At 42.1% G+C, this 144179-nt stretch overlaps 4 protein-coding genes, 2 long non-coding RNA genes and 1 pseudogene across 11 annotated transcripts; 3 read left to right on the top strand and 4 right to left on the bottom strand.

The window, feature by feature from the left end:
• Window positions 1–39889: 39889 nt before the first annotated feature.
• Window positions 39890–42913, bottom strand: CYCS (cytochrome c, somatic). The gene is made up of 3 exons (XM_002760868.7): window positions 42856–42913; window positions 41026–41202; window positions 39890–40918 (listed from the first exon to the last, which is right to left on the bottom strand). The coding sequence occupies exons 2-3, from the start codon at window positions 41192–41194 to the stop codon at window positions 40770–40772; spliced, it is 318 nt and encodes a 105-aa protein (XP_002760914.1). The 5' UTR covers window positions 41195–41202; window positions 42856–42913; the 3' UTR covers window positions 39890–40769.
• Window positions 42914–43100: 187 nt separating this feature from the next.
• LOC118143656 (uncharacterized) lies at window positions 43101–89150 on the top strand. Of its 3 annotated transcripts, none has more exons than XR_004727931.3 (4): window positions 43101–43209; window positions 68616–68787; window positions 80454–80624; window positions 87760–89150. It is a non-coding gene; the product is annotated as an uncharacterized LOC118143656 (long non-coding RNA). The 3 variants fall into 3 exon arrangements; XR_004727932.3 differs by lacking the exon at window positions 43101–43209 and adding an exon at window positions 43241–43791; XR_013523916.1 differs by lacking the exon at window positions 43101–43209 and adding an exon at window positions 65337–65466 and having other exon boundaries at window positions 65779–68787.
• Window positions 51050–106248, bottom strand: SPMIP4 (sperm microtubule inner protein 4). 4 transcript variants are annotated; one of them, XM_035253600.3, is made up of 10 exons: window positions 105680–106248; window positions 105047–105204; window positions 92707–92883; window positions 82557–82628; window positions 79852–79881; window positions 77629–77810; window positions 65324–65412; window positions 56286–56460; window positions 55918–56009; window positions 51050–52106 (listed from the first exon to the last, which is right to left on the bottom strand). In XM_035253600.3, the coding sequence occupies exons 2-10, from the start codon at window positions 105178–105180 to the stop codon at window positions 51285–51287; spliced, it is 1773 nt and encodes a 590-aa protein (XP_035109491.2). In that variant the 5' UTR covers window positions 105181–105204; window positions 105680–106248; the 3' UTR covers window positions 51050–51284. The 4 variants fall into 4 exon arrangements, with proteins under 4 accessions (XP_035109491.2, XP_035109492.2, XP_078198663.1 ...); XM_035253601.3 differs by having other exon boundaries at window positions 105806–106248; XM_078342537.1 differs by lacking the exon at window positions 105680–106248 and adding an exon at window positions 101069–101347 and having other exon boundaries at window positions 105047–105181.
• LOC103789351 (14-3-3 protein theta pseudogene) lies at window positions 90387–92700 on the bottom strand (annotated as a pseudogene).
• On the top strand, window positions 105597–126793 carry LOC118143655 (uncharacterized). The gene is made up of 2 exons (XM_078342538.1): window positions 105597–105928; window positions 123519–126793. The coding sequence occupies exons 1-2, from the start codon at window positions 105623–105625 to the stop codon at window positions 123540–123542; spliced, it is 330 nt and encodes a 109-aa protein (XP_078198664.1). The 5' UTR covers window positions 105597–105622; the 3' UTR covers window positions 123543–126793.
• LOC144578349 (uncharacterized) lies at window positions 106029–111141 on the top strand. The gene is made up of 2 exons (XR_013523917.1): window positions 106029–106168; window positions 106350–111141. It is a non-coding gene; the product is annotated as an uncharacterized LOC144578349 (long non-coding RNA).
• An 8034-nt stretch (window positions 126794–134827) lies between the features above and the next one.
• NPVF (neuropeptide VF precursor) lies at window positions 134828–139241 on the bottom strand. The gene is made up of 3 exons (XM_002751461.6): window positions 139059–139241; window positions 137390–137790; window positions 134828–135648 (listed from the first exon to the last, which is right to left on the bottom strand). The coding sequence occupies exons 1-3, from the start codon at window positions 139194–139196 to the stop codon at window positions 135597–135599; spliced, it is 591 nt and encodes a 196-aa protein (XP_002751507.3). The 5' UTR covers window positions 139197–139241; the 3' UTR covers window positions 134828–135596.
• Window positions 139242–144179: the final 4938 nt, after the last annotated feature.

Here is a 144179-nt window from a genome sequence, read left to right as displayed (position 1 = left end):
GAGCATGCTGTACTTAATCCGGATTTGATTCCATAGCTCTTTACCACTTACAAAATTATTTTTACCACATCCTATTAATTGGGAGGCAGCCTCGATTGGTAGGAAAAACATAGCTTTGGAGTCAAGCAGAGCTGTATTTGAACCCTGGTGCTGCCACTCAGAAACTCTGGGAGGGACTTCAGGCGCCGAGCACTTTGCCCCTCTAACCTCCATTCCTCATTGGGTGTGGGTGATGATGTCCAGCCAATGGGCTTGCTATGAAGGGTGACCGTATTCAAGTTCTTAGCAGAGTAGCTGGCCCAAGGAACACACTTTGAAAACCACTGACCTAGAGCCTTTTAATATCTTCTCATGTTTAGTTTTCTTCCATTCATACTCATGTGGCTTGCTTTTTTTTTTTTTTTTTTTTTTAAATCTTCTCCCAGGATTTAGAAGTTACTTCCGGCTGGGAGCAGTGGCTCACGCTTGTAATCCCAGCACTTTGGGAGGCCAAGGCGGGCGGATCACGAGGTCAGGAGTTCAAGACCAGCGTGACCAACAGGATGAAACCTTGTCTCTACCAAAAATACAAAAATTAGCCAGGCGTGGTGACGCGCACCTGTAATCCCAGCTACTCCAGAGGCTAAAGCAGGAGAATCGCTTGAACCCGGGAGGCTGAGGTTGCAGTGAGCCAAGATTTCGCCACTGTACTCCAGCCTGGGCAACAGAATGAGACTCCCGTCTCAAAAAAAAAAAAAAAAAAAAGAAAGAAAGAAAGAAAAAGAAATTACTTCCTTGACAAAGTCTCCTGTCTTGAATTACTAGTGCCTTTTTGCTGTTATGAGTGGATTTTTTAGTCATTATCTGTTTTAACTTGGTGTAGAAATGGAATTTATTTGTATAGGTTTCTCTTATACCCTGCAACTCTTTTTCATTTCCTTCATTTTGCCATAGTGGTTGTTGACTTTCCTAAGTATGCCAGTGGTTGTGTAATCGGTGCTTTAAACAAAAGCAAGTACAATCAAGATAACCTTATTCCTTTCCCTCACACGCTTAGTAGGACTGGCTCCTCTCCTTCCCTGTCCCGTGATTTCTCTAGACAATTTTAATAATTGTTGTGGGCCCCAATTGGACTTACACTGGCACAAATGGAGCAATTCCTGGGGGCCCCCTGCTGGGCCAGGTGTGACCTCGTTAGTTTCCGGCATCAGGGCACGACAGCCAGGTGGTGAGTGAGCACCAGAGAGTGCAGGCTGGGGCTGTTTACCATCTAGTACAGGAAGATTTGAGTATCTTGACAATGGGTCCAGCCATAATAGTGTGGACTGGCTCAGTATCAGCTCTACTCTTAGGTAAAAAAAAAAAAAAATCCTCTGGTCTTGCCTTGGGCCAAGCCACTAGTTAAAAATTTTTATCTCATGCACTAGTCAAAACGCCAGTCTAAGATGAAAGCCTTTCTGCTACCCCAATTTGAGGAAAGGTGGGAAGATCAGCTTTCTCTCTGTTGCCTAGCCTGTACCGTCTGCTCCTCTTTCCCAGTCACCATGGCTCTGGCAGCTCCACGTCTGACAGGGTGGAGAATGGGGGAAGAAAATGATCAGAAGCAGGAAAGGTGGAACTTCACACAGATGTAATCTGGCATGGCTGCTCCCGAGGATAAAGTGGCAAGCAGGATCAAATGTTGATACTGCCGCCCAGTGGACGCAAAACTTAATGCAGTACTTAAATGAGGCGGCGCTCTCTCCTGTTAGCCTGCAGCTGAGACAGTGGAAACACCAACACCAACAAACTTGTGAACTCTGCTCTGGGTTCAGAAAGGTAGCAGGTGCTGCCGTAGTTAGGAGTTCCCCTAATACCTGCTGGCCAGCTCTCAGATTTTTTTTCCTGTAGGTTTCTAGTTTCTTACTTTTAGATCGCTTTTCTCCTGGCGTGCTGTATCTGGAAAGGAAATTCAGGGTCGTACAGCCCAGCTCCCTCATTTTACAGATGAGGATGACAAGGATGCCAATGGTGGTGATCATGATGATATTTAATCAATGGCATGCACTTTAGAGTGGCCGGAACACTGGGCCGAATGAGGGCAGATGTGGGGAAGGGGACAGAAGACAGAATCCCTGCTTTTCCTCCCAAGCCTGCCCAGCTGATCCCCTAGCCGTGGTCATCCTTTTGGTCTTCTTCCTCCAGACCTTCTTCAGGATGCTGAGAGCTGCTGCATATGCGCACAGACCCTTGCCTACTGGTCATCTGCCAGCTCACATGCTCACTTCACATGGGTCTTAACCCATGTGGGTAGAGCAGTATGCACACTTTTATGTACTGTACCCGTGTACATGTATGCCCTATAGGCAGTACAGGCAAAGAGCATGGGCTCTGTAGTCAGACTCTGTGGGTTCAAATCCATTGATTAGTTGTGTAATCTATCTTACAGAATAGTTAGGAGGATTCAAGGAGAATTCTTGTGTGGTGAAATATACATAACTTGTAATTTACCATTTAAACCATCTTCAAGCGCACAATTCGGTGGCATTAAATACAGCCACAATATCGTGTAACTGTCACTACTGTCCACTTCCAGAACTTTTTCATCATTCCAAACACTACACATTAAGCAACAACTCTCCACTCCCTCCTTCCCCCAGCCCTTGGTACCTAGAGTATCAAAATCCATAGAAACAGAAAGTAGACCTCTATTGTATGAGAGGTCAAATCTCCATGGATTTGACTACTTTAAGTACAACGTGTAAGTGGAATCATACAATATTTATCTTTTTGTGTCTGGCTTTTTCCCTTAACATAATGTTAATGTTTGCAAGGTTTATCCATGTTGTACCAGATGTAAAAATTTTCTTCCTTTTCAAGGCCAAATCATATTTCATCATATGGACATACCACATTTTATTTATTCATCTGTTGACACAATATTTTTAAAGTACTTAGAAGAATGCTTCTCAGGTAATATGAGCTTGCTAAATAATATCTAGTAGGTATTATTATGAGAAAAACACTGGAAGAAAATGCATCAAAATTGTAACCATATATGTATTAGAGTAGAAAAATTTTTTCTTTTTCTTTTCTTATATTATTTGCACTTTTATTAATGTGGTTCAATAATTGAAAATCATTTTACACACACATGTATTCATTTTAGCTACTCTCTTCATCTTTTTATCAAACTATTTTAAAAAGTAGTATACGGCTGGGCGTGGTGGCTCACCCTGTAATCCCAGCACTTTGGGAGGCTGGGGTGGGTGGAGCATGAGTTCAGGAGATCGAGACCATCCTGTCTAACATGGGGAAACCCTGTGTCTACTAAAAATACAAAAAATTAGCCGGGCATGGTGGCGTGTGCTTGTAGTCCCAGCTACTCGGGAGGCTGAGGCAGAAAAATCACTTGAACCTGGGAGGTGGAGGTTGCAGTGAGCCGAGACCATGCCATTGCACTCCAACCTGGGCAACAGAGCGTACCACCATGCCCAGCTAATTTTTATTTTAGTAGAGACAGGGTTTCACCATGTTGGCCAGGCTGGTCTCAAACTCCTGACCTCTAGCAATCCACCCACCGTGGCCTCCCAAAGTGCTGGGATTACAAGCTTGAGCCACTGCACCTGGGCTCAACCACCTTTTTAAATGGTATTTTTTCTTAATTGTAGAAAACTGTAAAAAAAGAAAGAGAGCAGTATAATGAAATTCCCTGAACCCATTCCCTGGTTCTAACAATTATCAGTTTATGGTAATCGTCTCATCTTGTCCAATTTTGTTTCATCTGTTCCCCAACCTACTCCCGTCCCTGCTTCTAGGTTATTTTGAGGAAAATCCCAGACATTATGTCACTTAATCTGTAAATATTTCACTGGAACACCTGAGAAAATGAACACTTTCTTAATATCATCAATTATTCATACAGCCATTATTTACATTTTCCTAACTGCCTTATACATTAAGTTAGTTGGCTTGAATTAGGATCCAAATTAAATCCATGCATTGTCATTGCTAATTTGTTTCATTTCTACATCTTCCAACCCCCTCTATCTTTGTTGTTGTCGTTCTTAAAATTTCTTGAAGAAATATGTCACTTGTCTCATTGAGTTTCCCACAGTCTGAGTTTTGTTCATTGCCCCTGTGTGGTTATTTTGAGTGTTCCTTTGTCCCCTCTATTTCCTGTAAACTGGTAGTTGAAGCTGGAGACTTCACTAGTTTAGGGATCGGTTGTATTGGCAAGGAGTTTCAGGCGGTATTCTGTACTCCTGTCAGAAGACAGAATATTCAGATACCTGTTTTGTTTTTGTGACGTTAGCCATCACTGATAATCACTGCTCAGATTCATTAATTCACTGAGCATTGGGAAATGGTGCAGTTTGCTGTTCATTTATTAGCTTTCCACCTAATAACTTTTCTAATGAAAGCTTTTTATCAACTTTTTGGTTACCAAGGTAACAGTTCTTACAGGAAAGGCAGGACTAATACTTCATCTTTTCTCTTTATTTAACCAGTTTTCAAAAACACTGTGTCAGTTTCCTAGCAGTGAGTTTTGTCTTAGTATTATCTTGAGTTCATGCATTTAAACATATTTGATGTGTGCCAGTCTGTTGTAGTGCTGTGGTAGACAGAATAATGCTTCCCCCAAAGAGATCTATGTCCTAATTCCAGGAATTTGTATGCTGTGTTATGTGGCAAAGAGGAATTAAGACTGCAGATGGAATTAAGGTTATTTCAGCTGACCTTAAAATAGGGAGATTAGCTTGGATTATCTCAGTGGGCCCAATGTAATCACAAAGGTCCTTAAAAGTAGACAAGGCGGTAAAAGAGGAGGGCAGAGTAATGAAATATGAAGACTATCATTGCTGGCTTTGAAGATGGAGGAAAGTGACCATGAGCCAAGGAATGCAGGCAACACCATCTAGGAGCCGGAAATGGTAAGGAAACCGATTTTTTTCATATAACTGCAGGAAGGAATACAGCCCTGCCCACATTCTGATTTGAACTCAGTGGGAGTTGGATTGGATTTTGAACATACAGAAGCACCACTTTGTGTTGTTTTAAGCCACTACATGTGACAGTTCGTTACAGCAGCAACAGAGAACTAAACTATTACTATCCTTACTGACACTCATATTAATCCATCCTTGGCCAGCGCTATCCTTTTCCAGTTGACTCGCAAGTTGAGGGTTTTCTTGCTGCTGCTATGACAAGATGTTCCAGGGCCACCTACTGGTTAACTGGTTAGCATTTAATTTCTAACCCAATTTCTCTGTTGAAACATGTCCTCGAGAATGTCATTGGTGATTTTTAAATGGAAAAATCCAGTCCCTGTCCTTTTCATCTTCTCTGCAGCATTGATACCACTCTCTTACTCTTCCAAATGACATCTGTCCTCCCGATGACACCACCACAGTATCCTGCCATTGTCTTTCTTGGCTTTTACTTCCTAGTCCCCTAAAACTGCCCTTGGGCCTCATTTCTTCTTTCTCCATGATCCTCCCCAGTAATCCCATCAATGCAATAATCTTTCCATGACACTGAGACCTAAACAGGTGTCTTCCTCCCTATCTCTCCTAATACCAATGTCTCATTTCTGACATCTCATTACTAGTTGCCACCTGTACAAACAGCTTGCACCTCAAATTCATGGCAAAACCCTGATTCCCATTGTTCCCCAACTCTTTCCTATTCCTGTTAGTGGTTTTCTCTGACATACAGATTTAAAATCTAGGTGCTATTTAAAAATCTTGGCCAGGTGCCCTGGCTCATGCCTGTAATCCCAGCACTTTGGGAGGCTGAGAAGAGTGGATCATGAGGTCAGGAGATGAAGACCAGCCTGGCCAACATGGTGAACTCCTGTCTCTACTAAAAATACAAAAATTAGCTGGGCTCGGTGGCATATGCCTGTACTCGGGAGGCTGAGGCAGGAGAATTGCTTGAACCTGGGGAGTGGAGGTTGTAGTGAGCTGAGATCACACCACTGCACTCCAGCCTGGACAACACAGTAAGGCTCCACCTCAAAAAAAAAAAAAATCTTTCTCATCCTTTTACTCTCCCAAAATAAGTAAGAAATATAACTGCTACCAAATATACTACTTATTTCTAATATTTCCATTTTTGTTTTGTTTTGCCATGGGAAATGAGAACTTTTGACATTTGTTTTGTTCTTGAGCACTCCATCCCTGGACACAGACCCTCATAAGAAGCCAAATAATTGTCAGAGGTTGCTTTGTGAGTATGGAACCAGAGCATGGGGGTTGACTGATGAGTTAATGGTCTTAGGGAAGTGAATGGTCTCTGGCTAAGATGGTGCAGGTCTTCTTATGGGAATGCAGTATTTGAAGTCTTTGCTAAGGCCCCTCCTTCACCGAGAAAGCTTTCATGCTCCCTACTGATGCTTCTGCAACCTTTCTTTCTATGCTCCCATGCCTTACCAACCTTCTTTCGATTTCTTTAGAAATGTTCAGACCTTCAGTCTGGTGACTGGCAAATTTTCCAGGGACATAAAATCATAAAATTAACTGAGATGGATATCTGCTAAACTAGAGGTAGATGTAACTAGAAGAGAAGCTATAAGTCTTTTTAACACTTGGTATAACTTTTAAGAAATATCACTTGAAAACTACTATTTGTATACACGCTGCTTATTTGTATACATGCTGCGACGCTACTTGTGGGCCTTAGTGGCCTGCGCATCGCTGTGGAGTTTAGTGCCCTCTTGTGTTCACTATAAGGACAAGCAATGCCAGCTCGCCCTGATTTGCCAAGGGGTATTTTTCATCCCATCTTTTATTTTATGTGAGGTGTTAGAATTTGGCTACCTTTTTTTTTTGAGATGAAGTTTCGCTCGTTACCCAGGCTGGAGTGCAATGGCGTGATATAGGCTCATCGCAACCTCCGCCTCCTGGGTTCAAGCAATTCTCCTGCCTCAGCCTCCCGAGTAGCTGGGATTACAGGCTGCGCCACCATGCCCAGCTAATTTTTATATTTTTAGTAGAGACAGGGTTTCACCATGTTGACCAGGATGGTCTCGATCTCTTGACCTCATGATCCACCCTCCTCGGCCTCCCAAAGAGCTGGGATTATAGGCGTGAGCCACCGCGCCCGGCCTTGGCTACCATTTTTAAAAAGCTGCTGTCACCCTCAGAATCATGTGTGCACAGAGCCAACTCCAGGAAAAATTGAGAAGAATATAAAGTTCTTTAGATCCCTGATTTTTTCTTTCACCCTACTCTTCAGAAGAACATTTTAATTTTTTTCTTATTTTCTGTTATAGTTTTAGTTTCTTTCCTCATTTAGTCCTTTCATAGCTCCCAGGTCATATCTGACCTCATAATGGGTTACTAAATCATCTAAATTTAAATTTTTTAATTTTTAGGTTTCCAATAGGTATTTTCATATATTAAGCATCAAAATATGTAATAGATATTTGTGGATGGATGGAACAAAGGTAATTCAGTTAGTTGCATCAGGTAATGCAACTATGGAGGCAGGGTGGAGAGCAAGAAAGAAGAGAACTGCGAGGCAGTTTCACTTTTCTGTGATCCACCACGTATTACTCTGTGTTCCGAAAGAGCCTGGAAAGTGACTCGACATAGGTGAGTGTAAATACCATAGCCCTTGGCAGCCCTGGGTTTTAAACCTCCATTCCTGTACTCATCAGTTGTGCACACTTGGACACTTGAGCTCTAATTTTCTTTTTCTTTCATTTATTTATTTTTGATATGGAGTCTTGCTGTGTCGCCCAGGCTAGAGTGCAGTGGTGCAATCCCCACTCACTGCAACCCCCGCCTCTCAGGTTCAAGGAATTCTCGTGTCTCAGCCTCCCGAGTAGCTGGGATTACAGGTGTGAGCCACCACGCTGGGCTAATTTTTGTATTTTTAGTAAAGACAGGGTTTCACTGTGTTGGCCAGGCTGGTCTCAAACTCTTGGTGTCCAATGATCCACCCACATCGGCCTCCCAAAGTTCTGAGATTACAGGCATGAACCACCACACCCGGCCCCTGAGATCTAATTTTCTAATCTGCAAAACACTAAAAACACTTACTTTATAGGGCTGTAAGAGAGACTAGATGAGATAACGTATGTAAAATATTAATAGAATATACAAAATATATATTTATTTATTTATCTTTAGAGACGGGGTCTCAAACTCCTGGCCTCAAGTGATCCTCCCACCTCATCCTCCTAAGTAGCTGGGATTACAGGTGTAAACCACCTTGCCCAGCTAAACTTTGTGTTAAAAATTCATGTTAGTGGAGCATGTAATCCCAGCACTTGGGGAGGCCGAGGTGGGTAGATCACCTGTAGTCAGGAATTCCACCTTGGCCAACATGGTGAAACCTATCTCCACTAAAAAAAAGATACAAAAATTAGCTGGGTCTGGTGGCACATGCCTGTAGTTCCAGCTACTTGGGAGGCTGAGGCAGGAGGATTGCTTGAACCTGGGAGGCAGAGGTTGCAGTGAGCAGAGATGAGACTGAACCACTGCACTCCAGCCTGGAGAACAGAGCAAGACTCTATCTCAAAAACCTTTTAGAAAAATACATAGATAAATAAATAAATGCATGTCAAATTTTAAAGAAAGACATAAGGTTATACTAAAAGGCAAAATCAGACTACCCTGAAACTGCTTATTTTTGTAAAAGCTCTGTCCTGAATCTGAGAGAGGAAAGAATAGATCGTTCTGGTGAATGATCATTTGAAAACAAAGTGCCATAGCTCTCCAATGCGCTGGGGAAAATGTTTAACTTCAAAAAATAAGTTGGCTTTTTAGTCAAAGGCAGGGAACTGACTGTGAAGAGAGAGATTCACAAACTCTTCCAGAATCTCAAAATGACTGACAGATACTAGTCACAGATAGAATATTTATACCCTAGCTCAGTGTTAAGGCTCAAACAACTATCTAGAATTTACTAAACAGGATTGAATAAATTATACACAGTCATGAAATTCTTCAGACTCACTCTTCAGATAACATAAATAAACATTTAATTTGGACCCTGTGTAAGACCCTTATTGGAAATTCCAGTCATGAGGTCTGTCAGGCCCACCAACTGCTTCCTAGGAAAAGTACCTTCCTGAGAGCCCTAAATTAATTGACACAGGCTTTAGGTGGTTTTTGGAGTAAAAGAAGGCTGTCAGGACAGAGATGGGCACCAAGCAACCTATGAAGTGGTTTGGTTTAAAAAATTGTAACTATCAAGGGGAGTTAATCAAGTCAACTGCATTTTCTCACTTAGGTGGTTGAATGGGAGCAGGGTGAGCTAGTCAATAACAGGCAGAGAGAAACATCAAAGAGAAGCAAAGACTAAAAGAGGAGCCACACTAATAGTAGCAAAGTATATGAAAGATCCAACAACTGCTGAAGGGGCAAACCTATCAATCTGGTCCCTAAAGCTGCCTCAGACTGTGAATGGAGTTGCTTCTACAGGCCTATGCCATTCCAGCTTCCAACATTACAGTAAGTTTTCTTTCCAGTATACCCTCATTTCTAGAAGGAGTCTGAGATCTCTGGTTCACGCAATCAAATAAGATGAACAACAGTGTGAGAAATAGAAATTAAATAAAGTAGTCTCTGCCATCCCAAAGTTTAAATTATACTTGGGGAGACCATGCATATTAATTCATGGAATATTTATTAGTTTCCTACTGCCAAGTAGTATATTAAGTGTTAGGGATAAAAAAAAAATCTTTGTTCTATTTACAAAGATAAATAGAACATCGACCCTGCCCTCCAGGGCCTCAGAGACTGTGATGGGAAATATATGATGTGAAGGGGATGCCCAGAGCACGCAATGCAGGTGGGAGGAGTGGGTAAGAGATTGAAGAGCTTCTAATATCAGTGGTTACTGCTTCCCACTATTAGAAAAAAAGATACAGCCCAACGTGTAGAGGAAGCTCAGTTAATAGAACTCATGGCATCTCCTCACTCCCTTACCCCTTCCTCTATCAATTTAGGAAGAATTAAAATAGGGATGTATGGTTTGAATCTCTCCTTCCTTTCGGGAGCTAACAGTTCAGGGAAGCAGACGTTCTAACTCCTCTGTCCAGTACTGCCTACAAGTGGGTGCTGAAGTCTGTCTAACTGGGGCTCACCTAGTAGGCTTGCTTGGTCTTGCCCTAAACTTTCCAGCTTCATCTTTTTCAGTAGATGAGGTGGCATTTAGTTGTCATTTTATTCAGAACTTGTGTGGGGAAGAGAGATTACTATTAGAACCCTCCTAGAGGCATTGACACTCACATGGAAGTTTTTAAAACCATATGAACTCTTCCAACAACTATTATCTAAGCCATTGCTGAAAATGGACCAAAGCCAGAACACAAATTCATCATCAATAGATGACTTAAGGTCTGGGATTTAAGAAGATCTGTACCAATTGTATTTTGCACTAAAATTTTAAAAGGATTTTCCAGTTGGTAGCAAGGCGGTAAGACGTGGATTGTAGCTGAATCCCAGTAATGGTAGTCCTCTAGAGTTAAGATCCCCAAACCCTGCCATCCTCTAGCTCCTGACTCAGTGAGGCCCAGCCTTGTCCTTGAATTTCCATAAGTTCCATGGGTTGGGTGTGTTGGGAGACAGTTCTCCATGAGTCTATCATGCGTCCACTTATCTTATGAACAGAGGTGCTGCTCTGGAGAATAGAGACTTAGCTCTGGGTGAACAGCCTTGGAAAATAAAGATAGTGTGTTCCTCTAGAGCAAAAGGCAAGTTTTGTCGACTGACTAGGAATATAAAGATAATATCTCCCAAGGGGGCAAAGGTCATTCAGGCTTAGGCTCATTATAAAAGATTCAGGTTCCCTGTGCTCTGGGATCCTAGTGAAACTTTACCCACTGCAGGTGCAGGTAATATCTGGCCCTCTTTGTGTCACCCTGTGGGACTTGGAGTTGAGGAACTGACACAGAAATGCTGATACTCTGGCTTCTACTATCCTAGCAATTAATAAATTATCCTTTGTCTCCGACCAAGAGTCTTGTGTCTTTTGCCAGCATCCACAAGATGTTAGTAGGCTAACTTGTTAGCTTCCAAGTAGAGCAAAACCTCAGAACCTTCATTATTATTATTATTATATTTTGAGACAGGGTCTCATTCTGTTACCCAGGCTGGAGTCCGATGGTGCAATTATAGCTCACTGCAGACTTGAACTCCTGGCTCAAACAATCCTCCTGCCTTAGCTTCCCAAAGTGCTGGGATTACAGATGTGAGCCATCACACCTAGCATTCGGACTTTTCATTATTGATAGTATATCTTATTTTTTAAAAGCCCAGACCTTGAAAACTTTCCTTTATTTGAGATATCTTGATGAAATCTCTTTTCTTTTCTAGGAGCCTTTACTAGAACATATTTAAAACAAATTGTGCTGAAGAAAAAGTCAGTTCCAGCTATAGGAGTGACACAAATGTTAACTGGGGTTGGGAACTAACAGCACATGTAGACCTACCTAGAATAGAGTCTGGGGGGTCACCCAGTGAGAGCATAGCTAGGTATTTGCCCAGGCCAGGATTCCACTTCTTTGTCTACATCTTTAGCTCCTCACCTTTGCACAGCCCAGAGAAGGTCAGCAGTGCCTTAACTCCACCAGCAAGTCACCAATGATTGTACCAATAATCTCTTTATTTTTCTTTTTTGAGAGATAATAAGGCATTTAAAGCTTCCAATCTTTTTTGGGTGTTCTCAGTCACTAACTACTACTTAGACGTATTACTTATATATATTTATGGGGTTCAATGTGTTGTTTTGATATATGCATACACCATAGAAAGATTAATTCAAGCTAATTAACACATGCATCACCTGCTTATCATTTTTGTAGTAAAAACATTTAAACATCTACTCTTACAGCAATTCTGAAATACACGTTATTAACTATGGTTACCCTGCTGTGCAATAAACCACTAAAAGTTTGCATGCTTTGACCACTTCTCCTTTCTCCACTCTCTCCCCACCCACCGGCCAGCCTCTGGAGACCACCATTCTACCTCTCCTTCTATGAGTACAACTTTTTCAGATTCTACATTCAAGTGATATCACGTAATATTTGTCTTTCCGAACCTAGTTTATTTCACTTACCATAATGCCCTTCAGGTTCATCCATGTTGTCACAAATAACAAAATTTCCTTTTTAAAGGCTATCTAGTATTCTACTGTTCTATTATGTATATAGACCACATTTTCTTTATCCATCATCTGTTGATGGAAGGTTTAATATTTTAAAATTTTATTACCAGCCTCTAAAAATGTCCTATGTTGTCACTGCATTTGGTCTGTTCAGTCAAGGTGATGTACAATTCTGAGACATCCACATTCTCTCTTGGGGACCCATGGGTAGTTACAATGACTGAGCAGGGTTTGAAATTTTATGTAACATCAGATACTGAGAATTAAGGGGTAGGAGGTAGAACTGTATTAGGAAGAGCAAGAACTTTGCAGTCAGAGAGGCTTGACTTTGACTCTTAGTTATATAACTTACTAATGAACAATCTAACGTCTCTTAGCTTCTGTTTCCTGATTAAAGTGCAGTCAACAGTTACCATCCCCATCCTCAATATGCACAGGATTGGTTTTTTTTTTCTTTTTCTTTTTCTTTTTTGTCTTTGCACAGGATTTTTAAGTGCTAAATGAGACCAGGCATATAAAACACCTGGTATCCATGCAGTTGAAGCACAAAATATCGTAGTTATAAAATAGCCACTATTATTGGGATTTTTTGTTTGTTTGTTTTGTTTTTTTGAGACAGAGTTTCACCCTTGTTGCCCAGGCTGCAGTGCAATGGGATGATCTCAGCTCACTGCAACCTCTGCCTCCTGGGTTCAAGCAATTCTCCTGCCTCAGCCTCCTGAGTACCTGGGATTACAGGTGCATACCACCATGCCTGGCTAATTTTTTTGTATCTTCAGTAGAAATGGGGTTTCTCCATGTTGGTCAAGCTGGTCTGGAACTTCTGAACTCAGGTGATCTGCCTGCCTTAGCCACCCATAGTGCTGTGATTACAGGCATGAGCCACTGTGCCTGGCCAGCTAGGAGTTTTGTTTTGTTTTGTTGTTTTTAAAAAAATCTACTTGAAGATAATGAAGAAGCAATCAGGACTTGAAAAGAGAAGATACTGGAGAAAGAATTGCAAAGAGAGATAAGGTGACATGCTATAGCTACATTTTTCCTTCGGGCAATTACCAATTCTGGGTGTGGGGCAAAAGCCTAAGAATGTAAGGACAGGGCTTGGGCAGAGGCCCTCTTCAGAAAGGCAGAGAAACCATAGAGCTTTGGCAGCATCTTGAGGATACAGAAACAATAACCTGAGACTGGAAGGATGAATGTCTCAGTGAGAAGGAAGAGGCAGGATATGTTTCCAACAGCCTGCCCTTAAGACCATTTTCAGGCTGAACAAGGCAGGAGGCTACAAAGCCCAGCAGAAAGTCCCTAAAGAGCAGAACAGAGTTTTTGTCAAAGAGACAAGGTTAAAGACTCGCCTTGGGATAAACTTAGTCAACTCCCTAGGCTCTGTTAGAACTCCAAACAGCTACACTTTAAGAGGAGTTGAATAGCAAGACCCAGTCTCTACCCACCCCCCAAAAAAAATTAGCTGAGCATGGTGGCACATGCTTTAGTCCCAGCTACTCAGGAGGCTGAGTAGCACATGGTGGCACATGCTTTAGTCCCAGCTACTCAGGAGGTCTGCTTGAGCCTGGAATGCTGAGGCTGCAGTGAGCCCTGGTCATGCCACTGCAACCAGAACAGAATGACAGCCCATCTTAAAAAAAAAAAAGAATAGAATTAAGCCAGAGGTAAAAGTTTCCATATTTTCAACCAGCCTTGAGTCAGCCCAGCCCAGTCTCTAAACTATTAAGATAATCTTTCCATCTAACAAAAGAAACGGTAAACTTTCTCTGGAGTAAGATAACCTACAGAGACACTATCACTTTTCATATCCCAAGTCAGCATTCAATTAAAAACGACCTAGCATTTCAAGAAAAAGGACAAAATGACTGAAAACTGAGAGAAATAAAAGCCAATGGATTCACAAATGATCCAGATATTTATACTATTGGACAGGGATTTCAAGTTATGATTAATAACAAAATAGATTTTACCAGGGAATTGGGATTTTTTTTCTTTTTTTTTTTTTGAGACGGCATCTCACTCTGTCACCCAGGCTGGAGTGAAACGGTGCGATGTCACCTCACTGCAACCTCTGCTTCCTGGGTTCAAGTGATTCTCCTGCCTCAACTTCCTGAGTAGCTGGGACTACAGGCACCCGCCACCACGCCCAGCTAATTTTTGTTGTATGTTTAGTAGAGACGGGGTTTCACCATGTTAGTCAGGCTGGTCTCGAACTCCTGACCTTGTGATCTACCTGCTTCAGCCTCCCAGAGTGCTGAGATTACAGGCGTGAGCCACCGCGCCTGGCCCGGAATTGGAATTTATAATGATCATGACTGTAGTGGCTTAACATGGGAGGTAGGGATACTAGAGCAGTTTCTTATCCTTGGTGCTATTGATGGTTTGAGCCAGATAATTCTTTGTTGTGGGGGCTGTCATGTGCACTGTGGGATGTTCAGTAGCATCTTTGGCCTCTACAGTTGTGACAACCAAAAATGTCTCCATACATTACCAAATGTTCCCTAGGTGACAAATTTGCCCCCAGTTGAGAACCACTGGGCTACAGTCATAGTACAGATGGAATATATGCAAGTGTGAAACAGGAACTAATTTGAAAGATAATACATAGAACTGAAAGTACCCAGTGATGAGTGAGGAGGAGAGAGTGGGACAATCTAGGATATATGAATAATTTCTGGTTTGGATGGTGTAAAGGTAAATAATATAATTGGGTCAGGTTTTGGGAGTAAGTTAATGATTTTTGGATATGTTAGGTTTGAGGTGTCTGTGTTAACTTGCCACCACTATTGTAAAAACTTACTGTACATTTTATCCCTTTTGGAGTTTATAAGGCCAAAATGGGCCTCAGTGGGCTAAAGATCAGGGTGACAACAAAAGTGGTTCCTTCTGGAGATTTGAAAAGGGAATCCATTCTGTCAGAGATAGTGAACTACAAGTTTCTTTTCAAAGAATCAGTATGTCAGTATGTTCAGTTCTCTTATTCTTTAATTCTCCATTTTAAAGTATAACTTCCTGGTTCTCTGTGCCCCCCTTGACTCTAGTTTCAAAAACAGCTTTCCCACCAGTTCTAATCAGTAGTTCACATCTGTTTCCCTGGTCACCTACTTTGACCTGAGTCACCCTGGTCACCTGCTCTGACCTGTTCTATAACTGTCCTTCCCGCCAAACTACCCACCCCAACACTCCGGCTCCAATCTCTGCTCTCTTTAAAATAGCCAGTCAGAATTAGTTTAGACTGTGCAGTCCAACCTTAGCCAATAGGGGAAATGACATAGCAGTAGGAGCTACCTGAGTCAGGAATAAGAATCCTTTCCCTACTCTTGTCCAGGTGTGCACTTGCCATTGCTCCATCTGTAAGATGCACCCTTCTACAGAAGTACATGCCATGCTAAGAAAATTTATATTTGAGTGCTACTTCTTTTGTGGCACTGAAAATTTATTTGTAACAATTGGTGGCCATTATACAGGGTTAAAAAGAGTCTATATAAATCTTGATTGGGAGGGCTCAAGATGGCGCTGTGAGAACAACCCAGGATTGAAGCTCTCGCTGGACGCGCGAAGAGGGTGAGTCGGGGAAGCATTTCCAGACGGATCTTAGTCGCCCACAGAACGGGGAAATTCCCAGGTATAAAAGAGACCCGGGATGCCAGGCAGAGATCTCGGCTGGTGCAGCTGGCAGCCGGTGCGGCTCCAGCCCGCACCGGAGCGCAGAGGCGCTCCACAGCGCTCCATACAAAAGCGCACTGTTATGGGTGCCCTGTTGAACCGGCAAACTGAGACCCGAGAGGGCTGAACTTGAGACTGAACGGGTCTTGAACTGTGACCCAGCCCAGGAAATCCCAGAAACTCAGCGTTTGGGGGAGCGCAGTGCAACAAACAAAACGGCGATTCCAAACGCTCCTGGTGAAAAGGTTTTTTTTTAAAACACAGCTCCGTGGGGGAGGGGCATCAGCCATTACCGAAGCAATCAGCCCCTACTGAGGTACACGCCCATTGCTGATGCAGCCTGCCGTTGCCGAGGCAACCCAGTACAACAGAGAGACTCCCCCCCCCCCCCCCCCCCCCGCAGGGCGTAGCCCGTGGCAACAGGGCGGAGACCACAGCAGAAGGGAAGAGCCTGCAGCAAAAGGGCGAACCTCACACCAGCAGGGCAGAGCCTCGGCAGGCAAAAAGTGGCTAGACTGCCTCCTAGCTGGGCAGGACAGCGAGGCGGACACTCACAAGGAAAGCCCAAACCCACCCCCAGACAGAGCATCTGAGAAAAAAAGGGGTTTTCTTACGAGTTAGGTTGCAGCAGAACGAAACATAGCAGACTAGCAGCGCTGAATGAACAACAGAGCTCACAGCTCAGCACTTGAGCTCCTACAAAGTACAGACTGTCTCCTCAAGCAACTCCCTGACCCCTCTATATCCATAAGACTGACATTGGGCAGACATCATCCTGGGACAAAGATAGCAGAAAAAGAAACTGGTAGCATCCCTCGTTGTTCCGCAGCCGCTATAGGTACACCCCAGACAAGCAGGGCCTGGAGTGGACCTCAGCAGTCATACAGCGAAGGGGCTAGACTGGTAGAAGGAAAACCAAGTAACAGAAATACTCCATCATCAACAATCTGGGTGTCCACGCAGAGATCCAATCGAAAAGTCAGCAACTACACAGACGACAGGTGGATAAATCCACAAAGATGGGAAGAAACCAGTGAAAAAAGGAGGAAAACACCCGAAACCAGAACACCTCGCCTCCTAGAAAGGACCAAAACTCCTCACCAGCAAGGGAACAAAGCTAGACAGAGAATGACTGTGACGAAATGACGGAATTAGACTTCAGAAGGTGGATAATGAGAAACTTTTGTGAGCTAAAAGAACATGTTTTAAATCAACGCAAAGAAACTAAGAACCTTGAAAAAAGATTTGAGGAAATGATAACAAGAATGGATACCTTAGAGAGAAATATGAATGAATTAAAGGAGCTGAAAAACACAATACGAGAACTTCGCGAAACATGCACAAGTTTCAATAGCCGAATTGACCAAGCAGAAGAAAGAATATCAGAAGTCGAGGATCAACTCAATGAAATAAAACGAGAAACCAAGATCAGAGAAAAAAGCGCAAAAAGGAATGAACAAAGTCTCCAAGAAATGTGGGACTATGTGAAGAGACCTAACCTATGTTTGATAGGCGTACCAGAATGTGATGAAGAGAATAAATCCAAGCTGGAAAATACTCTTCAGGACATTATCCAGGAAAATTTCCCCCACCTAGCAAGACAGGCCAACACACTATTGCAGGAAATACAGAGAACACCACAAAGATATTCCGCAAGAAGAGCAACCCCAAGGCACATAATCGTCAGATTCAACAAGGTTGAAATAAAGGAGAAAATACTAAGGGCAGCCAGAGAGAAAGGTCGGGTCACCCACAAAGGGAAGCCCATCAGACTCACAGCAGATCTCTCGGCGGAAACTCTACAAGCCAGAAGAGAGTGGGGGCCAATATTCAACATCCTTAAAGAAAAGAACTTTCAACCCAGAATTTCATATCCAGCCAAATGGAGCTTCAGAAGTGAAGGAAAAATAAAATCCTTTGCGAACAACCAAGTACTCAGAGACTTTGTCACCACCAGCCCTGCTTTACAAGAGCTCCTGAAAGAGGCACTACACATAGAAAGGAACAAACAGTACCAGCCATTCCAAAATCACACTAAATGCTAAAGAGCATCAACATAATGAAGAATCTACAACAACTAACAGACAAAACAGCCAGCTAGCATCAAAATGGCAGTATCAAATTCACACATAACAATATTAACCCTAAATGTAAATGGACTAAATGCACCAATCAAAAGACACAGACTGGCAAATTGGATAAAAATCCAAAACCCATCAGTGTGCTGTATCCAGGAAACCCATCTCACATGCAAGGATACACAAAGGCTCGAAATAAAGGGATGGAGGAAGATTTACCAAGCAAATGGAGAGCAAAAGAAAGAAGGAGTTGCAATCCTCATCTCTGATAAAATAGACTTTAAAGCAACAATGATCAAAAGAGACAAAGAAGGCCATTACATAATGGTAAAAGGATTGATACAACAAGAAGAGCTAACGATCCTAAACATATATGGACCCAATACAGGAGCACCCAGATACATAAGGCAAGTTCTTAATGACTTACAAAGAGACCTAGACTTCCACACAATAATAGTGGGAGACTTTAACACTCCATCGTCAATATTAGACAGATCAACCGGACAGAAAACCAACAAGGATATCCAGGGCTTGAACTCAGACCTGGAGCAAGCAAACCTGATAGATATTTACAGAACTCTCCACCCCAAATCCACAGAATACACATTCTTCTCAGCACCACATCATACCTACTCTAAAATTGACCACATAATTGGAAGTAAAGCACTGCTCAGCAAATGCAAAACAACTGAAATCATAACAAACACCCTCTCAGACCATAGTGCAATCAAGTTAGAACTCAGAATTCAGAAACCAACCCAGAACCGCACAGCTTCATGGAAACTGAACAACTGGCTCCTGAATGTTGACTGGATAAACAACGAAATGAAGGCAGAAATAAAGAAGTTCTTCGAAACCAACGAGAATGAAGACACAACATGCCAGAATCTCTGGGACACATTTAAAGCAGTCTCTAGAGGAAAGTATATACCAATAAGTGCCCATATGAGAAGAATGGAGAGATCCAAAATTGACACCCTATTGTCAAAATTGAAAGAGCTAGAGGAGCAAGATCAAAAAAACTCAAACCCCAGCAGAAGACGAGAAATAACTAAGATCAGAGCTGAACTGAAGGAGATTGAGACACGAAAAACCCTCCAAAAAATCAATAAATCCAAGAGCTGGTTTTTTGAAAAGATCAACAAAATAGACCACTAGCCAGATTGATTAAAAAGAAAAGAGAGAACAACCAAATAGATGCAATAAAAAATGATAAAGGGGAAATCACCACAGATTCCACAGAAATTCAAACCATCATCAGAGAATATTACAAACAACTCTATGCACATAAACTAGTAAACCTGGAAGAAATGGATAAATTCCTGGACTCCTGTGTCCTCCCAAGCCTAAACCAGGAGGAAGCTGAAACTATGAATAGACCAATAACAAGGTCAGAAGTCGAGGCAGGAATTAAGAGCCTACCACACAAAAAAAGCCCAGGTCCAGACGGGTTCACAGCCAAATTCTATCAGACACACAAAGAGGAGCTGGTACCATTTCTTCTGAAACTATTCCAAATAATCCAAAAAGAAGGAATCCTACCCAAATCATTCTACGAGACCAATATCATCCTGATACCAAAACCCGGCAGAGACCCAACAAGAAAAGAAAACTTCAGGCCAATATCCATGATGAACATAGACGCAAAAATCTTCAATAAAATACTGGCAAGCCGATTGCAACAGCACATCAAAAAGCTTATCCACCATGATCAAGTAGAACTCATCCCAGGGATGCAAGGCTGGTTCAATATACGCAAGTCTATAAACGTAATTCACCACATAAACAGAACCAAAAACAAAAACCACATGATTATCTCAATTGATGCAGAGAAGGCATTTGACAAAATCCAACAGCCCTTTATGCTAAAAACCCTCAATAAACTCGGTATCGATGGAACGTATCTCAAAGTAATAAAAGCTATTTATGACAAACCAACAGCCAATATCATACTTAATGGGCAAAAACTGGAAGCATTCCCTTTGAAATCCGGCACTAGACAAGGATGCCCTCTGTCACCACTCCTATTCAATATAGTACTGGAAGTTCTAGCCAGAGCAATCAGGCAAGAAAAAGAAATAAAGGGTATTCAAATAGGAAAGGAGGAAGCCAAATTGTCTCTATTTGCAGACACATGATAGTATACCTAGAAGACCCCGTCGCCTCAGCCCAAAAACTCCTGAAACTGATAAGCAACTTCAGCAAAGTCTCAGGATATAAAATCAATGTGCAAAAATCACAAGCCTTCCTCTACACCAATAACAGACTTAAAGAGAGCCAAATCAAGAACAAACTGCCATTCACAGTTGCTACAAAAAGAATAAAATACCTAGGAATACAACTCACAAGGAACGTAAGGGACCTCTTCAAGGAGAACTACAAACCACTGCTCAACAAAATCAGAGAGGACACAAACAGATGGAGAAACATTCCATGTTCATGGTTAGGAAGAATTAATATTGTGAAAATGGCTATACTGCCCAAAGTAATTTACAGAATCAATGCTATACCCATCAAGCTACCATTGACTTTCTTCACAGAACTGGAAAAAACCACCATGAACTTCATATGGAACCAAAAGAGAGCCCGCATAGCCAAGTCAATTCTAAGCAAAAAGAAAGCGGGAGGCATCACACTACCGGATTTCAAACTATACTACAAAGCTACAGTAATCAAAACAGCATGGTACTGGTACCAAAACAGAGATATAGATCAATGGAACAGAACAGAGGCATCAGAGGCAACACAACATAGCTACAACCATACAATCTTTGATAAACCTGACAAAAACAAGCAATGGGGAAAGGATTTCCTGTTCAACAAATGGTGCTGGGAAAACTGGCTAGCCATGTGCAGAAAGCAGAAACTGGACCCTTCCTGACACCTTACACCAAAATTAACTCCAGATGGATTAAAGACTTAAACGTAAGACCTGGCACCATAAAAACCCTAGAAGGAAATCTAGGCAAAACCAACCAGGACATAGGAGTAGGCAAGGACTTCATGAACAAAACACCAAAAGCATTGGCAACAAAAGCCAAAATAGACAAATGGGACCTAACGAAACTCCACAGCTTCTGCACAGCAAAAGAAACAGTCTCTAGTGTGAATCGGCAACCAACAGAATGGGAAAAAATTTTTGCAGTTTACCCATCTGACAAAGGGCTGATATCCAGAATTTACAAAGAACTCAAACAGATTTACAGGAAAAAAACAAACAAGCCCATTCAAAAGTGGGCAAAGGATATGAACAGACACTTTACGAAAGAAGACATATATGAGGCCAGCAATCATATGAAAAAATGCTCATCGTCACTGGTCATTAGAGAAATGCAAATCAAAACCACATTGAGATACCATCTCACGCCAGTTAGAATGGCGATCATTAAAAAATCTGGAGACAACAGATGCTGGAGAGGATGTGGAGAAAAAGGAACACTTTTACACTGTTGGTGGGAGTGTAAATTAGTCCAACCATTGTGGAAGACGGTGTGGCGATTCCTCAAGGCCTTAGAATAGAAATCCCATTTGACCCAGCAATCCCATTACTGGGTATATATCCAAAGGACTATAAATCGTTCTACTACAAGGACACATGCACACGAATGTTCATTGCAGCACTGTTTACAATAGCAAAGACCTGGAATCAACCCAAATGCCCATCGATGATAGACTGGATTGGGAAAATGTGGCACATATACACCATGGAATATTATGCAGCAATCAGAAATGATGAGTTCGTGTCGTTTGTAGGGACATGGATGAATCTGGAGAACATCATTCTCAGGAAACTGACACAAGAACAGAAAATGAAACACCGCATATTCTCACTCATAGGCGGGTGATGAAAAATGGGAACACATGGACACAGAGAGGGGAGTACTAAACACTGGGGTCTATAGGGGGGAAAAGAGGAGGGCCAGTGGGAGGGGGAGGTGGGGAGGGATAGCCTGGGGAGAAATGCCAAATGTGGGTGAAGGGGAGAAAGCAAACAAAGCACACAGCCATGTGTGTACCTATGCAACTGTATTGCATGCTCTGCACATGTACCCCAAAACCTAAAATACAATTAAAAAAAAAAATTTTTATCTGATGGTCAGACGTTAAATGTGGATAAGTATGTCTACAAGGTTTTATTAAAATTGAGTTTAACATTAATAGTACACTAATATAAAGGTGAAATTTAGCTTATCTGGTATAAAATCATGCAGGAAGCATTGTCAAACATAAAATGGTGTTTGGCTTTCCTTGGTCTAAAAACTAATAAAAATAGGTGCTAAAGAGAATTCAGAAGGAAAATGGATATTGCCAGACCAGAGAGAAATGTTATCCAAACCCCTTATGAGGGGAATTAGCTTCCAACTGCATCAAGAGACCCATTGGGGGCCCCAAGCCATGTGTGATGCAGTCCTCAGAGTTTATGGGTGCAGAGGAATTTATACCCTGGCCAAACGAGTTATAGACAGTTGCTGGGTATATGAGAAAACTAATAAATGAACTATAAAAAAATTACCCCTCAGAGGAAGGAATCCAGGCTTAAGGCCATTTCAAAGTAACCAGATTGATTACACAGAGATGCCTCCAATTGGTCATCTAATGTATTTATTAGTAATAATAGATCACCTTACTCATTGGGTAGGAGCTATTTCTTTTTCAAGTACAACTGCTAATAATGTAGTCAAGGCATTAGTTAAAAATATTATATACGAGTTTAGATTAATAGAAACATTGATTAAGATAATAGGACTCATTTCACTGCACATGTAATTAAGAAATTAGCCCAGGCCGGGCATGGTGGCTCACGCCTATAATCCCAGCACTTTGGGAGGTCGAGGCGGGTGGATCACGAGGTCAAGAGATCGAGACCATCCTGGTCAACAGGTGAAACCCCATCTCTACTAAAAATACAAAAATTAGCTGGGCATGGTGGTGCGCGCCTATAGTCCCAGCTACTCGGGAGGCTGAGGCAGGAGAATTGCTTGAACCTAGGAGGTGGAGGTTGCGGTGAGCCGAGATTGTGCCATTGCACTCCAGTCTGGGTGACAACAGTGAAACTCCGTCTCAAAAAAAAAAAAAAATTAGCCCAGGTAATGGATATAACATTGCAACATCATATCCCTGGCACCCACCTTCACCAGGAAAAGTAGGGAGGTGATTATCCTCTTAAGAGTCAAACTGCGGCCGGGCGTGGTGGCTCACGCCTGTAATCCAAGCACTTTGGAGGCCAAGGTGGGTTGATCACCTGAGGTCAGGAGTTCAAGACCACCCTGACCAACATGGTGAAACCCTGTCTTTATTAAAAAAGAAAAAAAAGAGTCCAAACTGCTCCCCGAAAAGGCATAAAGCATCTCTTTATGAGATGCTTTATGGATTGCCTTATCTACATTCTACTACTGATCTCCCTACATTTGAAACAAAAAATCAGTTACTTAGAAATTATATACTTGGTTTATATTCCACTTTCCCTACCCTCAGAAGTAAAGGTATTTTATCACAGGTGCCACCCCTAGCATTTCCAGCACACCAGCATCAGCCTGGGGACCATGTCCTTGTCAAAACTTGGAGAGAAGGAAAAGCTCGAAGCAGCCTGGTAAGGACCTTACCTAGTGTTCCTAACTACTGAAACTGCAGTTCCCAAACGACAGCAGAAAAAGGATGGACCCATCACACCCAAGTCAAGAAAGCCCACCCCCTCCAGAGTCATGGGCCATAGTCCCAGGGGAAAACCCTACCAATCTCAAGCTAAGAAAAATCTAACTCTCTTTCATCTATTCTAGTACTCCTTCTTCTTTCCTCATTCTATTGCTGACCACCTAGTTATTAATATAACCAAGTCAATTTCACCTCAAACTATTACATCTGATGCTCGCCCTTGTTATATCCTGTGAAGACTTGCCAAGTCAGAGGCAGCTCTCCACTTCAGAAAAGTATCTTTAACCTTCCTAACGCTCCTCAGACAAAAAAAAAAAAAGTCTGTTATCTGGAATAAATTAGTTTGAGAAGCCTTTCACAACGATTCCAGTATAAACTGGAAATCTTGTCCTCCTAGAACAGAGCTCCTCTGCCAAAGTTGGTCCAATGCTCTAAAAATACTAAAGAGCAAGGATGGACTGCCCCAAGTAGTACTTGCAGTTTCTTAAAACTATATATTCATTTTACTAAAGGAGTTACTGCTTCCATTGTCAGCTAAACTAATGCAATCCAGTACAGATTACCATCTCTGCTCCCCAGAGTTCTTCCCCTTCATTAAGTCATTTCTATGGTATAGGAGCAGAAGTCTCAGGGAAAAACCCCATAGGATCCTTTGAAATGTGCTTCACTGCCTCCTCACCTACTGCACCCCCTTCTCCCTCTCCTAAGTGCTCCGCTAACCAAACCTGCTCTCATTATCTACCCAATGATAAAACCAAAGTAGTTGTTGTAGAGGTTAAAGATTTAAAACAAACTATAGCAATTGAAACAGAGTATCAGGACACAAATGCTTGTGGCTGGAATGGATGATATTCTGTTCACACACTAAACAAGAGTGACTATTGTGCTTGTGCGACAGGCAGGCCAGAGACCCAAACTGTTCCCCTTCTGCCTGGGTGGTCCTCTCACGGACTGGGCATGAACTGTATGGTAGCTCTCTTTAGAACCCCACAGCCTGAGGCAATGAGTCGTGCAAAACTCTTTCATTGCTGTTCCCTGAGGTTAAGAGCCCTGCGGGTCAGCCACCAGGGGTCATCTGGCCTCCAGTCCCTGATGTTAACATCATTATGTACCTTTTATGGCAGGGGAAAAGTTGGCATTCCTTGAAGACTTAACAGGATGCAGTGAAATCAAGCCTTTTCAAGAGCTTACCAATCAGTCTGCCTTTGTTCATCCCCAAGCAGATGTGTGATGGTATTGCAGGGGACTATAGCTGGGTACTCTTTCAAGTAATTAGAGCAGCACTGGTGCTGTAGTCCAATTGGCCATCCCTTTCACCCTAGCATTCCATCAACATGATAAAAAAGAAAATGAAAAATCATGAAAAAATAAGTGCCTCACAGTGGGTCTTTTAACCCCCATATTTATATAAACACTATTGGAGTAACCAAATAAATTTAAAGCCTGAGATCAAATAACTGCAGGACTTAAGTCAACATTTTTGTAGGTGACAATTAATAAAAGTGTAAATGAAATACAATACATCTATTATGATTAGCAGCAGTTTATTAATTACACCAGGGATGCTATCAAAGGGATGACAGAACAACTAAGCCAAGACATGTTAAGGAAGTTTGAAGAGAAAAAAAAACTAAAAATTCAAGATGGGAGATTGTTAGATATGGTGAACTCCAAGTTTCTCTTCAAAGAATCAGTATGTCAATATGTTCAGTTCTCTTAGTCTTTAATCCTCCATTTTAAAGTTTAACTTCCGGATTCTCTGCACCACCTTTGGTAAACAACTTTTCCACCAGTTCTAATCAGTAGTTCACATCTGTTCCCCTGGTCACCTGCTTTGACCTGGGTCACCTGCTTTGACCTGAGTCACCCCTGGGTCACCTGTTCTGATCTGTTCCGTAACCATCCATCCCACCAAACTATCCACCCCAACACTCTGGCCCATACCCCTGCTCACTTTAAAATAGCCAATCGAATCCAAAGAATTGTAAATCGTTCTACTATAAGGACACATGCACACGAATGTTCATTGCAGCTCTGTTTACAATAGCAAAGACCTGGAACCAACCTAAATGCCCATCCATGATAGACTGAACAGGGAAAATGTAGCACATATACACCATGGAATACTATGCAGCCATGAGTTCATGTCCTTTGTAGGTACATGGATGACCCTGGAAACCATTATTCTCAGCAAACTGACACAAGAACAGAAAATCAAGCACCGCATGTTCTCACTCATAGGTGGGTGTTGAACAACGAGAACACATGGACACAGGGAGGGGAGCATCACACACTGGGGTCTGTCAGGGAGAAATAGGGGAGGGACAGCGGGGGTGGGGAGTTGGGGAAAGATAGCATGGGAGAAATGCCAGATACAGGTGATGGGGAGGAAGGCAGCAAATCACACTGCTATGTGTGTACCTATGCAATAATCTTGCATGTTGTTCACATGTACAACAAAACCTAAAATGAAAAAAAATAGCCAATTGAAATTAGTTTAGACTGTGCAGTTCAACCCTAGCTAATAGGGAACAACACAGCAGTAGGGGATACCTGTGTCAAAAATAAGAACCCATTCCTCTCCCTTGTCCAGGTGTGCGCTCATCGTTGCTCCATCTGTGAGACACACCCTTATATAGAAGTAAATTGCCTTGCTGAGAAAATTTATATTTGAGTGCTACTTCTTTTGTGGCACTGAAAATTTACGTATAACAATTCTGATATGGTTTGGCTGTGTGCCCATCCAAATCTCAACTTGAATTTTAGCTCCCATAATTCTCATGTGTTGTGGAAGGGACCCAGTGGGAGATAAAGTGGTTTCCTCCATACTGTTCTCGTGGTAGTGAGTAAGTCTCACAAGATTTGATGGCTTTTTTCTTTTCTTTTTCTTTTTTTTTTTAAGAGAAGGGGTTTCACCATGTTGGCCAGGCTGGCCTTGAACTCCTGGCCTCACATGATCCACCCACCTCGGCCTCCCAAAGTGCTGGGATTACAGGCATGAGCTACCAGGCCCAGACGATTTGATGGTTTCATAAGGGGAAACCCCTTCCACTTGGCTCTTGTGAAAGGAAAATATCTTGGCTGCAGTGAGCCATAGGAAAAGGGAAATTCAAGCTGGAAACTGCTCAGGGCTAACCTTCCTCCCATTCTATTCAAAGTTATCCCTCTGCTCACTGCAATAGATACATATTCTGATTGTCTCCTTTGAAAAGGCTTCTCAGAAACTCAAAAGAATGCAGCCATTTATCTCACCTACCTGTGACTTGGAAGCCCACTCCTTGCTTTGAGTTGTTCCTGCCTTTCTGGATGGAACCAATGTACTTTTTACATATATTGATTGATGTCTTAGGTCTCCCTAAAATGTATAAAACCAAGCTGTACCCCGACCACCTTGGGCACATGTCATCAGTACTTCCTAAGACGATGTCATTGTTGTGTATTCTCAACCTTGGCAAAATAAACTTTCTAAATTAACTAAGACCTCAAATTTTCGGGGTTCACATTCTCATTCTCTTTTTGCTAGCCACCACGTAAGATGCCCCTTTGCTCTTCCTTTGTCTTCCACCATGATTGTGAGGCCTCCCAAGCCATGTGGAACTGTAAGTCAATTAAATTTCTTTCTTTATAAATTATCCAGTCTTAGGTATGTCTTTATCAGCAGCATGAAAATGGATTACCACAGTAAATTGGTATGGATAGAGTGGGATGCTGCCGTAAAGATACCCAAAAAATGTGGAAGCGACTTTGAAAGTGGGAAACAGGAAGAGTTTGGAACAGTTTGGAGGGCTCAGAAGAAGACAGGAAAATGTGGAAAAGTCTGGAACTTCCTAGAGACCTGTTGCTTTTTTTTTTTTTTTTTTGAGATGGAGTTTCGCTCTTGTTACCCAGTCTGGAGTGCAATGGTGCAATCTTGGCTCACCGCAACCTCCGCCTCCTGGGTTCAGGCAATTCTCCTGCCTCAGCCTCCCAAGTAGCTGGGACTACAGGCACGCGCCACCATGCCCAGCTAATTTTGTGTATTTTTAGTAGAGACGGGGTTTCACCATGTTGACCAGGATGGTCTCGATCTCTTGACCTTGTGATCCACCCACCTTGGCCTCCCAAAGTGCTGGGATTACAGGCGTGAGGCACCGCACCCAGCAAGACTTGTTGGTTTTGACCAAAATGTTGATAGTGATATGGACAATGAAATCCATGCTGAGGTGGTCTCAGATGGAGATAAGGAACTTGCTGAAAACTGAAGTGAAGGTGACTCTTGCTATGTTTTATCAAAGAGACTGGCAGCATTTTGCCCCTGCCCTAGAGATCTGTGGAACTCTGAAATTGAGAGAGATAATTTAGGGTATCTGGCGGAAGAAATTTCTAAGCAGCAAAGCATTCAAGAGGTGACTTGGGAGCTATTAAAAGCATTCAGTTTTAAAAGGAAAACAGAGCATAAAAGTTTGGAAAATTGCAGCCTGATAAGCAACAGAAAAGAAAAACTCATTTTCTGAGGAGAAATTCAAGCCACCTGCTGTAGAAATTTGCATAAATAACAAGGAGCCAAATCTTAATTGCCAAGACAATGGGGAAAATATCTCCAGGGCATACTAGAGACTTTTGTGGCTGCCCCCTCCCATTACAGGCCTGCAGACATAGGAAAAAAGAGATGGTTTTGTGGGCCAGGTCCAGGGCTCCTCTGCTCTGTGCAGCCTTAGGACTTGGTGCCATGTGTCCCAGCCATTCCAGCCATGGCTAAAAGGAACCAAGGTACAGCTCGGGCTTCAGAGGGTGCAAGCCCCAAGGCTTGGCAGCTTCCATGTGGTGTTGAGCCTGCAGGTGCACAGAAGTGAAGAACTGGCTGGGCACACTGACCCACACCTGTATCCCAGCACTTTGTGGGGCTAAGGTGGGCGTATCACCTGAGGTCAGGAGTTTGAGACCAGCCTGACCAATATGGAGAAACTCCATCTCTACTAAAAATACAAAATTAGTGGGGCATGGTGGCGCATGCCTGTAATCCCATCTACTTGTGAGGCTGAGGCAGAATCGCTTGAACCCGGGAGGTGGAGGTTGCAGCAAGCCAAGGTCATGCCATTGTACTCCAGCCTGGGAACAAGAGCAAAATTCCATCTAAAAAACAAAACAAACAAAACTGAGGTTTGGGAACCACCACCTAGATTTCAGAGGATATATGCAAATGCCTGGATGTCCAGGCAGAAGTTTGCTGCAGGGGAAGGGCCCTCATGGAGAACCTCTGCTAGGGCAATGTGGAAGGGAGATGTGGGGTTGAAGCCACCACAGAGTCCCCACTGCACTGCCTAGTGGAGCTGTGAGGAGAGCCACCATTCTCCATAACCCAGAATGGTAGATCCACTGACGGCTTGCATTGTGCATCTAGAGAAGCTTCAGACACTCAATGCTAGACCATGAAAGCAGCCAGGAGGGAGGCTGTACCCTGCAAAGCCACAAGGGCAGAACTGCTTAAGACCATGGGAACCCACCCCTAGCATCAGCATGACCTGGATATGAGACATGGAGTCAAAGGAGATCATGTTGGAACTTTAAGATTTGACTGCCCTGATAAATTTTAGACTTGCTTGGGGCCTTCAAGCCCCTTTGTTTTGCCCAATTTCTCCTTTTTGGAATAGGTGTATTTACCCAATATTTGTATCCCCATTGTATCTAGGAAGTAACTAACTTGCTTTTAATTTTACAGTCTCACAGGCAGAAGGGACTTGCCTTATCTCAGATGAGGCTGTAGACTGTGAACTTTTGAGTTAATGCTGAAATGAATTAAGACTTTGGGGGACTACTGGGAAGGCAGGATTGATTTTGAAATGTGAGGACATGAGATTTGGGAAGTGCCAGGGTAGAATCATATGGTTTGGCTGTGTCCCCAATTCCAATCTCATCTTGAATTTTTAGCCCCCATAATTCCTATGTGTTGTGGGAGGAACCCTGTGGGAGATAATTGAATCATGGGTTCAGTTTCCCCCACACTGTTCTTGTGGTAGTGACTAAGTCTCACAAGATCTGGTAGTTTTATAAAGAGAAACCCCTTGCACTTGGTTCTCATTCTCTCTTTGCCGGCTGCCATATAAGACACTCCTTTGCTCTTTCATCTTCCACCACGATTGTGAAGCCTCCCCAGCCATGTGGAACTGTGAGTCGAACCCCTTTCCTTTATAAAGTACTCAGTCTCTGGTCTTTATCAGCAGCAGCAAAATGGACTAATACACACTGCTTGCCTCTTCCAGCTTCTAGAGGCTGCCAGTACTCCTTCACTGTGGCCACCTCACAGCAGTCTCTGCTTTGTCTGTCACACTGCTGCCTTCTGACTCTGACTCCTGCTTCCCCTATTTATAAGGACCTTTGTAATTACACCAAGCCCACCTAAATATCTCAAGATCCTTAACTTGGTCACATTTGTAAAGTCTCTTTTGCCATACCATTCACAGGTCCCAGGGATTAGGGCATGGACATGTTTGAGCCCTTATTTAGCCTTCCACAGTGTCCATGGGGGAGCTCAGATAAAGATGTCTAAAAGACAGATGAGTGTATGGCTTTGACCTCAATACAGATTTGCACTGTGGATATGGAGTCACTGGCATGTATGTGTTTAAGGCATGGGTGTGGATATTGCCAGGGGAAAAAAAAATCTAAAGAAAAAAATTTGAAGGCATAACTTTAGGGGACACTATTACATAAGGAGTGAGTGTATCAGTTAGAATTAGTGGCCAGGCACAGTGGATCATGCCTGTAATCCCAACACTTTGGGAAGCTGAGGTGGGTGGCTCGTGAGGCAAGGAGTTCAAGATCAGCCTGGCCAAAATGGTGAAACCCCATATCTGCTAAATACACAAAAATTAGCCCAGTGTGGTGGTGGACACCTGTAATCCCAGCTACTGAGGAGGCTGAGGCAGAGAATTGCTTTAACCTGGGAGGGGGAGATTGCAGTGAGCCAAGATCGCACCACTGCACTCCAGCCTGGGCAGCAGAGCAAGACTCCATCTCAAAAAAAAAAAAGTACTATCAGCTGCATATTACAGAAATTGAAATGACAATAGTTTAAATAAGAAGGGCAATTTTTAAACTGTTAAAGAAGTCTGAGCTAGTATAGCAGCTTCATCACAACCCCAGTGTGCCAGGTCCTTCTCTCCTTATACCCTGCCATCCTCAGATGTTTGGCTTCCATCCTCCATGGTGCCACAAACCCAAGATGGCTGCCAGTGGAGCTTCAGCCACCCCATCCCCATTCCAGGCAGGAAGAAAAGAAAAAGCAAAGGGCAAAAAGGCAGTCCTCCTAGCTGAGTTAGCTCTCTTTACAGAAGATTTCCCAGAAGTCCCACCCAACTGACTTCCACATGACCCACTGATCACACCTATGGAAGCTGGACAATGTAGTCTCTTATAAGTACATTTTTACCCTGGAAAAATAAGTTCTGTTACAAAAAATGAAGGGGAGAATGGGTATTGAGTAGACCAACAGTGATCTCTGTAAGACTGGACCAAAAAAGGAGGCCTAGAGATGCAGTTGAGATGGAGTGACAAGTGAACTACAAGAACCAATGGTGGGGAGGTTGTGGCTGTTTCCTGAAGGTGTGGCTGTTCCCTACCTTCCTATGAACTTAAAAGGTAGATGGATTTTAATATAGCCCCTGCTGTGTAGAAGGCCAAGAATAAAGACATTAGCTCTCCACTTTCAAGGTACTCTGCTGGAGAGCCAGCTTGAGTGGAGGGGGGAATTGCTTCAGCTGACAGAATCCTTTAGAAAATCACATACCTTGCCTGTATTCTCTTGTATCTAATATAGGCCTTGGTGCTAACCTGCTTGATCAACTTTAGCATAATGAATAGGAAGCTAGAATCTTCAGGCAGGATATCTACAAACCTGGCATGTACAACCTACATTTTATTTTAAAATGGTAAAGGACTATATTAATTTTTTTTCAAATTAAGACAGAGTCACATTCTTGCCCACGCTGGAGTGCAGTGGCACAATCATAACTTACTATAAACCTTAACTCCTGGGCTCACACGATGCTCCTGCCTCAGCCTCTCAAGTAGCTAGGACTACAGGCGCATGCCATCATGCATGGCTAATTTTATAAGAAATTTTTTGTAGAGATGAGGTCTTACTGTATTGTCCAGGTTTATCTCAAAACTCCTGCCTCAAGGGATCTTTCCTTCTCAGCCCAAGGCATTGGGACTACAGGCATAAGACACCATGTTCAGCCTAAATTAATCTTTCCCTGACCTTAAGGTACAGCACAAAAAGTCCTCCTTCATTACCTTATTTTGAGAGATACCAGTTTAGAAAGGGGTGAAATGGGCAGGCCCTGCCTGTGACTTCCCACTAAGCACTGTTTCTATAAATAGCTTAACCTAGCTCTCCCATAGGTCTCTTCCTATACCATCTCTAACCTGTGCACTCAACATACAGTGTTTGTCTGGCTAGCATAGTGATTTTTAGTTATCACTATTACATATGCCAATTCAAGAATTATAGAAGGGGCCGGGTGTGGTGGCTCACACCTATAATCCCAGAACTTTAGGAGGCCAAGGCAGGTGGATCACCTGAGGTCAGGAGTTTGAGACCAGCCTGGCTAACATGGCAGAATCCTGTCTTTACTAAAAATACAAAATTAGGTGAGTGCGGTGGCACATGCCTGTAATCCCAGCTACTCAAGAGGCTGAGACAGGATAATCGCTCAAATCTAGGAGGTGGAGGCTGCAGAAAGTTGAGACTGTGCCACTGCACTCCAGCCTGGGCAACAGAGCAAGATTCCATCTCAAAAAAAAAAAAAAAAAAGAATTATAGGAAGTGATGTTCCAGAATCAAAACAACTACTGAACCTTGCTCAACACTAGTTAGTAATGCTTTGTGACAGGACGAGAGGCAGAACCACTAGTTCTTCACAGGTAAAGGCCTCCAGGTGGCACCTCGTTATGACCTGGATCCAACCTCCTAATAAATCATCCTGGGTAGGGTAACAGTGAAGGGTTACAACCAACCTCCTAAACATTTCCCACTTAAAGCTGCCTCTAATGCACATAGTCCTATCTCAATTTGCTTCCCTTCTTGTTGATTTTAAGATTCAGGAGAAATTGACTAAGGCTAGCATTATCCCAATAAAAGGGATATTAAAAGCTATGCCTTTTGGCTGGGCACGGTGGCTCATGCCTGTAATCCCAGCACTTTGGGAGGCCAAGGCAGGTAGATCACAAGGTCAGGAGATAGAGACCATCCTGGCTAACACAGTAAAAACCTGTCTCTACAACAAATACAAAAAATTAGCTGGGCGTGGTGGCACGTGCCTGTAGTCCCAGCTACTTGGGAGGCTGAGGCAGGAGAATTGCTTGAACCTGGAGAGGGAGGTTGCAGTGAGCTGAGATCGTGCCACTGCACTCCAGCCTGGGTGACACAGCAAGACTCCATTTCAAGAAAACAAAACAAAATTACGTCTTTCTTAGATTACTAGAGAAACTAGGAACACTTAGATGAGAGTGTATACATATCAGTATATACATACCTTTGATTACAAGCCTTAGCCCTCCCCTTAGAAAAGCTTTCAAGGTAAACGAAGTTGGTGGAGGTTGAACTTCATTGATTCTTGGTCCAGGTACTAAAAGTACATGAGACATCACTTGATGGGTCAATGGTTAGAATTAAAGGCTAGAATCAGGAACATAAATCTCTAATTCCAGGCTCTTCTCTCCCACTAAACCATCCTGTTTACTTGGAAGAATCATCACAGTGAGCATCCTCTCCCTGCCAGGCAACATGTCCAATTGTTAAGCAGTTTGATAAATTGTTACCCATCTAGTTCAAGAATAGCTAATCTTTGTTTACTGGCTACCAGGCAGCATGCCAAGTACATGCTCTTGTTTAATCCTTAAAACAACCCTAAGGGCTGAAATAATTAGTGGCAGTTTACAGATGAGGAAGCTAAAGTTCAGAAAGGTTAATGTGCCTAAGGTTTTATTAAGCAGTGTAAGCGGAGGTCTCAGATCCTTGGGTTGTCTTCCTCTAACGTTCACCAGTAAAAAAGTATGGAGTTTTCATCTTACTGACAACACAATATGCCCCAACTCAGTGCATGTGACTGAAAAATCTAGATTTCCCCTGCCATCCCAAAACTGCAAAGATGTATTATCTCTTGGTCTGGATGTACTACACATGCCCAATTCAGGTAGACAGCTATAATTTTGTTAAACTTAAGCTGAATTAGAAAATATTAATTTCCAGAATTTATTTGTATTGTTTAAGTGTGGCTCCCCATGAAAGTTCCTGTGCTAAAAACAAAGTAGATATGTAATCCTTCCAACTTTTATAAGAGAGGGAGGCAGGGGACAAGGAGGTTGGGAATGAGTGTTAGATTGACCATGCTGGGGTGTAACATGTACAGTGACTGTTGGGATGTAATTGACCATTCTGAACCATACCTGAATTAAGAACATCATTCAGGGGGACAATAGAAATATTCCCTGTAGTCAGGAAGTAGAGAATTCGTATCTGAAACAGAAGGCAAGGCCGTCTGCTATAAGAAAGGTCGTGGGGGTGGGATAAGAATCTTGAGGAGCAGGATGAACATCTAAAGTAATGATGAAGACTGGAATAAGAATGGATACATACAAGGACAGCTGCACAAGGTTTCTGCTGGTTCAGTTGAATCAAAGACAGCAAGTTCACAGTGATGCCGACCGATTGCAGCGTGATTATCTCTAACAGTTCTCGGATCAGGTTATGGAAGTGGAGAAAGATGGCTAGGCTGTTCCTAGGCTGTGTTTGCAGAACAGATGCCACAAAAGAAAACACAAGTGACAAAGGTAGAGGATGCAGGCAATGCAGTGATTGAAGATATACTGAGAAGCTGGCTGAGGAAGGGAGGCTGAAGAGAATGATCAGGACCTGGGGGTTTTGATGAGTTCAAGGAGATACAGCAGAAGTAAGAATGAGACATGGAACAGTATGAGGTTATGATCAAAGACTGGTATATTGAAATGTCTAATTTCAGAGGTGCAGTAGTTCTGGAGTACTGATAAGTCTAAATTAAAACGAAGGGAAAGCCCTCAGAAGAGTTAAAATCAAGTAAAAAATTCAGGCTACAGTAGCATTAAGGATAGGTTTTTCAATTGTATACAGCTATTACCAGAATAACTTAAAAAAAAAAGGGGGGGGGCGTTGGGATAGAGATCATAAGCCAGGTGAATTGCTCAGTGAATGTAATGATCTATAAGGACACAGATGACAGCAAAAGGTCCAAAGATCCATGCAGATGTCAGAAATCTCACATAAGTAGTTCTGCCTGTGAGAGGAGAGTGATGATCTGGAAGATGTCAAGACTACATGACCTCTTTTGTGTACCTTGTGAAAGGAGCATACTCTGAGGGCTGAGAAGTGCATGGGCCTGGGGAAAGCCCAGTTTCTATTAACAGTGTGTACTTTCTGTAGAGGCTAAGAGATGACCCAGTTTATGTGGTTTCAGAAGGCACCAAGGAAGGGCAGGTGTCAGTACATGTGGTATTCCTAACAAGATAGTGTGTCTATGTGACCTTTAGCAATAACGACCCGAGCCTAACATTTCTATAAAATAGCCAACACCTGTCCCCAATACCTTATGAAGTGGTAAGGATGAATTGAGATGTGAATGCACCTTATAGCTACAAAGCACTTCAAGTTCAACTAGAATTTGGGCAGTCATGCTGAAGTACGTGGGTTATCAACAGATCACAGCTATACATACATAAGGATTTTTACGATGTCTTTTTCATTCCATGTGAATGTGAAACTAACTTAAACCAAGGGAAGTGAGAAAATAAGAGCAGTCAAGGGTGTCATGTCACAGAGATTGAGAACAGAAAATACTGACAAAAGGTTATTGCTACCCTTGGAAGTAGTGATTATTCACTATGTGACTTTCAAAGAATTTGACATAGATATGAACAAATTTTTCTGTGCTTGCCAGTTATGGGCTTTCACACATCATTCAATGAATCTTTTGAGGTGATTATTCCCATTCTCCAAATGGCAAATATAAGGTTGTGTTAATCACAGATTGGCAAAGCAAAGCTCTAAACAAGGGACTGAGAAACTGTCAAGTATCACAACAAACATTTTAGGCTTTGTCACAACCACTAACCTATAATGTTGTGGCCCCAAAGCAGCCCTAGACAATTCATTAATGAATGTGACTGTGATCCAATACAGCTTTCTTTACAAAAACAGGAATCTGGTCATATTGGGTCCACAGGCTGTTGTTTATTGACACACAAAACATAATTTTCTCCTAATCCTAGACCCAGCATCTTCTGCATTACACTAGTACAGTGGTCCTTTTTCAAACTACACTGTTCAAGCTATAAACAAATATGATTAAATTTAAAATGTTGTATTTAGCATGTTTAAATAGACACATACAACCTGCACATTTACTCTGAGAAATGAACACAGTACATTTACTTAGCTTTCTGAGGGAAATGATAGCCTAAGGGTATGACCAGTTTTCAAATACCCCAAACTCCAACTAAGATAACCTGGAGCCTATTAAAAATGGAAACCTGGCCGGCCGCAGTGGCTCAAGCCTGAAATCCCAGCACTTTGGGAGGCCAAGGCGGGTGGATCACGAGGTCGAGATCGAGACCATCCTGGTCAACATGGTGAAACCCCATCTCTACAAAAATACAAAAAGTTAGCTGGGCATGGTGGCGTGTGCCTGTAACCCCAGCTACTCAGGAGGCTGAGGCAGAAGAACTGCCTGAACCCAGGAGGTGGAGGTTGCATTAGTGAGCCGAGATTGCGCCATTGCACTCCAGCCTGGGTAACAACAGCGAACGGAATTTGGTCTCAAAAAAAAAAAAAAAAAAAAAAAAGGAAACCCAATATTTCGTATAAACTCTTAAGGGTGTCAACACCAGAATGATGGTCAGTCAGAGGCACAGAAAATATAGCCAAAGCAGCAGCTCAGTATGTACCATAGCACTGCCTAGAAGAGAATTTGGGAGACAAAGTTTCTGATCATCAGAGGTGTGTTTGTACACTAGGTCAAGCATAAGCCTTCAATTACATACCTCTCACCCCACACTTGGCAACATCTTACTTGGTTTTCAGAATATTCTGTTTAGATCAAGGATTGCCAAAAGAGCTCATGAATGACTACCTTCCATTGTAAGAAAAGTGACTGCAGTCTACTTTTAAAACTTTTTTGAGATGGAGTTTCCCTCTTGTTGCCCAGGCTGGAGTGCAATGGCAGTCTCGGCTCATTGCAATCTCCGCGCATCCTGGATTCAAGCAATTCTGCCTCAATCTCCCAAGTAGCAGGGATTGCGGGTGCCCAGCACCACGCCCAGATCATTTTTGCATTTTTAGTAGAGACAGGAGTTTCACCATGTTGGCCACACTGGTCTCAAACTCCTGACCTAGGTGATCTGCCCACCTCGACCTCCCTGAGTGTTGGGATTACAGGTGTGAGCCACACCTAGACTATGTTTTAATAGGTGAAGTTTCATTTACTCTGTTGCCCAGGCTGGAGTGTTAGCAGTACAATCACAGCTACACTGGAGCCTCGAACTTCTGGACACAAGCAATCCTCCTCCTTTGGAGTAGCTGGGACTACAGGTGTGCACCACAATGCCCAGCCATGTAGTTTACTCTTGCCCAAGTTTAACTGATATAAAACATCCTGAGATTAGCCAGTCAACTGTCTTTGGTAAGGCCTTCTTCTAGACAGCCATGTGGATTCTATCACACCCTTTATCATTTACCACAATCTTCAGTGGTTAAAGCACAAATAATGTACAACTACAATGAAATTAGAGAAAAGTGCAGGAAAAAGATGACACAAGGTAGATCCCTAGCTACACCAGAATGTTACCTATCTAAAATAAACTGCCAAATTACAAACAGGTAAAACATATGGTAACATTATAAAGGTGAGCACAACAGGAACAGGAAATCTGTTCCGAAGGGCAATGTAGTGTCCTTGTAAGAATTCTTGATTTTTTTTTTTTTTTTAAAACAGTTGTATTGACATCCAGGCTGGAGTGCAATGGCACAATCTTGGCTCACTGCAGCTTCCACCTGCCAGGTTCAAGTGATCTTCCTGCCTCAACCTCCTAAGTAGCTGGGATTATAGGTGCCTGCTACCACACCCAGCTAATTTTTATATTATTTGTAGTGATGGGGTTTCAACATGTTGACCAGGCTGGTCTCAAAACTCTTGACCTCAAGTAATTGGCCTGCCTTCGCCTCCCAAAATGCTGGATTACAGGTGTGAACCACTGCGCCTGGCCAATTCTAGATTTAATAGAGTACAGGGGAAGTACTTTTGCTATAGACTACTATTTCTAGTCCTAGACCCAGGTTGTCAATACAGTACTCACTAGTCATTTTTGTCTATGTAAATTGAAAATAAAATACTTTCTAGTCACACCAGCTGTACTTCAAGGGCTTAATTGCCAATCTGTTTAGTGGCTACCATGTTGGACAGCAAAAGTCTAGAAGATGTCCATTGTCACAGAAAGTTCCATTAGGCAGCACCGTTTTAGACAAAATGCAGAGTGCAGGTGGCACTTTGAATACCCCCTAAATACATCTGGCCCTTATTTTTGATACTACCAACCTAGCCACCTACAGTGAAGCACTAGAAATGAAAGCACACGTGGGTTACAGTGCTAGCTTCTTTTCCCAATTTCTTTATTTCTGAGTATATATATCTGATAGAAATGTCCTTTTTAAAAAAAATTACAGAATCACTTACATGATAAACTACCAGAAGTACTTGGGTATACTGGCCTAGAACATGGCAGTTATTCATGTGTGCCAACAGACCTTAATATAGGAGGTAGAGAAATGAGAAAAATTTTAAATCTGTAAAAAAATTAAACCTAGGCCAGGCACAGTGGCTTCCGCCTGTAATCCAAACACTTTGGGAGGCTGAGGTAGGCAGATCACAAGGTCAGGAGTTTGAGACCAGCCTAACCAACATAGTGAAACCCCGTCTCTACTAAACACAAAAAAAATTAGCTGGGTGTGGTGGCAGGTGCCTGTAAACTCAGCTACTCAGGAGGCTGAGGCAGGAGAAACACTTGAACCCAGGAAGCAGAGGTTGCAGTGAGCTGAGTTCACGCCACTATACTCCAGCTTGGGCGAGAGAGTGAGACTCATAAAAAAAAAAATTAAACCTATGTTACTATTGGGCTGTTTACTTCTGAGTTAAATAAGATTTCTGAATCCGAAATCTAACCAGACAGGGAGTGGTGGCTCACACCTGTAATCCCAGCACTTTGGGAGGCGGAGGTGGGTAGACAGATTGCTTGAGCTCAGGAGTTTTAGACCAGCCTGGGGCCACATGGCAAATCCCCATCTCTACAAAAAAATTAGCTGGGCATGGTGATGCACACCTATAGTGCCAGCTACTTGGGAAGCTAAAGTGAGAGAACTGCTTGAGACTGGGAGGCAGAAGTTGCAGTTAGTTGAGATCGAACCACCGTACTCCAGCCTGGGTGACAGGGCATGACCATTTCTCAAAACAAAAAAACAAAACAAACAAAAAAAACCCACAACTAAGCAAGATGAAAAGTTGAGCAATTCTAAAGATTAGGCCAAATTTCTGTTTGTATCTGAATATGTTTATGTCCTATATCATTTCCAAGATCCTAAAAAAAAAAATCAACTCTCTAAATCCTTCATATTAGTCCAGAATTGTCCCCTTGTAAGCTAATTCCTACATTGCCCCTGAATACCACTAACTTTATGCAGTCACCAAGTCCTCTGTTACAAGGTCTTTCAAAGGCTGAAAAGAAACCTTTAAAGGATTTCCAGGATGCATTTTTAAATTCCCCACCATAACTCATACTAGGACTTCAGGCTGAATTACAGCAGACTTTCCATATTTCTTCTATAAACAAATATAAGACCCACATGTTACAAATTGTTTTCAGGTCCTAAAGGTCTATCTAATCATCCCTATCACGTTTGAGACCAATGATGAGACTCTCTTCCCAGTCTTCTCCCTGTCCCACAAAGATAAGGCTCTCACCTCCACCGGCATATATTTATTTCTCTCATCATTATTTATGACTTACCTTGTGCTTACCATCTCCATAAAATTTCAAGGACTACTCTAAATGTGTATGGCACAGATCATGCATGAAATAATTCAGTATGTAATTATACACTGTTACACATTACAAAACTATAACCAGAAGCATTTGTCTGTCCATGTCTGGCATAAATGGCGCAGTTCTCAATCTGGGCAAAGAAACTAAGAATGAATTAGTGAAGTGTTATCCTAGTTCAGGCGGTTCTAGAGGACCAAGTAAATAGTCCAACACCATGCTTAACACCGCTGCATTGATATTTAGGGCTCCTGTACTTTATAATCATTAAAATTTTGGCAACAGTCATGAAATCAAGCACAGTCAAAAAATCATGATCTGTGGTTTTCTTTTTAATTATCTTAAGTCTTATAATCACACATCATTTTTAAATTTGTGTATATCTCTTCTACTTTAATCCTTTAGAGGTTGGCAAAAGCACCATTCCCAATCACAAATACACAGCAGTTATACAGTTTTGTTTCTGAATGGCTGTTTTTAAAGACAATCCTAAATTATAACTTAGTTTGACTTAGATTGTAAAGAATCCAAGAGTGAAGTTTAATTGGCTACTATTTTAAAAGCATGTGACCTTATAGATCATCTATAAAATGTGTGAAGTGTTAAATAATTTTTTATATTACACATAAACCACACAAAATGCCTTTCAGTAAGTAAAAGGAACCATTTTAAATACAGGGTACTCTAATTAGATTGGCATAGTTAAGGCCAAAAATATAAAATAGCCATTGCTACCCGTTTATCTTCAACCTTGCCTTTAAGAGGCAAACGAACACAAAACACAGGTGAATCTTGCTTGGTTCTGAGACTGTGAAGGAATTGCCCCCATATTTAAATATATTCACATAACCAGTCATATAAATCTAAATATAAAACCAATCTCCAGTAAGTTTTAAGATGGCACTCACCATCTTTGCGAAAAGTTTTAACATTACTAATGAAGTCTAATCATATCTTTAGAAGGGGTGGGTGTGACAGAATTTACTAAATTGGAATTACTATTAAAATCCAAAAACTGAACATATTCATTTAACCACAAGCCAGTCTTAGTCTTAAATCAGGACTGCCCAACAAAATATTCTGTCAGTCATTCATGATGTAAATTCTGGTGTATGAGATCTATTAAAGTACGGTACACATAAAAAAGTCATGAGACATTTGTTTTGTAATAAATAAGGCAGTGGCCAATTATTACTCATTAGTAGCTTTTTTGAGATAAGCTATTAAGTCTTCCCTTTCTCCCTTCTTCTTAATGCCGACAAAGATCATTTTTGTTCCAGGGATATACTTCTTGGGATTCTCCAAATATTCCATCAGTGTATCCTCTCCCCAGATGATGCCTAAATGATAAAGAATGCATCCATTAAGTATTTCACACTCCGGAGTTTGCCACAGGTTACGTTCATGCGTTTTGTGCTGTTTTATTTAACAAGTGTTCTCCTCTTACCTTTGTTTTTATTGGCTTCAGTGTAAGTGAATCCAGAGGCCTGACCTGTCTTCCGCCCAAAGATACCATGGAGATTAGGCCCAGTCTTGTGCTTGCCTCCCTTTTCCACCGTGTGACATTGGGAACACTTCTGAATAAAAATCCTCTTGCCTTTCTCAACATCACCCATATTGAATTCTAAAAACGAAAGACCCAACAATAATTTTTCTTCAGGTAACAAATACAGTGTAAACTAATGACCACTCTAGTCACTTAATTACCAATCCATTGATAATTTATGTCATTAAATACTAAGATGAATCTTCTTTTGCTTTAATACTTTTTATACCCAATACTCTTTCATACCAAAAACATTTTTTAGGAGCACCTCCTTAAAAACCTGTTTTTGTGTGTATACGTGAAGGAAGGTTAAAACCCAAGCAAGCAAATGGGAACGTAATTCAAACTTCAGTTTCAGAAGATAAGGTCATGATCACAAACAGTCACAGATACGAAGCAGAACAGCGAACATTAAGTGAAAATCACCACAACTGCAACTTTTAAGAAGGTCTAATCATTTAATCGTACTACAATGTAAAGCCACCTCTCCCTGAGGATAATGCAAAGCACAAATGTTTAAAAATCGGTCCTGGGTCCCGGCGCGGTGGCTCACGCCTATAATCCCAGCACTTTGGGAGGCTTGGAGGGGTGGGTTGTCATCACCAGGTCAGGAGAACGAAACCACCCTGGCTAACATGGTGAAATTCTGTCTCTACTAAAATACAAAAAAAAAAAAAAGCCGGGCGCGGTGGCTCATGCCTATAATCCCAGCACTCTGGGAGGCCAAGAGATTGAGACCATCCTGGTCAACAAGGTGAAACCCCGTCTCTACTAAAAATACAAAAAACTTAGCTGGGCATGGTGGCGCGCGCCTGTAGTCCCAGCTACTCGGAAGGCTGAGGCAGGAGAATTGCCTGAACCCAGGAGGCGGAGGTTGCAGTGAGCCGAGATCGCGCCATTGCACTCTAGGCTGGGTAAGAAGAGCGAAACTCCATAAGAAAGAAAAAAAAAAAAAAAAAAAAAAAGCCGGGCGTGGTGGTGGAAACCGGTAGTCCCAGGTACTAGGGAGGGCGAAGCAGGAGAATTGCTTGAACCCGGGAGGCGGAAGTTGCAGTGAGCCGAGATCGTGCTACTGCACTTCAGCCTGGGTGACGGAGCGAGACTCCGTCTTCAAAAATAAATTAAAAATAAAATAAACGGTTCTGATTGTTTCTACCTGCCCAGGGCACAAGAGTAGCTTGACACTACTCCTGCGTGAATTGGAGCGCAGGAGTAGGCTGCACGGTGTCCCCAAGAAATCCCCAACTCTCTTACCGGTGATCCCCCCGAGGTGACCACGAGGTCACCCATCCAGGTCGGTTTCAAGGTGACTGATGAAACCCACGTTTCTAGGACGCCGCAACGATTGAAAGAACAAACATGTGCCCACGAAAAGAACAACCCCTTATTAGAGGAGCAACAGCTTTTGCCCTCTGAAGCAGAAAATGAAACGCTACGCTTCGGTTTTAAGGGAGGGAAGTCTGGCCTATCGTTTCCATAGCCCTTCAACAACCACGACGGAAGAGGACGCGTCTTGCCGTCTCCAGTAACTGACCGAGACCTTAGTTGGGCTTCCGCCCTACCTCAAGCGGTTGATCGCCTGGCTCTCGTTTGACCATAGTCTAGGGTCCTCACGTCCGGCCTTCCCACCCCGCGCGGGCTCCCCTCGAAGGCTCCCCGCGTATCCTCGCGAATACGTGCCCCCCACAGCTCTGCTTCTAACCAGATGCGGCTTCCGCGACCCGCTCTCACCTTTTTCGTGGTTAGCGCAACAAAGACTACCACTCAGAAGCCGGACGTCCCACTCTCTAAGTCCAAGGACACGCCGGTCCGCGCCTAAGTACCAGTGTAAGTGCAACCAAACTCGCTCCGCCCTCCCGCGCCCTGACGTACAGCCGAGCTTGCGGCTACGCAGTGACGTTGCCGCGCTTCATTGGCTCCAGTGCCAATGCTTGCGCCAAGGATCTGCGCGCGCATACCAGCGAGCAGGGTAGGCTGTGCGGCGTGCGTGCCCTTCCTCTCCAGGCCTCTCTTGCCGGGCCGTTACGACAGGCCTTTGGTCAAACGACGTCGCGGTGGTGCCGGGAGGGGTGACGTCACTCGCAGGTCTTTGTGCGCTTGCGTATACTAGAGGGGCGGGGAGGGTGGGGCGGAGTCGGTGGTGGTTTGGCGCGTTACCCTGCTAAAGTAACAGGCCTGGTGATGTAATGAGCTTTGTTTGGGCAGGGCGTTCCGCACGTCCAGGAGAAGACGCCCTAATTCTGGCTCACCTAGAGGTCTCCTAGCTACCGTCTCGTCAGCAGACGACCTTTACCCAGGCTCTGTCATACTAACACTGCTGGCGCCAACAGCATCCCAGAGGCACAGCCTGGAACCAGGAGTTAGACGAGTTGGGCACTTGCTCGTGACCTTGTTCTAGTTCCACCTCTACTGTGTTACTTTCAGTCATCTTCTAGCTCTCCGCTTGTTGGACGCCCCAAGAATGGGGAAGGTGCTGCATTTGCGGTAGAGACAATTATATCTCTGGCCCCTTACCTGTCGGCAACTTTTCTGCCAGCGCCCTCCTCCCCCTCACGTTCGTGTGCAGAAAGAACATGGAAGGTGTGTTGGCACCATCTAAGAAGAAACATGTTTAGATGATTAGAGAATTCTTGGAAATCTAGAGGATTTGCATCCCTTCTGACCTAGGTAAATGTCATGTTCAAGTAAGCTTATGCATGAGGTCTTATTAGAAATAAAGGCGTTAATACCACAGCTTTTAGTTATTATAATTTAAAACTAGATCCCCTTCCTGACATGCTCAGTTCTGTCACTGGTTTTTTTTTTTTTTTTTTTTTTTGACACCTTTACTCCTCAAATTCTAGCCCCATGTTCTGATTAATTTTCATCCTTTCTTGTATTCTCTCCCCTCCACTCCCTCGCCTTGTATTCTATCTGACACTGCCGTATTCAGTCGTATTCATTGGCCGGACAAGGTGATTCACACCTGTAATCCCAGGACTCTGGGAGGCCGAGGCGGGCTAATCACCTGAGATCAGGAGTTTGAGACCAGCCTGGCAATATGACGAAACCTCGTTTCTACTAAAAATACAACAATTAGCCGGGCATGGTGGCACGCACCTGTAATCCCAGCTATTCACGAGGCTGAGGCTGAGACGGGAGAATCGCTTGAACCCGACAGGAAGAGATTGCAGTGAGTTGAGATCGTGCCACTGCACTCCAGCCTGGGCGACAGAGTAAGACTGTCTCAAACAAACAAACAAAAAAAGCATTTATTATGCATGTTATGTGCCAAGCATTTTTCTAGGTACATGGAGTATTATAAATCAGTGAGGACTCTTTCTGGTGGAGCTTACATTCTGGGATCCTTTTTCCTACCCTGCAACTTAAGTAATAGATACCAGGAAACCTTTATCTTAGATCACTTCCAAACCACTGGTCTTATTATTCTGCTCCAATCTTCCATCTTCCTGTATGACTGGAGTATTTTTATTGTTTTTGAATCGTATCCTGACTTCCGGTTCCCTTCTAATTTCACACACTACAACCACAGTCTTCCTATAAAACAGAATCGAAATCACCACACTTATTTAAGACCTTTTGAGCTTTTTGGAGGGGACAAAGAGAGTGAGCATTTTGGGTGTACTCCTTAAGTAGGCTCATTTGGCAAACTATTGAAAGTTTTGAAAGACCAAGCTTAGCAACACGTTGAAAATTCAGCATATCCTTATGAAGGCAGGTCCTGATATTGCCCCTCATATCCCTCTAAGGACAATATTGTCCTTAAGTGGGTAACTTCTATCATCAGAAGTTACTAGTCTCTGTTCATAAAGGAATTGACTGATGAGGTTTCATGTGCTGATACTGTAGATCATATAGATGTGCCAATTAGGTCAGTTAGCCAAGTGAATGGATTGAAGCCATTTTAAATTTATTTTCATGAGAAGTAGAATAGAAAACAGGAAGTTTTTTTTTAACTAAGGAAATTGTGGATAAAGAGTTATTATTGACAGTAATAGGAAGATGAAGAGACAAAGAACAACCACAAAAATGAGTAGTTAGCACCTTCCTGTAGTAAAGCAGATACTATAAATCTTGTGTTATATATGTACTCAAGGGATTCATGATGCTTACAATTTACTTGAGGTACTAAGAGAATTAGTTGAAAAGAACGATAACATTCTGCAAGCTGCTTTGTTTCATATTCATTTCTGTTGTATCTACTCCCCCACCTTCATCTTATCACTTAGGATGGATAGTGGCTGGTAAGAGGTAAAACTATTATAAAACAAATGCTTTAGAGTTCTCCTTCCAACAACATAGCAGATAACATACAGTAGTCTCTCCTTATCCACAGTTTGCTTTCTAGTTTTGGTTACTTGCAGTCAACTGCAGTCAGAAAATACTACAATAGTTTGAAGAGAAAGACCATATTCACATAACTTTAATTACAGTATATTATTATAACTCTTCTACTTCATGATTATTGTTAATTTTTTTTTTTTTTTTTTGAGACGGAGTTTCGCTGTTGTTACCCAGATGAGTGCAATGGTGCGATCTTGGCTCACTGCACCCTCCGCCTCCTGGGTTCAGGCAATTCTCCTGCCTCAGCCTCCCGAGTAGCTGGGACTACAGGTGCACGCCACCATGCCCAGCTAATTTTTGCATTTTTAGTAGAGACGGGGTTTCACCATGTTGACCAGGATGGTCTTGATCTCTTGACCTCGTGATCCACCCACCTTGGCCTCCCAAAGTGCTGGGATTATAGGTGTGAGCCACTGTGCCAAGCCTATTGTTAGTCTTTTACTGTGCCTTATAAATAAACTATATCATAGTTATATATGTACCATATAGGCAAAACCACAGTCCAGCCATACATCACTTAACAATAGGGATATATTCTGACAGATGTGATGTTAGCTAATTTTGTTGTGAACATTGTAGAGTGTACTTACACGATTCTGGATGGTATAGCCTCCACATGGTTTGGCTTTGTGTCTCCATTCACATCTCATCTTGAATTCTAATCCCCACATGTGAAGGGAGAGACCTGGTGGGAGGTGATTGCATCGTGGGCATGGTTTCCTCCATGCCGTTCTTGTGATAGTGAGGGAGTTCTCATGAGATCTGGTTTTTTGATAAAGGTGTGGCATTTCCCCAGTGTTCTGGGGAAAATGTGTTCTCTCTTCTGCCACCATGTAAAATGTGCCTGCTTCCTCTTCTGCCATGATTATTAGTTTCCTGAGGCCTCTGCAGTCATGCAGAACTATAAGTATATTAAACTCTTTTCTTTATAAATTACCCAGTCTCGGGTATTTCTTTATAGCAATGTGAAAACAAACTAATACAAGCCTACTACACACTTAGGCTATATGGTATAGCCTACTGCTTCTAGGCTAGAAACCTGTGCAGAATGATACTGTACAGAATACTGTAGGCAATTGCAATGCACTGACAAGTATTTGTGTACCTAAACATAGAAAAGGTACCGTTAACAACAACAAAAAAAAGGTTGGGTGCAGTGAGTCACACCTGTAATCCCAGCTACTCGGGAGGCTGAGATAGGAGATGCGCTTGAATGTGGGAGATAGAGGTTGCAGCAGGCTGATATCATGCCACTGCGCTCTAGCCTGGGCGATAGAGTGAGATTCATCTCAAAAAAAAAAAAAAAAAAAAGCTGGGGACAAGTGGCTGGTTATCACTTAACTATACCTACTTCTTAGCAATTCAGGCCCCTCCCATAATCCTAACCTTGTGACCTTTCATTGTTTGTCAGGGGTAGTTTTTGGTTCCTGAACAAGTAGGGGGTTGGTTTTGGGAAGGAAGGACCTATTATTGTCCTCGCCTTATAGTTAAACTATAAATTCCTCTCACAGTTAGCTTGGCCTATGCCCAGGAATGAACCCACAGCTTGTGAAGTTAGAAGCAAGATGGAAATAGCTATGTCAGATTTCTTAGACTTTCATCATTTTTGCAAATGCAGTTTCAGTGACACTGGGAGCAACAGGCATCCATGTCTGTTCAGTGGGTTAGAGCAGGGATCCTCAACCACTATAGGTCTGTGGCCCAGTCTGTGACCTTTTAGGAATGGGGCCACATAGGAGGAGGTGAGTTGGGGTGAGCAAAAGAAGCTTCATCTGTATTTACAGCCACTCCTCTTCTCTCACATTACTGCCTGAGCTCCGCCTCCTGTCAGATCAATGGTGGCATTAGATTCTCCTCTAGCCCTATTGTGAATTGTGCATACAAGGGATCTAGGTTGCATGCTCCCTATGAGAATCTAATGCCTGATGATCTGTCACTATCTCCCATCACCCCCACATGGGACCATCTAGATGCAAGAAAACAAGCTGAGGGCTCCCACTGATTCTACATTATGGTGAGTTGTATAATTATTTCACTATATATTATAATGTAATAATAATAGAAATAAAGTGCACAATGGATGTAATGTGTTTGAAACATTCTGAAATCATCCTCTTCTGTGCCCTGGTCCGTGGAAAAATTGTCTTCCATGAAATTGGTTCCTGATACCAGAAAGGTTGGGGACTGCTGGGTTAGAGGACATGGAGTGGAAGACCTGAGAAGGAAGAGAAGAAGGTTCTGTGCCAGACTGGCTGTATTTAGAAGACATTTCATATTACAATCTTTTTTGTGTGCATTTTTTTCCTCATTACTATAAATATCATTGACAATGCTAAGTACTTTTTTGAAATATCTAGGCTTTGTAGATATTCAGTACCTAATATATATGTTAAAAGTGAAAGTAGACATTGTAAAATAATACAGTTTTAAAATATCTTTTTACTAAAATTCCTTATGAAATGTTGCTTACAGGGAGAATGGCCAAACCACCTCTTGAGTAGTACACATTGTTTGTGTGCACTGTTTCAGGGAGGAGAGAGGAAAAGGAAGTGTAAAGAGCTCAGGCCAGTGTCCACAGTGAGGCAAGATTAACCATTGTTCCTTACTTCTGTACCTTTTATTTTTCTTTATCTGTGTATGTAAAGGATAAACAACACCTAACTTACATCATCTAATCTTTCTAGATGTTAAAGAGGCTGCTTGTGTATGACAAAAGTAGAATTAGTAAATGAGTGTGTTTATACATTGTTTTAAAATTTCCAGAAAAGATTGTCTTCTGAAAATTTGAGCATTATTGACCACTGGGTTGATGGAGATGGGAAGGGTTCTAGGCCAGAATGTTCATATTTTAAAGATTCTTTCAAATTTTAACTATTCTTACATGTGTGCAGTTTATTCAAGACTGCTGTGCATAGTGGACAAAATAACTCCTTATGTATGTTAAATGTAGCGGTAGTAAAATATCACTTTTTGCTAAAATTTATAGGAAATATTGGCTTTTGAAAATGGAATTGTTACATCACTTCTGTGAGCAGTATAGTATTGTCTGTATTTGTTCAGTGGTTTAGAGGAGGTAGGAGGGAAGGAATTGTAAAAAGGTAATAGGCTAGTGTGTTCATACTTGGACATTGTCAGGAACTGTTTTTTTCTGTATGTTTTGCGCATTTTGTTTTGCTGTGTATATAGTGTATATAATGGACAAATGAGTCTGAATTTGCAACATTCAATCTCTAGATGTTAAAGAGGTTGCCAGTGTATGCAATGCAAAGTACCTAGTAGAATTACCACATTTTATACACTTTGTGTTGAAAGTCATAGGCAAGCTTGCCTTCTGTAAATGACTTTGGATATGAATTTGTTCAACCATCTCTAAGCATTACACATCCTTATGTTTGTCCACTGGATTGAAGGCAGAGAGAAAGAAGTGAGGATGGAATGGTTCAAGGCCAAAGTGGTCGTATTTAGAAGATCTCTCAGATTGTGAACCGTGTAATGTGTGTTCAGTTTAACTGCTGTGTATATAGTAGACAGGTTCTGATATAAAATATCTAGTCTTTGTAGATATTCAGATGTGCCTGATGTTTTAAAAGTAGTAGAATAACATTTTTTGTAAATAGCTTTTAAAAATTAATGGAAAATATTGGGTTTGGAAGTATAATAGAATTGTTAAACCACCTCTGTGAATAGTGTACTCTCTGTATCATTCATTGGGTTGAGGGAGGTGGGAGGAAATTTGGAAAGGTATTTTGCTAGTGTGTACCGTGTGTACTAAAACATTTCAGCTTATCTATTGCTCTATAGATTATGTTCATTTAACTTTTCTGTACTGTATATATTGTGTATGTACTGGACAAGCAAGTCTTAATTTTATAATACCTAATCTCTGGATATTAAAGAGGTTGCCAATGTGTGACAAAAATAGAGTTAGTAGGCCAGGCGCGGTGGCTCACACCTGTAATCCCAGCACTTTGGGAGGCTGAGGCGGGCAGATCATGAGGTCAGGAGTTCAAGACCAGCCTGGCCAACATAGTGAAACCTCGTCTCAACTAAAAATATAAAAATTAGCTGGGTGTGGTGGCTGGCATCTGTAATCCCATCTACTCAGGAGGCTGAGGCAGGAGAATCACTTGAACTCGGGAGGTGGAGGTTGCAGTGAGCCAAGATCATGTCATTGCACTCCAGCTAGAGTGACAGTGTGAGACTCCAACTCAAAAAAAAAAAAAAGAATTAGTAAACTAACATATTTTGTTAAAAACAAAAAGCAAAAAATTGAGCATGCTTGGAGTTTGGCATTCTCTGTCATCATATAAGGCAGATTCATTAGCTTTCACATCAGCAGAGTTAAGGGAAAGGCTGATGTCCTCTTAGTTGAGGAGCATGACTATGACAATGTCTAAAGAGAAGGCTGCACCATCCTTGCATGGAGGTAGGCAGAGTGAATACCACATTTAGAATGTAATTTCTTACTAGTTTCCATTTAACCTAGGGAAACTGGGTACAAAGCTATGAAAATTACACAAAACTTTTATGATTGCAATCAAAACCTCAAATTTTTATACTGGAGAGTTGCATCTTCCAGTTTATTATTCAGAATTCCAGTCCAGTGATCTACTGTATGATAAAGTGTACAGTATATCTCCCTCACCTCAGACATTCCCAACTGCATTACATATTAAGGTTAAAGAGAACCCAGTGATCAAGTCATGTAACTGACATTGTTACTCTGATTTCTCTAGTGTTATTTCACCATGTAAACTTTTACCTTTTGTCATACTTAACTAGTGCTGTGCAGAATGCAGTTTGGAAAAAAATGATCTAACTTTAGTCCAGAATAGTTTTAAAGAGGTTATAACCAAATGACATGTTGGTCATAAAATTAAAATAAATATTCACAAAATACTTAAGTTCCTCATGAACTTCCATGATATACCATGTTTAAAATCTACCTCTTGGCACATTAAATGAATTGACTCGCATGTGGGAGTTAGCCAAACTCTCACAGAACACACTCCAGATATGAAGATATGGGGCTCTATAATAAGTGATACCAAGCCATCCTTTCTTGCTATAAGTAGAACTCACCAGTTGCTAATTAACGCCATTGCTAGATCTTCAGTAAAACAATTTTATCTCCATGAAGGAAATAGTTATGTTTCTTAGTCAGAAGGTTAAAAGTAAGGAAACAATTCAATTTGTAATTTGTACATGTGGAGAGTTTTGGCTTCATCTTTTCACTGACTTATTTTCTTTACATGTTTATAGGAACAAAGTCCACATACTTTTAAGATAATATAGATTGTAACACTGTCCATCCCTCAATTAACTGGGTGTTTGAGTTTTGTCCTTTCTAACTAATGCTATTATGTATAAAAATTTACATAAAGGGACAGTGTTCTCATATTTATTTTATTACACTACTATAATTTGTATGGTTATTAATTATTGATCATTTGAGTTCTTTCCAGCTTTTCATTTGTTTTGGTGAAACGATGATGTAAACTTTGTTGTAAGCATTGCTTTTTATGATTTTGGAAAATTTCCTTGGAGCATAATCTGAAGATGAGAGATTAAAGACTATGCATTTTTCTAGTTCTAGTATTTTATTGCCATATTGTTAAACTTTTCAAGAAGTCAGACATCACCTTTTCTGGATTCATCTAACCAGATAGTAACTTCAATTCCTGAAAACATAAACCTCATTAACAAGGTCCTTGTGGCTTAATCTAGAAAACAGAATCCAGTAATATGAAGGAAATTCTGTTATATTTTTTAGTTTCTTGCAAGTGGCTGGGTTTTTGAAGGGAAGAATGAGTATGTCAATTATAGAAATAATAGGAATTATGGCCATAGAATTGGTGTTTCATCCCTGAATGCTCCTTCTCCCTGAGGTCTTTATGGTTTTCTAGAATCGATTTATGGAAACGCTTGTGTGCATCAGTTTTTGAAAAAGAGTTCTTAAGCTCCAGCAGGTTGGTCTGAGGCTTGGCCACTCCAGCTCTAGGAATCCAACCAAGAATAGGTCTTGTTTCTTCATTGTTATCCATGTTCAAGACCAACTCTTCTTCTGGCTTACTTAAAAAATGTTCTAAAGTGAAAGCTTCCATGTCTTGTTTATTTTGTAAAATACTAGGTTTACTGAGGCTAATAGGGTTTGGACACATATCATACTGATCATGTAGGGGAGATTTAAGATTTTCATAGTGAATCCAGTGGTTTGGTTTACAGTAAGGTGTGGGATGGGTTTTTAATGACAGCTGTCTCCAGTATAAATCTTCTGTGTTTTTAGTATCTGTGATTTTTGGAAATGGCTTTATGTCATAAGTGCTAGTCAGATCTTTTGTTGGGTAAAAAGATGGGAGTTCATAGGCAGACAACAAGCTCTGTTCTTCTATAATCTTCTCTTCAATATCCTGGTTTTTATGGGTCATACCGGCTGGTGTGTTATCACTAAGTGCCATCATTTCTTTAGAACTGGGTACAAAGGTATGAAAATTACACAAAACTCTAGGAGTACAATCTGGACAAGAACGTGGTCTTTCCTGGACAATAGCCTCCAGAGAACGCTGGTTCTGAATTAATCGGGCAATTCGTCCTTCCAAGGGTCCGGGAGCTTTTAAGACAGGATGGAATTTTTCTTGCTGTAGTTGTGGGATAAAAAGGAGAAAAAAATTAATCAGGGATATTGCCACAAATGGTATGTCAAAAGTCATACCCATTTTCACTGTTTGAGTACACATGAGATGGGTGTAGAAGGATATATTGCAACACTCTTTGATATGAATTTAAAGACGTTAATTTAAACACTCTTTGATATGAAGGAAATTTGGGTCCAAATACATTTTTCTCCTTTACTGGTTTTAGCAGATGTGAAAAGGGCATGTTTTTTATTTGGCTATACAGAACTCTTCTATGTGGTAACTCGGCTTTTAAATTTCAAAGATATAAAGGAATAACGAATAAAACTTGTGTCCATCACTAACAGATGGCATTAGCAGTGTGTGCAGTTATTTAATCTTAGCCAGAGTCTCCTTTCTTAGGCCAAAGCCAGTGCCCTTAAACCTTGGCTGAATCAGAATCATCTTCAGAGCTGGCATGAAATTTCTAAGCTCCTAAGACCCTCCAAGATTGTGAGTCAGAAGGTTTGTAGTGGATGATAGGAAGCTCAATTTTCAACAAGCATCTCAGGTGATGGTGAGGCCGGAGATTTACTGTGGTTTGAGAAACGCTGGTCTGAGGTGTCATGTCTGTGCTTCTTTTTAAGTTGTTTTATAAATATTAACTCGATTATGTCTGGTAACTGCAAAAGTAGTGAGTGTATTTACAGTGGTATTAATAGATACATGCTGGGTGGCGGAAGGAGGATGGAGTTGACTGGGAAGGGGCGTAAGGAGATAACTTTCTGGAATGATAATATTCTATGTTTTGATAGGGTTTGAGTTACAAAGGTCTATGTCAAAACTCAGTGAATGTACACTTAAGATTTGTGCAATTGCATTGAACTTCATTTCACCTTAAAGAAAAAAAATGCAAACAAATATTGAACTCTGGTTGACCATATATATATACATGCTGAATGTTTAGGAGTGAAGTATACTAATGTCTGCAATTTAATCTAAAATGCATACAAATAATATATTTTTATTATTTCTGGAAGATGGATAGTGGGATGGAAAGACTGATGGATGGTTAGAGAGATAGAAAGATGGATAGATTATGTTTTAAAACAAGCATAGTAAAATGTCAGTGGTAGAATCTAGGTGGTGAGTAAATGGGTGTTAATTATAAAATTATTTTTACTTTTCTGTATGTTTCAAACATTTTATAATAATACATTAAAGTAAAAAAACTACAAAAGAATGTATGTATAATGATGATAGAATTGACAGCAGAGATAACACAAATGAGAGTGGTGAGAAAATAATCACCTTAGCTTGGATAAGAAAATGGACTTAGGAACATTCTTTGGGAAGCTAATGTGTTCATAGTAGGAGAATTTCCATACTGAGGTAACAAATTTGTTACAGTTTGAGTAATCAAGTTTGAGTAAATACTATGATAAAAAGAAAAAACTCCAGCTCTTTGATGTGCTTTGTTGAATTTGTCATAAAAATTATCATACTATTCTTTGACCAGTAGTGTCATATATATTCCTGTGTGCAAGAAGCAGTTTTTAGTGCTTTTATTTTATGCTACTACAATAAAATATTTCATACATTTTTTTATTACCACTAAAACATGTTTTCCCAGTCTGTTCTTTATGATTGAGTCAGAAACCAGCAAGATTCACTTAAGTTTTCTTTTAAACTTCCAATTATCTTAGGTATATTTTATCTTGTTATTCATAAATATTTAAAAGTTGATTTGCTTGCACAATGATTTCGCATATATTTGGCAAACATCTTGTATATAATGAAATATATATTTTGTACATACCATACAGGATTGAATCTCTGGAAATCTGGACAGTCGTTGAACACATTTGACAACATGTGTCATGTGTTCATATAATATTTTCTTTTTTTTTTTTTTTTTTTTTTAAGAGATGGGGTTTCTCCATGTTGGCCAGGCTGGTCTTGAACTCCTGACCTCAGGTGATCCATCCACCTTGGCTTCCCAAAGTGCTGGGATTACAAGTGTGAGCCACTCTGCCCGGCTCATATAATATTTTCTATCCTTAGAGAATGTTCATTGCCAGGTTAAACATAAAAATCAAAAAAAATCCTTTAGCGAATTATAAAGCACAGTCTATAAAACTGCTCTTGGTGTTATGATTTTATATCACCTTAGGAAATGATGAAGTTAATGTAAAATAAGTATGTTCAGCTCAGTTTTTTTTTTTTTTTTTTAGACAGAGTCTTGCTGTGTCACCTAGGCTGGAGTGCAGTGGCACAACCTCAGCTCACTGCAACCTCCATCTCCCAGGTTCAAGTGATTGTCCCGACTTAGCCTCCTGAGTAGCAGGGACCACAGGCATGCACCACCATGCCCAGCTAATTTTTCTATTTTTAGTAGACATAGGGTTTCACCATATTGGCCAGGCTGGTCTTAAACTCCTGACCTCATGTGATCCAACTGCTTCGGCCTCCTGAAGTGCTGGGATTATAGGCATGAGCCACCTCACCTGGCCTTCAGTTCCCACTATCCCCAGATGGAGTTCTGCTCTTAAGCCCAGGCTGGAGTGAAGTGGTGCCATCTTAGCTCACTGCAACCTCCGCCCCACTCTCCTGGGTTAGAGCAATTCTCCTGCTCAGCCTCCTGAGTAGGGAGGAATACAGGTGCCCGCCATCATGCCTGGCTGATTTTTGTATTTTTAGTAGAGATGGGGGGTCTCACCATGTTGGTGAGACCAGGCTGGTCTTAAACTCCTGAACTCAGGTGATCCACCCGCTTCAGTCTCCCAAAGTGCTAGGATTACAGGTGTGAGCCACCATGCCTGGCCCAGCTCAGTTTTTAAAGTGTTCAAATTAAAATAATCTTGCAGTTGTTTTTCCACGTGTTTTTCACAATTTACATCTTTTTAAAATGTTAATTTTGTTTTCAAAATTTGTGGTCTTAGATAATAAAATTTAGGTGGCAAATAAAACAACACATATGCAAACTATTAGGTCATTTCAGGTCATTTACATAATTAAGCCAACAGATTATACCTTTGCTTGTTAAAGGGCTTATTTCTTCCAGGCCATTTCGCATAATCAATTTAAAAGTCTCTATTGATATCTACAGAGAATGTATTGGCTTTTAATTGTAATTCAGGCAGCTCTCAATTATTATGACTATCAGGAGGAAGCCTTTATCTCTTCAAAAGCCACAGTAATGTACAAGGTATATAAATATGCAAAGGGCCTGGCGGGTTGGCTCACGCCTGTAATCCCAGCACTCTGGGAGGCCGAGGCAGGTGGATCACGAGGTCAGAAGATCAAGACCATCCTGGCCAACACGGTGGAACCCGGTCTCTACTAAAGATACAAAAAGTAGCTGGATGCAGTGTTACGTGCCTGTAATCCCAGCTATGAGGGTGACTGAGGCACGAGAATTTCTTGAACCCAGGAGGCATAGGTTGCAGTGAGCTGAGATTGCGCCACCGCACTCCAGCCTGACAACAGAGCAAGACTCTGTCTCAAAACACACACACACACATATATGCAAAGATCTCATTAAATTAAATTATTTTGTAAACTGCTTCTTTTGTAAGTTATTTCAGCAAAAGTAGTATACTAGAAAATCTGTTAAAAATAAAAAAGGCACTCTGAAGAAGAAAATCTTGCTTGTTTTTCCAAACAGCAGACAAGGTATTCAAACCAGTTCAAATCAGCTCAGAATTCACTCCTAAAATGAGTTAAAATTTCCCTTTGCTAGTTTGGTTGCCAATACCCATGACATAAAAAGTGGCAAAGCAAGAAGCCCAGTGCTCTCCCCACAAATAACTGAGAGTTGACTGCAATTACTTACAGGCTCTGGGTCAAATCCTATCTGTCCTGATAACTCTGCTACCATCTTTTCATGGTAATCATCCAATTCAAGGGGGTCCATGGGCCCCAGACCTTAAATGAAACATCAGCTTATTATTTTGTTAGGGTAAAGGAAAAAAAACTTACCCATTCCCTTTAAAATACAATTAGAACCAATAAAATGAAAAACAACCTTACCTCCCAGCTACCCATGAAGAAAAATTTAGCACCCACCTTAATTCCTATTACTTAGGATTTAAATACTTAGATTGACAGGCAAAAATATGAGAAGATAAAAAGCCTGTCATAGCATTTCTTAAATATTACAATTTTGTTCTAATTTTTACTTGTATGAAAATGAACTCATACCTGTAAAATCATGAGTGTACGAAGTGAGCCAGTGGGACCGCTCCAGATTTCTCTGTATGTTGGCTTCTTTTGCAGAGCAAATAGGGTCCCACGAATTTAAAGAAGTGTTAGGAGCGAAGGTTTTCGGAGGTTTTGGGTAGAATACTGGCTTATTTTTCTCTACACCTCTAGGAAACTAAAATAGGAGCATAAAAATTACTGCTGTTAATGTCATCTAGTAGAATAAGAGCTGATTCATCATCTCAGCAGGAAAGAGGCAAAGGAAATTCCAGGCTTAAGTCAGATACTGTTTTTTTCTGGCATTAATTGCTAGTTAATTACTAATTGCTATAATTGGAAACATATGCAGAGTTAAACAAAATATTGTATCAAATAAATGGTAAGGTCTTTTCTAAAGTCTTTTGCCTTAGCAGGGACTTTGATAATGTGTATTGGAGAAATGTCCCTGAATACTCTACCTCCAGTGAAATTTGATTAGAAATACAAAGGGCTCTGAGCTGCTCTTTTGGCTAAGTCTAGTCAAAATTGTGTGCATTCTACTTTTCCTTCCATGCCTGAAATGAAACCATTTGATGTCTTTTATGAATTTCCAATGAAGTTTAAATCATTCAAATTTTCATTCTTCAGAAATAACTATAGGGTTTTATTTTATATTTTCAAAAGGGCTATCCGTGTAAATATGAGTGAGTAAATGAGTTTCATTGCAGTGTTTTTGGTTACTTATAAATTCACCTTTTCTCAGTATCTCTCTTATGTGTGATACTTAATATTTACTGAGCACCAGTATGTGCACAGTAGCGTCTGGAAACAAGCAGGGATCCGAAACAAATCTTGCCATCCAGGAACATATTGGCTAGTAGGGGAGATAAAGCTTGAAACACAAATGACAAGAAGATTTTTAAAAAGTAATCCTTCATCATGAAAGGAGTAAAGACACTTTTTTTTTTCCTCTCAAGAGACAGGTTCTCACTCTGCCACCCAGGCTAGAGTGCAGTAGCACAATCACAGCTCACTAAAACCTCTAACCCCTGGGTTCAAGTGATCCTCTGGCCTCAGACTCCTTGACAGCCAGGACTACAGTCCTGCACCACCACTCCTGGTGTTTTCTTTAAAAAATACCTTTTGTAGAGAGAGGGTCTCATCATGTTGCCCAGGTGGGTCTTAAACTCCGGACCTCATGTGATCCTCTTACTTCAGCTTCTCAAGCGTTAGGATTATAGACATGAGCTACTGTGCTCGAACATGAGAAAAAATTATTTGAAAGTTCAAAGGAGATGAAGGAGATGGGGAGGTTAGGGAAGGATATCATGAGGAGAAATGCCAGATTAGGTGATGGGAGGACGGAGGCAACAAACCACCTTTCCATGTAAGTACCTATTGCAACAACCCTGCATGATCTGCACATGTACCCCAAAACCTAAAGTACAATTTAAAAAAAAAAAAGAAAGTTCAAAGGAGGGAGAGATTGAATCCAGCTGAATGGGGAAGTGGAGCTAGGAAACAGGGAGGGAGGGAGGAGACAAGAAGGCATGTCATGTTATACACAGAAACTGGGCGTTGAATGACATGCAGAGATGAGATGGCCAAAGAAATAGCAGGAGCAGAGGTATGGATAGTGGTGGCAAGTGTAGAACTAGCATTTCTTGGACATTACACTGCTGGGCACCCTCACAGCCAGGCCCACCCCTAACACTTGCAGGGGCTGGGATGAAAGTACCAATGGAAGTCTGTATTCCATTTGTCTAAATAGTTTAGTTTAGAAATCAAGTGAATAAATGTTAAATAAAATATGTTTCATTCACCTGCTTTGACCAAATATCTTTGGAACAACCTGGAAGACCAGGTTCAAATTTGGACTTCTTGGACTACTTTGAGTTCTGCACTGGGACAGGGTGGCTCAGGAAGAGCCAGCTGCTGGCCCTCAGCCTCAGCACCCTGACTGCTTTCTTTACCCGCTCCATTGACCCATTGCCCCACTTCTAGCAAACAGGCATGCAGTCATGTCTTGGTCACTCCTTTGCCCATGAGGTATATACCAGCTTCGCAGTACTGTCAACGCTTGGGAGGATGGACTTGAGGAAGAAACCCAAAGAAGGGCCTAGGATTGGGTTCAGAGCCATTTGGTAAGGGAATTTGTGGTTTGAGATCATGGTCAGGGGAGGGAGACAGGGGAGCATGGGCTCCAGATGAACATACCCTCTTGCTCCACAGAAAGGGCCACAGCCAGAGGAAGGCCAGAACTGGGCCCTCTAAATAAGAGGCCTTCTAAAATTCCTGGGTCTCAGGGTTATGCTATTCATAGCAACCCTGTGAGATTGGAGTGATTCCTATTTTACATATAGAATACTCATTGTAAAAGGCACTGCTACCCCTATAAACCTTTAAAAAATATACGGCTTACTTATTCAGGGAGAAAGAAAGCCCCCTTTGATCTCCTTATCTTTTTCATTATTTGCAGAGCCAGCTTACTTGGAAATAAGAAGGACTTTTTGTTTTTTAAGACAGAGTCTCGCTCTGTCACCCAGGCTGGAGTCCAGTAGTATGATCTTGGCTCACTGCAACCACTTAACTCCCGGGTTCAAGCGATTCTCCTGTCTCAGCCTCCCGAGTAGCTGGAACTATAAATGTGGGCCATCGTGCCTGGCTCATTTTTGTACTTTTAGTAGAGACAGGGGTTTCACCATGGTTGGCCAGGCTGGTCTCGAACTCCTGACTTCAGGTGATTCGCCCGCCTCGGCCTCCCAAAGTGCTGGGATTACAGGCATGAACCACCATGCCTGGCCAAGAAGGACTTTTAAAAAAATAATTTTCTGTGGGGCTGAATTAATCTTGTGTCTTACACTGGTTGAACTAACAACAGAGACCTACTGAAATGCATGCAAGGGCATGGGAAAGGAAATGACCAATGTGAAATTTTATTGTAGCCTGTGATGACTTGAGAAGGGGCTAAAGAACCAGGAAACATTTGAGAGGGGAACTGGTCAGTTTTCAGTATGTTAAGAGGATGTTATTCTGAGAGGATAGTCAGAGAGGGGTGGTAGAAATCATTCACTCCAAAGGGATTTATTGGCTCAATATACATACTAAAGGCAGGGTAGAGTTTGTATCTGATATGAAAGATAAGCCCAAGGCAGAAAGGAATTCTAGTTCCTGTGATGTTAGTTTCTAGACAGACACTCCAGTCTACAAAGAAGTGATATTAGCTGTTTTGAATTTGGACTATGTTCTTAGAGGAATAGTACTGTATAAATTGTGGTTGCATTCCCAGCATAGCTCATATAATTTAACTCATAACCTATTTAATAAACATCTACCGAATGCCTATTACATGCAAAACCATGTACAAGGTTCTGAGAGTTCTGTGCTAGGCACCAAAACTCCATAAATTGTCACTAAAATAACATGGTTATATTAAATGAAACAAAAAAAGCAAACAGAGTTTTTTGTTTTATTTTAGTCTTGAATTATAAGGCTTAACCAGGTAAAATAGGGGAGGTTAAAGGTTTACTGTGGAGACCACATTGCCATTTAGAGAGACTTCAGCATTTGGGAATACTGGTTCTTAATTAGATCATATTTTAATTAATTCTATTGTATTAGCACCATTTTTACACTAACAGGTTATGATTGAGGCACTTTGTTCTTTTACATCTAGAATGAAGAGAGACAGAGATGGAGAGAGGGAGAAAATAAGAGACTGGCAGAGAGAATTATTTTTGGCATCTAGTCAGGGCTTAGGAAAGAGAGAGGGCTGAAGGGAGAGGAGGACGCCTGGTTGGATCACAGTGCTGCCTGAGATGGAATGGCGGGAACATCGTGGGTGTGAGGCAGAAGATGAGGAGAGAGACAGTTTGTTTCCCATTCTGGGCACGTCGTCTGTCAATGGGCCTGAGCAGGTGAGAGGGGGCGCAGGGTGGTGTCGTCCACACAGAGGTGCACTGTGGGCTTCCAGGTATTTGGTAAGATGACGCCTTTCTAAAGGAGTTAGATTGCCAAATTCATTAAGGCCACTTAAGGATGCGTGTGGAGTATGGGTGCTACATTGGAGAGAAAACTGTCCCTGAAATGAGGAAAGTATCTATAGGATGGGGATGGGCATTTTAGATTGGAAAGATAGCAGGTGGATCAAGAAGAAAAACTGCTCGCCTTTGAAGGGGTGATATGGGTGAGCTGTCTTTCAAAGGAAAGCCAAGGCTCTGTTGAAATATTTAGGCATGCAGAAAACTGGGTTGTAATGACCACTGTGTTATTCTCGGTGAGGCTTTGAAAATGGTATTGTTTAAAACATTTCAGAAAGTCCAAGGTAAGGTTTTTGGCACTTGACTTTTGTGATTATATCTCATCTGATCAAAAAATGATTACGAGGTAGATTTCATCCTAAACACTATTTTTGTGTCCTAAAAACTAAGGCTAGACACTCAAGTTCTTGAGAAATAGGACAAAAGTCTTCAGCCACTTGAGTAAGCAATGACATAAACAGCCCAGAAAAATCAAGTATTAAAACCTATTTATGGGCCGTGCTCAGTGGCTCACACCTGTAATCCCAGCACTTTTGAGGGCTGAGGAGGGAGGATCACTTGAGACCAAGAGTTTGAGAGCCACCTGGACAACATGGTGAACCCCTGTCTCTACTAAAAACACAAAAATTAGCTGGGCATAGTAGTGCATGCCTGTGGGCCCAGCTACTCTGGAGACTGAGGCAGGAGAATCACTTGAACCTGGAAGGCAGAGGCTGTGGTGAGCCGAGGTCATGCCACTGCACTTCAAGCTGGGTGACACAGCAAGACTCTGTCCCAAAACGAAAATAAAACCTATTTATGTTTGCCAATTGTAAAAGAACAAGGAATGCTGATTGGTTTGGTAGTGGTTGGAAATGGTCAGTGAGAAGAGATCTCAGTGGGAAGAGAAGGGTAGCAGGAGAGGCCCCAAATAGAGTGATAAGTGCAGTGATCACTAATGACTCTAGTGGGGAAAACTGGACCAGTCCAAAGAGACAAAGCTAAACCAGCTCTGAGGTCTGCGTAGGAAAGGAGCGCCTGATCTCAGTAGCTGCTGAAGGCATAGCTGCTGCATCCACATGCGATGTGAAAGGAGGAGGGAAAAGTGACATTTAACACACTCTGCTAACATGAAGCCCTGGATCTTAATTTTTAAAACGTTAACCTTCTTACGTGAAATATTCTCCCTTCCAAGGTTACCCATTTCTTTATGTTGCTAGGTCAGCAAAGTATAACCATTGGAATAACAATACTGATAGCAGCTAACATTTATTATGAGCTTATGATGTACAAATATAGTGCTGGGTGCTTCTGTATGCATTTCATTCTCGGGATGGCACTATCACGTATATTTTATTATTATTCCTGCTTTATATATGAGGAAACTAAGGTACTGAAGGATTATGTATGTTACCCAGGTCACAGAACTGGTGTTACAGCAATATATTATAAATATTTTCTTACTGGCTTGGATGGAAAGTACTAACATATGGTTCCTGGAGTTTTCTGTTTTGCAGGTAGGTGACGCATTTTTGGACCTGCTTATCAGGTTAGTAGTGTCCTTCCTCCTTCCCTGGGTAGAGTAGGAGGAGAGAGAAAACTATTATCCCAGAAATGCAAGTGACAAGTCCGTAAAAGCAAGGCATTATTGGTGTGAGTTCCATTCTCAGAGAATGATTTAATTGATGTGGGCTGCAGGTGATTCTAATGTGCAGCCAATGTTGAGGACCACTGCTCTGGCAATAGGTATGGTAAGCACTATAAAAATCCTCCTGAGCCTGGTGCGGGAGTGCACACCTGCAGTCCCAACTACTTAGGAGAGTGAAGCAGGAGAATGCATGAGACCTGAAGTTTGAGGATATGGTGTGCCACGATCGCAGCTGTGAACAGCCACTGCACTCCAGCCTGGTGTTAAATAATTAACAGACCTGAGAAAGACAGAATCTGTCTCTCGCTCTCTTTTTTTTTTTGAGACAGAGTCTCACTCTCACCCAGGTTGGAGTACAATGGCACAATCTCGGTTCACTGCAGCCTCTACCTCCCAAGTTAATGTGATTCTCCTGCCTCAGCCTCCTGAGTAGCTGAGATTACAGGCATGCCTGACCACGCCCAGCTAATTTTTGTATTTTTAGTAGAGATGGGGTTAAGTCATGTTGGTCAGGCTGGTCTTGAACTACTGACCTCAAGTGATCCACCTGCCCTGGCCTCCCAAAGTGCCTCCCAAAAGGATTACAGGTATGAGCCACTGTGCCTGGCCATCTCTTTTCTTCATTTCTCTTTTTAAAAAAATATTTTAGAATTTAAAGCATTTAAGTAAACAAAAACCAACTCATAAATTAGGCAGTCAACAAACCAAAATAGGGTCAGAGAGACTGCCACTGCCACGTGGTGGAAGAAGGTTTATGGACAAAAAAAGGAAAGTGACCTATAGGAAACAGAATTGAGATATAGAAATAGTGGGATTGGTTACAGCTTGATGTTTATCTTATTTGAACACAGTTTGAACAGTTGGCTGCCTTTGATTGGCCAAAACTAGGTGATTGGCACAAGAGTAGGTTACAGTCTGTTTGTTTATGCATCCAGTTAGGTTACAGTTTATTCTGTATGCAGAAATCTTTAGGCTAAACTTAAAAGACGTGAGGAGGCAGGTGTAGGCTAAACTTAACAATTCCCCCTTTCTGGTTACTGGACAACATAAGACCTCGTCTCTTTAAAAAAAAAAAAAAAAAATCCTCCTTTAATGAGAATAGAACATTGTAGATAAAGACTCTGATTACCTCCCCTAATTAAATGATAAAAGGCCAGAAAAATAGGAAGGACAAGTACAGGGTATTATCCCAGAGATTAGAGAAAAAAAAGGTGAGTCATGAGTTACTCCCATGAAGCTCAGTATCTATTTTATTTTTACTTCTTTGTCCAGGGAAATGCAAAGAAGATCTGAAAGGTTGAAAATTAAGAGCAGTTAGCACAGATTAAGAAAGTGGGATTAATCATCAGAAATAAGAAATAAATAGACTGAATAAATCAGCCAAAAATATTTATGTACAATGCACTGTGGGGAAATACATATAACATATTCTGTTCTCAAAGAACTCATAAGTTAGTTGATAAAATATGAAATCCATGTTAAAAGTTACTGGTATGTGTGGTAGAAGTCAGAAGAGGGAGGTATCACTTCTGCTGTAGTAGTAATAATGCCTTATGAATTACAGTATTTTCTAGGTTTTGAATCTTTCATATGATCTTCATATCTTGTGAAATTTACAGGACAGATTTTAGTGAAACTACCCAGATATGTTTTATGAATTAAAGCTCAAAAACGGGAAATAATCTGCCTAGTATCAATTACATAGCAAATGGCAACAGATGACTGACCAGGAAGGCCTCCTAACCTGGTTCTCTTTGTTACATAGCAGGAACAGGGAGGATTGAGCTAAGCCTTGAATTAGCAAGTGTTGGGCAGAGAGGCCTTGGGAGGAGGGCATTCCAGGAAGGGAAATGGCATGAACCTGTTTGGGAACCAGCAGGTGGGACCAGGCTGCAGGATGGAGGTAAGGCCAGATCCTGAGGGGTCTCTGCACCTCAGTTAAAGCATTGGGATTTACACTCAGACAGAGGGGAGCTATTCAGGATGGCTGCCTGCCAAGGAATGTGACATGAGGAAAACAGGATTTTAATGACTAGGAAGAAACTTAGCTACAGATCTGGAGTCTTTGGCTATAAGAACATGTAATGATAGGATGGGTTCTAGAATAACATCTCATATTTCTGGGTTGCTTAGATATAGATTATGCTTAAAAACTGAAAGAGATCCAGTAAAGCAGATGCTTTGTCAGGTATTCTTCTTGATATTTAACTTTAAAAAACAAATGGGAAATGACATATTTATAGATGACTGTGTGACATGGCGGTGACCACATGCTGGGCCTGCCATAATGGTTTGCCAAGTAAAAGTCAAATGTTTCTAACCTTCCAAAATGATCACTTGCATATCTCATGGATGGCTGGATGACAATAGATAATATATGGAGAATACCTGGCACTGCTTCTCACCCACCATGTTAGCTATTATTATTTTCAAATGTCTAGATATTTTTCCACTTGATTTATAATTTTCTTTTTATCTATGTGGAGTTATGGGAGAGAGGTTAAAGTCAGAGACTAAAACCACACAAACCTGAGTTCTGTGATCATGACATAGTCACTAACTCTGAGTCAGTTTCCTTATCTATAAAATGGAAATGATGATGCTAACCTTAGGAGGTTACTGAAAGGGTTAAATGATGTATTGTATTTAGAGTAGTTAGGTGTGTACCAATTTCTCAATAAATGGTGGCTACTGCTTTATTTCATTTTAGATTTGACACCAATGTGCTAATAATGGTTGGAACAATAATAGCTTGTAAATCTTTCAGGAAATCTCCCATTTAGTCTGCATATTTGGAGCTACTGGATGTATTATAAGTCATAAGAATACGGTTGGAGGAACACAGTGTGAACAATGCAGCCGTTCCCCTACCATCTAACTGGGGGCAATCTTCTTTTTTTTTTTTTGTAGCTGTGGAATGTTTGGTACATAACTACCAAAAGTACATGAAATCAGCTAAGAAAATTAAAAAATATAAATCATAGTCAAAATCTCAAATTTTTCATTCAGATAGAAAATAAAAATCTTTTAGATTTTTTTTTTTTTTGAGATAGAGTCTCACTCTGTTGCTCAGGCTTGAGTGCAGTGGTGTGATCTTGGCTCACTGCAATCACTGTTCAAGCGATGCTCTGCCTCTACCTCCCAAGTAGCTGGGGCTGCAGGCATGCACCACCACGCTTGACTAATTTTTGTATTTTTTAGTAGAGACAGAGTTTCACCACGTTGGTCAGGCTGGTCTCAAACTCCTGATCTGAAGCAATCTGTCCACCTTGGTTTCCTAAAGTGCTGAGATTACAGGCATGTACCACCATGCCCAGCCTAGATTTTTATAAATGTATTAACTAAAAATATTTTTTACTTTCTTGTAAACACACATTTAAAAAGATACTTACATCATAATATACACCCTGACCTGGCCAAGTCAGCGCTTTCTTCTTTGAATCCATGGGAATATCAAGCAGTTCGTATCTGTAAGGATTACCTGAAAATTTCAAGAAAAGCAATAAATAAGAACAGTTTTGGAAGGGATAAAAAGGTACAATAGGCCGGGCGCGGTGGCTCACGCCTATGATCCCAGCACTTTGGGAGGCCGAGGCGGGTGGATCACGAGGTCAAGAGAGCGAGACCAACCTGGTCAACATGGTGAAACCCCGTCTCTACTAAAAATACAAAAAATTAGCTGGGCATGGTGGCGCGTGCCTGTAATCCCAGCTACTCCGGAGGCTGAGGCAGGAGAATTGCCTGAACCCAGGAGGCGGAGGTTGCGGTGAGCCGAGATCGCGCCATTGCACTCCAGCCTGGGTAACAAGAGCGAAACTCCGTCTCAAAAAAAAAAAAAAAAAAAAAGGTACAATAAATAGAAATGAGATAATATAAGGTAGAGATGCATGTTGGTGTACATTTTAGCCACATATTTACAGCTTTAGTAATTCAGCTTGCTCTTTGTTAGGGATATACTGCCTCAGAAAACCCCCTGAGGTGAGTTGACGCCCCCCTTCCCTCCCCACCACCTGGCACCCTGATTGCTCTGCAGCTGCATTCCTGAACTCATATGTAGGTGCTACAATTAAGCCATTTTGGGCAACTCCAGGGAGGACAGGGAAAACAAATGTTTGTTATCCATATTTATAAATTCCTGTTTTACACATACCTGTAAAAATCTTGTTTTTTTTAAACTGCCGCCACAGAAGTCATAAGATGATGACTTGTAAGTCTGTCACAAATTAAGAAACTATCTCTGCCTGTTACAAGCTGATAGATTATCTCAGTCCTGAAACTCCCTTATGCCCCTCTCACCCCACATAAACCCCTCGTTTTGTAAGCTCAGGGCTGCCTCCTCTGATTGTTATGGGGCAGCCCAGCAGGTTAATAAAACTAGTTTGCCTGACTTTGGGTCTATTCTCCTTTCTCTCGGCTAACCTTACATATTAGTGCCGAAATCCTGGATGGAGTAGGTTCTGGCTGGGCACCTTAGAGGGCTCTTTTTCTCTCCCTCTATCCCTCCCTTCCTCTTCTATCACTTCTCTCCCGGCCACCCTCCCGTTTCAGAACCTGCCAAGGATCTCCCAGACTCTCCCATTGCTAGCCACCTCATCCACCATCAGAGCCTCGGCTGGGGTGAGTAAGAGAGACTCTTGCCACTTACCCGGAACCTGACCCTCTCTGCCTTCCCGAAAGACCCAGCGCTGGACCAAGGGCTTCCTCCAGCCTCCAGGCTTCTGGTTCCTCCGTTTCAGGGACTCAGCGACTACCTCCTCTATTCTGAACAAGGCCTGAGAGACAGGCCTTGTCAATCAGCAGTCTCTTCTTCCTCTACCTCCCTCTCACATCCAATGTGGATGCCTGTCAGTCTACCGCTTCCAAAACTAACCCCCTTGGATGTCTCCTATGTAATCTCAGTGCTCTCGGCCTCTGTTCTAAGGCCCATCCTAAAAGGCTTATTTTTTTTTCTGTAATACTGGTTGGCCTCAATAGAAATTAGACAATAGCTCCCAATAAATGGTACTTTTAATTTCAATATACTTAGAAATTTAGACAACTTTTGCCGTCACAATGGGAAATAGCCTGAGATTCCTTATGTTCAGGTTTTCTTCGCTGTCTGTAGCCGTCCTTCCCTCTGTCAGTCCTGTTCTACTTTTCAAATTCTCCTTGCTTGCTCCAAACCCGACTCTCCCTGTCACCCTCACCACGGCCCCACTGACAGCTGGTCTCCTGCCACACTCCCCACAGCCCCAGCCTACGACTCCTCTTTGACCCCGCAAATTTTCCTCCTCTTTGACAGAATCATAATCCCCCACCAGAGAGCATCATGATCCTCTACCGTATACCCTGCTCCAGCCCTACTCCTTCCCTACTTCCAACCACCCCACTTCTGACTCCAAGTCCTCGCCGTCTCCACCCCTTACCTGTTCCCGAGCCCAACAGGCCCAGCAACCAGCTCCCTTACTTCCGCACTGGGAGATAGCAGGGGCTGAAGGAATCGTCTGTGTCTATATCCCCTTCTCCCTCTCCGATCTCTCCCAGATTGAAAAAAGTCTTGGGTCCTTCTCCTCTGATCATGATACTTATATCAAAGAATTAAAATAATTCTTATAAACTCAGTTGGCATAATCTCTATATTATCCTCTTGTCTACCCTCCTTCCGGAAGAGAACGGAAGAGTGTGGCTTCCTGCCCAGGCACATGCTAACAATCTTCATTGGCAAGATCCTACTAAGCCCATAGGAGCTGCTGCCGTCCCCCGGGAAAAGCCTTCCTGGGGGTACCAACCCACAGACCCTGGCCGGGCATCCTGTAACCACATGATTACTTGCCTTATTGCAGGCTTTAACAAAGCTGCCCATAAAGCCATAAATTTTAAAAACCTCAAAGAAAGACACTTCCCAAAAAGCGGATGAAAATCCTGCCCAATTCCTTTCCTGCCTTACAGAGGCTCTCCAAAAATATACTCGCATCAACCCTACCTCCTGAGTAGGAGCTATTGTTCTTTTTTAAATATTTTTTTGAGGCAAGTTTCGCTCTTGTTGCTCGGGCTGGAATGCAGTGGCACAATCTTGGCTCATTGCAATCTCTGCCTCCCCAGTTCAAGCTGTTCTTCTGCTTCACCCTCCTGAATAGCTAGGATTACAGATGCCTGCCACCTCACCCGGCTAAATTTTTTTTTTTATTTTTAGTAGAGATGGGGTTTCACCATGTTGGGCAGGCTGGTCTTGAACTGCTGACCTCAGGTGATCTGCCTGCCTCAGCCTCCCAAAGTGCTGGGATTACAGGCATGAGCCACCTCGTCTGGTGGAACTATTGTTCTTAGTACCAATTTTATCTGCCAATTTGCTGCCAACATCCGGTGCAAACTTAAAAAGGCTGAAGATGGCCCTCAAACCCCACAACAAGACCTCCTTAACTTGGCTTTCAGTCTTCAATAACAGGGATGAGCAGAGTCAATTAGATGAAGCCCCAAAAGATCATGCTAAATAACCAGCTTCTAGCTGCGACTATCTGTCAGCCTAGCCATAGTACCCAAGGTGACAAAAGACCCCATAGCACCGGCCCTCCTGGGCCTTGTTTTAAGTGCAGCAAAGAAGGCCACTGAGTGCAGGTACGTCCTAACCCACGAGTGCCGAAAAGCCCTTGCCCAGTCTGCCAGCAGACAAGCCACTGGAAGTCTGACTGTCCTCTCAACACACAGACAGAAAAGCCTGCGTGGCAGAGCCACCACCGATTCAGCAAGACAAATAGTGAAGACTCGCTCGCGCCCCCGCAGCTCTTTGGCTTAGCTGCTGAAGACTGACGAGGCCCAGGGCCCCCGGCCCCATCTGCCATCACTGCATTGGAGCCCAGGGTAACACTACTAGTAGCAGGTAAACTGATCTCTTTTTTTAAATCGATACCATGGCCTCGTACTCAGCTTTGCCTGAATTCTCAGGACCCACTCAACCCTCTCAGGTCTCAGTCGTTGGGGTTGATGAACTCATCTCGTGCCCACACACCACCAGACCTCTTACTTGTTCCCTATTCGATACTGTTTTCTCACACTCCTTCCTTATCATGCCTCGTTGCTTTACAGGTCTACTTTGCAGAGACCTCTTAGCCGAATTCAAAGCTTCCATCACCTTTTTCTGTTCCCCACAACCAGATTCTCTCCTACTCCTCTCTGCTGCCCGCCAGCCCTCTACCCCTCCCCTCAATATTCACTCCCCGCTTCTCTTGTTATCTAATAGTGTAGGATACCACTATCCTTTCACTAGCAGCTCACCATGATCCCATCAAAATCCAGCTAAAAGACCCCTCCAAATTTCCTAATGTCTCTCAGTATCCTATTTCATTAATACACCTGAAATGCTTATGACCCATTGTAAACAGACTCCTCTTATCAACGCCACCTTAGGCCAACTCATTCTCCATACAATACCCCTATATTCCCTGTCACAAAGGCCAATGGCTCATATTGGCTAGTCTGAGATCTCTGGGCTATCAATCAGGTGGGTCCTTCCCATTCATCCAGTATTTCCTAACCCTTATAAGCTCCTTTCCCTCATCCCTCCAAACACAACCCATTACTCTATAATAGACCTAAAAGATGCCTATTTTTAGGAGGCTGAGGCAGGAGAATTGCCTGAACTCAGGAGGCAGAGGTTGCGGTGAGCCGAGATCGTGCCATTGCACTCCAGCCTGGGTAACAAGAGCGAAACTCCATCTCAAAAAAAAAAAAAAAGATGCCTATTTTTACCATTCCTCTTCACCCTGACTCCCAGAATATATTTGCTTTCATGTGGACTGACCCTGAAACCCTCCAGTCATGACAATTTACTTGGACAGTCCTCCCCCAAGACTTTAGAGGTAGCCCCCATTTCTTTGAACAAGCTCTAGCTTAAAACCTCACCCTCCTAGACCTCTCCCCTAGCCGGCTCCTCCAGCATGTGGACGACTTCCTTCTTTGTAGCCGCTCTCTAGAGAACTCTCAGACTCGCACTATTACCCTTCTAAACTTTCTGGCTAGTAAAGGATACTGGGTTTCTCCACTACAACAGTGACGTACTTAGGAGTCCAGCTCTCACCCGGGGCCCAAACCATAACCTCAGCATGGGCAGCACAGAGCGCCTGCCCTCACCCACTTCTAAAGGTGAAATTCTTTCTTTCTTAGGTCTAGCAAGTTTCTTCAGAATAATGAATTCCCAATTTTGCCCTCCTAGCCTGCCCCCTCTATGAAGCAGCTAAAGGCCCTCTCAATGAACCCCCAAATCCTTCTCACAACATAATCCCTAGCTTCCACAAACTTAAAGCTGCCCTCATAACTGCTCCTGCTCTATCTTTGCCTGACATCTCTTGGCCCTTCATTCTCTACACAGCTGAAAACCATGAAATAGCCCTTGGTGTTCTTGGCCTACAAAAAGGGAGTCCTCCTTCTTTTCCTCCCATAGCTTACCTCTCTAAACAACTAGACAGTACCACTCCAGGATGGCCGACCTGCAGCAGCCCTAGCAGCAGCTGCCACCCTAGCCTTAGAAAGCAAGAAACTCACATTCAGTCAAGATACCACAGTGCACAGCCCACATAATCTCCTCTCTTCCAAGCACTGAGCACACTTTCTCCTCGTATCCAACTACTCCATGCCCTCCTTCTTAAAAACCCTGAGTTTCACCTCTCCAAAAGTGCTCCCCTCAGTCCTGCATCTCTCTCTCTCTCTTTTTTTTTTTGAGACGGAGTTTCACTCTTGTTACCCAGGCTGGAGTGCAATGGCGTGATCTTGGCTCACCATAACCTCCGCCTCCTGGGTTCAGGCAATTCTCCTGCCTCAGCCTCCTGAGTAGCTGGGATTACAGGCATGCACCACCATGCCCAGTTAATTTTTTTGTACTTTTAGTAGAGACAGGGTTTCACCATGTTGACCAGGATGGTCTCGATCTCTTGACCTCGTGATCCACCTGCCTCGGCCTCCCAAAGTGCTGGGATTACAGGCGTGAGCCACCGCGCCCGGCCTCTTTTTATTTTTTTGCGTAAAGACAGGGTTTCACCATGTTGGTCAGGCTTGTCTTGAACTCCTGACCTCAGGTGATCGGCCTGCCTTGGCCCCCAAAGTGCTTGGATTACAGGCGTGAGACACCACGCCCGGCCTCAATCCTGCATATCTACTCCCAGTATCTTCCTCTTTTCCCACCCACTACTATACTGAAATCCTTACTCATCTACAGCTCATTTCCCTAATATCTCCCCTAAACCTCTCCCCAGTCCTGACAACCAGTTGTTTGTAGACGGCTCCTCCTCCAAGTCAGTCAACTCCCATAAAATTGCTGGGTACACAGTCGTCTCCCTTAACTGAGTAATAAAGCTAAACCCCTCTCCCCAGGGACCTCCTCTAAAAAGGCAAAACGTATAGCTCTCACCATGGCCCTAACCCTCTCCAAAGACAAACCAGTCAACATTTTTACCAGCTCCAAATATGCCAATCACATTCTCCATTCTCATGCCGCCATCTGACAAGAGAGAGGATTTCTTCCCGCCAAAGGAACCCCCGTCACTAATGGCCCCCTTATTTACCAAATCCTCCAAGCTGCACACCTCGTGGCTAAAGCAGGACTTATACACTGTTAAGGACACCAAATAAGGTCAGATGACATCTCAAAAGGAAACAGAAAGGCTGACAAGGCAGCAAAATAAGCCTCCCTTTCTTCTGCTCCTGCCCCTCTCCTCCTCATTACCCCCACAGTCTAACCCCAGTATTCCCCAACTGAAAAGGCTTCACTGCTGCAACAAGAGGCCACCTCCCTGTATAACCCCTCTCAACTCCTTCCCCCAAATACAGACTCTGATTCTTCAAGGTCCTAACTCTTTTTTTTTCTTTTGAGACAGAGTCTCGTCTGTCGCCAGGCGCCAGGCTGGAGTGCAGTGGTGCAGTCTCAGCTCACTGCAATCTTCATCTCCTGGGTTCAAGCAATTCTCCTGCCTCAGCCTCCTGAGTAGCTGGGACTACCGGCGCGTGCCACCACACCCAGCTAATTTTTTTTTTTGTATTTTTAGTAGAGACGGGGTTTTACAGTATTAGCTAGGATGGTCTTGATCCCCTGACCTCATGATCTGCCCGCCTCAGCCTCCCAAAGTGCTGGGATTACAGGCCTGAGCCATTGCACCTGGCCATCAACTAGACTCTTTAGCAGCAATCACCCTACAAAACCGCAAAGGCCTAAATCTCCTCACTGCTGAAAAAGGACATTTATGTCTCTTTTTAGATGAACAATGCTGTTTCTACCTCACTGAATCGGGGTTAGTATGAAATGCTGTCAAAAAACTCAAAGACCAAGCACAAAAAATTAAAGACAGTCAGTTCACCTGGCCCCAGTAGTTCTGTATCTCCTGGATACCCTGGCTACTGCCCCTCCTAGTTTCCTCCTTCTAGCATTTGGCCCCTGCCTTTTAACAATTCCTCACCCGGTTTTTACAGGACCGTATTAAGCTTTCACCCATGGAACAACAGAAGATACGATGCTGCTCCAAGAATACCAACAGCTCCAGGAATGATAATCTGTACTCTCTAGCTCCTCTTAAATGTCACCCCTATCCAGCAAGAAGCAGCCAGATGACAACGGAGCCCCTCCTCTATTACCTATTAAAAGGCTGGAATGTTAGGGACCAGCTGACCCCCTCCCACTACTCTGATTGCTCTGCAGCTACATTCCTGAACTCCCATCTAGGTGCTACAATTAAGCAAAGCCTGATTACAGCCATCTGGGCAGGGGGAAGACAGGGAAAACAACTGTTTGTCATTCATCTTGTAAATTCCTGTTTTACACATACCTGTAAAATTCCATTTTTTTTAAAACTGCCACCACAAAAGTCACAGGATTATGTATTGTAAGTCTGTCACAAATTAACAAACTATCCCTGTGCCTGTTACAAGCTGATTGATTATCTCAGTCCTGAAACTTCCTTATGCCCACATATAATCCTCTTTTTTTTTTTTCTTTTTCTTTTTTTGAGACGGAGTTTCGCTGTTGTTACCCAGACTGGAGTGCAATGGCACGATCTCAGCTCACTGCAACCTCTGCCTTCTGGGTTCAAGCAATTCTCCTGCCTCAGCCTCCCGAGTAGCTGGGACTACAGGTGCGCACCACCATGCCCAGCTAATTTTTGTATTTTTAGTAGAGACGGGGTTTCACCTTGTTGACCAGGATGGTCTCGATCTCTTGACCTCGTGATCCACCCGCCTCGGCCTCCCAAAGTGCTGGGATTATAGGCGTGAGCCACCGCGCCCGGCCTAATCCTTTTTGTAAAGCTTGTTTTGTAAGCTCAGGGCTGCCTCCTCTGATTGGGTTAATAAAACCTGCTTGCTACTCTCCTTTCTCTCGGCTAACTTTACACTCTTGAATTCTCAATCTCTCTTTTTTTGTTTTTGTTTTTTAAAGACACGGTCTTGCTGTGTTTCCCAAGCTGGACTTGAACCCTTGGGCTCAAATGATCTTCCTATCTTAGCCTCCTGAGTAGCTGGGACTACAGGGGCAGGGCAGGCCACCACACTTGGCTTATTGCTCTTGAATTCTTGAGGCTCAGGAATTTGTGTGGCTGACAGGTACAGGAGCAGCCTGTCAGCCACACAAAATGAGAATGAATCTTTAACCCTAGGGCTCTCAGTAGTAAGAGACTCTAGTGCCCAGGCTGGAGTGCAGTGGTGCGATCTTGGCTCACTGCAACCTCCGGCTCCCAGGTTCAAGCCATTCTCCTGCCTTAGCCTCCTGAGGAGCTGGGATTACAGGCCCACACCGCCATGCCCGGCTAATTTTTTTTGTATTTTTAGTAGAGATGGGGTTTCACCATGTTGGTCAGGCTGGTCTCGATCTCTTGACCTCATGATCCACCCACCTCAGCCTCCCAAAGTGCTGGGATTGCAGATGTGAGCCAGTGCGCCCAGCCTCACCTTTTTTTTTGATGAGAGAGATCTTAGGTAAATACTAAGTGTTCCTGGATCCTCTTTCTGACATTTTTTTCTGGTTTCTGGGGGCTCAACAAATGCATTTCTATACTACCTGTTTTGGCTTTTTTCTGCCTAAATATCAAGTTTCCTGAAACTAAGTACTTGCTTACCAAAAAGGTATTGAAAGGGAACTTAAACAATACAGCTTCTTAGATTTTGTTTTATAATTTGATAAGCTTTACCAAACAGCATGGCTTGTTTTCCTCCTGTGATGAATTTTAAGTTAAAGAATGTTCTGAGGCCTGGCGCGGTGGCTCATGCCTATAATCCCAGCACTTTGGGAGGCCGAGGCGGGTGGATCACGAGGTCAAGAGATCGAGACCATCCTGGTCAACAAGGTGAAACCCCATCTCTACTAAAAATACAAAAATTAGCTGGGCATGGTGGTGTGCGCCCATAGTCCCAGCTACTCAGGAGACTGAGGCAGGAGAATTGCTTGAACCCAGAAGGCAGAGGTTGCAGTGAGCCGAGATCGTGCCATTGCACTCCAGTCTGGGTAACAACAGCGAAACTCCATCTCAAGGAAAAAAAAAAATGTTCTGAACACCCATCTTCATATGTAATAAGAACAAAGGGTGGCATTTATTGAACACTTACCATGTGCCAGTCACTGTACTGTCTTACATATATCATCACATGCATTTTTTTTTTTTTTTTGAGACGGAGTTTCGCTCTTGTTACCCAGGCTGGAGTGCAATGGCGCGATCTCGGCTCACCACAACCTCTGCCTCCTGGGTTCAGGCAATTCTCCTGCCTCAGCCTCCTGAGGAGCTGGGATTACAGGCACGCGCCACCGTACCCAGCTAATTTTTTGTATTTTTAGTAGAGACGGGGTTTCATCATGTTGACCAGGATGGTCTTGATCTCTTGACCTCATGATCCACCTGCCTCGGCACTCCCAAAGTGCTGGGATTACAGGCGTGAGCCACTGCATCCGGCCCCCATCACAGGCATTTTTAATATTACTATAAGAAAGATACTGTTATTCCAACTTTAGTGAATGAAGAAACTGAAGCAGAGAGAGAATAAATGATTTGTCCACATCTCAAAGTCAAACTCAGGCCATCTGGTTCTAGAACCTGCACTCCCACCTCCCACTTCTCCCTCCCTCCCTCCCTCCCTTCCTTGCTTCTTCCTTCCTTCCCTCCCTTTCTTTCTTTTCTCTCTTTCTTTCTCTCTCTCTCTCTTTTTTTGAGACAGAGTCTCTGTCACCCAGGCTGGAGTGCAGTGGCACGATCACAGGTCACTGTAACCTCTGCCTCCTGGGTTCAAGTGATTCTCATGCCTCAGCCTCCCAGTTAGCCGGGACTACGAGCATGCGGCACCATGCCTGGCTAATTTTTGTATTTTTAGTAGAGACAGAATTTTGCCATATTGACCAGGCTGGTCTTGAACTCCTGGCCTCAAGTCATCTGCCCACTTTGGCCTCCCAAAGTGCTGGGAGGCCACAACACCTGGCCCATGCTTATTTCTAATAAAGAAGAATTAAAATAAGTGAAACACTAGAAACCTAATGCTGTACTAGTTCCTGGAAAGATTTTTTAAAGAAGGGTTATTAGAGTATACTCATCTTTAAAAAATTCTCTAATAGTGACTGAATGGTTGGCGAGAGGCAGAGGCTTGAAAGAGCAGGAAATTAAGAGGACAACTTGTTTTTTCAGTTCCTTATCTACTACTGCATTGAAAAGTGTTTTATGGGTTGAGCATGGTGGCTCACGCCTGTAATCCCAGCACTCTGGGAGGCTGAGGTGGGCGGATCACTTGAGGTCAGCCATTTAAGACCAGTTTGGCCAACATGGCAAGACCCATTCTCTATTAAAAATACAGAAAGTAGGTGGGTGTGGTGGCACATGCCTATAGTCCCTGCTACTTGGGAGGCTGAGGAGGAAGAATCACTTGAACCTGGGAAGCAGAGGTTCCAGAAAGTGCCATTGCACCCAGGCCTGGGCAACAGAGCAGTGCTCTGTCTCAAAAAAAAAAAAAAAGTATAGGCCGGGCATGGTGGCTCACACCTATAATCCCAGCACTTTGGGAGGCCGAGGCGGGCAGATCACAAGGTCAGGAGTTTGAGACCAGCCTGACCAACATGGTGAAACCTCATCTCTACTAAAAACACAAAAAGTAGCCAGGTGTGGTGGCACACACTTGTAATCCCAGCTACTCAGGAGGCTGAGGCAGGAGAACTGCTTGAACTCAGGAGGCAGAGGTTGCAGTGAGCCAAGATCGTGCCATTGCACTCCAGCCTGGGCAACAGAGTGAGATTCTGTGTCTCAAAAAAAAAAAAAAAAAAAAGGTCATTATGAATTCAACACACATTTAAGTGATTTCTTGCTAACTATATGTATTTTATATAATTTCAGAAATTACTGAATTCAGGATTGAGAAAAAGAAATAAAGTGTTACTTTGATAATTTACCTAACAAAGTCATAAAAATTTTACTTGTTTAGGTCTCATACCTATCACTGCCTTTAGAACATTTACTGTTCTTTTGCACTGCACCATCTCTCTCCACTTCTGCTATATAATTAAGCACTGTGCTCTACAGTAACAGTAATTATACTTGATACAGCTTTCACTGCCTTTTTCCAATGCTGCCTGCTCTGAGAGGCAATGGGAAAGTTCAGCATGGTGCACACATACTGCAGTCACGATATGCTAGCAGGGTAAGAGAAAAACTGCTAACATTTATATCTGTTATTTGTTAAGTGGGTACTATTCATAATACCCCCATTTTGTAGACGGGGAAGCAGAATAGAGAAGTTCAGAAACTCTCCCATGGACCACAGGTGAGTAAGTAGCAGATCCAGAATTCTACTCTTGCAGTCTGACTCCAGAATCCATGCCTTTACCTGTTCCACTATGCTAGCTCTCAAACCATTACTGTCTGCCAATAAGACACTGAGGGTGAGGTTGATGATGGCAATATACTGTTGTTGCATTTGGGTCTAAATATTCATGCATAGAGGAACTGTGTGATAGAACAATTCTTGAGTCTTTGCCACCTCACCTAAATGCACTCAACAAATATTTACCTTTGCCTACCATGTAACTTTTCCGTCCTTCTCTCGAGTGTTTTCACTCTTTCTCCAGAGGTGGTCTGTTTACACACATGTGCAGGTCTCCTCAGCAAAGACCTAGGTGTCTAGTGTGGGAGGGATTTGATGACTAATGCATGGGATTACCGTCCTCTCTGATAAAACACATTCACAAAGACTCGAAGGTGTGTAGCTGAGAGAATGTGCTCCAGGGTGTTAAGAAGGACTGAACAAACTACACCCATTGCTTTCTGCATCTTATTTCAATAAGGTCAATAAGATCTTTCCATTCTATCACTGCTGCTGTACCCACATCCAAACTCTGTGACTGAAACAAACACTGTCCCTTGTGCTGATCACCTGGGCTAGGAGGAAATTTTCAAAAGCAAATCCCATGAGAGCAGGAAAGAAATAAAAATAGAAAATATTAGTGGAATAAAAGCCTCCAAAGTTTTGGTTTCTGATTCTAAGGAGGAGGTTGTGTCAAGGGGAAAGTTCGGGAGCACCTGCAGAGTCTGATGGGATGGGTCGGTGGTGGTGCTCCAGCTGATTATAAAGTCAAAGCTGAGAACAAGTTTCCTGATCTATAGAGTCACACGTTTGTGACTTGAGTCCTTTGTGTTTCTTGCTTTAATTTTATTATTGAAAAAAGCCCCAATAATAAGAATTAATACAGTTCTGATTCCAAATGACATTTTACCTCTTGTCTTCAAAACTGTTGAATCATAAGCCTTGGTTGGCACCGTGGGAGGAAAGGGCTGCTGGGTGCGGGCTTTAATGCCGGTGTAGAGGTCCTCAGGTGACCTGAAGGTGGGGAACATGGCACCGCGACAGGTGTGTGTGTGGTAGGGGTGTTCAATTGGATATGGCAAGCAGGTCTCGCTAAGATTTATTGAGGAAACAAAACAAAATGAAAAGAACAGAAAGAAATATGATTGAAATAATTAATCACCAAATATTTATTGGGACCCTTTTTTTAAACGTCAGAAACTATTCTAATCCTGGGGGACAGGACACTGAGCCAATGTCCCTGTGCTGATGGAGTTAGCATTTTCTTGGAATGTGTACCATAAAATAGGACATTTTCTTAATTTTTCCAGACAAAACTAAATTTAATTTTAAAATAAATCATGCCCAATTCTTTATCAGTGAATAAGTTTCATAAATGGTATAAAAATATAAGGCAGAAAATAAATGAGTTTTGTGTTTTTAGAATGGTACAGGAAGAATTTCTAATTGCTTTTAATTACTGTGTCTTATTTTAAGATGCTCCCAGGAATTGTTTTAGACATTCTGCTTCAGCAAAGTGATCTCTAGCCGTCTTGGAATAAACTTTTCAACCCAGGCATCTGTTTCTTTAAGCAATAAATCAACAAAATACACTGCCTGTTTATCTACAAGTACTGCTTCAAAACCAAAAAGCCAAAAACAGCTAGCACACTGAAGGAAAAAAATAAACATGTTAAAGAGGCCACAGGGATATAATTTTCCCATCATTTGGAGAATTGGCAGAGGTTAAAAAAAATTTTGTTTTTTTTAGACAGTCTCCATGTGGGAGCTGTCTAAACTAGAAGAAAAGCAAAATTAGGAAGTCCATGGGATAGAGAAACGTTATTCATGTACCCTTGCTGTGAAGCGATGAAAACAGCACTTTATCTCTGTGGCCCCAATACAGAGATACATCACCCCCATCTAACCATAAGAAAAACATCAGTCAAAGCCCAATTTGGGGGCATTCTACAAAATATCTGACCAATAATCCTTAAAATTGTCAAGGTCATTAAAACAAGGAAAGTCTGAGAAACTGTCACAGCGAAGAGGAACCTGAGAGATGACGACTAAATGTGATGTGGTACTCTGGATGGGATCCTGGAACAGAAAAAGGACATGAGGGAGAAACTGAGGAAATCTGGATAAAGCATGGACTTTGGGTCATAGTAAGGCATCAGCAGTGGTTCATTAATTGTGACACATGTGCCATATTAATGTGAGATGCTAACAACAGGGGAAATTGCCTGTGATGTATATGGGAACTCTCCACACTATCTTCTCGATAATTCTATAAACCTAAAATCATACAAAAATAAAACATTTACTAAAAAAGATTTGCTGGAGACATAATAGGAGAGAAATCAAAGTAATGTCATGTTACACTTGCACCAGCCTTTCCTTCCAACTGTTAAAACATAGTTTTCAGGCCAGGCACTGTGGTTCATGCCTGTAATTCCAGCACTTTGGGAGGCTGAGGTGGGCAGATCACTTGAGCCCAGAGGTTTGAGATCAGCCTGGGCAACATAGCAAGAACCCATCTCTACAAAAAAAAAAAAAAAATATACAAAAATTAGCCAGGCATAGTGGTGCACATCTGTAGTCCCAGCTAGTTGGGAGGTGAAGGTGGGAGAATCATCTGAACCCAGGGAAGTCAAGGCTTCAGTGAGCTGTGATCGCGCCACTGCACTCCAGCCTGGGTGACAAAGTGAGACTCCATCTCAAAAAAAAAAAAAGTTTTCATGGAACATCTCACTTGTTTTCACACTTCTAAGACATAGAAAATGCCAATTTTGGCCGGGCTCGGTGGCTCATACCTGTAATCCCAGCACTTTGGGAGGCCAAGGCGGGTGTATCACGAGGTCAAGAGATCGAGACCATCCTGGTCAACATGGTGAAACCCCGTCTCTACTAAAAATACAAAAAATTAGCTGGGCATGGTGGCGCGTGCCTGTAATCCCAGCTACTCAGGAGGCTGAGGCAGGAGAATTGCCTAAACCCAGGAGGCGGAGGTTGCGGTGAGCCGAGATTGCGCCATTGCACTCCAGCCTGGGTAACAAGAGCTAAACTCCGTCTCAAAAAAAAAAAAAAAAGAAAATGCCAATTTTTTTTTCTTGGTTATAACAGAGAAGGAAAATATAAGTTGTTTACTTACCCTACTGTTGAATTAGGTGGCTTGGGTATCCTAGAATAAAAACAGGAAACAAGTTCTATATTAAAGATTTTTAGAAGTTTATATTCCTATTAGAAATTTGATTAATGATATAGGCCGGGCATGGTGGCTCATGCATGCAATCCCAGCACTTTGGGAGGTCAAGGGGGGCGCAGATCGCTTGAACTCAGGCATTCGAGACCAGTCTGGCCAACATACCAAATACAAAAATAGAAAAAATACAAAAAGTACCAAAAATACAAAAAAAAAAATACCTAGGTGTGGTGGTGTATGCCTATAATCCCAGCTACTCAGGATTACCTAGGAGGCAGAGATTGCAGTGAGCAGAGATCTTGCCACTGCACGCCAGCCTGGGCAACAGAGAAAGAATCTGTCTCAAAAAAAAAAAAATAAAATAAAAATAATATGGATATACCCCATTTCAAACTGTAGTGTCATTAAGATAATATTCTTGATTAACTTTCTGGATCCCTGAATACTGACATGACAGAGATATGTTGTTTCCATGTCTCGGTTGTCTGCTGATTAATTTTTCCTTCCATTTATTCTAACCTCACCATCGCTTCTGCATTTTCCATTTGCAGCGAAGGTACAAGGGATGACCACTTCTAATGATAAGAGAGCTCTGGTTCTTTCTGACCTCTACTCTCATAATCAGGCAGTAGCAAAAGTGCTCTGAGGAAACCTGACATTATACATGTGGTGCAATTTCATGGCCTAAAGTGACCTGAGTGTGGCCTGGCTGGAGAGGATATGTAAGTACCATGTGTGCCTCCTACCTTTGCACAGGGTTGCTGATCTCTCATGATAGTAAATGTTGCCTGGTTGGCAGAGACAGGATAGAACAAAACTGACCAAGTTCCTGGAAGCACGCCTTTTCTGAAGCAGTTCATTCCAAGGCTGTGCATTTACTAATTACTCTGAACCTTGCCAAGAAAGAATCCTGTAGCCCTGGAAAACGACTAAAACCTGGTAATCATCCATCTACACTGGATTTCAACAATTCGTTTCAGCCTATGCAAATAAAAATTCTGGAAGATTTCAGGCATGAAAAATGAACAGAATGGTATCAGTTTGATAGTAAAGTCAGTAAAACTGAATACACTGTTTAATTTTTTAGATGTTCCTCCATGCTAGCAGGTATTCCCTAGAGAGTGGTATGTAAGCCATATAAATTTATTATCCTGTAATGTATTATAAACATGTGATTCCCGTGAACTATAAAAGTTTATATCTTTTAAAATTTCTGCTCTACATCTGTGGGCATGACACTGAAAAAAGCATGTTCTGTCTTACATCGACATCACTGAGTTGGAGAAATGGTAGGGGCACAGGGGGCAGGGAAGTGATGAATATATGAATCCAAAGAATTTAGAGTTGTTATTAGTAGATTGGCAACTATGTATAATACATTAAGCTAGCATCTAAAATTATTCTCATGTGACAAGTTCTACTACAATATTGACAAGCATTTGCCTAAAATTGATTTGATTCAAAACAAAAAAAATGAAATTTAAAATATAGCATTTCTAAAACTTCAAGATTTGAAAAGATAAAAGTAACAAATGCTGAGACACCTCTTCCTTGACTTAAATCAGTTCATTAATTTTACTGCCACCCATCATCATATCTGCTTTGCAAAATTCACCAAAAATCCCAGGATAAACCCAGACAACCACAAATTTTGTCTTTTTGGCGCCATCTAGTGGCTAACTTCTATATTAATTTTTTTCCTAGCAACATCTAGTACTTGTTAATAAAGAAGTGATTGTTTCATTATTACTTCAATGCTGTAGTATTTATTTTTTATTTTTTGAGACAGAGTTTCACTCTTGTCACCCAGAATGGAGTGCAATGGCTCGACCTTGGCTCCCTGCAACCTCCGCCTCTTGGGTTCAAGTGATTCTCCTGCTTCAGCCTCCCCAGTAGCTGGGATTACAGGTGCCTGCCACTATGCCTGGATAATTTTTGTATTTTTCATAGAGACAGGCTTTCACCATGTTGGCCAGGCTGCTCTTGAACTCCTGACCTCAGGTGATCTACCCGGCCTCAGCCTCCCAAAGTGCTGGGATTCCAGGCGTGAGCCACTATGCCTGGCTGTGTTTTATTTTTCTCTAATAATAAAAATGTATGCTTTTGTAATGTACATGAAAACTACTTAAAAGTATAAAAATACTACACTTGAAAAGAATACCTTTAAGTGGTGAGTAAATTAACAAGTATGCCTCATGTAAAAAAATACTTAGGAAGTAATTTTATTAAGAGTTATTTGTGGATGAGAATAAAACCCTATATCATAATTAAATTCTGGTTGAAAATTTGTTGAGGGCCACCATGGCATTTTATATTGATATTTTAAGAAATGTAGCAGATTCTTACTAGATTGGGTAAGTAGGTCAAAGGCAGGGAAATGGACCAAGATAACTTTTAGGAATCCCTTTGAATTTTACTATTCATCAGCTCCTGTTTTTCTTCTTGGTTTCTTTAAATACTAAAAACTACTGGTTTGTTATTTATTTGCTTTTGTTTGTTTGGTCTTGATTTTTGGTATTAATTGTTTCTATTTTAAAAAAGGAATAATTTATTTCTCTAAAAGTCCCCATTTGGGGCTTTAAAAATGTCTCATATAACTCATTTCCATTTAAAATGTTATTTGATTTTATGTAAGAAAAAAAACTCAGACTTACAAAGAATCATTTCCATAGACATCACTCTTTTTGTTCTGGGTCAAATAATAAAATTGTTCAATAGGAACCTTTCTGAAAAGAAAGAAAAGATTAAATTAAACATGTTTTAAAATTAACATAGTATAATGGTGAGAGTAAAAGACAAATAGATTAACACAATATCCATGTATATGTAGAAATTCAATATATGAAAAGATGTCATTTTATTTCATTCATTATTTTTTAATAAACAGAGAGACAAGGTCTTGCTATGTTGCCCAGACTTGTCTTGAACTCCTAAGCTCAAGGATTCCTCCTGCCTTGGCCTCCCAAATTGCTGCAATTACAGGCATGAGGTACTGTGCCTGGTCAAAAAAGACATATTTTTCTTTTTAAATTTTTTAAATTAATTAATTATACAGTCTTGCTATGTTAGCCAGGCTTGTCTCCAACTCTTGGCCTCAAATGATTCTTCCACCTCAGCCCCCCCCAAAGTGCTGGGATTACAGGCATAAGGCACTATGCCTAGCCAGGATGTATTTTTTAACATAGAAAAAATTCAGGGCCGGGCACGGTGGCTCACATCTGTAATCCCAGCACTTTGGGAGGCTGAGGGGGGAAGATCACCTAAGGTCAGGAGTTCGAGACCAGCCTGGCCAACATGGTGAAACCCTGCCTCTACTAAAAAATACAAAAATTAGTCAAGCATGGTGGTGGGCGGCTGTAATCCCAGCTACTTGAAAGGCTGAGGCAGGAGAGTCTCTTGAACCCTGGGAGGCAGAGGTTGCAGTGAGGCGCAGATTGTGCCATTGCACTTTCCAGCCTGGGACACAAAAGTGAGACTGTCTCAAAAAAAGAAAAAAAAAAGAAAAAATTCAGTATTCATTTGAAAAATAATCCATCTCTATTTATACTATTCAGAAAGATAATTTCAGATGGATTTAAACACCTAAAGAATTTGGGGAAAAACCTATATAAAAATGGAAAGAAAATGTATAGGAATATGTTTTTTTCTTTGGTGGTAGGAAGAACCTTCAAAACAATAATTTTCTTTTAAAAGTCAAAAGCCTGAAAGAAAATCTGATCATAAAATTTAATTATAAGGCTGGGCACGATGGTTCATGCCTGTAATCTTAGCACTGTGGGAGGCCGAGGTGGGCAGATCACTTGAGGCCAGGAGTTGAAGACCAGCCTGGCCAAGATGGTGAAACCCCATCTTTACTAAAAATAGAAAAAGTTCGCTGGGCATGGTGGCACCTGTCTGTAATCCTAGCTACTTGGGAGGCTGAGGCATGAGAATCACTTGAACCTGGGAAGCAGATGTCGCGGTGAGCTGAGACTATGCCACCACTGCACTCCAACCTGGACAACAGAATGAAACTCCGTCTCAAAAAAAAAATTTTTTTTAATTAAAAATAAAACATGAAAATACCCAAAGTTAATTATAAGACAAAAGACATCATAAAAGTTCAAATAAAATAAAAATTAGAATAAATACTTGCAAATATAAATAAAGATAACACATAAAGAATTGTTTTCAGAACACAGAGAATCAACAAGAATCTATAAGATACAAAAGATAAAAACCGGGCAAAGAATAAACATAGAAAAGGAAATGTGAATGGCCTTACATAAAAGATAAGAAAAGTACTCAATCCAATAAGCAGATAAATGCATTCTCAGAACCACGATAACCTGTATACTCATTAGATGGGCAACAATTACACATTTTCATAATATAGATGGCCGAGAGTGTGAGAAAATGAATACTTTTAGACACTACCATGAGACTATAAACCATTTGGGCCACATGCACTGAGATTTAAAAAAAAATTCCCTATATTGTAACCCACTTAGGATTTGCCTTTTTATTTATTTATTGATTTATTTATTTAGAGACAGTGTCTTGCTCAGTCGCCCAGGCTGGAGTGCAATGGCACAATCTTGGCTCAATGCAACCTCTGCCTCCCGGGTTCAAGTGATTCTCCTGCCTCAGGCTCCTGAATAGCTGGGACTACAGGCACCCGCTATCATGTCTGGCTAATTTTTGTATTTTTGTAGAGATGGAATTTCACCATGTTGACCAGGCTGGTCTCAGACTGCTGACTGCAGGAGATCTGCCTGCCTCAGTCTCCCAAAGTGCTGGGATTACAGGTGTGAGCCACCACCCCTAGCTGAATTTTCCTCTTAGAAATCTTTGAGCATGATCTCAAGAAGTCCTGTACAAGGATGCCTATTAAAGTATGGTTAATGTAAAAAGAAAGAGCGAAAAGAAACAATACGTGATGGCTAAATATAATGCACTCATATTGTAGAATACTGGGAGAAATGAAAAAGAATGATGCATATCTGTTTATCTACATTTACAGACATGTGACTATTTCTAGATTATAGAGAAAAAAAACCAAATTGTCTAATACCATGTGTCAAGTGATTCCACACATATATTAAATAACACCGTATATTTTCAATGGGTGCATGTGTAATAGTGTAAGTGTATAACAAAAGGCATAGAAGGAGACACCAAAGTGGTAACAGTGGTTTCTTCTAGGAAGGAGAGTAGGACTGTGGGGTAATGGTCAGAAAATGGACCTTATCTGTAACCTTGTTTTTTTTTTTTTTGAGACTGAGTCTTGCTTTGTTGCCAGGCGCCAGGCTGGAGTGCAGTGGCGCCAGCTCGGCTAACTGCAACCTCTGCCTCCTGGGTTTGAGCAATGCTCTTGCCTCAGCCTCCCAAGTAGCTGGGACTACAGGCACGCGCCACCCACGCCCAGCGAGTTTTTGTATTTTTTAGTAGACATGGGGTTTCACCATATCGGCCAGGATGGTCTTGATTTCTTGACTTCATGATCAGCCCGCCTCAGCCTCCCAAAGTGCTGGGATTACAAGCGTGAGCCAGTGCGCCTGGCATCTGTAACCTTTTTATGTTTGCTGTGCTCACCTGTGACTTGTGGCTGCCCAATATCTTTTGAACATGGAGTCTGCACACACACACACACACACACACACACACTTATGGAGTCTTGCTCTGTCGCCCAGGCTGGAGTCCAGTGGAGCAATCTCAGCTCATTGTAACCTCTGCCTCCCAGGTTCAAGCAATCCTCCCGCCTCAGCCTCATGAGCAGCTGGGATTACAAGTGCCCACCACCATGCCCGGCTAATTTTTTTTTGTATTTTTGGTAAAGACAGGGTTTCACCATGTTGGCCAGGTTGGTCTAGAACTCCTAACCTCAGGTGATTCACCTGCCTTGGCCTCCCAAAGTGTTGAGATTACTGCTGTGGGCCACTGTGCCTGGCCCCAGCCTACATTTTTATAGTGCGTGTACTGTGAATCTCATCTACCCAATGTGGATTCCAAGAAACTTGCTTTTTCCAGGCCCTGGAGTGTGAGGTTTATTTGTACCCCACAAGAATGCTCACCTAGAGAACCCCAGCATTGAGGATATTCTCAATAATCAGGTAGACACAGTGACTTGCTCTATGCATGTCAGGTTTTTCCCAGTCACCCAGTGCTTGTTCAGCGACTTTATAACAAAGTGATCATGGTGGCGGCACAGAAATGGTCACATATAGATTCAGCAACATGAAGTTCCCTGACTAAGACTCACCTGGATATTGGCACATTTGAGTTTGCCAGCAGAAGTGGCCAATCCTAAGCACTTGATAGGGTGACCTGTCTCTGGATGTACTAGTTAGCCATCTGGTGGGAGGATGATTACATCAAACCCCTTCCATCACACTTCTTCAAAATAGGGATTTCCCTTTCCTTCTCACCATGCTTCTGCCAGTAACATCAACAGTAAACTTACTAAATGTCCCATTCGTTGCCATGCCACCTTAAACAACATTACTTTTGACTAAGGAACTCAATTTACTACAAAAGACATTGAGCAATGGTTGGTTGAATTAAAATGATTCACCATATTTATAGAATGTTATATTTCCCCATACTTATGGAGCATTAGAATGGCCTACTGAATATTCAATTATGGCTGAGTGTTGTCCTAAAGAGTATGGGACATGCTCTGAACCAGTGACCAATAAATAGGTTCCCCCTTAGCCAGAATGCATAGTCTGAAAACCAAAGGGTGGAAGTGGGAGTGGTGCTTCTTACTGTTACACTTATGGTTCCACTTGAGAAAATGTTACTCCCTCCCTAGCCACCCTGAGCTTTGGTGGTTTAGAGGTCAAGGGAGAAGCGCTTCCATCAGGGGATAAAACAATGGTCCCAATTGCACTGGAAGCTGAATTGATGATGATGTGGTAAATTTGGGCTAGGATGACTGATCCTGAATATCAAGGGTCAGAGGATATTATACAACGATGGGGGAAAGGAGTATTTCTGGAACCTGGGGAACCTTTTAATACCTAGTATTGTCTTCAGCAGCGAAGTTAATGAAATACTACAGCAGCATTATACAGGCAGAACCACAAAGAGCTAAGATCTCTCAAAACATAATTTTGCGTTGTTCTATCAAGTAATGTACTCCTACCAGCTCAAGTACTGGCCAAGGGCAAGGGAACTTGGAACAGGTAGTGGAGGAAGGAAATTATGATTATTATTTATAAAAGCATTTTTTAATTTCAATAGTTTTTGGGGAACAGGTGGTGTTTTGTTACATGAATAACTTCTATAGTGGTGATTTCTGAGATTTTGGTATAACAATAACCCAAGCAGTGTACACTGTACCCAGTGTGTAGTCTTTTATCCCTCACCCCTCTCCCACCCTTTTTCCATGAGTCCCCAGAGTCCATTGTATCATTCTTATGTCTGTGTTCTTATAGTCTGGCTCCAACTTATAGGTGAGAACATACAATGTCTGGTTTTCCATTCCTGAGTTACTTCACTTAGAATAATGGTTTCCAACTCCATCCAGGTTGCTGTGAATGCCATTATTTCATTTCTTTTTATGGCTGAGTAGTATTCCATGGTATGGTATATCTACACCACATTTGCTCCATCCACTCATTGGCTGATGGGCACTTGGGCTGGTTTTATATTTTTGCAATTGCATATTATGCTGCTATAAACATGTGTGTACAAATGTCTTTTTCATATAATGACTTCTTTATGGAGGAAGGAAATTATAACACCAATGATAGCCTCATGACCAGGTGCAGGAATGAGACTACAGTCACTTCTCATATTTTCTGCCTTGCTGTGTCTTACATATTTTTATATATTTTCTTTTTTTCTCTCCATTTTCCTTATTATTTCATATAGGATACATTGGTGATGGTTAACTTCATTGAAGAGCATAGGTACTGAATATTGGGACAAGATTGCAACTGAACTAGACAGGAGCGAGTGCTTGGAGTTGGATGCAGCAAAGTTGGAAACTGCTTTCTTTGGGCCTCTGCTTTTGGGGAGGTGAGTGTATTTTCTTTTTTTTTTTTTTTTTAAGATGGGTTTCACCATGATGGCCAGGCTGGTCTTGAACTCCTGACCTCAGGTGATCCACCCACCTCGGCCTCCCAAAGTGCTAGGATTACAGGCGTGAGCCACCGCGCCCAGCCATGTATTTTCATTTGTACGAAAATTGTTGCAGTTTCTTACACTGTAGCAATGGTTCTCCAACTTTGCTGCATGTTGGAATTACCTGAAGTAGTTTGTTAAAAATGCAGATTCTGTTTCAGTAAATCTGGGGTGGAGGCTGAGATGTAGCACTTATCATTTCCTAGGTGATGCTGATGCTGCTGGCCCAGGAGCCACGTGTCAAATAGAAAAGCATGTTATTGTTGCTGCTGTTGTTTAGAGTGACAGTCCAATGGCACTCATGACTACCATCTTTACAATACGCTCTCTACATTTTGCTAGTTTTCCACATTTGGAACACCCCATTTCCCAGCCTTCTTAGCAGCCAGGGTGCAAATGTGTCCTAAGTTCTGCCAAGCATCCACTTCTGCACTAGACTTTGATTTGACTGTGAGGAGCCTGAGAACACCAGCTTCATGAGGGGCATTTAGACTGCCAGTAACGTGGCAGTAGAGGTATCCAGTTAAGAGGCACTTCCTCCCTGATAAGGCCAGTCCCGGGAGTGAGTCTGGCCACTATTCCTGGATGCCAAGCAATGAGCCTGTTTCTCTAGGCACCCCGCAGTTCTGTGAGCTAATCTGATATCCTCTCATAATCCTGTTCTTAAACTAGCCAGGGGGAATTCTGTTTGAAACACAAAAATCTTAACACATACAAATAACTGTGTACTTAAGTTTAAAAAGAACAAAAGTAGTTTTATGGAACAAATGAACTTTAAAAAAAGCAAATCATTTAATTTAAATGAGATTTTCATAAAGCACTTAGCACAATGTGTGGCATATGGTGGTACTTGATAAATGCTGTTGTTTTAAAAGGAGATTGTTTTATTATTTTTATGGAAATGACACACCCTCACGAAAATTTGAGTAATTATAGAAAAATATACCCAAATACCACCTTGTAGAACATGATTCTAGATATCTTTGCCTAAAAATAGACGTAAGAAAGTAATAATAAAGAGATGGATGGCTGTAATCAGAACTAAAATTGCAAGAATAGGATCATAGTTAATGCTATTTTTAAAATAAAATTTAAAAATTAATTTTATTAGCATTTAATAAATGAAAAAGAAAAAGTAAAACCAAAGGAATTCCTGAAACAGAGATAAATACCTTTTTACTACACAGACCTTTCTGGTCTATAGAAAATTAAGAGGTATGCCAAATATAACTGGCATTCTAAGTGGAACAAGTATTTTCTCTCTCCCTGTCCCATTCTGTAAGAGATCATGCACAAATCTCATTTTGAGGAAGACTGCCCTTAAGAAACAATTCTTGCCAGGCGCGGTGGCTCACGCCTATAATCCCAGCACTTTGAGAGGCCAAGGCAGGTGGATCACCAGGTCAAGAGATCAAGACCATCCTAGCCAACATGGTGAAACCCTGTCTCTACTAAAAATACAAAAATGAGCTGGGTGTGGTAGGCACACGCCGGTAGTCCCAGCTACTAGGGAGGCTGAGGCAGGAGAATCACCTGAACCCAGGAGGTGGAGGTTGCAGTGAGCCTAGACAGTGCTACTGCATTCTAGCCTGGTGACAGAGCAAGACTCCATCTCAAAAAAAAAAGTCTTTGGCTTTCTTTTTACACACTATAAATCTTTATGAATACTTCCAATTCTTATAAAATATTGCACACTTTTTAATATTTAAATTTTGGGAGGGCAATAGCTATAAACTCTATACAGAGCTATCTCCCTAGTCTCTAGAACAATGCTTCCTATACTTTAATTACTGAGCAGATAAATGAATAAACAGATGCATAAATAAAATGAACAGATGAAAAGAACTTGGGTGTTGGAGTCAATAAATCTGGACCCAAACCCCTATTCCATAACTTTATAATTGTCTGACCCAAGGAAAGGTACTGAATCTCTTGGGTCGGTTTATTCATTGTAAAACAAGGATGGCAATATCTGCCTCACAAAGACATTACAGTTCCATGAGAGTGTGAGCTTAAAGAAGTCTGTTGAGTGAATGAATTAGTGTGAGGTCCTCACTATCTATAATGTGTGTTGATGTCTGAATCTAATTGGCCTGTGACTATCAGGCCTTTTTATTTATCTGGTTTTTATTGCTTTTCTGCAGCTTTGATAAGGTCATCCGTGGCACATGTCCCTGTTGTTAATGTTTCTCTCTCTAGCTGTGGCTTGTCTTTCCTAATTTATTTCTTTTACCTGCTTTAGAACAAAAAACCAGTTAACTAGAGTGTTCATAAACCAGATAATCAGGACTGTTAGATAAAGCAGGAGGAAGTAGGCTCTGTGCCAAGGTATGATAGACTCTGCTCTCAGTAAATGTCTTAATCCTTAGGAAATATTTATTTTTTGGTTTATAAAATGTAATTTTATTGTATGTTACTCTGCTGTTACATAGGGCATAACATTTTCACAAGGCTTTTTTTGGACTATGGTCGATGATTAGCAACACATGATAGTGGTCCAACTCTCTAAATAACAATCACTAGACGAGCTGGACACCCTCTCACATGTGCACAAATCTGCATGAAAAAGTACTAAAGTTTTAACTTGGACTTGTGTACTTAATTTCCCCTTTTTAGTGTATTAAGAAATGACATGCACGTTAATTTGCCAAAAGCAATGTTTGTATTCTGGCAGCAACATGCTTCTATTTACATAGTAAAGTGAATATCATATAAATAACTCCTATATCATATAAATAGAAGTTCACAAAAACTTCTATTTACATAGTAAAGTGAATATCAGGACTTACAAAGACAGGAGGTATACATGAATTTTTATTGGGAATGGAGGTTGTCAACTTAAACAGCAGCAAATAAAGAGTGAATAAGGAAACTTCCTGTTGCCACAGATATACATGACCTCCTTATGTGACACAGGAGGCATTTCAATTTGTTACCTCTAGGCAGAGATGGCAAGCGCTTTTCCATTCAGTCTAATACTTCTAGATTCCTACTAAAAAGGAATGCATTAAGAGCATGGAAAAGCAGCTTATCTAAAGGAAACCCCTGAAGAGCAAGGGAGGGAATGTAGAAATTAAGAAATTATGTGGAACACTCTTCAAATTTTAATTAACTACATTTTCATATCTTCACCGTAGTACAAAACACAGTCCCTTGCTGAACTGGTTCAGATTTATATGAAATGAAGCTATTAATCCTCTTCTACAGCGGTAACTGCACACCAGGAAGGCCAAGACAAACAAATCAAGGAATGAAGTTTTCCCAAAGCTGCAGTGTGAAAAGACTATAAACAGTTGATTCCATACACATGAATGGTTTCTTTGCTATAGGAAATCCAAGTGGAATAAGGAATGGAGATGTGTAAAAAGGTTTCTTGAAGGAAAGAGGAAGACACCCCGTATGGATTTAGTTTCCAGCTCCTTCTGCTGCATCACATTCTTCTCCTGCACTGTCTGATGTCCAAAGTGTTAGGTTGTCTCTAAGCAACCACATGATTAGAGTGCTGTCTTTGTAGGTGTCTTCATTCAATGTATCAAGTTCAGTAATGGCCTCATCAAAAGCCGTCTTAGCCAGCGTGTAGGCAAGCTCTGGATTATTAAGAGTCTCATAGTAAAATACAGAGAAGTTAAGAGCAAGCCCCAGGTGGATTGGGTGTTGGGTTGCATCTCTCTTGCATATATCAAATGTCTCTTGCTAAGCTCCTTGGGAATTATCTATGGTTTATTTTTGATCATCACCACATGCAACTTCAGCAAGGTACCGGACCGGAAGTAATCACCCTTCATTTTCAGAAAGAAGACCTTACTCTCTGGATTAGTTGCCTTGGCTATTAAGTATTTATCCAACAATTCCAGGAGGCCTCCACTTTCTCCATAGTCCTTAATCAGCTGCAACTTCTTGTCAGAGGTGCAGATCTTCTGCTCAATGCTCAAAATGACCCTCCAGGCGGCCCTGCAGCCCCTAATCACATTCTTGTAGGCCAGGCAGAGCAGGTTAGCGGGGTGGGGGAGGACGAAGAGTGAGGGCAAGCACACACTCCGAGTGGGAGGAGCCTTCAGAGCCTCATGTCTCTGTGGCTGTGACATGAGTCCCATCACTTATATCTGCTTTTGACTTTAGGAAATATTTAATATGACATTCGCTACTCAGATATTTTGTTTGTTTGTTTCTGTTGAATTTTAATGTGTTTTGAAGAGTTGCTGAGTGACTTTAAGATTTATAAACTATTACTGAAAGATTTTAACACTCGAAAACAATGCCCAGCAGATTCTAGTGACTATTAAAAAGACTGATAAACAAATTACAAATCAAAAGTTCCAAAAACCAAGAGCATCTATACAAATTAGGCCAGGTCTTTGCTCAAACAAAAATATTTAAAATTCAACTGTTCTCTTTCTTTCTATCTCAAGAACACTCCCATTTAGTTTTTAGATAAGATATGGTAAGTGAAGGAATTAAATGAATCAAAATTTCTGATCACAATATTTTAACATCACTAAGGACAGCAAAAACCATTTATAAACACAGGCTTTTTACTATTTCCCAATTAGAAGTTAGTTTTTAATTCTGTCTTTTCATAAATAGTAAAAGAAACAAGTTTAAAAACAGATTTAAGCAAACAAAGGACTCACACCAGAAATAAATAAAAATGGATAATAAAGACCTTTATGTGAATCGTGCAGAAAGTTTATTTACCTTGGCCAGGTTTCTCCACCAAATCCATAATGCTGATGTCCTTTGCCCATGACACGAGGAGGCTCACACTTTGGCCTGTGATCCTCAGGGAGTGAAATCGGTATTATCCCACCATATTCTCTTTCAGCTCCCCAAGGAAGCCTACATTGTTGAAGTGACTCCCTTAATTCCTGATACCTGTTAAAAAAGAGAGACTTTAAACAGCTTCAGCAACACAATGGATTCACAATTGCATAAAATTCCTACTGCTTCATAAGTATTTTCAGATTAAATCTTCAGAACACAGAATTTTCAGTGTCAGGTAGAGTATGATACTGGTTATTTAGGCATCATGGAACTGCTGAAAGAATGAGGTTAAATTTCTCAGGACTTACAGATTATCCTTTTTATGGTCATGAATTGTAGTGTGTTTATTTTTGATCTTTTTAACTTAAAAAAATTTATTTTTTTGAGACAGGGTCTTACTCTGTTGCTCAGGCTGGAGTGCAGTGGCATGATCCTGGCTCACTGCAGCCTCTGCCTCCTGGGTTCAAGCAATTCTCCCACTTACAGGTGAGTGCCACCACGCCCAGAGAATTTTTGAATTTTTAGTAGACACGGGGTCTCACCATGTTGGCCAGGCTGGTCTTGAATTCCTGACTTTACGATCCATCCCCCTTGGCCTCCCAAAGTGGTTGAGATTACAGGCATGAGCCCACCATGCCTGGCCATGTGTTTATTTTTATAAATATCTTTATTGAGATTTCATTCACATGCCACAGAATTCATCCATTTAAAGTGTACAATTCAGGCCAGGTGCAGTGGCTCATACCTGTAATCCAGCACTTGGGAGGCCAAGGCAGGAGGACTGCTTGAACTCAGGAGTTCAAGACCAGTTTGGGCAACATAGCAAGACCCTGTCTCTATTTTATACATTTATAATTAATTTAAAAATAATTAACTATAAATCATAATATATTATATTAATTTTATTAATTATATTAATAAAAAATTTAATTGTATTTTAAATTTAAAATATTTTAAATAAAAAATTTTATATTAATTATATTAATACAATTTTATTAATTATGCCATATTATAAATTTATAATTAATTTAAAAATAATTATAAATTATATTAACATAACATATAAATTTTAAAATAATTAATCAATGGCTTTAAAGCTTATTTACAGTTACATGTGAGCATCCCCATAGTCAACTTTACAACATTTTCATCATTTCAAAACAACCCTGTATTCTTAAGCCATCATCCCCTATATTCCCCACCCTTACCCTATCCCTCAGCAACTATTATACTAATCTACTTTCTGTAGATTTGCCTATTTTGGACATTTCCTGTAAATAGAATATAAAATATGTGGCCTTTTGTGATGGGTTTCTTTGACTTGGCATAATGTTTTCAAGGTTCATCCATTTTGTAGTACATGTCCATACTTTATTCCATTTATGTATGTATGTATTTATTTGAGATGGAGTTTTGCTCCAGTTGCCCAGGCTGGAGTGCAATAGCATCCAGCCTCCGCCTCACTGCAGCCTCCGCCTCATGGGTTGCAAGTGATTCTCCTGCCTCAGCCTCCTGAGTAGCTGGGATTACAGGTGCCTGACACCATGCCTGGCTAATTTTTTGCATTTTTAGTAGAGACAGGGTTTTGCCATGTTGGACAGTCTGGTCTCGAACTCCTGACCTCAGGTGATCCCCCTGCCCCTGCCTCGGCTTCCCAAAGTGCTGGGATTACATGCATGAGCCACTGTGCCTAGCCTTTCCTTTTAGTGGCTATCTAATATTCTACCATATAGATATATCACATTTTGTTTCACCATTCATCAGTTGATGGATATTTGGGTTGTTCACAAGACCTTTTAGCTCTTGTGAACAATGCTGCTATGAATATTCATGTTCAAGTTTTTGTTTGAATACCTGTTTTTAATTATTTGGGGAATTAAATTAGAAGTGGATCATATGGTAATTCTGTTTGTTGAGGAACTGCCAAACTGTTTTCTACAGTAGCTGCTCCATTTTAGATTCCTACTAGTATTGTATGAGGGTTCCAGTATCTCCACATGTTTACCAATGCTTGTTATTTTCTGTAAAATTTTTTTAAAAAAATTATTGCCATTCTAGTGGTCATGAAGTGGTACCTAATTAGACTTTTTTTTTTAAAAGATGGGGTTTCACCATGTTGGCCAGGCTGGTCTCGAACTCCTGACCTCAAGTGATCCACCCACCTCGGCCTCCCAAAGTGCTGGGATTACAGGCGTGAGCCACCACGTCTGGCCCCTAATTACGGTTTTGATTTGCATTTCCCCAATGACTAATAACGGTGAGCATTTTTTTCCATGTTCCTATTGGCAATATCTTTGTTGGAGAAATATATATTCAGATCCTTTGCAATTTTTGTTATTTGTCTTATTTTTGAGTTATAAGAGTTCTTGGCCAGGCGCGGTGGCTCATGCCTGTAATCCCAGCACTTTGGGAGGCTGAGGCGGGTGGATCACGAGGTCAAGAGATTGAGACCATCCTGGCCAACATGGTGAAATCCCATCTCTACTAAAAAACACAAAAATTAGCTGGGCGTGGTGGCACACGCCTGTAGTTCCAGCTGCTTGGAAGGCTGAGGCAGGAGAATTGCTTAAACTCAGGAGGTGGAGGTTGCAGTGAGCCAAGCTCGAGCCACTGCACTCCAGCCTGGAGCTTGGCAACAGAGCAAGACTCTGTCTCAAAAAAAAAAAAAAAGCTTGTATCCTAGATACAAGCCCCTAGATACAGGTATAACAGGCAAATATTTTCTCCTATTCTGTGCATTTTCTTTTTACATACTTGACAGTGTCCTTGAAAGCAAAAAAGTTTTTTAATCTTGACGAAGTTCACTTGATCTGTTTTTCCTTATTTTGCTTATGCTTTTGGAGTCATATCTAAGAACACAGTTCCAAATCCAAGACCATGAAGATTTGCTGTTATGTTTTCTTCTAAGTATTTTACAGTTTAGCCCTTATGCTTAGGTGTTTGATTCAAGAGGAGTTAATTTTTGGATACAATATGGGATAAGGGATCTCATGCATTTATTCTTTTGCATGTGGATATCCAGTTGTCCTAGCTCTATTTGTTGAAGTCCTTCTTCCTCATTAAATGGTCTTAGCTACAGATTAACTTTGGATTTTCAAAAATGAAGAATATTGTAAAGGAATATTTCTAATCTTGCACAGGAGCGACTTGCTCCTAAGTTTTATCTAGAACTAGTATAACAGTTGTTCTCAAAGAATGGTCCCTAGACTAGTAGCATAAGCAACTCCTAAGAGCTCCTTAGAAATGCAAATTCTCAGGCTCCGTCTCAGGACCTAAGAATCAGAATCTCTGGGGAAGGGGTCCAATAATGTTTTAAGAAGCCCTCAGTAGGCCGGGCGTGGTGGCTCACACCTGTAATCCAAGCACTTTAGAGACCAAGGTGGGTGGATCACCTGAGGTCGGGAGTTCAAGACCAGCCTGATCAACATGTGAAACTCCACCTTTAAAAAAAAAAAAGAAGCCCTCCGGGTGATTCTTGTGCATGCTAAAGTTTTAGAAGCATTATCCTTTTCAAGTTACCTTCCATGGTCATCATGTCTCCAAGTTCCACCCCTTACAACAGTAGTATGCAGAGGACTGGAGATATGGGGGTTTCCTAAATTGGTTGGTAGGGCTTATCTAATCTTGAAACTGGTAGCTCAGATGATTTTATCTGCTTTTTCTTAACAAAGGAGTGAAGGGCAGGGACTCTATTGGTTCACTATTGTAACCATGCTTTACTCCATTGCCTGGCACACAGTGCCTGGCACACAGGAAGCACCCAATGAATACTATTGAATAAATGGGTCAGGCCAAAGAGATGGATTTGTTTCCTATACTGCTTTCTGTGAAGGAATGAAATCTTCTGGTTAGGGAGACAGCCTCAAAAAAAACACCCACAAACGTATCTCGCAAAAGTTCTGCTTCCTAATTAGGAAGGATTTAATGACTTTCAGTTTCCAATAATGGTAGCCTAGGTTATTTGGGCCAAACTTTCCACTGAAAACAACTAAAAATACTGTGAGGAGAAAAAAGAAATCGTAAAAACTAGTTTTTTGACAAGTCAGAAAGGGATGAATGCTACAAAGAGGAGAAATAGGAACCCAGTGAAGTAAACAAGCATGGAAGCCACCTTTGCCTTAGGGCAGGGCCAATCCCGGCAAATTTACATTTTTGTTTTAAGGGCCTTGAAAGGTGAGGGATATGGAAACTAGCCAAGTGAAGATCTAAAAAATCATCTACACAAGAAGCTGGAACCCTAAAACGCTTACCCTCTCATGTTCAAGGTGAGTCGGAAGTTAAGCAGCTCTCTTGTGGCACCAGTTTGCATTTACCCTAAACTTGCACTTGGATTTAAGTGGTCCTGGATTGGTATTACAGTATATATTGCTCTAAGGCGCTTTGCAGGACAAACAAATCCTTTCAGGAGGAAGGATTCTTAGGGGAATCACAAGATGAGTTCTAAAGGATGAGTAGGAGTTATTTAGAGGAAAGAGAGGAAATACTGAGGCATACAAGGGAATAACAAGTAGAAAGGCCTAGAGTTTAGTAAAGTTATTGATTTGAAAATTCCTGACAGTGTTGGCTCCAGTCTAAAATCTCTCTTAGGGAAGAAATTACTTTTGTTTTGTAAAATATTTTGCTAAGCCACTTGGTGTAGACAGAGACTCTGAAAGTACGGGTGTTGCTAGGAGCTCAAGCAAGCTCAGACTGATTAAACTGCTCTGCAGTGGGAGAAAATTGTTTGTTTGCTCTTGAAAGAGGGAGAGGAGAGGAAAGGAGAGTAAGGGAAGAGGGCGAAGAGAGGAGCCAGCAGGATGGTGAGGCTGCAGGGGACTGCAGTGGTTGAAAACCCAGTGAGAAACCCTTGGTGACAGCTGGTTAAAGACTTTTTTTTCTTTTTGAGATGGAGTCTCTGTTGCCCAGGCTGAGGTGCAATGGCACAATCTGGGCTCACTGCAACCTACACCTCCCAGGTTCAAGTGATGCTCCCAGCTCAGCCTCTGGAGTAGCTGGGACTACAGGCACGTGCCATCATGCCCAGCTAATTTTTATATTTTAGGTAGAGACGGCGCTTCACCATGTTGGCCAGGCTGGTCTCGAACTCTTGACCTTGTGATCTGCCTGCCTTGGCCTCCCAGAGTAGTGCTGGGATTACATGCATGAGCCACCATGCCCGGCCTAAAGACCTTTTAAGAATGTGGAAGTTATGGCTAATAACGTGTTTTGGTTACATGTAGCATGGCATGGTGTGACTCTCCCCTCCTGAACCCCAACAGTTCAGTAACATTTACCAGGCTCACAAATGCTCTGCATGGACAAGGTCTTTAGAGGAAAATGAGGGATGACTGAGTTTCACATCTGGGTCAGTGTGTCGTTTTAAGTGGAACCAGGAACCAAAAGTCAGAAGTAACCATGAGATTTTCAAATGCTATCCCTATCCTTGTCCTGGGAACTTGGATAAATTTGGAGGAACTCCACAAGGCATGGAGGAAAGATTTGAGTAGAACTTACCCAGATCTTAGGGGCTAAGAAAACAGAGTTGAATTTTGAACTATATTAGAAGAGTTAACATAGAATTCCAGAAGTTGGGGCATGTAGAGAAGGGCCATGGTGAGAGGTGGAGCATGAGAGGAAAACAAGGACAGTATCCTGTGGGGCCTTCTAAACCCTCTGGACTATAGTGCGAGAATAGTGGGAGCCAGTCAGAAACATGGGGGAGGGGAGGGGGGTGGGGCAGGGTTGGGGGAGGAGGGTGGAAGGGAGGGGAAGAAAGGAGAAAAAGGGAGGAACAGAGAGAGACGGAGTGGGGAGAGAGAGAAAGAGAAGGGAAGAAATGTAGATAGACAGGGAGAGAGAAGGGGAGACAGGAAGAGAGAGGGAAAGAGAAAGAGAGGTACAAACTATGGAGCTACTTTTTTCTCTTTATCAGTACAGTGCTTGGCTTAACCGAACCCCGCCCCACCCCACCCATAATTATTATTGAATAGAAGGAAGAAGCAACACTTGGGACTGTCTTATAAGTGGAATGTATTACCTTGTGAAGTCACTACACTGAGGATTGGCAAAGCATGGCCCATGGGTCAAATCCAACTCCCTGCCTGTTTTTGTAAATAAAAGTCTATTGGAATACAGCTATGACCATTCATTTATGGAGTGTCTACAGTCTATGGCTGCTATTGCCCCACAATGGCAGAGTTGAATAGTTGGACAGAGACCGTAAAGCCTAAAATATTTAAAATATTTACCATCTGGTTCTTTACAGAAAAAGTTTGCTAACCCCAAACTAGCTAGTCAAGGAGAGTCCTGGCCCACTGATTTGGTATGCTGCAGAAGGGATGCTGGCATTCAGCTCTCGGACCTGTATGTCCTCCCTAGCTCTCTGACAATGATCAACAGACATGGTTTGAGGGGTGGGGGAGCATGGTAAGTGAAAAATATTTAAGTGGATTTGATTAATGACAACCTAAGCTTTAATATCTAAGTTTGTAAAAGTTACATTCAAAACCTAAATGAGTCGATTTCTCAGCATCTGACCCCCATATATTACACTGTCCCAGGAAGATGAGCCGGTAGAAAAAGTTAATCAATCATTTGGTATGGCATCCACCTAAAGCTGGAAAGTTGCAGGAAATCATTTTAAATAAAAGACAATGCATAAATAAGTCATATTTCTCTCTTACTTTAGGGTATCATGTCTCCCTCCCCTTAGCCTTAATACAGAATTGTAGAGAAGGAACCAAATTAAAATAAAAATAGAATTTTAGGATGTAATAATTTTAGGATTTCATTATAGGTTCCCATTTGTTTCTGGATTCACTTCGTTGCTTTCTGATCTTAAACATTTTTTAAAAAATGATAGTTATCTGCCAACTAAAAATGAGGGTTATGTTTTAATAATTTTAATGAAACCTTAAACCTCTTTTTCCCTTTCCCTCTCGCTTTCTCCCTGTCTTTGTCTCCCCGTCTGTCTCTCTCCCTGTCTCCCTTTCTCTCTCTCCCTCTTTCCCTCCCTTTCTCCTCCTCCCTTCCAGTTTTTCACACCTCCCTGTCCCTCTCTCTCCCTTTCTGCTAGCCCAGTAGTTCTGAACGTAAATAAAATATATCTTCATAAGAAAATAATTATCAAATTATTAATGTTACCATCTCTAGCAATAGGAAATTATTTACTTATTTCTGAAAAAGATAGATTCCCTGTAGATGAACCAATATTTCATTTTAAAGTCACTGTACAAGATTTTTGTATATCAAATCCCAAATTCACTAATTTAGCCAGTAATTACTGGGAGACATGATTAAAGAAAAGCTTGAAATAAACATAACCCTCATTTTTAGTTGGCAGATAACTATTATTTAAAAAAAATGTTTTAAGAGTCAGAAAGCAGCCAAGTGATTCTAGAAACAAATGGGAACTAAGAACTAATAATGAAATTCTATAATGAAATCCTAAGCAATTCTCAAGGTACTTCCTTAATGGATATGTTTGTTTGTCCTGTGAGCTAAGAAAACTTGCTAGAAGTATGGAGAAGTCAGCTGAATGAAAAAGGGGATAGGAATCTTGATGATTTTGAGTTACTGTTCCTGCCACAGTTAAATTCTCAAGAGAAAAAATGAAAACAAAATACTACCTGTTTATTTACTTAATTTCTTTTTTCTGAGATGGAGTTTCACTCTTGTCACCAGGCTGGAGTGCAATGGCACGATCTCGGCTCACCGCCACCTCAGCCTCCCAGGTTCAAGTGATTCTCCTGCCTCAGCCTCCCCAGTAGCTGGGATTACAGGCATCCGCTACCACGCCCAGCTAATTTTTGTATTTTTAGTGGAGACAGGGTTTGGCCATGTAGGCCAGGCTGGTCTCGAAACCCCTGACCTCAAGTGATCCACCTGCCTCGGCCTATTTACTTAATATTTTTAACAGAGATAAAGTGAGTTTATATAAAATCATAGCTAGTATAATTGTTTCATAAAGTAATGAAAGCATAACAACTAACGTGCTCTTGGTCATCAGAGAAGCCACAACCACAGTCCTTGTTTTCTTACATTTTCAGCACTGCCAGCCCAGTAGTTTTCAATGTAAGCTGAAAACCTAAAAAATGCATATTCTCTTGCCCTGACTCAGACCTGAGGAGTCAGAAAGTCCATAGAGGAAGCCTAGGAATCTGTGTTTCTAGAAAGCTCCTCAGGTGATTTTGAAGTACCCTATCTGTAGACCAGTCCTGGGTAACAGTGGAGCTAGACCACGTTACCTATTGTTATACTGTTTTATTTTGTTTTGATTTTTAAAAAATTATTTTTATTTTTAAAGACGGGGTTTTACCACGTTGGTCAGGCTAGTCTTGAACTCCCAACCTCAGGTGATCTGCCCGCCTTGGCCTCCAAAGTGCTTGGGTTACAGGCGTGAGCCACCATGCCCGGCCTTGTTTTGATTTTTGAGACAATGTCTCGCTCTGTTGCTCCGTCTGGAGTGCAGTGGTGTGATCTTGGCTCACTGCAACCTCTGCCTCTGGGCTCAAGTGATCCTCCCACCTCAGCCTCCCAACCAGCTGGGATGACAGGTGTGAGCCAACACACAGGCTAATTTTTGTATTTGCCTCACCTATTGTGAAAAGAAAAAAAAAGTAGGCTGATGTGAGGAAATCATTTTGCGTCACTGTTAGAACCAAGTGAGTGCCATGATGGCTGCATCTAGGTTGTAGGTACAGCCTACATGATCTAAGTTGTACCTAGATACATCACGATATTTAAAAAGTGTATCCCTTTAAATACATCCTTGTTTAGAAAATTAAGCTGCTGAGCGCAAATATATGCTAGGGCTCACATTCATCCTTACCATTAAGAAGGTAATCCCTAAAAACCAGGGGCTTTCTGTTTTGTATTGTTTTGTTTTGCTGTTGAAATACCTTGTGATTTGAATTGGGAGCTATGGACCCTACACCTGGTCTGAAGAAGTGAGCCTCAGCAATGACAGAAGAGAAGTACCACCAGTATCCTGATGACACCATCCGGAGAAGCTCCATTACTAACATTGAGAGTAAAGAGACTCTTCTGTAAGCTGTCGGGCTGCTTTTTTAAGAAGGGGTTAAGAGGAGGGGTTCTGAGAATACATGATCATCCTGGTTTTTTCAATGTGGGGATTGTGAAAGGAAAGAATTCACGTGAAATAAAAGGGAAAGCAAGTTTTAGTTATTAGGAGCCAGGAACATGGTTGTACCAGATAGAGCTTCGAATAATACCTTATTGTAGTTTATAGTTGACCATACAGCATGTTGAATTTTATAGCGTGTTAACAAAAAATGTACTTGGTTAGTGAGCCAATCACTAACCAACTACAGGATCGTTTAGGTAGAGAGGATCAAAAGCTGAAAAACAAACTAAAGCATTTTCGGTGAAAACGCTTTGACAGTGCTTTTTGATGGTGCAGTCAGATATGGCAGCCCTAAATTCTTAGATTCCTTAGGCTGAATATAAAACCTTACATTGCTGTTTCTGAGCCAGGGACAACTGCCAGATCTCATACAATCTGCTAAGGGTTTCATTTGACTCTTGGAAACTCTGCCTAATGTGAAAGCCCTTGGAGTTAAACAGGAATTCAGGGCTGAAAACCACTCTGGTGAATCAGGTCAATGGTAGAGGAGTATGGGCAGCAAGGACTGACCCAGAAGTGACAAGAGCTCTCTTCCCCCAATATAAGAATATTTCTTTTAATTAAGTGAAAATAGCAATTGATTTTAAAAATGCTGAATACGATCTTTACATTTAAAAATATTGGAAAGGACACATACTGAGATGTTAACATAGTAGTTTTTATCTCCGGATAAAGGAAGTACAGAGGGTTTCGTTCCTGTGCTTCATTTGCATAATTTTTCTGTTGGAAAAACAAAGAATTTGTTTTCCTTACAGATTTCTACATTATAAGTGTGTTAGTTTTATAATTAAGGAAAAATCATTCTTTTTCTTTTCTTTTTTTTTTCTTCTTGAGACAGAGTCTCACTCTTTCACCCAGGCTGGAGTGCAGTGACCTGATCTCAGCTCACTGCAACCTCTGCCTCCCAGGTTCAAGTGATTCTTCTGCATCAGCCTCCCGAGTAGCTGGGATTACAGACTGCTGCCAATATGCCTGGCTAATTTTTGTATTTTTAGTGGAGATGGCTTTCACCATTTTGGCCAGGCTGCTCTTGAACTCCTGACCATCTGCGTTGGCCTCCCAAAGTACTGGGATTACAGGCATGAGCCACCGCATTCGGCCCATTCTTTTTCTTTAATATAAAGGGCATGTTTATAAACTGGAAAAGATCTGTGAAAGCCTGATCAGGATGGTGAAAATCTAAGTGCAAGAAGGAAAAGGAGCAGAATCTGTGATCAGTGTTGAGTATGGCAAACAGAATGCTCAGAGGGGCCAAGAGAATCTTCAGATCTTGAAGGGTTGCTAGCATGGGAAGGATGAATTATGATTTTGCATAGCTTCAGAGGGAGGAACCAGAATCAGCAGGCAGAAATTATAAGGAAAAAAAACTGTTCTCATTATAAAGAAAATTATCTAACAATCAGGAGCATTCAAAAATGGAATAGACTGCCTGGTGTCGAAGTGCTGTCCTTTTTGGTGTTTAAACTGAGTCTGGGTGACTTCCTGTCTGGTTTCCTAAAGAACTCTTAAATGAGAGACTTGACCAAGTGAACTTAAAAAAACACAAAACACACAAGTAGACAACCACACAGGCTATTTTTTCACTGGCCAGGTGTTTTGAGGTGTTTTTTCCCTTTTTCTTTCCTCAAAATGATTCAAGTAAATACAATACAGGAAGTGCTGGCACTAGGATCTTGGCAAATTACTTGTCTGTTATCTGTTATTTCAAATGCAAAATGCAGGTAACAATAGCATTTATCTTATAAGGTTCTCATGAGAATTAAAATAATTACTATATACAAAGCATCTGGTAGAGTGCTAACGCACAGTAATCACTAGATATGTTAGATGCAATTTTTTTCATTGTAATTTTTTTAAAAAAACTTTCATTCTAGGTTCAGGGGTACATATGCAGGTTTGTTATACAGGTAGATTGCATGTTGCAGGGGTTTGGTGTACAGATCATTTTGTCACCCAGGTGATAAGCATAGCACCCAAGAGGTAGTTTTCTGATCCTTGCTTTCCTCCTTCTCTCTACCTTCAAGTAGGCCTTGATGTCTGTTATTCCCTTCTTTGTCTCCCTATGTACTCAATGTTTAGCTCCCACATATAAGTGAGAACATGTGATATTTGGTTTTCTGTTCCTGTGTTAGTTTGCTTAGAATAATGGCCTCCAGCTCTATCCATGTTGCTGCAAAAGACATGATCTCATGTTTTATGGCTGCATAGTATTCCATCGTATATATGTACCATGTTTTCTATATCCAGTCAACCACTGATGGGCATTTAGGCTGATTCCATATCTTTGCTGATGAACAGACCTGTGCATGTATCTTTTTATATGTAGAATACTTATATTCCTTTGGTAGAACAACTTATAAGAACAACTGAGAATCCAATAATGGGATTGCTAGGTCACATGGTAATTCTGTTCGGAGTTGAGAAATCACTAAACTGCTTTCCACAATTCAAATCATAATGGTATAATTAATGTGTTACAGGGAATTTGGTAAAGCAAAAATTTAGACAACTATAAGCAGCAAATTCTGGGAGTATTTTTGGGCAGATGGCAGAAGGGCATGTTAGGAAACCAATATAGTACTCTCTTTATAAAATAAAAAGTCTTTGATTAAAACAGATTAATTCCCCAATGAAGGAACAGACTATTCTAAAATTTTACAATGTAGTGGATGAATTTGATGTCTTCATAGTACACAGCCACTTACTTCTCAGGTTCCTTACAGACACTCGAAGGTTTAGTTAATTGCCACGTTTGCCTTCACTGTGATGTGATAAACAGAAGCACTTTGGCAGGCTGAGGTGGGTGGATCATTTGAGGTCAGGAATTCGAGACCAGCCTGGCCAACATGGTGAAACCCCGTCTCTACTAAAAATACAAAAATATTAGCTGGGCACAGTGGCGCATGCCTGTAATCCCAGCTACTCGGAAGGGTGAGGCAGGAGAATCACTAGAACTTGGAAGCGGAGGTTGCAGTGAGCCGAGATCGCGCCATTGCACTCCAGCCTGGGCGACAGCAAGACTATGTCTCAAAAACAAACGAACAAACAACAGAAGAGCCCCAGAAAATAAATGTTTTTCCTCTCATAATAAAATACACTAATACATTAAAACTGCTTTTTCTTGTTTGCTTTTTCTAGTTTTTGTTTTACCTGTCCTCTGAGGCAGTTGGGCGAATAGCCATTTGGAGGGGGGTGTGCAACTCATTAGAGTAAAAGGTGTTGGACAGTATGTCAGCGCCTTCCAGCTCCCTGCAACAGTAGGGCCTGCCGTGAATGACCTCCATGCTTCTTGGCTAAAAAGGCACAACCTAGAAAAGAAATGGAGGGCATATTTGGCTTATCGAGTTAAGGCAGGCAGAAAACACATTTTGCGCTGCTAAATTGTTCAATCTAAAGCTGCACAGAAATCACGGGCTTCCCTCCTCACTTAAAGCCGTCAAATCAGTAGTAAACAGAGACCTAAATAAATTCTATGGAAATACATTTCAACAGAAACAAATCCACAAAGTGGAAGGTGTCTCCAAGTAGTCACCAGAATGACCACCATCCAGCAGGTTCGTACCAGTCCGCTTTGTGGACATCAACTGAAATTTAATTCAGTTGATGAAAAGCCTGTGGCCTTTCCGAAAATTAGACTCTTCATATAACAGAACCAAGAGCTGTCCTAAAGCATTCGGGGATTCTGCACAAGAATCCCTTTGCAGATGGTGGAGTCAGTGGTGCAGCATGAACCCTACCCTAAAGGGGATTCCCAGTTTCCAACTGCGTCAGGAAGAATCTCACCTCTCCCTCGGACTTGGGGGGAAGGCCAGGAGTGGGTGTAGCTTGGACGAAGGGTACCGGGGGCCGAGGCCGAACCTCGCGGGCTGTCAACGTTCTGCGAGCCGTGCCTCCGGGGTCCGGACGCACCTGGGACCTGAATCTGGGGGCGCCGCGGGACGGCGCCTTTCATCCCCTCCTGGAGCTGACGGCCTCCGCGGGCCAGGAATGTTGCGGTTGCCCGCACTGCGGCCCGGTGGAGCTGGCAGGCAGGTGCGGGGGCGGGAGAGGGACGGCGGGCAGGCCGGTGTTGGGTGGGGCTGGGGGCGCTTGTGACGGTGGCCGTGACCGCGGCACTAAGCGATGCGTCCATGAGGAGCTGGGGGCTTCCGCGCGACGGGCGGGGTGCGGTAGGCGGGTCTTAGAGGCCTCGGAGGAAGCCAGCCTAACGCTGCGGGATAGGCAAGAACGCGCGTCAGTACCAAGAGTGAAGAAGAGAGCGCCAGGCGCCGGGTCGGTGGTGAAAGGGCCTCTTCCGCCTTGCGGCCCCCGGCCCTCTTCTCTGCCCCTCGCCCCGCCCCTCTCGGCTCACCGCCCCGCCTCCTGCCGGACCCGCCTAGCCCCACCCTCTCCCTGCCCCCAGGCGCCCTCTGGCGGCCGCGGCGGCGAAGGTGATCTCAGTTTCTTTTCCCAGGGCTGTCAGATCTGGAGCTCTCTGGGGCCGGCCAGGAAACTCTCTCTGCCGACTGGGCGGAGGAAGACCTACGGTCCAGCGCAGACCCTGGTGAGGTCAGAGCATCCAATCTGTCCTCCCTCCCCAGGTCACCTCGCAAAAATTGGGGCCAGATCGGGGATGGAGTCTGCAGGATTCTGCAACTGCAGCCCGTGGGATGGCGCCCTAACAGAGCTTCTGCTCCTTCTCTAGTGAATGCGGACGTGGCAAAGTCCTTACTTGCCTTGTCCCCAGGGCCTAGCCCCACCTTGATTACCTCAGTTTTCCCCAAAAGAAATAAATGTGAGCCCCTTCTCTGCACCTACAGGGTCATGAGTGCCTGTGATGACTGAAAACAGCGGTGTCACCCCTCTTCCCACCTCCCCCCGCATCAAGGAATGGGATGTGGGAAGGTTAGGTTGTGTGATATAGTTAGGCTTTGTGTCCCCACCCAAATCTCATTTTGAATTGCAAGCCCCATAATCCCCACATGTGAAAGGAGAGACCGGGTGAAAGTAATTGTGTCACGGGGGCAGTTTCCCTCATGCTGTTCTGGTAATAGTGAGTGAATTCTCACAAAATCTGATGGTTTTATAAGGGGCTCTTCCCCCTTCTCTCAGCACCACTCCTTCCTGCCGCCTTGTGAAAAAGGTGAGTGCTTCTCCTTGGTCTTCTGCAATGATTGTAAGTTTCCTGAGGCTTCCCCACCCATGGGAGACTGTGAGTCAACTAAACCTCTTTCCTTTATAAATTACCCAGTATCGGGCAGTTCTTTATAGCAGTGTGAGAACCGACTAACACAGTGTGGGAGGTTAGAACTGAGCTGCAGGAATCAGGAGGTGAGGGCTGAGAAGAAGGTCATTGAAACTATCTGCCAAAGAGTAAAAACAAAACAACAGAAACAACAAAAAAGCCATAGAAATTCTTGAGTTTACAGAATGGCAGATAAAAGAAACAACTTGCTGAAATGCTGAAACTGCCTGGGCTTTTATGTTAATAAAACTGGCCAAAATCCCTGTGAACCAATATGGCCAACTGGAGTCTGCACAGACCCAGCTTGCTGACCTTACAGCTGAATTTCTACTGCATGTTTCATACTATCTCCTCCCTAAATTTGCATGTGGAACACTTAGGTAGCATGAAGAGAGAGGAGCACATGCCCAAGGACTTTCCAGACCTCCTCATTCCTTCCACCAAGCACCTGATAGTCCCTGAATTCACACTCGAAACATTTTCTAATAAAATCACTTCCCTAAAGCCAGCGCAGGGAGACAGATTTGAGCTGGACTTCCTAATTCCTTGTTGGTTGACATTCTATAAAAGTTTTTATTTTCTCAAAAACCCAGTGTTATAGTTTTGACTTCTAGGAGTGCAGCAGGCAGTGAGCCTCCTTTGCTTGGTAACAGTGTGATGGTGCCTTTGCCATTCTGTGCCTACTTTACAACTTCTTACTAATCAACCAGTGGGCATTCATTTTGTGCTGTGCCTTCTATGTGAGTGTTACCTGGAGTGGGGGAAGAAAGGTGTACTGAGGTAGGCACAGTGGCAATTTTGTAGTCTTGGTTTATTTCTTAGTTTCTGCACCTCTGCCAACGTTCCGATAGTTACTACCCACTAAGCCTGGAGGAGTAGATCCTGCTGGAGACAGAGTTGTGCATTAGGTAAAATTGACTTTTATCTTCGATGTCTTTATCCATCTTGTTTTTCCCCTCCAATTTATGGTAGTTCATTCTAACCTTTTGCCCCCTTTCTGCTCCTGTGAGTTTAGGAGCTCCCATTAAATTTCTTTCCTTTCCAGCCCATTTCATGTCCCCAGACTTCCAGTACTTTCCATAACTTCTCCTTTTCCTCATCGTTAACCTTACTTCCATTTTCTCATGGCTTGATTCTTCCTGGGAGGAGTAACTGAGCATGATAGATTTAATCAGCAGCGTCTGATGAAGATGCATCACTAGTCGTGTATGTACATGAATGGTGGTGACACCTGAGAAGGTGTGTCAACTCCAGGTTGAATGAGCAGGATATGTGGTGACAGCCTCCAGGTTCTAGGGGGTTTGAAATTTTATTTTAAATCAAATGAGTGTAAAGGGCAGAAAAATGTAGTTATCTTTATCCTTATCATTTTTCAAATAAAATTTACAGGCAAGAAAAAGTCATTGTCAGATTGTTGTGAAACAACTGTTTTCTTTGGAAAATGCTTCTCCATCTGAAATTCTCAGGGATATCAGGATTGGGTCTAATTGTTTGACCAACACTATTTACTCTTAGCTTTTGTGATTTAACTCACTCCATCTCTGCCAGCAGTTGATGTGGCTGTGACCTCAACAACACAAAGTAGTCTTTCCTACCCAGGGATGCCCAAGTGACTGATTTCTTAGGGATAACATGGCCAGGAAGTCAGTAGCCCCAGATTGCCTTCTTTTGACTTCTGACATGTTGATCTCTTGTCATTACCTCATTTTGCTAGTAATTTTTCAAGCAGGGAAGATGAAATTTGGTAACGAAAATATTATATGCTTAGAATACTGTGTGTTGACGACAATTCTAAATCACAGACCTTTCCCTTCAGATCAAGAATAAGTAGGAGGTAGATAGTAGCACAAAGCGTGAGTTATAGTCTATAATCTTTCTTTTAAGTCTGTTATAGAGACCAGTGAAATGAATGAAGAGACCAGTAAAATGAGTTTTGTTTTTGAAACAGAGTCTCTGTTGCCCAGGCCGGAGTGCAACGGTATAATCTTGGCCCACTGCAACCTCTGCTTCCTGGGTTTAAGCAATTATCCTGCCTCAAGCCCCCAAAGTAAATGGGATTACAGGTGCTCACCACCATGCCTGGCTAATTTTTGGTAGAGATGGGGTTTTGTTATGTTAAAATATGGTATTTAAAAACCGAAAAACTTAAAACCTTGTTGATTTCAGTAAACGTATCTTCTTAGCAGGATGACAATTAAAAGTATATATATTCTGCTGACTTTAAACTACAAATGAGTTAAATCACACTTTATTTTTTTTTTGTCTTAAATAATTTAACCTAAGTCAGTACTTTAAATTCTTCTCAAAACATAGCATCTTTCTTTCATAGTTGTTTATTATAAAAATGCTCTCAGCGCCGGGTGTGTTGGCTCAAGCCTGTAATCTCAGCAGTTTGGGAGGCCGAGGTGGGTGGATCACGAGGTCAAGAGATCGAGACCATCCTGGTCAACATGGTGAAACTCCATCCCTACTAAAGTACAAAAAATTAGCTGGGCATGGTGGTGCGTGCCTGTAATCCCAGCTACTCAGGAGGCTGAGGCAGGAGAATTGCCTGAACCCAGGAGGCGGAGGTTGTGATGAGCCAAGATTGCGCCATTGCACTCCAGCCTGGGTAACAAGAGCGAAACTCCGTCTCAAAAAAAAAAAAAAAAAAATGCTATCAGCTTTTTTTGTGGGTGCCATTTCAATTTTTTTCTTGAGTCAAGTTATTTCTAAAGGGCAATGTAATCTCAACAGTCTTTACGGTTGTAGTCATGTCAACTATGATCAATCAAATGAGTCTAGAAATGTAATGTGCAGAACAAGGATTATAATATTATATTGCATACTAAAATTTTTCTATGAATGTAGATTTTAGATGTTCTTATCCCTCCAATAAAAAATTTACTATGTGAAAAATAATATTATTACTATTTTTCTGGCTTGTGTAGCTAAGGAACTATGTGGTCATTCAGTAGTGAACACTGAAGTGACATAGATGCACATATTTATAAAATTTGCTGGTTAGTAAACAGCCATTCATTGCCTAGAATGTGTCAGGGGTTGTCCCAGCACCTACAATCTTTGGGGACATGGAGCCGTGGACAGTCATAATCAGTGAGGTAAGTGCTGGACTGGGGCCAGCACTCTTGTTGTGCGGATCCACGGGCATCTCACCAAGACTCTTGTGCTTCTGATATAATTCCCTTGGAAATGTCTGAAAAGAAATGTAAAATTCTTCTCTTTAGAAACATGGTTGTCAGAACCCTTTATCGAGGTGACCTAGCCATGTGCCCTTGGTTACGTGCACTTGGTTGTCCTTGTGGCCTCCATGGCATTTTCCTATTTATCCTTCTTTGCAGTTTCCTACACCGATATTCTGGTGTCCTGACATTTTGTCCCATGAATTTGAGATCCTTCTGGGTAGCATTTTGTGGGTGCCGCCCCTGCGAGAGGCTAACAACTTGGCCTCTGCCATTAGGTGAGCTTGACTCCTTACACATTTTCCCTGGCTGGAGGATGTCCAGCTATGAGTAAGAGGAAATTAAGAAGAGAATGAAAGAGGAAATTGAGAATGATTAAGCAGGACACTATCCTCAGCCTTCTTGGCCGATGAGATAATGACCAGGTGAACACTGAAGTGAGTTAATTGGGTATTGTGTTCCCCTTTCTGGCTTCTGATCTAAGACTTTGTTTACCAGGCATTGTTTCAGCCTGGCGACCTCCCCTGTGGTCCTTGTCTCTCGAAGATGCATGGTTTATTGCTGAGCTTGTGATTTCTAGTTAATTAAAGATTGTTATCCAAGTTACTGATTGTTCTGACAATATCGATAATCAGCATCACCTGTTTCCCATTGATCTTTTAAATTAGTATTTGTTCCCTTTTGATAGTTCCTCAGAATCATCCCCCAAGGAATTTTCTGTTCCTTTTATTGTTTGAGTAATGATTGCATTGAGGTAATGATGTTAAAGAAAAAAGTATATAAGGAAACCTGCTGCACAAATAAAATCGCTGCATGGGTATAGCCCATCCAGTCCTCCAGACCCCTCCTCTCTCTGTCGCCTTTCTTTTCCGCGCATGCCCTCTTCCAGGTTTGGGACCCCCTTGCTGGATGAGATTCCCAGGCTCGTGTTCAGTTCACAACAGCATTTTTCTCTCTAATCTTAAACTTTTGCTCAGAAGACTCAGTGGTCATTCTGTATTCCTCTGCCATGATTCAATGTCTTTGAACTGGGTTGTATATACAGACGATCCCATGCACTATCCCTACTGTCTAGTTGAGTGAAGTTATGTAGAATATGTATTCCACGTATGTATTAAATTCCACTAAAGTTTCTTTCTCACTTATCTGCACACACAGATAGGAATGAAATGTGAATTGGATAGAGAGGGTGGGCATGGTGCTTCCAGATGATGCAACCGACAGGAAGACACGCTGTCCCCTGGGGTTCCAGCTGATGAGGACAGCCCGAGAGGTCCTGCACTCAGGGCACGGTGAAACCCAGTCAAGTGGGGAGGGTGTAGGGGCTTCCTTCGGTGTACCTGGCTCATCATATGTTCAGCTGTCTTACCAGGAAAATATTGACTCAATCATTCTCTATATGAAAAAGGTAATCAATTATCCTACTCATTCTTTGGGCATTATGTGGGCTTTTTGGGCAAGATTGAAGCTGTGGGGCTCTTCTTAGGAATGAGAGAAAGAAGCATTAAAAATCCAAGTACGGTGATTTCTCATCACATTAAAATAACAAGGAGACCCTCTGCTGAAATGAGGAGGGTCCTCATGTGGCCTTTTGAAGTATCGAACCCGGTTTCCTCGGGTCTTTGCTGGGTGAATGTTCTCTTCCCTTGGAGACTCCCCATCTTTGGAGTGCACAGACATTAATCCCAGAGCCATGGTCTATCCCCAGCTGATGGCAACGGGAAGAAGGCCAACAACCTCAAACACTGCAACTGTGTCATAGGTCAGATCTTCACGGGGGGCCTGCAGTTGGGCATCACCTGCCAAGTCTGCCAGTAAGTGACAGGCTGTGTGCTCGGTGGCATCAAAACCCACCAGGGCTGTGCTGATATCTCCCAGTCTCCACAGCTGCCAGTCTCCAGAACTGTGTGTGCTCTGAGAGATCTTTAAGGAGGCTACCAGGGAAATTATTAACAGACACCCTGAGAGCGTAGGCCATAGGTGAGGGTGCCTCCTCTTGGGGAGATCCTTGGGGGGTGTCCCTGTGGGAGGCGAGACCTCCGTGTGGAGGTCTTGGCTGTTGTCCACAGTCAGTAGTGTGTTCTTGGATGCTTCCCTCACCATTTCTCTTCATTTAGTCCTTGACCAGGGAACAAAAAAAATAGCCCTCTTTAGGAGTGGATCACGCATGGCAGATTGTTTACATATGTGCTTTGAAGTGTGTGAGTTTTCATTATTTTTGTGATTTCCTGTTCCATTTTCTTTATGTAGTGGCCCTAATTCTTTTGGGGTGTGATCTTTGCTTATAGCCCCAAACAGTGAGTACAGGAAGAATCTACTGCTTCGTTAGGTGAGAGGTACCCTCTCAACCAACCTCAGTGCACGCTGCTGGGTTTTGTGTTTATTTTTAGACATGGGGTCTTATGTTGCCCAGGCTGGCCTTGAACCCCTGGACTCAAGCAATCCTCCCACCTCAGCCTCCCAAGTAGCTGGGACTACAGGTGTGCGCCACAGTGCCTGGCTCTGTTCTTTACTCCAGCTGAAGTTTTAAAAACCCTGGATATGATCCACTAAAATGATTTCAGAACTCATAATGGATTGCCACTTGCAGTCTGCATAAGGCCAAGGAATATTGGGAAAGGCCACTGCTGTGTAATGGATGCAATTTTCTGTAAGGAGCATAGACCATTAGAGTTCTTGGCTCTGAACATTAGAAACTGAGCTTTCTCTGAGCACTTGGACCTCTTCCTGGCTCTCAATTACTGAATTCTGTCAGCAGAAGATGGTCTCAGATTTAAATCTTGTGTAAATATTGAGAACAAATTTCCCAGTCTGTGAATTTTCATTTTTTTTGTGTTGTCCAATACATTTATAGCAAGGAACTAGCCTTGTGAAATGAGCATTAAATGTCCAGCTGGGGGTCGGGTCGGTGACTCACGCCTATAATCCCAACACTTTGAGAGGCCAAGGTGGGCAGATCACTTGAGGTCAGGAGTTCGAGACCAGCCTGGCCAACATGGCAAAATTCTGTCTCTACTAAAAATACAAACAATTAGCCAGGTGTGGTGGCATGCACCTGTAATCCCAGCTACTTGGGAGGCTGAGGCAGTAGAATCACTTGTACCCGGGAGGCAGATGTTGTAGTGAGCCATGATGGCACCACTGCACTCCAGCCTGGGTGATGAAGTGAGACTCTGTCAAAACAAAAACAAAACCAAAAAAATTTCAGCTAGGGCTGCCGGGCCTGGCTGGGGCACACTCGGTGAAGTGTGCATGGAGGCGGTCTTTCGTGTCACCTAGGTCACAGGTCCCAGCTTCCAGATGCAGCTGAAATAGACGGGTGGATTCAGAGCCTCTGACAGGGCCCATGAGTTTATCCTCTTCCAAAGCCCCTCAGTGACTGTGCTGGTCTTCAGGATGGGAAGCCCTTGCTTGAGGAGCAGACCTTGCCTTCAGGGTTCACACCACACCACTCCTGGGGGCCACCTTGGGAGCCAGGACAGGTCACATATGAGCACTGGAGCACTGCTTCTCTTGATCCATCCCACGGTCCCAAGTGTCCCTGAGACAAAGGGCACAGCGGGGAAAAGGTGTGGGCAGCCTCTTCCCCAGGCTGCCTCTGGAGCTGGGAGGGCGTCAGTCCTCATGGGCATTGTTCCCCCTCTTTGCTTCCAGCAGAGTTTCCACTACTATAGACCCCTTCTGGGGCGCCAGCTTGTATCTGCCTGACTCTTCCACCCCATTCAGGCCCCTAAGCCCAAGGAGCAAGGGCAGTGTGGTGAACAGTGTGGGAACAGGGAAAGCCACGTGTCTGGGACCCACTGTGCTCATGCACTGCCTTGAAGGTGAGAAGCCTGCACTCACCAACATGGCAAGGGTAAATCTTCCTGGCGGGAAGGCTATACTTGATCAGGACCAAAGGAGGGCTCTTCTTTCACATGCCCAGGACAGAGCCCGAACAAAGATGCAGCATTAGCCTGGGTGGGCTGCAGTCTCTTGTGCTAGTTTGTCTTTTGTTTGGGCCAGATGACTCGATGTTTCTGTTCCCCAGCTTTGCACGGTGCTGGGTGTTGGTGACAGCAGCTGCTCTTCCCACCTTCTCATGTAAATGGATTGAAAGCCAAACTGGAGCTCCTTCAGCTTTTGTAGTAATCACCTACCCTGGGGCGTCAGCTGAGAAATGTCGGGCTCTCTCCCTGTGGTCCACAGCCTTCTCTGCACCTGCTTAAAACTTGGTTGTGACATTCTGTCCTTAGGGCCGTTTTTGAAACTGTTCATTTACTGCTTTAATTGGGATAAGTAATAAGATTTAGGAACTGTATATTTTAAAAAATGTGTTTAAGTAGCTGTAGCATGCAATTGCAGAACGAGCAGAAAACCTTCCAAAACTTTTTCTAGCGTTTTATAGTCTTTGTTTTATTTGCATTAATTAAAGGTAATGCCGAAGAGTCCGTGTTGAGTGAAGTATTCCTTAGAAGAGGTATAAGCTTTTGGTTTCTGTTTGGCTGCATAGTCAACAGGACCGAAGTTGCATGTTCATTTATTTTTTAAGGTAGGGTCTTGCTCTGTTGCACAGGCTGGAGTGCAGTGGTGTGATCATAGCTCATTGCAGCCTCAATCTCCTGGGCTCACACCATCCTTCTTCCTCAGTCTCCCCAGTCATTACAATTACAGGTGCATGCCACCATGTCCCGCTAATTTTATAATTAAAAAAATTTTTTTTTTTTTTTGGGAGAGACAGAGTCTTGCCACATTGCTCAGGCTGGTTTTGAACTCCTGAGCTCAAGTGATCCTTTCACCTTGGCCTCCCAAAATGCTGTTTTGCAGACATGAGCCACTATGCCCTGCCAAAAGTTTGCATGTTTAGAATTTTGAAAGCATTGACTTCATTACACTAAGTCCACATAATAAAATGGGGTATCGGGGGTTGGGAGGAGTTGGGGAGAGATAGCATAGGGAGAAATGCCAGATATAGGTGAAGGGGAGGAAGGCAGCAAATCACACTTCCCCGTGTGTACCTATGCAACTATCTTTCATGTTCTTCACATGTACCCCAAAACCTAAAATGCAATAAAAATAAAATAAAATAAAATGGGGTATCACATTTTTAATTCAGAAAACCAGCAAATAAATGATGGAAACCAAAACCTCCTAAAGAAGCTCTTTGCAACTAAATTAAACTTAGGCATAAATTCCAATAAAATGAGAGCATTGCCAAAACAGTAGGCCACGAGGGAGAAACCACACTTCACAAACCACAATGTGTAGGAGGCCTGTGTTGTTAGGAGAGATCCGGCGTGGTGGGTGCTGGCTCCCGGCAAGGTGGAGGAGAGGGAGAGTGCACCCTTCCCCACTTTGTACTGCAAGCAAAGGCTCTTTTTGAGTCATGTGGAGAGCAGATTCCAGAGCCGGCAAGGAAACAGGCGCCAGTTTGCCCAGAGGTCTTCTCATCTTGCCGTAGGTGAGACGGCAGAATTCATCCAAACTCAACACCCTCCTTGCTTGGCTGGTGTTGTTCCTGAAGTACCTTCACTGGCCGGAGTGAGTGAGGCTTGAAGCAGAATGGAGCGGTCACCAGATTCTTGCTTCCTACCAAAAACTGGATATTTTTCTGGTCTCTGAATGATCCCAGGAGGCTGACCCTATAGAGGTGTCTGGTCCCTGACCCCACCTGCATCCAGGTGCCCAGAACAGCCTATTATGGGCCTTCATCCTTGGCAGGTGGCTGCTGTTGTCTCAGCTAAGGTTGAGAAGTACCAGCCTGGATGGTTTGAGCAAAATATTGAGGACCAAATAAATACGGCTGGGAGAAATCTCATCTTTATCCATCTCCTGCATTCCAAAAACAAATTTTGAGAAGCTTCCAAAATCATATGTAATGTGGTAAGACGTTTTAACTTTTATGGGATCCGGGAGAGGGGAAACTTTAGGAGGGCCTTCAGAGAGGGTAACCTTTGAACTGAGGTTTGGAGGACCTGAGTGAGAATGGAGGAAATAGCGTTGCTGGTACAGGGAAAAGCCATGCAAAGCCCTCAGGGCGGGAATGAGGAGTGGAGCATTTCTCTGGGAATGAGCCTTATATGGCCTGGGGCAGTGGCCCCTGGAGAGTCAGGAGGGCTGAGGTTGAGAGGACACCAGGGGCCAGGCCAAGTGGGGCTTGAAAGCCTCCTTGCACCACATGGAGATTTCATTCTGATTGTGTTCAGCATGGTTTTCAGCAATGAGGAGATGTGATCTGATTGATGTTTGCAAATATTGCTCTGGCTTCCAGCTGCCACCTAGGAAGTAGCAAATCAGAAAGGGCCCCACTCCCCTGGCAACACTGAAACAGCAGATAATCTACAAGATCATACCTTTCCCTGAACCCATCAGAAGCTGAAGTCACAGGGCAACCACTAAGCCTGAGGTTGAAAGAAAGCAGGAGCCTCTGAGGAGAGGAGGTGTGAACACGGCTGCCTGTTGCCAAGCACAGGAAGGAGACAGCCCTGCCATATAGGTGGGCAAGACTGGCTCAGCTGATGCCTTTAAAGAATCACTGCAGGCTGTGAGGAGTCCTCATGAAAGTGTGGACCTCCTGGGATCTTCGGACAAGCGGAGTCCACACTTGCTTGCAGGTGCCACTGAGCCCCCCTCACACATGAACGCATTGGGTGCAGGGTGGGAGACCAGAGAGAGCCTCCCACAGCAGTGCCAGCCTGGGGCAGGGGAGCAGCTGCCGCTGCAGGAAATGCACAAAGCTCCTCCAGGCTCTTCTTCCCTAACAAACAAAAGCCATGCCTTCTGGGGAAAGAGCAGCAAACCCTGCTGGCCTCGGGCTGCAGGAAAATTCCACTGTGGTAGGTGGTGAGAAAGGAAAAGAAATCTTGGTGCCCCAGAATCACTAAGCTGAAAGGAAAAGTCAAGCTGGGAACGGCTTAGGGCAAACCTGCCTCCCGTTCTGTTCAAAGTCACCCTTCTGTTCACTAACGTGAATGCATATCTGATTGCTTTATTTGGAGAGGCTAAGTGGAAACTCAGAAGAATGCAGCCATTTGTCTCTTATCTACCTATGGGGACCTGGAAGCCCCTCCCTGCTTCCCACCTTCATCTTGAGTTGTCCCACCTTCCCAGACTGGACCAATGTATATCTTACACATATTGATTCACGTCTCAAGTCTCCCTAAAATGTATAAAACCAAGTGGCGCCCCTACTACCTTGGGCACATGTCATCAGAACCTCCTGAGGCTGTGTCAAGGGCACATGTCCTCAACCTTGGCAGAATAAACTTTCTAAAATAACTGAGACCTGTCTCAGATTTTTTGGATTCACAGTTGAAAGGAAAAGAAAATAACCCCCACTGCAAGTGGGGGCAGGAAATTGTCCCAGTCCATCAGAGGGCCCCTTCTCCTGGGGAAGAAAGAATGGATAAAAAAGCCCCATTCTCTGGGCCCTGGAACACTGGGCCTTCCTCACCCTTAGACTGGAACAAATGACAGACAGCAGCCCTGAACCCACACCAGGTCAGCAAGCACCAGGTAACAAGTAATAGGGGTCTACAGCAAGGAATGGCCAAAAAGTGTGAATGGGCACACAGGGAAGGTGTAAAGCTAAGGGTGGAGCATGAATATGAGCCCGGCCCTCACCTAGGAATGCAGCAGCACTAGGGGATTAGAAGTTCAGTGGTGCACTGAACTAAAATGGCAACAGCTAAACCCAGACCCAGTTCAGCTCATCACTAGATCAAGTCAACCCCTCACACCAGCAGGTAGTAGAAGGAAAGGCATTCCCATTTCCAGGCATAAATACTTCTTGCTTCAGTCTCTACTGTCCTACACATGTCTAACATTCAATCAAAGATCACAGGACACACAAAAGAGCAACCAAAAACAACCCACTGTCAGGAGACAAATCAATCCACAGAACCAGACTCTGGAGGACCACATGCATGAATAGATGGGAGATGTCAACAGAGAGATGGCAGTTGTAAGGAAGAGTCCAATGGGAATGCCAGAAGAAAAAAAAGATACCAATAGTATCATAGATGGCGTGTGCATTTGACAGGCCTATCAGTAGGCTCAACACTGTAAGAATTAAAGAGGAAAGAAACATGAAAGGTGGCTTGGCAGTTAAGGACAGGTTTATTTTAGAGAAAACAAACTTGAGAGGGCCTTTTGGCCGAGTTAAGTTAGAGACATGTTTTTTTACAGAATGAGGGTTTTTAAGGATTTAGGGTGTGAGAGTTTATTAGAGACTTGGACTGCTTTGTGTTTCTCTGTTGTGCTTATTTGGGAGGGAGAGTTGTGTGTTTGTTTCCATACATTTTTGTGCAGCTGCAGGTATACCCATCAGAGTTTGCTTTCAGCTTTCCTATCTTAGTGCACCTGAAGTGAAAAGAATGTGCTTATTAAGGCCCACTGTTTTACTGGGTCTGTTGTATGAGGGTGAAGTTTGACAGTTACCCAAGAGACTTTCCGACTTTCCTTTGTGCCTGAGCTGTTTTGTCTGTGTTTTACTGTCTGCCCTTTCTGGCTGATTGTAGTTAGAAGAGAAGGGATTTCCTTAAAATGCATAAGGCTAGAAAGGGAACTGGAACTTAAAGTGGCGGTGTTTGTCTGAGATGATGGTGCTCCTGTTCTGTCAAACACAGCTGAAGAACAAAGCAGTGAACGTGAAGGCTGATTGAAGTTACTTAAACTGTGACTGAGTGAGACCCTGTCTCAAAACAATAAAAATCAATCAATCAATCAATCACCTAAACTGAGACACAAGGAAAAGAGTGAAAACAAAACAAAACAAAAAAATAGGGCACTAAAGCTGTGGGACAATATAAACAGTTTGAAGAGATGATGGCTGATGGCTAATAGCTTTCTTTTCTTTTTGATATGAAGTTTCACTCTTGAAATCCAGGCGGGAGTGCAATGATGCTATCTCTGTGCATTGCAACCTCTGCCTCCTGGGTTCAAGTGATTCTCCTGCCTTGGCCTCCCAAGTAGCTGGGATTACAGGTGCCCACCACCACGCCCAGATAATTTTTGTATTTTTAGTAGAGATGGGGTTTTGCCATGTTGGTCAGGCTGATCTCGAACTCCTGGCCTCAAGTGATCTGTCCGCCTCAGCCTCCCAAAATGCTGGGATTACAAGCGTGAGTCACTGCGCCCGGCCTCCAATAGTTTTTTCAATGAAAAATATTATGCTACAAAAATCTTGGAGAGTCTCAAGTAGAAGTAACTCCTAGACACATCATATTCAAACTGCTGAGAAAGTAAGACGAAGAGAAAATTTAAAGGCACACATCACAGAGGAATTACAAATATGTCTTGTCTGAAACTATGCAAGTCAGAAGACAAGGAGTGATACAGCCTGAAAATTCTGAAAGAAAAAATAAGCTGGTAACCTCAAATTTTATAAACAGAAAAAAACTCTTTCAAGAATCAAAGAGAAATAAAGACTTTTCAAACAAACAAAAACTGGGAGGATTTATTACCAATAAGAAATGTTAAAGGAAGTTCTTCAGATGGAAAGAATGTGATACTAGGCAGAGACTTGGATGTACACCAGGGTAAATATAACAGACATGAGTTTTCTCATTTCTACTTACTCTGAATGTCGGCTTTCTAAAGTAAAAATAGTAGCAATGTGTTATCAATTTATAGAACACATATAAGTAAATGTATGACAGCAGCGTAAAAAATGGGTGGGGGGAAGAGTCGCTGGTGTAGCTCTGTTAGTTTCCTACACTATGTGTATTATTTGAGTGTTGACTGTGATTAATTAAATGTGTTTCTTATAAACAACCATTACACATACACACACATGCACTCACAAATATATACATACACACACACACATGTATCTATATTGAGACAGGGTCTCAAAATATATATTCAGCATGCAGCCGGGTCTCTGTTGCCCATGCTGAAGTGCAGCGGTCCAATCACAGTTCACTGCAGCCTTGACTTCCCAGGCTCAAGTGATCCTCCCACCTCAGCTTCCTGAGTAGTTGGGACTACAGGTGTGGGCCTCTCCAGGCCCAGTTACTTTTGACGTTGTTTCATGTAGAGACAGGATTTTACTGTTACTCAGGCTGATCTCAAGCTTCTGGCCCCAAGCAATCCTCCAGCCTTGGCCTCCCAAAGTATTGGGAGTATAGGCATGAATCACAGCACTCGATTTACACCTATTTTTAAGAGGCATAAATATAAAGATCAGTGTTGCCATGAAGTCAAGCAGGGGTTGGCAAAGATCCAGCCCACCACCTGTTTTGGTGAATAAAGGTTTATTGGAGCCACAGTTCCTCCCCTATGTTCACCTCCTGTCTGTGGCTGCTTTGGGGCTGCAATGGCAGAGCTGAGTAATTGTCAAGTAGGTGCAACAAAGACTGCATGGCACACAGTTTTCTGCAAAGGACCCAAGATGTTTATTATTGGGTCCTTTGCAGAAAAATCTTGCTGAGCCCTGAGGAGGAGGGATTACTGTACCAGCTTCTCCACTGGCCTCCTTGCAGCAGGGAGGCCAGTGGAGAGGCTGGTACAGTAATCCAGGTAATAATAATGGGAACTCAGATTAAAGAAGTCAGAGAAGTGTCTGGAGTCACCAAGACATGAGGGCCTGCAGGAATGCTGTGTATTTTCTTCCTAGAGTCTGCCGGTAGCTGGACTCCAAAGATGGCCTCAGTGAACCATGTCTCCTGTGATTCCTGCTCGTGTGCAGTTCCCTCCCACATGGTATACACTGGTCTGTGATGTGTTTTAACCACTTGAATACAGAAGTGACGCCGTACCAGTTCTAGACCCAGCCTTTCAGAGAACTGGTAGCATTCACTGTCTTCCTCTTGGATCCCTTGCTTTTGGGGTCCCTAAGCCATCACAAAATGAGTATTCTCTTGCAGGAGAGACCCTGTGTAAAGAATCATAAAGACAGAAGCCGTGATGTCAGCGTGTCCCAGTTATCTGAGGAGATGACTCCCGCCCAAGCTGACATATGACTGCAACCCCATAAGGGGCCCCAAGTGAGGCCAGCAGAACTACCCAGATGATCTCAGCTAAACCTACCTAATCTCAAGAGATAATGGTGTTTAAAATCACCAAGTTCTGGGGTGATTTATTCTGAAGCAATAGATAACACTTGTTACATAGATGTTCATATATATCACATGATTCGTTCTGTCTTGTGCCTTTCCTCTACTTTTATACTAGGATGGTTGTCGGCAGTTGACTTTACAATTTAGTATATAGGGTTCAGAATATTTTGGTGAGATTGTAACTAAACTAAACAAGAAAACACTCAGAAATGGATATGGTTACTGTGAGGACCTTCTGGGGAGAGGATGATAGAGTTGGCATTTGTGTGAAAAAATAAAGGCATGTTTTTATGTGGAAGCTTGTTATGTTGCTGCACGGACATTTAACTGTGGCAGGAAGGTGTGTATGGATACTGAGTAGCCAAGGGAGTGGGCTATGCTAGTAATTTACCTATGGACTTCACTTTGAAGCCCACCCTTCTGCAATTCTTGGTCAGAGATTCTGTAAATTACATTTCTCATGCTCTTGTTAGCCAAGCCAACCTTCCATTAGATTCTGCCCATGAGAGGCATGATGGAAGAGTGTGTAAGGCAGGAGGAGAGGAGAAAGGATTTCTTTGCTGTTTTCCACTTCTGTGTCCAGCAGTAGTATATGCCTATAGTGCCAGCTCCAGCTGCTTCTGGCAGTGCCCTGCATCAGCTTTGCTGTGAGCATCAGTGGTACTGGCAGCAGCCAGCAGCCAGGTTACATCATTGACAGAAGGGTGCCAGTTATGCCTCACCCTTCATCTGCTGGGCCTTGCCCTTGGGTCATCTGTACACCTACTGGGTCATGCACCTTTTCAGAGGTCCATGCACTGGCTGCACAGTGTCCCTTTCTCAGAAATGTAAAATCTACATGTGACAAGCCTTTGTCCCTGGAGGTCTGTGCACCAACCCACATAGGAAACCTGTAAGCTCTCGGGTTCTAGAAATACCACTTCTTTCTTTTGACCTCTCTGTTCTAGGGCTAGCAGTTTCTTTTTGAAGTTATAAATGCCTGGGTTATTCCCCATTTCCATTTTGCTTTTTTAAACCATGTGTAACCAATTTCCTATTAAATCATCTGTGCATGGGGGAAATATTGGTCAAAGAACACAACATTTCAGACAGGAAAAAGTGCAAGAGATGTATATTACACCATGTGACCAAAGTCAGTAATACAGCCGTCCCTCCGGATCTGCAAGGGGTTCGTTCCAAGATCCCCTGCATAGACCAAACTCAGTGCATACTCAAGTCTCCATGTTATCTCTAGGGAACCCATGGACCCAAAGTGTTGGCTGTTTGTATGGGTGAGTTTCACATACCCTGAGTACTGTATTTTTGATTTTGTGTTTGGTTGCAGATGTGGAACTTATACCGAGAGGCCACTGCATTTATTGAAAATAATTTATTTTATTAATAAGTGGACGTGGGGGCAGAAGCAGCTCCCAGCCTAAAATATGGGGTTATAATCCTTCACCCTCTACCTAGAACGGCTCACTATCTTTGAAGACCTGAGATGCTGGAGGAGACACTGATGGATCAAGAACACATTTTCACATGAGGATACATTTATATTTGGTGTCATTTTGAAATATATATTTGCCTTAAAAGTAGAAACAAGCAAATGAGTTAAACCGAGAAAAACTAGCATAAATTAGTAAATTTGAGCATAAAAATGTAGCAGAATGATGGGTATATCATGTACTAACTACTTAGACTCTACCAGTTTTAGGTAAGTCTACACCGCTTAAACCTGTGTTAAGGGTTAACTATAAAGTGGAAACAACCCAAATGTTCATCAGCGGATAAACAAAATGTGGTATCAGGTACCATGGAATATCATCCAGCCCTACAAAATAAAAACATTCTGATGCATGCTACCACATGGATGAACCTTGAAAACATGCTAAGTGAAAGAAGCAGTCACAAAAGGACATACATTGTATGATTTTACTTATATGAGGTACCTAACTAGTCGAATTTAGAGACAGAGAATAGAACAGTGATTGCCAGGGTCTGGGTGAGGGGAGGATAAGGAGTGACTGCGTAATGGTATGAGGTTTCCCTTCGGGGTGATGAAAATGTTTGGAATGAGGTAGGGGTGGAGGGTTGCACAGCATTGCGAATGTGCTAAATTCCACCACACCGTTCACTTTAAAACGGTTGCTTACATGTTATGTGAATTATCTGACTTTATCTGTTTCTTCCACCAGGCATTCAAGCAAGAGCTCAATTGAAGAAAGCTGTCCAGGGCTTAGAAAAAGTATGCCAATCTCCGTTTTAGGGTATTCATGTACCCTCCATTTCTATTGAACTTAAAAATAAGGTAGCCCCATCTCCTAAAACTGCTAAACATTCAGTCAAAGTTCTCCAGCTGATCAAAGACCAAATCTCAGAAGGTCCTTTTGCCCTTAACCTGAACGTGAACTTGAAATGGTTGAACAATAAAGTCTCAAGGAGGCAGCAAAATACAATCTTATCGGCAGGAGGGCAGCCTGACCCTACTACCCAGAGCGGTGCCTCTCAAACTGACATTGGTGAAGGACTGGTTTTTAAAGTTTCCAATGTATTGTAAATTGGTACTTTTGTAAAATATAAAAAAAGTGACTGTGAGCTTGGATATTGTGACAGTGTCAAATTTCTGTAAAAGTTTCCAAACATGTCAGCTCAATTTCTCATCTTGTCATGGATCTGTGTTTATTACTGGACAGAGACCACAAGTTGAATAGCAGCGCTCTGAGGACAATGTTTGTGAGCTATGGGGGAAATTGTTTTGACAATACTTAGCTTGAATGATTTTTTTGCTTTCTTGAAGTTAAAGCTGTCTGTAAAATTTTTCTCACAATAACAATAGTGTTATAGAAGAAACATACATATATATGTGTACCTAGAGAAGATAATATTCAGCTGTTGTGGATCACCAGTATTTGATCTTTGTGTGAATTCATGTGATGGCAAATGATGATAACCGTGGCTGAGTCAAGGCTGTGAAGCGCCAGGCAGCTGGTGTTTACTCTTTCAAGACGACTGGTTTTTCAAGACTGCTTTTAGTTGTGTCCCCCCTCCTCCAAGTTCATAGATTGAAGCCCTAAACCTTCAATGTGATTGTTCATAGATTGAAGCCCTAAACCTTCAATGTGATTGTATCTGGAGACAGGGTCTTTAGGAGGTACTTAGGGTTCAATGAAGTCATAATGATGGGCCCTAATCCTAATGGACTGTGTCCTCATAAGAAGAGGAAGAGAGTGGTAGCTATCTCTTCATGTACACGTGCCAAGGAAAAGAGGTGCCAATGTATAGTGAGAAGGTGGCCATCTGCAAGCCAGGAAGACAGCCCTTGCCAGAACTCCACCTTGCTGGCGTCCCAATCTCAGACTTCTGTTCTCCAGAATGGCCAAAAACAAAAATACATAAATGTCTGTTGTTTAAGCCACCTAGTCTATGGTATTTGTTGTGGCAGCTCAAGCTGACTCATACACAACAGAACTGTCCCTGGAAAACTGGGGTGATTAATTTGATTAACAGCCTTATGGAATTCTTTGGAATTATTAAACTTTATACATGTATTACTTTGTTAAGCATAAAACTAATTTTAAAAGAAGAATTATAAGGGTTTAGAAGTCAACTCATAAATCTTCACACCTCATGCAGAAATGGCATCTGTGACATTCCTGTTGTATAACCATCCTTGAACACCTTCCTGTGACTCATGTTATATCTATTTCTGGGCGGCTATAATTATTAGAAGCTTCTTTCAAATTTTCTGGTTTGTAACTGCCACCAGTAGGTGATAATACAGAAGCTTTTCTCTTCTGTGACCAGCTCTGCTTTTAAAGTGCATTGCCTTTCTTAGTCCACAAGGAGCGACACCCCCACTCTGTCCCACCCCTAGCTTTTCTGTAGCACTGTGCTGTGTTTATTAATGTTAGAGTGAAGAGTGGGGAGACCTGAAAAGTGGGGAAAGCAGGTTTTATAGGTTAAGAAACCAGACCTGAGAAATGATTTTGTGTCTTGGATAAAGTCACGCATAACCCTACAAGGTAAAAGCTGTATCAGGTTTGATGGGCAAGTGAGTGCCTCATGCATCAGAGAAGTCACAGACTGCAGTGATGTACAACCCCTGGCTCCCTGCCGGCTCTGTTCCTCCATCAGCCTGCTGCCATTGCCCCCTCACTCTCCGATGATGTAGGACATGGCTGAGATTGACAGAGAGAGAAGGTTGAAGGGGCAGTAGTTAAAATGTCACCCACCCAGACTGAAATCCAAATGGCTTAATTTACCATGATGTGTTTTAATCAACGAAAGTGAAAAAGTGAGGAGGTTGTACTTTCTCATTCAACAAAGTAATGCCTTAGTTACTGAAATGCAAATGGCTTCTGTGGGAGGGAAGCAAAAGTTAATTAGGTCATATAGATAAATTAGGAGGAAACTGAAACCATCTTGCCACAATTAGATCTTTGCCACAACTAGTTGGTTTGTAGTAAAAGAGAATACATATAGAAATGAAAGTTTCAAATGTAAATATTTTTGCATTAGATTGCTTTGTGGATTTTGGTGACTTTCCAATTTTATAATAAATACCGCCATGGCATTCCACTGCAGATATTTTTACTGTAAAAATAGTCTTGCTTATTCTCAATTGGTGCTGTTTTAAGTTCTCTGCCTTTCCTAGAGGATGTGCCAATTCCCCGCTGCTGAGAAATAATCCTTAACTTGTAACTAACATGCAACAAACATGCTTCCTTTGGCTTCTTTAAACAGTTGGATTGAGGCGATCAGTTTAAAATTAAAAAAATTTAAGGTTATTAACTGAGTCTTAAGTGTAAATGATAAAACAATAAGGTCTTTTTGTTGTGCTGGTGGTGGGGGTTATTGTTATTTTTGTCTAAGAATTTAAAATTAGGTACAAATGTGGAGTATTTTATGCCCTCTAGTGGTTAAAAGTAATTCTGCAATATCGGTTACATCTCAGTGCTTTCAATTACTAAGAAGCTAGGTGATATTTTAAAAGCAGGTCGAAAATTATGTTGGTGCATTGCTGTAGCTAATTGCCATTGTTGCATATATTAAGAAAGAGAAACAATAGTTTTATGTTTTATTAACCACAATATACCAATGCCTAGAAATCTGGCAAGACGTGAAATGAATTTTAAGATAATTTTTCTTCAGGATTAAAATAATATTTCTCTACTTCTACAAAGAGAGTATTAATTTGACATTAATCTAGTTATAATTTAATTCCACTCCTTATTCTAATCGTGATTTTCCTGTTTAGCTTCTTTCATACTTTAGTTCCTATATTTAGGAAGAGAATAATGGGTCATAATACTTTATTTCCTAAGCTACACATAGGATTATATGTATCACATTCGTGTTATACTATGAAAGGAAAATGCCATAGCATATTTTATGAGCAATTATTTTTACTAGTTATCCTTGGGCATCTATTTGACTAATTATTGTTATTAAATATTCTAAGATACTAAGTGCAAAGGTTCTACGTTTTATTGACTGCAGTATAAAAAGATCAGGGAAGCAGATGAGAAGCAAAGTGGAAATGGGCTATTAGGACGAGTGTGAAGGATCCCTGCAGGTCAAAGAAAAGTGCTGTAAATAGCATGAGAGACATTGTGGACCATCCTTCATTTCTTAGGAAAATTAAACTAATCAACTCTTCATTTTCATTCCTATGCTGAAATTAACCGAAAAACCTTTGGTGTCCCAGGCATTTCCAAAGAAGCAATAGCTCTGGTCTCGGGTGAATCTAATACCTTATAAACCAGTGAGATGATAAAAGAGATCAGGAGGAAAAAAATTAGCAACATCGACTCCCTTTTAAGACACGCTTAACGGGGTTGTAGGAAAAATTTAATGTTCTGGTGAAAAACATGACATTACTAAATAAGAGTCTGTCATTTATAAAACCTTATGTGTCTCATAGGATTTTTTATTTTTGGTAGCCAAAATAGCACTAAAGCTTGTAGGTGCATAATTACTGATTAGCGTCAGACTATGTAGAAAGGCAAGTGAAATGTCCTTAATCTCACTGAATTGTACACTTAAAGATGGTTACAGTGGGTGAACTTTATGTTATGTTTTACTACAATTTAAAAAAATTAAAAAGGACAAGCGAAGTCTCCCTGATTTTTAATATTTCTCACAATGGTGAATAAAATGTGCAATAGCTAATAAATATTTCAGGAACTCAGGGCCACTTAATAAATAAATTCAAGCAAGCACTAGATATAATAAAGAGGGACAAATGCTCACCACATAACATTTTCTGAATTCAGGCCTGACTCCAAAAAGCAAAGTGGTTCTATTTTCCACAGAACATTCACCTGAAGTGGGAATTTAGAGACTTGGAGAGACCAAAGGGGAAGCAGGCTGATTTTATTTAATGTGATTACGGGCTCAGTGGAATTGCTTTCTAAGACTGAGTCTCCTACTAAGAAACTGAGGGTCTTTTAAGCATCTTTGTGATACAGGATGACCAAACAGGAAGTAATTTTACAGAATCAAGAACAATGAACAGTTAATTAACCTGTAACATGTCTTGTGATGTATGTTACATTTGAAAAATAGCATCTTGAGAAATACATTGTATATTTTTTGGGTGTTATCTTGCCCTGTGACCTTGTAGCTGGTCAGTAAGAAAAACAGGAGTCTTGAGATGCCTGGTGACTGTGCTGAGAAGGTGAGGAGGATAGATAAGGTAGAATGGCTTGCAAGGAGTTAGTTAATTTTAAGCAGAGCTGGGGGTTAGGTTTCATACTGAACACAACGCAGTAAACTGGCTTTATTGTACAGCAATTGCGAATTATTAATTTTGCTCTTCACACCTACACACACTCATCTGGGTGAGAGGGAGGGAATGGCTACTGCAATTCATGCCAGTGGCAGGAGCATATTTACTTCTGATTTATTTGAATTCCTTTACTGCTTTGTCCTAATTCCTGAGTGAGATCTGTAGCAGACTGCAAATAACCCAGGGAGGCAAGACCTATCGAGGCAGAAGTTTAACTACCGGCTGCCTTTGCCTTCACTTCATTTGCCATGACTGCATATTTCAGTGGCTCTCTGGACCACTTCAATTTTTTTTACAACATTAAAAAAATTAAAATAGAGATGGGAATCTCACTATGTTGCCCAGGCTTTTATCAAACTCCTGATTTTAAGTGATCCACCCAACTCAACCTCCCAAAGTGCTGGGAGGTGTGAGCCACTGTGCCTGGCTTGGACCACTTCAGTTTTACTACTGAAGCAGAAACTGATAGTCAAATTTTATCATCAACAATGGCACCTTGTCTGCTAAAGGATAAAAATAAAAAAACATGACTTGCTCCTCGGGAGTCTAAGATAAAAGTGGTCCAGCTTGTATTCTGTGATGCTTTACCTTTTACAATCACTCATGACTGGTAAGGTAGGCATCTCCTTGCCTGCTCTAGAAGTAGATACCTTAAGGAACAACTAAACTAAAGGTCTTGAGGAATCTGTGGTCCTTCCTTCCTCCCATTCTTCCTCCCTTCCCCGACTTCCTTTTTCTCCCTCTTCCTTCCTTCCTCCCTCTCTTCCTTCCTGTCCCTTGCTCCTGACTCCCTCCCTTCCTTCTAAAATCTTTATATAGTGTTTTAAAATGCCAATGATTTATTCCTGGGCTTCAGTATATCAATTTTTTTCTTATTTAAATATAATTCAACAGAAGTTTCCTGAATGCTTGTTACGCTACAGGGTTGGACGGCAGGTGGTTGTGTGGTGGTGAACAGGGCAGTGGATGGAGGTTCAGAAGAGCAATACTTAAAAATCAGACCTTGGGGGGTCCAAAGTGGCTCCCACTGGAGGTCATGGCGCTCGCGAAGGCAAGGTCATCAGTTCAAGGCTAACCTGAGCAACCTCATAAGCTCAAACTGATTGGCAAAAAAAAAAAAAAAAAAAAAAAAAATCAGACCTTGGTTGAACTCACTTGTTAGCTCTCATTTCTTGGGAAAGTTCTTTCTGAGTTCAATTCTCACATATAAAAATGAGTATAGATCAGGTACGGTGGCTCACGCCCCTAATCCCAGCACTTTGGGAGGCCGCGAGAGGTGGATTTCGAGGTCAGGAGTTCAAGACCAGCCTGACCAACATGGGGAAACGCCGTCTCTATTAAAAATACAAAAAAATTGTCCAGTGTGGTGGCAGGCATCTGTAATCCCAGCTACTCGGGGGGCTGAGGCAGGAGAATGCTTGAACCCGGAAGGCAGAGGTTGCAGTGAGCCGAGATTGTGCCACTGCACTCCAGCCCAGGCTACAGTGTCGAACAAAACTCCACCCCAGACTCAGTCTCGAACAAAAACAAAAGCAAAAAATGAGTATAACAGAAGTGGTTAAAATAGCCTTAGATGCTAAAATACGTAGTTATCATAACAATTAATAATCACTATTATTACGCTGGGGGGAGGGGATTCAAAGATGATTAGAGCGGTCTAGTGCAGTGGTTTCTAATTGGGGATGACCCCCCACTCCATCCTCAGGAGCATTTGGCAATGTTTGGAGATATATTTGGTTGTCACAATAGAGCGGTGATCCTACTGGCCTCTGGTGGTTAGAGGCTTCCGATGCTGCTAAGCATCCTACCATCCACCAGGAAGTCCGCACAACAAAGAATGAGGCAGCCCCAAATGTCCGTAGAACCACTGCTACCCCTGGTTTAGTGAAGAAAACCCATTAAAACATGTTCCATATTTTGTATAACAAAGAAGTGAGCTCGTATAGGTGGGGAGCCCTGTCAAGTTGTCCACCTGATATTCATGCTCTTTCTTCATACAGTAGTGGTTCGGACAATGTGCCCGATGGAGAAGCGACCTTTCCCGGTCTTACCTGCAGAGTGGGGTGATCAATTACATGAAAGAGGAAGTGGTTGGACCGTGCTCTTTATTTTATTTTACTTTAAGTTCTGGGATACATGTGCAGAACGTGCAGGTTTGTTACATAGGTATACATATGCCATGGTGGTTTGTTGCACCCATCAACCCGTAATGTAGGTTTTAAGCCCCGAATGCATTAGGTATTTGTCCTAAGGCTCTCCCTCCCCTTGCTTTCCACCTCTCCGGCTGGTGCTCTTTAAAGGGGCTTTTTTTTTTTTTTGAGACGGAGTTTCACTCTTGTTACCCAGGCTGGAGTGCAATGGTGAGATCTCGGCTCACCGCAACCTCTGCCTCTTGGGTTCAAGCAATTCTCCTGCCTCAGCCTCCTGAGTAGCTGGGATTACAGGCACGCGCCACCATGCCCAGCTAAATTTTGTATTTTTAGTAGAGGCGGGGTTTCACCATGTTGACCAGGATGGTCGATCTCTTGACCTCGTGATCCATCCGCCTCAGCCTCACAAACTGCTGGGATTACAGGCTTGAGCCACTGCACCCGGCCTAAAGGGGCTTTTTAAAAGAAAGAGCACGGCTTTACCTTGCCCCTTTGTTTCTGTTGCCTGGAAAAGGATGTGCCGGCGCGGTGGAGCCATGTTCTTGGGCCAGTGCAGCAGCAGAATGAGGGTCTGGATCCCGGTTGAGTGTGCGGAGCTCCCACGCCAGCCCAGAACAGCTACCTTCCCGAACATGTTGTATTTGGAGGAAAAAACGCGTCTCTTAGTTAAAACAATATTACTTAGGTTTTTATTATATGCGGCTGCATCCAAATTTGATCTGTGTCTCAAAGCATTTTGATTGTCAGAAAAGAGGCCTTTGAGCTGAAGGAATTAGCACCAACTTAGGCACGGAAATGTGAAAGTGTGCGTTTTCAGGAAATAACTTGTTGCTTGATGTGTTCATTAAATAATAAGAAAACTTAGGTCACAGAGCCTCACGTAATGTCCCCAAGAAGACCTCAAGGGAAAAAAGGAATAAACACACTCACCTTCCTTGTCCATTTCATTTCGTCGGTCACGGTTAGGTGAACACTGACCTTTCATTTTTCTCACTGAGAAATTTGTCCTAGAGTCGGTACTTTTTTTTTTCCTTTCTGTATTTCCCAAGGTCACTGTCATAGTATGATGTATGAAATGCGGACCTGAGAGCTCCTGAAAGCCGCCTTCCGTGAAAACCCTTGCTCTGTGGGTGTGTCCCATTTCAGCACTCCCCAGAAGACCCACACTCTGCTACCTTCACAGGCCAGCTGAAGATTGGGTTAGGGCCAATCCAGATGGAATTTCCCTGGGAAAGGGAAGTGTTGGAAGTGAAGAGAAGGAGTGGAACGGATATTTGGAAGGAGGTGCCTGGAAAAGCACCTTAAGGAGAAGAACACAGTTACCACCTCACTTCTATTTTATTCCACTGTAAATGCCAGTATTTGGAGGAAGTTCAAGCCAAATTGCTGAAATGATTTTGATTGTGCTGGCATTATGTTCTCAACACCTAAATGGCCAATCACGTAACAGTATTCACCTATAAGTTGAATTAGATATTAACTTAAAATAATTAACCTTTTATTGTTGTGATTCTTAAACTTTATAGGATCAGAAACACCTCTGAGAATCCCCATAAGAATTATGAACTCTCTCCAGAAAAATGCGTATATACACATATTGATTCAGCAAAAACATCATTTTAGCAGCTGTGAGCACTCCTCTTAAGAAGAGATTCATCTTTGCTGCAAAGAATGTGAAAAGTGAAGTTTTAACCAAAATTTCCCAAACTAATAGACAAACAATTCCCAAGCCAGGTCACCATTTGCAGACTTTTTGAAGGATGTGGTGGGAAACTGGTTCCACCAGTCCTCATTTCCTTCACTCCCTTGGAGACAATAAAAGGATAGGATTTGGGTTCAGGAGAGATTCCTTTGGAGGGAGTTGTTACCTCGTTGGGAGCTGGTACCCCTGTCCATGCCCAGGTGTCTGGAATTACTGCATGCCTCACCCTTCATCAGGGTGGGGCTTCCATATGATAAGGAAATGTATTCTATGAGGTTGAGACAAACAAAAGCCAAAAAGGCTGAAGAGCCTGGGGGCAGCAGGACAGAGGAGCCATTTGGAATCACAGCCAGGTGTGGAGGGTGAGCTGTGCACAACCAGACACAGCTGAGGCAGACAGAGAGTTACTGGTGCTGTTGCAAGTCCTACCCAAGAGGACCCCAGAAGAGAAATGGGCATGGATGGAGTGGATGCGTGCCCTGGTACTGAGGGCTGACGCCACTGTGGGGCCTGGAAGCTTGCACAGGACAACAGAATGGCAGGGAGAGGGTCCAGTCATGGTGGGCAGCACCAACTCCTGAGTCCTGAGAGTGAGTCCATCCAGGTGAGAACGGTCCCATCCCCTCTCCTTTCATCCCAAATTCCCTTGCCTCCCAGTGGAGTCCAAAAAAGCAGCCAGGGAGAGAAGCAGCAGATGAGGGTGGAGGAGAGAACAGAGGCCAACCACAGTCCTGTCTCCAGACTCAGGCCTCAGCATGGGAAGGGTGCAGAATGAATGGACGAACAGCTGAATGTAGACTGAAAGGTTGATGACAATGGAATTGACTGTGAGTTTTTGACTCAGAGAGGCCAAAGGCCTGACATTACTTAAGAGAGAGCTGAAGTTCATGGCATCTGGCCAAGCCTCTGTTGAGGGCCAGAGGAAGATTTCTGTACACCCTCTTCCTCATTCCCTATATTAGAAAGGGGCAGTGGGACACAAAAATAAATTTGCATCTTGAGCATGTCTCATGAGTCATGCAGTTGTATTTTATATCCACTGTAGGATGGAAGCAGACCTCCCATGCCTGCATGAAGCTGGCTTTTGGGTTTCATGTGGAAAATGAAAGCTGCTCTGATTAATAAATACAGGTCGGGGGGAATGGGATATTGTAGGATCCAGCAGGGCCAAGTTAGGGGGAAGCAAGACAGTCTACATGATACGCAGGGTCCAGTGCAAAATATAAATGTGGGGCCCCTTGGAATACTTAAGAATTTCAGGACAGTGACTGCAGAGCACTGAACCAAGTGTGGGGCTTTGTGTGACTGCAGGGATTGTACACTCACGAAGCCACCCTGGAGTGAGTAACAGAGGTCAGAGAGGAGGGGATCTTGCCAGTGGTCCAGTTAATGAGAGACTTGGAAGAGGCCTAATGGAGACTTTCCCAGTGAAATGCTGTACAATGTGACCCCTTGTGATCCTGCAAACCCTCTACAAAATTGCAGGCTCCACGCTGACTTATGTGAGTGGGGTTCTTATGGAAGCTGGTGAAGGAGCCGGTGTGGTGGCAAAACAGAGTAAGCCAACACTTGGCTATTCAGCTCACATTTCCTGTAAATTAGGGGCTTAGGTAAAGAACCCATTTCTATGACAAGAAATTTCCCTGTGTCATATACTATTGCAGGACCAGGTGGTCTTTTACTTATCAGTGTTGAAGGACGTTGCAGGATACTTTCTCTGTCACTCAGAATTGGCAACTGGGGACCACATCTGGAGGTACAGAGGCTAAATACTTTAGCAGAGATGCTTAATGAAGAGAACCATGGATGTCAGGAGACAGATACCTGCTCATGGTTTGCTGTGACCTGGCAGAGCCACAGCAGCCCTGCCTTGGCTGTGACCTTCAACATGTGCAGTTACAAGAGTTTGCCTTGGACGGGTCTGCTGCAGCTGCTGCTCCCCAAATAAGCCAAGTAAGATGGGTTCGTAGAAAATCACTTTTAGAGTGTGGGGTTTTGACAGGCACGCTGCATGCTGCTTCTGACTGGCTGCTTGCTTAGGCAGTAGAGTGATGACCTGTCTGCCTCTTCTCAACAGGGACAAGAGGGGTGGAGACAAGTGGGGGCAGTGGAGGGGCAGCCTGCAGTCCTGCCCTTGGCCTAGCTGTGATGTCTGCATTTTCTATGCATCAAGCTGGCGCTGGTGGGGGGCGGGGGGTAGCTGGCTTGAATCTTTCTGCTTGGCAATAAAAACTATGGGGAGAACAGATGAGACGGGGGTGGTTGGAAGAGATCACGTAGCATCCAGAGCTCCCAGGTAGGTGACTTGTGTGAAGGTCTTCCCGAAGATTTCATTTGTAGAAGCAGCAACTTTATAGAGAGGAGGAGACCTCTTCTCTTGATCACCCCCGCCATCCCTGTTCCTCCCTTGCCCTAGAGAAGATCAAAGGGCAGATTGTTTTTCAGAGCCTATCATTTTCCCTCCCAGCACCCTACCTCTGAGGTGAGAAAGAGGGGAAGACAGAAAGGGCAGACCTGCTCCTTTCCCACTTCAGGCCCTTCCACCAGCCCAGCCGGCCATGGGAGTGGGTGGGAACACTTTATTTTTGGATATGAGGTTGACGTCTTTAACGGGACTTGACAAAGTTTTTTAATATCAGGAAGTGACCGAGAGAGTTATGCAGTATGTCCAGGGTATCATTAAGGAACCTTTAATCAGCAGGGGCCGGAGATTCAACACAGCCCAGCCGGGGGCACAATGGGAGAAACATAAAACCATTTCCTGTGTGTGCCCAGTAGAGTTGAGACTGTTCAATAAACCAGTTACGTCTGATTAAGGACTTCATATCCTTAGGAATAAAGGCAAGTCACTGTGCATTGGTGTTGTGTACTGAATTTTTATTTTTATTTATTTATTTTTTTTGGCGGGGGGAGGAAGGCAGGAAGGTGTACTGAATTTTTAAATTCCTAGTCGAGGAATAGCTAGATGTTTTTGCAAATAAAAAACTTGAAATGTTAAATGAGGAGAAAAGAAACTCACCAGAGGCAAATTTCTGGATGTAGATAGAGGAGACACTAAAAGAGGTAACTCATAGTTGCCTTTTTCTTTTATCTCCCTAAAATCGAAGAGTTTTTATTGTATAGTTTTACACAGACATTTACATTTCAACTGATCACAGATTCATTAACATTTGACATGACAGAAAGGGTATTCAGAAACATGTTTATAAGTGATCTGTAATCCCTGTTCACTTGTCAAACATGTTATTTTGGAAAATCATTTCATTTCCATCATAATGTTTTTCAGGGTGCTCTTCTGTTTAATTTTTTATTAAGTGCAATGGTGTCTATGATTTTTATATAGGGTAGTGAAGAGGCTCCTCTCTCTCTCTTTCTCCCCATTACCAGAGATTTCTAAAGCATTTGCAATGCTCTTCTTTATTCAGACAAAAACCATTTTAACTTTACATAACAAATATGCTTTAACTTTTTTACAACTTCCAAGATACCATTATAGCTGAACTGACAGGGAAAAACTGCCATTGATGATCCATAGCTCATGAAATGTATGAAGCTGCTCTTCCTTGTGGTCTTCGCTATAGAGCCATCTGTAGATTACAGGTCACAGCTTTAGGGACAGGCTCCAGATTTCTTATTTTTCTTGTTTCGATTCTGCATCATCTATTTTCTTGAATACCAGTCTTCTAAAATGTAAGCAGTACAAAATGTTCTCATCCATCAGAACAACAGCACGCAAGAGTGTATACAAATACAGTCCTAACTGACTAATTATACTTGAGCTGAATGGTGTCATACTTGAAATGAATGAGGTATTGGTAGGATGCTGAATCTGTGATGGACACTCAGGCCCAAACACTTAGCACTGATTCATCTCTCTCCCTCTGCACCGCTTCACTCCCAACATCTGATTAGCTGTCAATTCTGCCTTTGTATAACATCCTAGAACTGCAGCAGAAATGTCAGTGGTTCTCCCTCTCCTCATGAATGATGCCCCAAGCCCTTGTCTGGGTCCTCAGTATCTGCGCTCTCTGCTCTTAGTCTATCTGTCTAGCCTTCTTTCCTCTTTCCTTTGCATACTTTTCACTCTTGCCAAACGGAACCTCGGCTGTTCTTGGTTCACCTTGATTTAGTGCCTAAAAATGACCTTCTTCTTCCCACCAGTCTCTGAGTGTTCAAGAGAAAGCTGCTTCTCAAAGGCAGGATTCCACATACAGAAACATCCTCTTTTTTTCTGACCCTCTGTAGGACCTTATTAGTGCCTTTTTAAATTTCATTTATCCTACCAAATATTGAGGGCTTACTATGTGGCAGACACAGTTCTTAGGCCCTGGGTATATGGCAGTGGACAACGATTACAGGATTTGTAGGGCTGAAATTCTAATAAAGGCAATGGACCCTAAATATATGTTAGATAGGGATAAGTACCATCGAAAACAAACCGGGAGTGTCCTGAGAAGGTGTCTCAGATAAGGTAACACAGTCTGCCACTTTACATTCTTCAGGTCTTAACTAAAGCATCATGTTCTACTTCGTATCAGAACTTTTTTTTTTTTTTTTTAGACAAAGTTTTGCTCTTGTTTCCCAGGCTGAAGAGCAATGGCATGATCATGGCTCACTGCAACCACCACCCCCTGGGTTCAAGCGATTCTCCTGCCTCAGCCTCCCAAGTAGTTGGGATTATAGGCATTTGCCACCATGCCCAGCTAATTTTGTATTTTTAGTAGAGATGGGGGTTTCTCCATGTTGGTCACGCTGGTCTTGAACTCCTGACCTCAGAAGATCTGCTCGCCTCAGCCTCCCAAAGTGCTGGGATTACAGGCATGAGCCACTGTGCCTGGCAGCAGCAAAAAATTTTCTTAAGCATACACTGTCTACTATAAAATAATAGATAAGTAGCTTATTAATTTTTAAATCTTACCTTCTGATATGTACATAGCAGATAATAAATATTTCTTAATTAATATAAACATGATTATAACAGAATTTATAAAATGAGATTCAGGAAAAAGAAAAACTTTTATTAAAAGTTGGGAAAGAAAACCGTCTGCATTTGAGACCTAGATTATTGAAATGGGGTTCTTTGTACTTGAGAACAACTCGCTCCCATGGGACCTTTTTATGTTGGAGAGGTCCAGTGTTGGACAATATCCTGTCATTGCGTGGATTTAGTGAGCAGCTATAGGATAATGAGACTGATGCTTATATGTGGCTTAGGGGATGTCATCTTATGACTTTATACCTTGAGCCATGCTTATTATACCTTGCCTTCTATAGTTCCCAATTGACAGGTATTTAGTTCCTTTGTGTCCTCTCCTTCTAGGAAACTTACTTTCATAGAAACTTAAAAGATGTAGTCATTTTTAAAGTTTCTAGGCCACCTCTATATAACTGCCCATGCACTTTGACTGGTTTTCAGGTATTTACCTTGATTGTTTTTGGTCGGGATTCTGGATTTCTTGGTGCCGGCAGGTCATGGAGTAAAATAAGTCATTGGCACATGGTGAATGCATGGATCCTTGACACAAATCACTCAGTGTCCTGCAGAAACTTTTGGCTGTTGTGGTTCTCCCAAACCTTTGGGGCAGGTTAAGAATATGTCTTACGAGGCTCACCGCCATATTTCTTCCAGATCTCAGAGGCAGGTTGGCTGTTTCTCCAGCACTTCTTTCTTCTTCAACGTTCCTCCCAAATCTCAATGGCAAGTTGGTGACTGAGTGTGGCATTTTGTTGACTGCAGGTGTACTCATCTTAATGACATGTTTTGGTCCCCAATCTTTTAATTCCTCAAAATTGAGGCTTCTTTCCCCTTTCAGGTATCCTCTAGGCTATAATTAGAAATGACCATTACAATAACATATTGTTGTTATAAGCAATAGATTTAAACCCCCGATTAACTTAAATCTAGACTTTAATCTGCAGAATAGTTAAAGCTATAAACAAAGTATGTGTTCTTATGTGCAGAATTTTTAAATAAATAATTTGTATTAAGCTTTTCAAAGCAATCTAGTTTCTCTTTCCCTAGACTATTGTAAGACAACTATAAAATATTTATAAAATATATATAGTGAATACAGAAATGAGTTCAAGCAGCAGGAACATAATGAAGTACTGAAATGAGGCAAAGGTTTATTTCGCTGCAGTTATTCACTTATTTAAAATTCATGTTGTTTATGGAATATTTTATATATTTTATAATTTGATTTTAGAGAAACCTCCCACTCCTTCTTCATGTTTCTCTTTAAAGGCCAAAGTGGCACATGAAAACACGGTACATTGAAATAGAGATGCTGGCCAGGTTTTGGGGTACAGTTGTAGGAGGCTCAGTGAATTTCTTCTTTATTCCATCTTACTCAGGGTTCTACTCTAAAGCATTTCTCAAGAAAACCAATTGTATTTTTATTAGAATATAAAATACATTTTTAGTAAAGAACTCATTGGTTTATGAGTTACTGCATCATAAATATGCCAACTTTGTAGAAGCCATTTCAAATACGGAGAGTATTTAATTAGATTTAGTTTTTACCGTAAGAGCTTGTTCATATGGAGATTTTTAAATGATTGTTTTCTGATTATAGCTTGAGTAAAATGAGCTTACACACTAATTTCAGCACGTTTGGAAAATATATAAAAGAAAATAAAAACAACTTGCAATTTTACCATCTAGGGGAAAATACTTTCCTAAGACATAGATTAGGTACATAATGACCAGTTTGTAATTGCTAAGCCCAAAAATAAAAGCATGTGTGTTTTTTGTTTGTAGTTTAAAACAATTTGAATGTCCAACTGAAATGTATCCAAATCTTATTTCTGCCAACCATTTATTACAAGTATGCACTTTTGAGTAGATTGAAAATTATTAATGTGCTGTATACTTGCTCTGCCCCATACTCCCCAGTTCAGTTGTCATGACAGAGGCCAGGCTGCTCGCTCTCCTGTTAGATAATACAAGTTACATTTATACATTGTTAGAGGAAGACTGAAATTTGACAAAACAGAGTACACACCAAGTTACTTCTTAGTCTTTAAAAAATCATTACACTTAGGATGAATATTATATAATTAATGCTACTCACATTAGATTTAAAAAACTTACCTCAGAATATTCGTCATAATTTCCTTTGCTGTGAAGATTGGACATCATTAATTCATCCGCACAAAAGATGTTTGATGTTAACAAGCTCGATGTGGCTAAAGTCAATAAAATGAATAGTTTCGATGAAATAATTTCCATTTTGCCCAAATCTAAAATTAAGTCTCTATGTGCAGCACAGTGTTTATGAGAGGAGAAGCTGTGGTGTTTTTATACCATCTAAAAACAAAGGAAAGTTTTTTTTTTTTGGACAGTGAAATCAATCTCACATATTTTAAGTACTAATATTAATTAGAGTGTACAACTAAAATATGCATGTAAGGAATGTGAATAATTCATTCTGGGAAGACAGCAATGTTTGTGCTTGCAAATTCATTAACTTTGAAAATAATTTTCCTCATTATAAAAGAGCTTCTAATTAGGTAAGCTTGGGGCGATAGTAATTAAGATTCCAAACAAACAGAATGCTTCATTTCTCTAAGCTTAAACAAAAAGTATTTTGTTTTTGGTGTTTGTGTCAATTCTTGAGGGAAGGAAAAAGAAGTATTCAATCCATGCTAGCTATGTTTTTTTCTTTTTTAAAAATCTACACAAAAGAGTTAGGCATAATATTTTCAAAATGTCAAACAAAATTAAGAACATGAGAAAATTATAATATCACAACAAAATGCCATGAGTTAGTTTTTATAAAATGCGGTTTGGTTATTAAAAAGCTTCAGGGGTCAATGTCAGCTGTAACCTGACGGATATGTATCTGAGCAAATACTCGATAGGCATTTTGACAAACTGGCATCTCAGGAGAAGCTGGAGGCAGTCAGGCCCTCTGTATTTGCTCTATGGGTCTTATTTGGCAAAGCTGTGTAATTACCAAATTTTCTATCAAGATGCTGTATCCTACCTTCCCTCTTAAAGTCCTCAGGAAGACTAGCAGAAGCTTGGTAAGTCATACTACATGCTAACTTTGTTGGTCCCAGGACCCACATTATTTAGGTAATCCTGTTTTGCCAAAGGTGTACGAACATCACGGCATTAAAAGAGAATTTACATCAACAAACGCTGATTTACTGAAATGCCAAAGTGAGTCTCTTTTGAAGCAGCTGACTGGTGTTCTTAAATATCTGCCTTATCACTAGACTGCCTGGGTTCTAGAGACACCTTTAGTTGCTCCCACCAGTCCCTTCAGCCCTCTCAGGGAAAAAACACTTGCATGGATTCCCAACAGTTCAGCTATTTCTAGATGCAGACACTTAGAGCTAATTCACAGAGTTGTATAATTGCTGTGTTGTCTAGAACTGTGCCACCTCTCACATCTCTCACCAACCTACTGTATATAATTTGAGATGTGAGATGGCAGAAGTGAAGATCTTTCTTCATATTGATCTCCAGAACAAGCTGGAAAGTTGAAAACCACAGGGGGTGAACTCTTGTGATACAAACTTGCCTGTGGTCTCTCTTAAGGCATTTGACATCATTGGCTTCATTTATTTTGGTTTGTGGTAGCCAAGAACCCCACAGTAGGAGGCAATTAATTCAATTCATAGTCTAGTGTTAATTTTGCAATGCCATTATTGGATTAGCTGGGTTTAATTTCCCTGAGGATTTAATACATTTCTCTTCCAAATTGTTCTTTTGCAAACTGCTGATGAAATTTCTTTGTGTGTGTGTGTGTGTGTGTGCGTGTGTGTGTGTGTGTGTGGTCAGTAGATCCAAACTTTTGAGAAATGGGTGAAACAAGGGGCAAGTTTTGTTGAATGAATTCACGCCCCAGAAAAAGCAGAAGGCATTAACTTGGGTCTTTTTCAAAATAGATTTGTATCTAATTGTCATTTTTGAATAAAATGCAAATTAAGCAGCTCACTAGTTTTCAGTGCTGCTACTTTGGGTGTTGGCACATCCATTAGAGTTTTCCTGATTCCAGTCAGCATCCACATATGACTAATTGCTCCCTACCTCCGCCAGGTTAAGCCTCCAAGTTTGGAAGGTAATTAGAATTCTCTTATTAATATGGGGCTTGGGCCAGGCACGTGGCTCATGTCTGTAATCCCAGGACTTTGGGGGACCAAGATGGGTGGATCACCTGATGTTAGGAGTTTGAGACCAGCCTGGCCAACATGCTGAAATCCCATTTCTACTAAAAGTACAAAAATTAGTCAGGAGTTGTGGCACATGCCTGTAACCCTAGCTACTCTGGAGGCTAAGGCAGGAGAATCACTTGAACCTGGGAGAGGGAGGTTACAGTGAGCTGAGATTGTGCCACTGCACTCCAGCCTGGACAACAGAGCAAGACTCTGTCTCAAAAACAAAACAAAACAACCAACAAAAAATGGGGCTTGGCTCTTTTAAATCATATCTTCATTTAGCTTTGAAAGTGTAAACAGATACAGAACATTAGCTAACATACACAATTTGAAATCACCGTAAATCTTTTGTTGAAATGTGCTACTGTCTACATACATACAGATTAATTGGTTTAGGGTCTCTTGATAAGCATATGAAAAATTTAAAAAGTGTCTTTCTCTAACTTACGGCATTTAAACACATGCTTCATAAAACTACTCAATTCTAAGCCTATCTCTCCAGCCCAGTCACTTCTGAGTTTTTGATTCCCCCAAACACTCCCCCAAAACAGCTTTCTTCTAGACAGTGCTGTTTGGACATCTCGCAAGCATCTCAAGTTCAGCATGTCCAAAATGGAATTTGTCTTTTCAATATCTATCTCTCCTCCAGTGTTTCTCATTACGATGAATAGTACTGCATCAGTCAGGGTCCAATCAGGAGACAGAAAACACACAATAACTTGAACAGGAAATGATTAATACAAATAATTATTAATTATAACAGGAAATTAACTTTAAAGGGGTGAAGAATACACTGCAGTTGAGAGACAGTATCCAAGGAAAGAACAAGCTGGTTGGAATTTAGACTGTATTAGAGAAAGTGTGGATGGCAGGGAGGTTTTCTGGGTTGCTCCAGGCCAGAGCTTATCTGCAATCTCAAGCAGAAAACCTCCTTTTGGGATGCAGGTAGGCCAGGCAACTTCTAGACTATCTGTGAGACTCCTGGGACTCTCCCACTGAAACCTGATGGGGGTGAGCATCACTGGATGACCTTACATGCACTACTGGCAGCCACGCACAAAGAAGCAAGTGGATGCATGATAGAATCAGGAAAAGTACCTCTTTGCTTTAGTGACCCTTCAGTGCCTTCTACTAACAGAACTTAAAATTATGCCTGCTACAAAGGAGAAATGCTTACTGGGTCCATCTCCCTTATCTCGAAGCATGCTTTGAAGGGTAGATGTGGGGCTGAGCCGCAATAGGTAGATAACGGGCATGGTTACTGTCATCCAATCATTTATCCAGGCTAAATACCTTTGTGAAGTCCCTATTTCCTCCCTTTTCCCTCCCATGTCCCATTCTACACTTGATAACTGTGTTTCTAGTTTTGGGCTGTTACCCTCAATAATAATAAAAGCCAAAATTTTTAAGCATTTATCACATTCTAGAAATTGGTCTAAGCATTTTGTGAATTAACTCAATTATCTTTCATTATAATTCCATGAGCAGCAACTATTATTGTGCCTACTCTTCAAAAAGGGAAACTGAGGTGCGGAGGGATTAAATAACTTTCCCCTTAAGTGTCAGAACCGGGGTATGAACACAAGAAGTCTGAACTTAACGATTATGCTAATCTGCCCGATAAAGTCTGTTCTCTCCCAACTTCTAAATGGCTCTTAAATCTGCTCACTTTTTTCCACTCCCATGGCCATAACTCGTTTTCCTCTTGCCTATATTTTTCTTGATCTTTTCCAATTCTTTCTCCATAATGCAATCAGAAAAATTTTGATAAAACATGGTACGTTTCTGACTTTCCTCCTTAATGCCTTTTATTCGTTTCCAATTTCCTCCACAACTGCTCAGGTTGCCCACTCTTATGTTTATCTCTGCTTATTTGACAACATGGACTTTTGCCACTCCCCACGAGCTCCTTGCTTGATGATGAACTTCTTTCTGTTCCTCCAAATAGATGAGCTTTTTCTCACTTCCAGCCTCTGCCCATGATTTTCCGGTGCATCTAACATTCATCCACTGGCCTCTCTCCTTCTCACATGTATTCATTGTTTGGGCCTCAGCTGAGGTATGACATGTTGTGAAAAGTCTCTCTTGACTTCCATCTCCAAGAGACGGCTCTTTTTTCTTTGCTAATCATTGCTTTTATCATTCTGACTTGTTCTGAACCGTCCATGGTTCCACAAACTTTGTGAGGGAAGGAGCTTGCTTGTATAGAGCACAGGGGCATTTCCACTGTTTATTGAGCAGATGCCCAGGAAATTTTATTTCTAAGGGAATTAATAATTTTTTTATTATTATGGGAGATAGGAGTTAAAACTGAAGTTGTTTAATTATTTTCCCCCAGTGTCAGCCTAGGTTTGTGGCTTATCCTGAAATCATAATGTCTTAACATTGTGTTTTTGGGATTTCACATTGAAGATTTTCCCAGACTGAGCTCCATATGATTAGGTATAAGTAGGTTGAATGTGAGTTTCGGTTTATTCTGTTTACAGTTGAATATGCAGCTCGATATGTTCGATATGTTCTGATAGATCTTACTGTGTTGACGGCCATCAGTTGTGCCCAAACACCAGGACGGGTAGGAAAAGGGGCTGCATAGGCCTAAGGAGTGCTTCCTGGTGATGCTTCGGGGTCTCCCACCAGGCCGTCTTCGGAACAGAAAGGGCTTATTTGCTTGCTTATTATCTCTCTACGCCCACTAGCCACATCCTAACTTCAGGCAGGTGTTTAAAAGTGGGAATTCATTTTCACCAATCAGAAAAGGAGCTGACTTGAGTTTGGTGTTAAGATTTTGTAAGGTTCTAGTCTATTTGCACTTCTAGTAAATATTTACAATCAGAAGTTTGGTGCCATGGGCCGTAAGTTTCTACTTAAATCTTTATGTAGAAGGGGCAGCTCACTCTGCATAGTTCCATGCTTCCTGAGGTCATGGTGAGGGCTACCAAAAAGGTGGTTAATTTAATATCCGGAGGAGCCCCATTATAGAGCCTTTCTCCTCAACCCAGGAGCATACTTCTAGGGCACTTGCCTTTAATAATGTTTATTTATTTTA

The sequence above is a fragment of the Callithrix jacchus genome, chromosome 11 (genome assembly GCF_049354715.1).
Source record: "Callithrix jacchus isolate 240 chromosome 11, calJac240_pri, whole genome shotgun sequence".
In the NCBI taxonomy this organism is placed as follows: domain Eukaryota; kingdom Metazoa; phylum Chordata; class Mammalia; order Primates; family Cebidae; genus Callithrix; species Callithrix jacchus.
This window is presented reverse-complemented; position numbering and strand designations above follow the sequence as displayed.

Excerpts from the sequence above, each read along its gene's own strand:
- CYCS (XM_002760868.7), bottom strand. The coding sequence starts at position 41,194 with ATGGGTGATGTTGAGAAAGGCAAGAGGATTTTTATTCAGAAGTGTTCC. Across the intron at positions 40,919-41,025 it reads TGAAGCCAATAAAAACAAAG|GCATCATCTGGGGAGAGGAT; the intron begins GTAAGAGGAGAA and ends TTTATCATTTAG.
- LOC118143655 (XM_078342538.1), top strand. The coding sequence starts at position 105,623 with ATGAACCCTACCCTAAAGGGGATTCCCAGTTTCCAACTGCGTCAGGAA. Across the intron at positions 105,929-123,518 it reads CCGGTGGAGCTGGCAGGCAG|GCATTCAAGCAAGAGCTCAA; the intron begins GTGCGGGGGCGG and ends TTCTTCCACCAG.
- SPMIP4 (XM_035253600.3), bottom strand. The coding sequence starts at position 105,180 with ATGGAGGTCATTCACGGCAGGCCCTACTGTTGCAGGGAGCTGGAAGGC. Across the intron at positions 77,811-79,851 it reads CCACCTAATTCAACAGTAGG|CGAGACCTGCTTGCCATATC; the intron begins GTAAGTAAACAA and ends AATAAATCTTAG. Across the intron at positions 56,010-56,285 it reads GTACACTCATGATTTTACAG|GTCTGGGGCCCATGGACCCC; the intron begins GTATGAGTTCAT and ends GTTTCATTTAAG.
- NPVF (XM_002751461.6), bottom strand. The coding sequence starts at position 139,196 with ATGGAAATTATTTCATCGAAACTATTCATTTTATTGACTTTAGCCACA. Across the intron at positions 137,791-139,058 it reads ATTATGACGAATATTCTGAG|CCTAGAGGATACCTGAAAGG; the intron begins GTAAGTTTTTTA and ends TTCTAATTATAG. Across the intron at positions 135,649-137,389 it reads CCCGACCAAAAACAATCAAG|AAGACTGGTATTCAAGAAAA; the intron begins GTAAATACCTGA and ends CTTACATTTTAG.